Here is a 120,597-nt window from a genome sequence, read left to right as displayed (position 1 = left end):
CAAAAGGCCACAGATTATGCATGGGAAGCATTTCCTTGAAAATGCGTTTTCCCTAGCACAGTAGTTGAATGTGGCATGTGACACACACCATGATTAAATGTATAGTGTTAAACACTGAACAGAAAAACCTAGCAGAAGTGTTTTCTGTATTTTTCTCCCTGTAAGCTATGCTGCTCTTTCAAATGAAATTATTATTTCACAATCCACAGATTAAACATTTATTGCTAGTTCTACTGCTATGAGAACATAGAGGTCAACCCTGTAGGGAAAACCAGGACATGGATATTTAAAATCAAAAAGCATTTCAATAAGATGAACACATGTACAACAAATTCCTCACTACAGAAACCTCATGGAATCCTACTGCAGGATAAACAGTCCAAAATAATACCCTAAACAATGTAAAATACGTATATTTGGGCATTACTAACTACTGACATTTCTAATAGCAATGCTCCCCTGTGCAGTGCTGCACTTGAGACCCTGGTCCTGCAGTGAGACTGATGCAGCCAAAGCCCTCCTGAGACCACAGATGAACATAGCGAAGAACTTGGAAGCAGTATATGTTGGGATTTTGGTTTTGGTTTGGTTTTTTGGTGGGTTGTTTTGTTGGTTTTTTTTTTAAGTAGTTTTCATTTGCACAGGAAATCAACATCTAGAAAAAAAATTACAACCCTGACAGCTGTAATTACCCACCCGAATACAGCACAAAATCCACCGCACGGTGGAGGCTACCGATTTTTGACCTACAGTTCAGAATCACAGGACATAGTTGATCTTTTAAGCCCAATGCCAAACTCTGGAAGCCTTGGGGTGCCTCCTGCCTCCCTCTACACACTTTTCATGCTGAACCTCCGACCTGCGCTCTGCAGGTCAGTTCACAGGGCGCCCTGGGGTACGCCCTGCCCAGCACAATCCTCAGGACCCAGCACGCACCCAGGTTATCACAAACCCAGGTAAATACTGGCCAGCACACAACTGCCTGCACCAACTAGTATCTACTGGTTCAAGCTCTGGTTGCACAGCCAGGTGCCTTAAAAGAAACCAAAAATGAAATGTCATCTTTGAGGATAAAATAGTTTTCATTCATAAAGTCATGAATCTAGCAAGCTCCCAGCAGTTTCAGCAATGCAAAGAAAAGACTTTCGTTGCAATTGTACTGCCTGTGTAGCACACACCCCCTCTAGAGGCTACGTTTTACGTACAAAGAAAGCCCAGTTAAGGGACACATGACAAATTCTCCTGCCTGCCAACTTCTGGACAGTGTCATCACAGCTGTAAGCTATAAGGGCATGGCTTTTTACTGGGTATAATCAAGCTATTAAAAATACATGACTGTTCACTGAACTCGTATTAGCAGCTTTCAGCTTCTTGCTAACAATATCAGTCAGGCATCATCTTCAATTCTTTATCTTCGTTCATGCCTTTGCATCTCTAAAACACAGATCTTGGTGGTTTCTGATTTTCGTTCTTAGATCTGTAGATGACCAAAGGGATGTATCACCCAAACTGCATATTAAGCTTGGCTGCAAACTGCGTATAAAGTATCAGTAGAACTATTATCCCACTGTACCATTCGAACAGATATCATGAGCTAGCATAAACCTATTAAGGAATTAATTTCAAAAGCATATCCAGCTCTCCACCTGCAGACTTTCCATGAGCTGCTCCAAGTATCTGTTAATGGACTGCTGCCTGACCCAAGATACCCGGGGTAAAAGTTGTTCATCTGTCTCTTCTTACATGGGCTTTTCTATTTGTGAACCACTGCAATTGAAATATATTTTAGAAATACTGACTGGACTGAACTTCTGTGGTTCAGCATTTGCCACACAACCAGAAAAATCACTTCTGCAGGTCAGAAGGCTGAGGGAACCAGAGCTTGGGACATGCACCAGAGTGAACACTTACTCTTCTTTAGTCACTGCCCCAAGTTTCATGTTGAATACCCCAAAACTGAGGAATACCTCACAGGCAGACATATCCTTGAGAAGTTTGCTTTAAACCACGATGCTGACTTCACCAAGGAACCCTCCAGCAGAGGCGGTGACACAGCACAGCGCTCCGAAGCAAGACTGAGTTTCCTTTGCCAGCTCTTTCTTCCACGCAGTCCCACAATCAACTCCTCTTCCAGTTCAGGTCAGCTGTAGCCAGCACTGCGTCTTGGATTTAAACCTATAGCTCAAGAAGGCCTGTTAAGCTTCCCATTCGCGTGTACAGCTGAGGAACAATATTCTTTAAAATCAGCTTAGTAAGGCCTGGATTTTCTTCCCAAGACATTCACCTTTGCACCCCTACTGACAAGCTACTGATAGAAGGCAAAAACTGAACCACACCTTTTGCACCAAAACCTTAATAACCAGACACAAAGAACAGCAGTGAAAAGGGAAGGAGCAGAGAGCAACCCCAGCCCTGCTCTAGAGGTGAACAACTAACACAGCACCAAGCGAGAAGGCATATAGATGCCTCTAGCAAATCAAGCAAGTTTGGAGCAAACTGTCTGAGTTTGTGGTTGAGTAGAAATGTCTGGGTAAGAAGCCTGGGCTGCTGCTTGCACCAATAAAAGGAGGACAACTGGCTGAGCTGGAGTCTAGAGAAGCAGCTTGAGGGTGCCTGTTCTCCATACAGGAAGCTGTTGTCAGACAGGCCCTGCAGATCTGACAGCTTTTTACTAATAGCGCACGGAGGAGGTTCGAAGTTACACGGTGAGGCAGCTGCCCTGGATGCAGAGGCAAAGGCTGGGAGCTGTTACAGGTTAATACAAAGCAAACAGTCTGAGATACAGAATGATCTTCAAAGAGAAGAGGAAGGAATACATTTGTTTAGAGGTTGAACATTACCTAATAGCAGTCAGTCAAAACTAACAGCAGAGTAGCTCAGAAGTTGATGGACTAGAGACAAACCTAGCAGTTAACAATTAATAGTGGAAAAACTAAGAGCTGATTTACAATTTAAGCATAACCTCAACTAATAAAGAAAAAAGGGTACAAGATGGTCACTGAAAGCTCTATGAAGCGGAGGCATCAGATGCCCCCACAACACAGAGCATCCAGCATTTTTTGCCTTTGTTAGTCACCTGCTTCAACCCCATTCAGTGCTTCACTTATTCCAAAATATTTTCTGAGTGACAAGGGATTTTGAAAAGTTAAATAAACTCCAGGAAAATAATACAGCCAAGATGACCCCAGAAGAGCCAGTAACTGGACTGGTCAGTTAAAGTCACTTTGTCTGTCCAGGCCTGTATTTGACAGATGACCTGTCACAGTGAAGGCACCTATGCTCAAACCAGACTCCTCAGACTAATGCTGTGGTGCATGTTGTGCAAGTGCTTGGCAGCCACCCCACAGAAACCATACCCTTGCTGCTGTTTCTGCAGCATTCAAGACAGAACAGCAGAATAAGGTGAGAAAATAATTACTGAAATCTCTGGAAGAACAGTAAAGAGACACTGAAATATGACCTTCCTGTAACTAGGTTTCTTCCTTCTGATTCATCTGAAATCAAATCTTTTTGATATGCAGGGTCAGCATAACCTGAATAGGTACGATTTTTGTCGTGGGAGACCTATATCTGCTTGTGCTCCACATTCTTGGAAACCTCTTGTGTAATTTAGAAACCCTGGAAAATACTGGGATTTACTCAGTCCTATTTTGTCTGACAAAATAGAACTAAGTTTGTATATTTAGTTCTTCCCCCGCACAGGTAAATGTCTTACAGATGATACTTAAGACTTGAACTGAGATGCTATTTGCATCTTCCCCATCCCTTTGGTTTTTTTAGCCAAAGAAAACCCACAGTGATAACTTGACACTTAGTAAGAAGGAAGAAACCAGTATCAGCGTCATTAAGTCTGAAAATAAACAGGAGGCAGAGGAAACGCAGGAGAAAAGAGGATATCCATTTCAAAGGCTGAGCTTTATTCATGCCAGTCCAGGTCACAGCACCCACCAGCTTCAGTCTGCACTGGAACTGTGCTCTAGAATGTGAAAAATTCTTAGTTCTGAAGTGGAACAGGAGCTGAACAACACTACCAGGGCTGTTGCATTTGAATACACAGCTACATCTGTCCTGTAAAAACTGCAAGTGACTGTGATCTGAAAACGCCAGTTCCTGCACACAGGCCCAGCAGGATTCACTACGAGCTTACAGTACGCTGTAAACAGCTCCACAGTTTCCGTATTTCCCTACAGGACTGCTAATTTAATGCAAACATTAAGTCATGAAAGAATATTAAGTCACTCTTCTCTCACATATATATATTTGTAAACCACTCTTACTTTAAATATATTAGGGCTTGAATTAAATTCAGAACAGTAACATAATGCTACATTACAGCTTTACTCACTACAGATCATTGCTGCCACTTTTTTTTTCCCTCTCTCTTGTTCTCAAAGCTCCTTTCCCTACGCCGCAGTCTCCTATTTACAAAAGGAAAAGTGCAAGAGATGGAATGGATTCCGGAGCATGAATTTTTTTCTTCCTAGAGACAAATCAACTTCTGCAGCAATAAGCACAGAAAGGAAAACAGTATCTTGCAGTAGGCAAACAAACCTTCCAAGGAAAATCTAACCCAAACTTATTGTGTTAAACCTGGCGAGTTGGCTCCGAGTAGTCATAAATAACTTCAGCCTTAAATTTTAGCAGCAGCTGTCCTGTAAAACCTTAAGAAGAAAGAATGAAAGCTACAGGATGGAAACAGGTCTAAGCCAACAGGGAACAGAAGCTCTAACTCATTACTTGTAACACGCAGCTTTCACTGCAGCTTCTACACACGTTAATTAACCCGACTTGCAGATATAAGACTGAAATCAATAAAGTATTTGATAGAGAAACACTGATTGGCAGGGAAGATTGGTTGTTACGCCATGTCTGCTTGCAATGCGTAGTGCTGAAGTCACTGCAGGAAAAGACCTTCCTTAATTCAAAAATACTTCACAGAGCAGCTGATCATCGAGAGTACTAACGGGAGGTGAGGACATGAGCTTTGTGTTAATGACAGCCATAGTACTACAAAAATGATCAATACCTTTTGAAATCAAAAAGACAACGTACTGTTTTCATTTCCTGCTATCTGTTTTTAAGGTTTGGTTATGTTTCATACCACAAGTTAGACTTGAAACCCCACAAGAACATAACACAATAGATTTCCTATTTAAGACATTTACTAAAATTCAAAGTCTATTAACAGATTTAACGTAATAAGTCTATTAATAGACATAGAAATAACAGTACTAACAAGCCACTGCTGTGGAAATCATATTTACAACCATCCATTACTTTTGGAACACCAATAAGCTAAACTTTTTATATAAGCACGGTCAAAAAACTCTTGGCTTGAGGCCCATCCACATTACCAGCTGCTGTACTTGTTGCTGCTGAGCTGCTGTTCCGACACACTTTGCAAAAGAGCGGGGAAGCACCGGTTGCAAGCCCAAGGCAGCACGCAGAAGTGACACGGTGATCTCTATACAGGTATCAGTGTGCTGAGTCTCTTTACTCTCGTTATGCAGCAGTCTCGTTAAAAGGCACTTGCTGCACAAAGGGACGAGTTAAAGGCTTCACAATCTGATCCAAAAGTGTAACAGAGACAGACCTCAGATACCACCATATCTTTAAAATCAAACACTTCTTTTACTATGGATAGTCCCAAATCCTGTTAGAGAAAGTGTACGCACCTCAGGTGCTAACTAGATTTGAAGTATGAAAACCTCAGAGCATTATTCACTTTTCCCTGTCCAAGCACTTTCTCTAGTTACCAGAAGTTTATCAGCAAGACAATTTGCATCACCTCAAAGGCCAAACTGAGTAGCTGTAACAACCAAAAAACCACAGACATGTTTCACAAATGCCCAGCACAATATCCCATTACTGTAAGCACAAAAGCATTCTGTACTAAACTGTGTCCTGGTGTCGGACTGCTGGCATCATCTGTTGGTGGAACTTCAAAACTGCAAGCAATTATTTTAAGTAAACACACAGACAGCTAGGAAAAGAACTGCAATTATCTGGCGAGATATATCCATAGCTATGGATCTGTAATGCTATTTAAAAGTTAAAACGGGACCATTCTGTATCAAAAACATTCTAATACGCACACTGAATTTGCAGCCTATTGCCATTTACTAACTGTGCTGTTCTTGTACTCCAAGCAATTGCACTAGAGGCACTATCAACATGAACCAGTGTTTCCACCAGTGCCAAAATACCAGCAGTGTAACTGAGAAAGAGATGCAGTACTTAGACACTTCAGGGTGGTTTTCTGGGGTTTGGTTATTACTTATTTTTTAAGGGGTTTTTGTTGTTGTTGTTGGTGGTTTTTTAAGTACTTCACATGCCATTTCATATAAATCCAAAGCATTAAGCAATCCCATTCAAAAGAAAAGATGACAAGCAATTTCAGCAAGACTAGGAAACCTACATGGAAAATAATATCCTCACCCGTTTATTGTTGATTTTACCACTTGGTAACGCAGTTGTTTTGAACTCAGTGTGAATACAATTTCAATTTTGCAGAAAATCACACACCTGTATTTTTCACATGTATCAAACACATTTAAAAGTTTAAAATTTGTGTGCCTTGACTTGCTCCTCTTAACGTCTCTTTAGGGATGTCCATTGTCACTGATCCAATAGAGTCCAGCTCAGTCTCTCAAGTCAGGTGACATACAAATTCAAAAGGTGCAGATTTCTCAAAGACGGTCTTCTCTGTAGTGCATTGTGCTACTGCATTCAACCAGTGTGTCAGCACTCAACTATATAAGCTTGGGTTGGGGGTTTTTTGTTTGATTTTTTTTTTGTTTGATTTTGTTTTTTGTTTGATTTTGGTTTTTTTTAAACTACGCAATACAGAAATATAATTTTACATGTAGCTTTGCATGCCTTATGGCTGCTTGCCCTACTTATAGGACAGTGCAATAAATACAAATATATGCACACTAGAAAAGATTTAACTGCCGTGATCTACATCTCGTTTATGAGTACAAATTTACCTAGTCAACAATATGACAAATTTAGCAGAAAAAGTGGCAATGGCAGTAATATTCCACTACAAAAACAAGGCTAGAAGCAAAGTGTTCTTAAGCTACAGAAAACTCGCTACCTCCTAATATATGATGTAGGGCCCAGTTCTGCCAAGTGCAGAGTCATGATCAGCAGATTGCATCAGAACATGCTTTTCTCCCATTTAACAATGAATACTTCTACAATTTATTTGGTTTTGATAACTGTTTATAAATAGCACACTATAATGACTATTAAACTATACAGCAACATGACATTTATAGCCTAATCCTGAATACAAAGTTCAAAGAACGTGACTACAAAGGCCAGAGAGCAAATGTCATTGACTAAAAGCATTTCCACTTCAGAATTTATTGAATGTTCTCTTACACAAACGCTTCTCAATTATGAAACCAAAAGGAACAGGATTTCCTATTCCCTCTCTGCTCCAGTAGTAATTTAGCCACACACCATCCTTATAAATTAGTGATGGATTTTAACAGGTAGCCCCCTGGGGCTATATATTTTATATACTTTATATATATGCACCTTTACTTTGAATTCTATGTAAAAGTTGAAAAAATGTTTGAAAGAAAAACTCAGAATATATCACAGCTTTTTCTGCGAAAAAAATACAAATTAGTTTTATAACCACTATTCCATTTATCAAACTTTTTTTCCTGAAGTATTTACCTTTAATTATGTACACATTATGGGAAATAAAACTTTTTCCACAAACATTCTCTAAGGTGACAGTTATCAATAGAATGATAGAATAATAGCAGGAAGAATATTAAACAAATGGGGGTGATCAATTTCTGCTTTTAAAAAGTAAAAAGTCAACCATATAATTAAGTACAAAAAACCTGCATTGAATGACAACTGCTGGTGTAGTAACTTGATCAGGTATGGAGACCAAGAGTATAGTAAAGCCCTATGGTAATAATATTTCTGTAGCTTTCCACTTGGTAGTATATACTAAATGTTGGCAAAGTTTCTGTAGCATTAGCTTATACAAACATAGGAGTCCTCAGTTTGCTGCATAAAATGGAACAAGTGTGTTTTAATTCTCCTGAAATGCACCCAAAATCCAGAGTGTCACTTACAAACTGCATAATGAAACTTTTCTTCAGAAAAATATCTGTTTGGCATCTCCAGGGCTCTGTTCCATCGGACAATAGGGGCATTTTAATCTGGGGACAAAGATAACGCGTTAGAATTGTGGCAATGTGCAACAACTGCGCATTAAGCTTTTTCATCCATTACAAAGGTATCAAGTTTGCAGTGATAGTCCTTCCTCTTTTTTCCCCTGCAGCATGAAACAAATGTACTCTTAAGCCATTATTCTTTACTTGGGTCCATTAAGTCACCTTTAGCTGAGAGAGACCTTATCACACTTTTTCTTCTAATTACATTCTTTCTCACATTTCACCCACACACCCTTGAATTATTAAATACCAAGAAATTACTCTTCATAATTAATCTATTATTTCTACTTCTGGATTAGTTTGTTGCATTTTAGTAATTTTAAACAGGCTAGTAGCTTTCACTTTGACTTCCTCAGCAACTAGTGCATTTTACTATCTGGTTCCCAAAATGCTGTGATTTTACAACTCAGATCAGCTCCTGCAGTCTATGACTGAAGAGGTCAGCCTGGCCTCCCTGCTGAGGTCTCCACTAGATATACAATTCCACCTGCTTACAATATTTCTTCTAGCATTGATCCATTTTCCCCCAACTCTAATTTTGGGCCTTTCATCCCCCCGTCCCAATATTTTCAGAGCTGTGCTGCCACTAAAGCTATCAACGAAAGCATCAGGCATGAGTGACTGGGGACAGGAATAGTTTAGCAGCAAGTTTACAGGCTTAAAATGGCTGAAGTCACCCATAAAGGCGTACCTTTAGGCTTTTCTAGCAGGGCAAAGAATGCAAACATCACTCAACATTTTCATTTATAGCATCAATTCACACTGTTTTTTGCAAAACAACTTAAGGCTCTAAATTAAGCTGACAGCCTCCATGGAAGCTGCATATATTCAATCCAAATTACTACTGGTTCTTCCTTGAGGAAATCTGTATAGCTCTCTCCCTCCTTCTTCCTCCTTCCCAAAAGCCTGTAGGCATCCTGCTGACCTCTACAAAGCAGTATTTCTACAGCAATAATTCAACTACCTGCTCAATTACTAAACTGTATTTCCACAGAGGTTTAATTTTATTTTTTTAAGGGATGTTTCATGCATACTAACCTTGCTCCCAATGAAAAAACTGGGTGTGTAAAAGCCTCCATTTTGAATTTAAGACAACACAATGGTACTTACAACTTGGAAAATTACTCTGTTCACTGCATTCCTTCATGTAATCTCACTTTCTACAACATCAGAGGGTTTTCTCAGTGCATCAATTGGGCTTACTTGGTTTCTAAATCATTCTCCAAGATTAACAAGCTTCCACCAATTAAGTAATTATGGACTCAAGTTTCCCAAAACACAGTATTCTATTCTTAAGATTTGTGCTTGTCTATATGTTGCTCGAAATAAAAGAATGATACTTACTTGCTGCCATTAAACATTTTATTCAAAGCATCTCTCGATATAATATGACCACAGACTAATTTCATAGGTGGATTATTATCTGTTGTTTGCTGACGAAGAATGGGACAGGCAAATATTGAATGATACCAGCACTTTTTACCAAGGTCCACTTCAATCTGTAAAAGAAATTACAGAACAATTTATCTTGGGAAAGTACATTTCCAGACAATTATCCCTTTTAGGTCATGGCCCTTACTTAACGGATTTCACAATTCAGCTGTGAAGGCTGCAAAATCCATTGTGTGGATGCCTGACAACTTCCCAGCCAAAAACACTTGATTTTGATCTTAAAATGGTGATTTATGTTGCTTCTTCCCATCCCCAACAAAGCAGCCTATTCTGCCAAAGGACAAGTGAATATTTCAGTGCAGATCTATGCCCTGGCAGGAAAACTCAGGTGATGACCAACAAGACTTTCTGCATTTCCAAGCCAATGATTTCCAAAGTACTTTAGATGATAGATCATATTTAAGGGAGGAAAACGGAGGGGGGGGGGGGGCAGAAAAAGATAAAAATGCTTGAACTGATTATGTTAATGTTCTACAGCTTCTTGAAAGACTCTCCCGAACACCTACGTGCCATTTCAATAGCCGACCTGTCAGCCTCACCTCTGTGCCTGAGAAGATCATAGAGCAGATCATCCTAGAAGCTATGCTAAGCCACACAGAGGACAGGGAGGTGATTCGAGATAGTCAGCATGGCTTCACCAAGGGCAAGTCCTGCCTGATCAACCTAATGGCCTTCCATGGTGGACTGACCACATCAGTGGACGAGGGAAGAGCTACTGATGTCGTCTATTTGACTTCTGTAAGGCTTTTGACACAGTCCTCACAACATCCTTCTCTCTAAATTGGAGAGAGATGGATTTGATGGGTGGACTGCTGGGTGGATGAGGAATTGGAGGGAGGGTCGCATTCAGAGGGTAGTGGTCAATGGATCTAGATCTACATGGAGATCAGTGAACAAGTGGTGTCCCTCAGTGGTCCGTATTGGGACCAGTACTCTTTAATATCTTCATTGATGACAGACAGTGGGATCGAGTGGACTCCCAGCAAGGTTGCAGATGACGCCAAGCTGAGTGGTGCGGTTGACATGCCTGAGGGACAGGATGCCATCCAGAGGGACATGGACAAGCTCAAGGAATTGGTCTGTGTGAACCTCATGAGGTTCAACAAGGCCAAGTGCAGGGTCCTGCACCTGGGTCAGGGCAACCCCTGGTATCAGTACAGGCTGGGGGATGAAGGGACTGAGAGCAGCCCTGCTGAGAAGGACTTGGAGGGACTGGTGGATGAAAAGCTGGACATGAACTGGCAATGTACACTCGCAGCCCAAAGCAGTGTGGCCAGCAGGGCCAGGGAGGGGATTCTGTCCCTCTACTCCACTCTGGTGAGACCCCCCTGCAGTGTTGTGTCCAGCTCTGGAGCCCTCAGTACAGGAGAGACATGGACCTGTTGGAGAGGGTCCAGAGGAGGCCACCAAAATGCTCCGAGGGCTGGAACAGCTCTGCTGTGAGGACAGGCTGAGAGAGTTGGCATTGTTCAGCCCGGAAAAGAGAAGGCTCCAGAGTGACCTTATTGCAGCCTTCCAGTACTGAAAGGGGGTCTGTAAGAAAGATGGGGACAGACTTTTTGGCAGGGCCTGTTGCCATAGGAAAAGGGGTAACAGTTTTAAACTAAAAAGAGGGTAGATTCAGAATAGATAGAAGGAAGAAATTTTTCACAGTGAGGGTGGTGAAACCCTGGCCCAGGTTGCCCAGAGAGATGGTAGATGTCCCATCCCTGGAAACATTCAGGTTGGACGGGGCTCTGAGCAACCTGATCTAGTTGAAGATGTTCCTGCTCACTCCAGGGGGGTTGGACTAGATGGCCTTTGAAGGTCCCTTCCAACCCAAACTATTCTATGCATAATGAAGTGTATCACAATCATTTCTTTTCAATGCCAGCACAGAAGACGCTGGTACAGCACAGCTCTTGCCATCAGGACCAAATGATTTGATTAAGGACATCTCACAGAGAATAATGGGTACATGACTTCAGGAATTTGTTGAGAACTGCAAAAAATCACAGCTTCTGTACCTGAAGCTCCAGGCTCTGACCAGTCCTCAGTTCTGACAGGTTTAACCTTCAACAAAATCTGACAATATAACATTTTCATGCAACTTCATCTCTGCCTTTGCACAATGAAAATAAGGCTTCCCATCCCCATACTGCCTTAGCAGTACACGCTAGAGACCCTTATGTTTAGAATATGCAAGGAGGCATATAAATACTATTAACTGATCTGCATCTGACAGCAATCGTTTCCCAAATGCTCCCTAGCCAATCATTCCTGTCGGTACAGCACAGCATGAATCTCAAATTTGGAGGTTATACTCTCAGCGTTACAGAAAACATAGCTGGGAGAAACTCAACACACACACTTTCAATCTCTCACAGCTGCAATCAAAGTGGCTAATTCAATTCATGCCCAGTTTGCACAAAATAGGTTTTCTTTGCAAATCAGGAGCAGGCCACTGGAGAGCTGCACACACCTGGTAAAAGCTATAAAGGGAAACTGGGGTTTCTTAACAACTGAAGTTCAACTGATACAAATGAGTTGTGGTTGAAGCACAATGCACTGGATCCCAATCCAGTTCTTGTGTCCCCAGATGTAGCACTAATTCTTTCATCTCCTATCTGTCTGACAGTTACTGCAAAGCAACTCATGGACACAGTTCAAGCATAGCTAGGGGAAGTTAATGTTTCTCAGTGGGATGCATTTCCTTTCCAGTTATAAAGAAACATCTCATACATTCAGTGGAAGGCTAAGTGGAAGGTGAGAGTACCTGTTTTGTTAAGGTCGTTCAATCAAAGACCTTTTCAATGTGAAAGGGGATAACAGGTAAAGAGGGGAACAAGAAACAAAACAGAGAAACATAAACCTGACAGAGAAACATAATGGAGACAATAACAAGAAACAACCTTGTCAGTCACACTAATTGACAGGTCATCAAGAAACTGCAAAAAAACATGGACTTTGCAACAGGTAAGTGCAAATCTGAGGGTCTTGGAGGAGAGAGGGTCAGCAGAACTATAGAAACCACATGCCCGGTCCTGCATTTGGGTCACAACCACCCCATGCAATGCTACAGGCTTGGGGAGGAGTGGCTGGAGAGCTGCCCGGCAGAAAAGGACACCCCTTTTGGAAAAGGGTGCTGGTTGACAGCCGGCTGAGTATGAGCCAGCAGTGTGCCCAGGTGGCCAAGGCGGCCAATAGCGTCCTGGCCTGTATCAGAAATAGTGTGGCCAGCAGGAGTAGGGAAGTGATTGTGCCCCTGTACTCAGCACTGGTGAGGCCGCACCTCAAATCCTGTGTTCAGTTTTGGGCCCCTCACTACAAGAAGGACATTGAGGTGCTGGGGCGTGTCCAGAGAAGGGCAACAAAGCTGGTGAGGGGTCTGGAGCACAAGTCTTATGGGGAGCGGCTGAGGGAACTGGGGTTGTTCAGTCTGGAGAAGAGGAGGCTGAGGGGAGACCTCATTGCTCTCTACAACTACCTGAAAGGGGATTGTGGTGAGGTGGGTGTTGGTCTCTTCTCCCAAGTAACTAGCGATAGGACAATAGGAAATGGCCTCAAGTTGCGACAAGGAAGATTTAGACTGGGTATTAGGAAAAATTTCTTCACCGAGGCAGTGGACAAACATTGGAAAAGGCTGCCCAGGGACGTGGTATAGTCATCATAGCTGGAAGTATTCAAAAAACGTGTGGACGTGGCGCTTCAGCACATGGTTTAGAGGGCATGGTGGTGTTGGGTTGATGGTTGGACTTGATGATCTTAAAAGTCTTTTCCAACCTTAATGATTCTGTGATTCTGTGAAACTGCAGGAAGAATGTGCAGGGGAAGGGGATTGGGAAGGAACAGGCAGAAAGTGTTAAGCTGGAGTGCTAGCAAGAGCCCCCAGCCTGTTGCACCAGCAAAAGACCTCAAAGGAACTAAGGGGTGTTCCTCTAAGAAGGTGACACGGCCAACAGCCCAGATGAAGTGCCTCTACACCAAGATATGCAGCATGGACAACAAACAGAAGGAGTTGGAAGCCATCATGTTGCTAGAAAGCTACGACCTGCTTGCCATTACTGAAACTTTTTGGAATGAACCCCACGGCTAGAGTGCAGCTATCAATGGCTACAGGCTGTTCAGAAGGGATAGGCGAGGAAGGAAGGGCAGAGGCATTGCCCTCTGCATCAAGAAATGGATAGAGTGTGAAGAGCTGTCTCTGAAGAACAGCCACGTGCAGGTCAAAAGCTTATGGGTAAGACTCAGGGACCAAGGCAACAAAGGGAACCTTGTGGTTGGTGTCTACTACAGGCTGCCCGATCAAGGGGAGTCTATTGATGAAGTCTTCCTACGCCAGCTACAGGAAGCATCACACTCGCAGGCTCTCGTCCCGCTGGGGGACTTCAACCACCAGGATGTCTGCTGGAAAAGCAGCACGACAAGCTCTAGGCAAGCCAAGATACTCCTGGGGTGCACGGATAACTTCCTATGCCAGGTAATAGACAGCCCTACCAGAGGGGATGCAATACTGGACCTGTTGGTCACCAACACATGTGAGCTAATTGGTTAAGTCAAGATTGGAGGCAGCTGGGGTTGCAGTGATCATGCACTGGTGTAGTTCACAGTCCTGAGGGACATGGGGCAGAGTAAAGTCAGGACCCTGAATTTTAGGAAAGCAAACTTCCAGCTCTTCAGGGAGTTAGTCAATAGGACCCTCTGGGAAAGTGCCCTTAGGGACAAGGGAACAGAACAGAGCTGGCAGATCTTTAAGGACGCTTTCTGTAGAGCACAAGAGCTCTTGATCCCCAGGTATAAGGAATCAGGAAAGGAAGGCAAGAGGCCAGCATGCCTGAGTGGAGACCTGATGGTCAGACTAAAGCACAAGAAGGACATGCACAGGCAGTGGAAGCTGGGACAGGTATCCTGGGAAGAGTACAGGGACGCTGCCCAGTTGTGTAGGGATGGGGTCAGGAAGGCCAAGGTGTGCCTGGAGCTGAACTTGGCAAGGGATGCAAAGAATAATGAGAAGGGCTTCTACAGGTATGTCAGCAAGAAAAGGAAGGTCAAAGAAAGCGTACGCCCCATGATGAGCAAGACTGGCAAACTAGTAACAACAGATGAGGAGATGGCTGAGGTACTCAATGACTTCTTTGCCTCAGTCTTCACTGGCAGTTTCTCTTCCCACACCTCTCAAGGGGATGGACTGCAAGACGAGGATTGGAGGAGCAAAGTCTCTCCCACTGTAAAAGAAGATCAGATCTGAGACCATCTGAGGAACCTGAAGATGCACAAGTCTATGGGACCTGATGAGAGGCATCCCAGAGTCCTGAGGGAATTGGCTGATGTAGTTCCAAGCCACTCTCCATGGTATTTGAAAAGTCCTGGCAGTCAGGTGAAGTTCCTGGAAAAAGGGAAAGGTGGAAAAACGGAAACATGGCATTCATCTTTAAAATTGGTAGCAAGGAGGACCCTGGGAACTACCAACCTCTCAGCCTCACCTCAGTGCCTGAGAAGATCATAGAGCAGATCGTCCTAGAAGCTATGCTAAGCCACACGGAGGACAGGGAGGTGATTCGAGATAGTCAGCATGGCTTCACCAAGGGCAAGTCCTGCCTGATCAACCTAGTGGCCTTCCATGGTGGACTGACCACATCAGTGGACGAGGGAAGAGCTACTGATGTCGTCTATTTGACTTCTGTAAGGCTTTTGACACAGTCCTCACAACATCCTTCTCTCTAAATTGGAGAGAGATGGATTTGATGGGTGGACTGCTGGGTGGATGAGGAATTGGAGGGAGGGTCGCATTCAGAGGGTAGTGGTCAATGGATCTAGATCTACATGGAGATCAATGATGAGTAGTGTCCCTCAGGGGTCTGTACTGGGACCAGTACCCTTTAATATCTTCATCAATGACAAAGACAGAGGGATCAAGGGCACCCTCGGCAAAGTAGCAGATGACACCAAGCTGAGTGGTGCAGTTGACATGCCTGAGGGACAGGATGCCATCCAGAGAGACATGGACAAGCTCGAGGAATGGGCCCGTGTGAACCTCATGAGGTACAACAAGGCCAAGTGCAGGGTCCTGCACCTGGGTCAGGGCAACCCCTGGTATCAGTACAGGCTGGGGGATGAAGGGACTGAGAGCAGCCCTGCTGAGAAGGACTTGTGGGTGCTAGTGGATGAAAAGCTGGACAAGAGCTGGCAATGTGTGCTTGCAGCCCAGAAGGCCAACCGTGTCCTGGGCTGCCCCCAAAGCAGCGTGGCCAGCAGGGCCAGGGAGGGGATTCTGTCCCTCTACTCCGCTCTTGTGAGACCCCCCTGCAGTGCTGCGTCCAGCTTTGGAGCCCTCAGTACAGGAGAGACATGGACTGGTTGAAGTGGGTCCAGAGGAGGGTCACAGAAGTGATCAGAGGGCTGGAACAGCTCTGCTGTGAGGACAGGCTGAGAGAGTTGGGGTGGTTGAGCCTGGAGAAGAGAAGGCTCCGGAGAGACCTTATTGCAGCCTTTCAGCGCTTAAAGGGGGCCTGTAAGAAAGATAGGGACAGACTTTTTGGCAGGGCCTGTTGCCACAGGACAAGGGGAAATGGTTTTAAACTAAGAGAGGGTAGATTCAGAATAGATAGAAGGAAGAAATTTTTCACAATGAGTGTGGTGAACCACTGGCACAGGCTGCCCAGAGAGGTGGCAGATGCCCCATCCCTGGAAACATTCCAGGTCAGGTTGGACGGGGCTCTGCGCAACCTGATCTAGTTGAAGATGTTCCTGCTCATTGGAGGGGGATTGGACTAGATAGCCTTTGCAGGTCTCTTCCCACCCTAAGAGTCTATGATTCTATGAAAAATGAAGTGTATCAGAGGGGCCAGAAGAGCCATGCCAGTATTTGAGGGTCCCTGAACATGCATTTGCTTGTGAATCTACAGTGCTGCGTGTGTGCGTTCACCAGAGAATTTCAACCTTTCCCAGCCAAAGAGGAGGAAGGGATCTTGGCTGTCTATACTTATGTTTTATGCAAGTCCTGTATGTGGGTGTCTGCTGAAGGCAGCGCCTCATCTGTGGCAGCCTGTGTAGCCGGTCACATCAGTGTCCTTTGTGTGTGTGCGTGGGTGGGTGTCTGCAATTCATGCTCAGCTTCACTACTGGTTAAACCTACAAACAGGAAAGCAGCAGGTACATCCATCAGCCTGGGACAGAGACCCCCCAAGTCTCTGTATTGTAGGAAGCCCCAACCCCAGAGTTGCTGGAGGTGGCAGCCATGTGTAACATCCCGTAACACTGAGCGCAGAAGAAACCTGCAAAGAGCATTCACCGTTAGAAATCTGCCCTGGGACAGCTCAGCATCAACTCACCGGTAGTTCATCCTTCTGGTTCCAAACTCCTGTGCACTGCCTTTGTTCAATAACTGCCTTGATATTAATTAGAGCTGGTAATGCTACACAACCTGCTGAAAAACTGCAGAAAAAGGAAATGTTAATATAAGGTGCCTGTTAGGAAACCAGCATTTTCTTCTATTTCTACTGTAAAGGTTAATTGGGACACAAGAGTGTTGTACTATTTCATTCAGTTCTTGTCTGTATTTCTAAGCTCCATGCAATGTAACAAGCAAGTGTTTTGGGACAGGTTATCAGTTACTCTGCATCTTAGGCTAGGGCCCTCATGTAGTACATTCTCGACTGAAAACAACAGCTAATCCCTGCTCTGAGTCTTATAATGAACTGATTTTCTATACCACCTACTTTGAGCTGTACAGGAGTTTTATTTTAGTATATATAGGTAGTTGCTCTCAACTATAGAAGAGTACATGCAGCCTAAGAGTTTCCGCATAACCCACTCATACACACAACCCATAATGCTTTAATTAGATGTAATTACCATGTAAAGATACGTATTTTTCCACCTTCATCTTAAATCAAGAAAACAAATATTGAAAAAACATAGGAAGGCAAGTGAAGGAAGGAAACCACAGCCTGTAAGATGAATGGCAGTATACAACTGACCGAAGTCAGTGTCCCAACAGTTCAGCCTGCCCTGGGAGTTACTGATTACCATAACTTACAACACTATTTTGAAATGTTTCACTGTGTTACAAGAGGAAACATGACACTGAGTTTCCACAAGTTAAGAGATGTATTGATGGATTTAAGTCTAATGACAGTATTGTAAGCCTGGAAATCAGCAGAAACAGAAACAGGATCTGACCTTGGCATCAGCCTTCTCTGTTTCTTTGGCAGATTATTTTACTATTTGTGCAACTTTTACTGTCTACAGAAGTCACGACCTTCCTCTCCACTCTGCCCCTCCAGGTACTTGTTTTTATGTTTCTGCAGCAACATTCTGGATAGTTTATTTGGAGGGATGTGCCTGAAACATATGGATCTCTTGCCTAAGATAATTAAAAAAAAAAAAAAAAATTCCTATCCCTCATCTCTGACTGGCCATTTTAACCCTTTACACTTTGCTTTTTGGTTATTCCAGCCTGGAGAGTAACTTGTTTTAACCCTGTGGAAAGTTTAGGCAAATAGCATTTGTAGAAATAAAAGCATTACTGCTTTAATGGTTCTGTATAAAACACCTCGGGAAGAGCCCTTTAAGAGTATAACCACACAAGTAAATAGTACATTCAAATAATTCAAATGGTGTCCTGTAGTCTTTCAAGACCCTGAACCATGATCTCCATAGCACAGCTAGAGTTTTCTCACTGACTCCAAGCAGTAACGCAGACCATGAGGCCTGTACAGGATTAGATACACACTGGGAAACCAATCAGCCTTAAAAAAAAAAAAAAAAAAAAAGACTGCTATCCATGTTCTAGAAAGCAATATATTTTATAGCAGGGATTTAACTTTAAGCTGGTTTAACTTCTACAGGATTTGCATCGCTCAAAGGTCATGCCAGTTTAGAACAGTTGTTTATGATAAGAGTATTGATACCACCTATAAAGTAAATACATTTCAGTGCAATTGATTTCACACCAGCCGCAAAGCAAGCATCCAACCAATCCAAACATTCACCAAAAAAATCTTTTGGTTATTTGCACTAAAAACTGCATCACAGTGTCAGTGCAGGAGCAATTAAATTGTAAAGGACTGCTGTTAATTTGACTGAAACAGGAAAAAATGAAAACCAAAAACTAGACATAAAAGCTTTAGATATCTATAAAACCCTCAAAGTGAAACTCAATGTTTATTATAGAAAGACAATTAACCTGAGAGTGCTCCCTTTGCTCCTTCTGTTGTATACTAGACTGAGGTGCAACGGGAGAAGCAGAAGGCTTGACAATTTTAAGAGCTCTAAACTAAGCACAGAACTCTAATAATACTAACATGCAAACAGTAAAAAAAAAAAAAAAGAAGAGGTAAGGAAGCTTCTAAGTACCAAATCTAGCCCAGAAATACAATTTATTTTCTATTTCGTGTCTGAAATGAAAATGAGAACATTGGGCAAGGATATTGGGGAAACAGGAATCCAAAGGCTAAATAGCAGCTAATCTGTTTTATCTTTAGAGAAGCTAGAAGGAGATTAGGTTGGTTTTTCTTCCCATTTCCAACAGCCTCCTACAGATTTGCATTTTGTCAGATTAAATACTTAGCTTGAAAGCATCTCTTTCTTCTTTGCAAATGAGGTCCAGCAAATAATTTGGAAATTTTAGCAGCTGAAATCACAGCATAACTCTTAAGCATTCTTCTAAGGAGAACACAGATCAAGTAAAATGCGGATTAAAAACCAAGATCATTAAGTGCCGACAGAATCATGGCCAGAGTTTTATAGTTGTTGGGTTTTTTTTCAGTTAAATAGCAGGGATAGTTTTCACACATTTGCTGAGGGAATAATTGGCTGATTGCCATCCTCATCTTTTGCACTGATGTCTAAATTAGGGAAGCCCAATTCCATCCATGAATGCTTGAGCTGAGAAGGTGCAGGATAAAGCACAGCACATAGGAACCTCCAACATCTAATCTTGGTAAATCTTGTTAGAGCTAACTGTAACCATACTCTTTATTTAATACCAGCTAGATGAGACTACTTCTCAAAAGTTGTTTCTTTTTTCCTCAAGAAGAAATAGAAACCAAAACACTATGTACCTGGTCTTAAAAGCAAGCAAAACTCAGCATACCTAACACTGAGAGGTGATTCAACTGAGAGACCCAGAAGAGCACAGGCATCTCTTGTAAAGATGTCACAGATGTCTGCCCACTGGTTTGCATCTAATAGATGAACGTACGGAGAGTTCTCTATACCTTGCCGCAGATATACCAGGCTGCCCATCAAAACCTGAATATCTGTGAGAGACCAGGAACAGTTAGTTATTTTGTACTACACATAAAAGCCAGTGTTTACAGTTTTAGCTTTTACATGGAAAACAGGCAGATACACCAAAGTGATAGTACACATCTTCACCTCTACAAAATAACATTACAGCCATCACAGAACACATGTCTACAGCTACGAGACCTCCAGTCTACTATGGATAGATTGGGGGGTTGTCTGCCCCTCTACAAGCACAGCATGTTGCCTATTAATTTGCTTTAAACAGGTTTACTTTTTGTAAGCTTTCTGACATACACTGTACCCTAAAAAAAACTAGGCTTGATTGGATTTAAGATTGTTCACTTAATTCACATATTCTCCATTTTTCAGAAATTTTATTTCTCTTTGTATTACCCCACACAGCAGAAATAGCAGGTTGCTATTCCAAGAATGTTTCTGTGCATTTTTAATGGCAGCAGACCTATTCTAGATGTAATCTAAGTATTATTTAAAAGAGTCAAAAACCTTAAACTTAAGCAAATGTGCAGATATATTAAAATATAATTTTCTGCCTCTTTAAAAAAGAAAAAAAGACGTTAATTCAAATTGTACAGACTCAGGCTATACATGTTAGATACAAAAATAAGAAGCCTTTAACAAAATTAAAATAATGGAGTAAAACACGTTTGGAATATGATTTATATTTTATTACAAGGTGCTACATCCAAGTCTTTTAAATCCCCTTAATGTGACCAAAAAAACCTTACCTTTCTGATGATTTAGGGCAAACGGCTGGAAGTTTTTCGCATACTGAAGTGCTTCTCTTTGATTTGCTGTTCCACCCATCAATAAACTAATGAAATATAATCTGTGTAGTTTAAATTCCAACGAACTATTCTGTGCCATAAGCATTTCTCTGTTGGATACCGCCCACCTAGAAGAAACGAGGAGGTACAATGGGACACAACACGAGTAATTAAGTATCAGCCTACACCATATGAAATGATGACAATTATCAAACACCTATTTCAAGGAGAATATGACTCTTCTCTGAGCTTCCATGAGTCTATACAGAGCACAGAAAACACTAAGACCTTTTACAAGTAATGGAGCTATACAGGGTGCACAACACATGAACGACTGCACTTCTGGTGCTGCTGTACAAGTTAACCTCTGCAAAATTCAGCCCCGACTGGCTGGAAGGCAAGACTGAACTAGGCACAATATAAGGTAGAAATAGCTAAAGTCTACCATATTTTGATTAATACCACTCTGTTACTGAATCTTTGAATTGAAGATAGTCTTCAGCTGCATGTTGAAGAAGTTTGATCAAGACTTTCAAGAACGTAATTTCCAACCTCCTCATTCCCCAAACATTTTCTACTAAGCCACTATGTTTATGTGTGTGCGTAGGTTGCCCTGGAGAGGGGAAGTGCATCTACCGGGACCTCAAGACAGACATTATAAAGACCTTACACTGGGCGATAGGGAGAAGGGAAGGGAAATCAGTTTAAATACCATACTTTACCTTGCTTAAAGTCCATCTTCTGTGTCATTTTCAACTTGGGCAATAACAATATTTCTCACTTTCTGAGTCTTATTCACCATGACAACACTAACATCTGGCTCCCAAATAACATGGAAGAATTCCTAAGCATGCACCAAGTAAAATGAACTGGAATTTTTAAAGCATTTCATAAAAAATTATTTTAGTATTTAGATTTTATCCATCCTTTTTTTTTGTGGGCTTGTTTGGATTTTTTTTTTCCTTTTTTCTTAATTCAATTTTGTCAGGCCCAAATCAATCCAATCTTTCTCTTAAGAACTTCAAGTTTCAATGTTCTTCAGTACATCTGTTTCTCATTAGTGTTAATTAGTTATACTATTTTCACTGTGGGGGCCCCATTAAGCAAAGAGCTTTTCACTTTTCAGCAGGGAAGTGAGGTAGCCTCTATTCCTTTAAAAGGGGTATGCAAGGCTTCTGTTCTTTTCAATCAATACTAAAATAAGCAAATTAAGCATTCTTACAGTACCGGTAAAGCTTTCAATGCAAGTTAGCCTTCTGCATTAAGATGAATTGTTAATGAGCAAGTATCTACTTTCAATTTGTTGTGGTGAAGGTGTCAGGAGTCTGACTTTACTAGCAAGGCTTTGTAATGACAGGAGTAAACTTTCAGCAACAAACAGTGAAAAATGTAGCCTTTGAACTAAGAACAATCCCTACCGTCCCTAATTTCAAGCAGTTTCAAATAGGCAGCCTCAGAACACAGTCAACACCATAATCTTAACCAGGCGGGAATGGCATACTCACTAACCATGGGGTGGGAGTTTGAGGGGCTTTTTGGATTTTTTTTTGTTGGCTTTTTGGTTTGGGTTTGGTTTTGTGGTTTTTTTTTTTAATATGATCAGTCTCCACAGTTTACACTGGGTATAGTGGCAATAAAGCTCACTCTCAATTAAGAAAACAAGAACCTGAAGTTAACAACCATAGACCAATAAGCATCTGAAAGACAAAAAGGTATTATCAATAAAAAATAACACTAGTATCAGTCTACAGTCCCATTAATGAGATATTAATCTGTATTGCATCAAAAGGGAGGCATCAAAAGAGCCTCCATCCTCTCCCTGCCATTATTTGCAACCACATAACATGGTACTTCATCTTCCTGAGATTAAGCCTATTTTTCCAAATTAGCTTTTAGGCAGGCTTTCCATTTTTAGGTCTCCGAGTGGCAGCACAGATTTGTATCAGAAGAAAGCAGCCACAGAAGCAAGGCCTGAGGTGTTTGGTCTAGGACATGGTGTTCTTATTTCTAATGGAAAGACAGAAAACCAACAAGTGAGGTTTAGAACATTCAACCTACATACTCTCTACAACCATCCAAAATCATTAGTAATCACAACACCTGTCTTCCTACCTCCTCTCAAAACAATACTTTCAGGGTGTTTTCACTTCTGAGACTCAAATCCACCTGATTTTTTTTAAAGTTTAGGGTATACAATACAACCCACAGGTACACAGAGCGCTCTTCTAGCTTCTACATGGGATTTAGTTAAAATTAATTTCACAAAGACCAGCAAGGATTAAATTAAGTTTAAACCATACCCCAAAGGTCCCAGCAAATACCAGGACCTGTCTGCCTTGATGCTTTACAGATGTAAGAGAAGACATTATCTCTTCCCTGGGAGATTACAGTCAAGAGTTTTGAACCTGCAAGTCATTTCCACCAGACCTTCACATGGAGACCCACCTGAGCTCAGAAGGGCCAGAATGAACCTATGGATTTTCCTCCCCCATCACCAATTTACAATGAGAAAAGTCACTGGAAATTAATAGCATCCTGCAGAGGTACAGAGATTACACAGCTTAGGGTACAGGCCCAGACTGGGCATCTACAAAGTCAAGTTGCACACCCCACAAGAAAGAAAAATTCTATGGCCAGTCGTTCTAAATTTCTGAGGTGTAGTATTTGCAAGTGCTGGAATTTCTATTGGTAAGAAAATATAAAAAAAATACAATTATAATATTTTTCTGTTTTGTTTTTTTTTTAATCTCATATGAATACTAGTTTCTCTCTATCACCACAGTATGGCATTGAAAGTCTTTTCAAAAAGTTGTCAATCTGACAACTCCCTTTTGACAGCAGTGACCAGGAGCCACCCATGTTAGCTTTGTTTCCAACACTGAGTTAAGCCGAGCCACCAACTGCAGAGCACTGGCAGAGCCAGAGAGACTGGTTATTGTTGTCGGCCCAACCTTCCACAATTTTGCATGGGTAAACCCTGCTACACTCCCCTTCCTGGTTCATGACACTGTAATTAATAATCCTTGTGTAACACCCGCTGTCTGCTTCAACACTACAGTAGCCTAGCCCTGGAACAGACCAGTTTGGGACTGCTTTTAAGCACCCCTGAAGCTCTACTTACTGATGCAAATTTTAGCCATTTATTATCTTTTTGCCCAAAGAGCATGATGCCACCCCTCCAAGCTCCTCTCACATACAGGCTGTCCCTCCAGGAGTGGTTTCTAGCCCTCCTCCCGAATACCCACATCCGCTGGGAAATAATATGGGAAATACATTCATTAGCATCAGCAGTTCTGCGGAATAACTGGGCTTCTAAGATATCGGTTACCTCCAACACTGCAGTTTTGTCACATTTTGATCATCCTCACTAACCACCATGTTTTTCACATAAGCATCACTATAAAAAAGGACCCTCTGTGCCCAGCAGCAGGCAAAAAGAAGCAGCTAGCTTTTGCACTGAAGAATTTAAACAGAATAAACATTACAAACATGAAATGAGATGGGGTGGGGGAGGGAGACCAGCATACAAACTGTGCTGACAATACACCCTATTCTCTGTTCATTCAGCTGTCTTCAAAATAAGAGTTCCTTTGAAGAAGGACCATGCCTTCCCCTTTGTTTGAAAAATACTTAACACATTGCAGGAACTACAAGATACAACTAAGTACCAGGAGTAAGGCAGAAGGCCTAGCAAACTGGAGCCGAGATGAATTTAGTGACTTCAAGTGGACGGACATAACAGCAAGTTACTGTTCCTCAGAGAACATCCTTCGCATCAGCTATGTTACTATTTGAACTACAAGAAATACGTGGTGTAGCTGACAGTAAATCCTGTTTCAGCTGTAACACCAGGCCTTTCAGCATTGCTTCCCCTCAATGAGCCAACTCAATAACAATAAACCACCTGAGCTTTCCACCTTTGTAACTATATTCAAAGACCAACTATTTAGGTCAAACTTTGCATGACCCAGAGGCATAATCCTGGATTTAGTTTATGAGCACCACAGTATGAATATCAGAGCATCCCTGAACTTACTTTAGATGCCAGTAAGCTCTGAACTGACATACTCGTGTTGGTTCATGTTAAAGGGAAAAAATGTTTGTTAATACTAAAATGTACTTAAATGAATAATGCAAAAAGGTATCTTAAGTGTATGAATTATGCTCTGGAATGAAACACGGAAGTTTTGAATTTGATTTAGTTTCATTGTTTCTATTTTTAAAAGGTCACTTCAAAGTTGGGGGTTTGTTTTTTTGTTTGGTTGGGGGCGGATATCCTTACTTCTGAGGTCAACCTGAGCTCTCACAACTTTGGAAAAAAAAAAGTTGAGGGTTTGTTTGGGGTTTTCTGATATTTAAACTAAAAGCTATTCTGAAGTGGTACCGCGCAGTTATGTATCCACTACTGTAAATCCTAAAACAGTAGCCTGCGAGACATTTTATCATCCCTTCCCTCCTCACTGTCACTTTTAGCACCAGCTTACATGTCTAATGGTTGTAAAGTCTACTAAGGTCAAGAGAATATCCTGTTCTAAGGATGACTGATAGATCGCAGATACTCCCAGAGTTGGTCTTTGGCTGAACATTCAGATCTATCCACTGACTTGCATTAACTGCACCATTTTGTTTGGAAGAAATCTCACTAACAGATCTCACTGTCAGCCCAGGCTCCCAGCAGCAGCTCAGGTCCCGCAGGGACATTTCCTGCCGAGGAAAGGGACACACTTTTCACCCAGCGTTAACCCAGCACCTATCTAGCAGCAGCAGCCTGCAAAATACACACCTGTCCTTTCACTCCCTCTTCTCACCCTGTGGTCCTTTATCTGGAAAGGGAGAGCGACTTGAAGAAAGGTGACAACTTTGATCCCATGTCAAGTTCTGCTCACCCCAAAGGCTTGGCAAAGCCAAAAAGACTTGGTGATACCCAACACCTTTAGTAAGTCCTGGTATCCTTCACACTTGGACCTTTTAAAATGAGGTTCACTAACACTTCACTAAAAGGCTAAGTACCATCATGGCACACAACTGTTTCTCCAAGTGATGTTTCTTCCTGAAACCTTAAATGAGCATCACAAATGTTTCAAGTTAATTCTTAATCTAAGAAAAAGGCCTTTAGACAAGCACTGCCCATGGGGAGGGACACAGAGGGGATGAAAGAAGGAAGGGGTTCACTTAGTAACTATACCTCTCAAAGGAGAAACAGGGACACATCAAAATATAAAGACAATATTTAAAGTGAAAAACTAAGCATTTGTTAAAAGCATTCAAAAACTGGAAAAAAAAAAAACCTGAGTAGACTCACTCTAATGCAGGTCTCAGAACTCTAACTTTTAATGCTTCCAATATTCGATTCAACTCCACAAATGGTTCTTTTTGACTTTGATCTATTGATAGACCAGATTCCTGAAAAAACAAAGGCAGTTTTTAGTTCAAGCATAAGAAAACAGGGGATTAAGCTGCTGTTTTTCTGACAGTTTTAAGTATTCACCCGGAACATCACCATTCAAATAAGGACACTGACACAAAGCATGATTTTCTGTGGTCATTCAACATTCAATATCCATACTTATCGTTACCTGACAAAGTTCCTCGGCTACATCCAACATCCCCTGCCGGAAGAAGTGCTCCACCATCACCTCATTGAGGATTCGCTGGCTGTCAGCCTGCCAGCACCCATCTATCCCCACGCTGCTGATGTCGGAGTCAAAATTCTGAAATGTACAAATTAACAGTTAATAGGCTGGAACAAATCGCCCCATGTAATTTTTCTTCAATTATGCAGGACACCTATGTCTCCACCCTGATGCTTTCTGCCTATTACTGAGTTGGCCCTCAATTACCTCCTGTTCAAAGAGAAATATATCCGTCAGCTGCTTTGTTATCTCCTGTGTACAGAAGAAGAAATCCTTTGGCTTGCTCGTTTCAAGTCTGATTATTATCCACTATAAGAAACTACACTGAAATTACAAGTCTAGCTAGCAAATTAGAAGTCTAGTTAACTAATAAAGGGATTTCCAGACCTTGATGTGTTTTTGAAGGAAGTACCTGCAGAAAAGTCTTTTCCCATACGTGAAAACTAAAAACGCAATGAGAACAGAAAACAAAGTTGCCTACACTGGAATCAAAATAGCATTATCAATGCATCACTGTCACTACAGTGCACCAAATTAGAAGTAAAAGCTTTAACTCGAGAATTTTTTACATAGCTGGGGGGGTAGACAATGCTGAAAAAGGAAAATGTCACTTCTCCCCACCCCCAAACAACAATGCAATTCAAATCTCTGAAGACCTCAACATCCCAGCAACAGGATGAGCTTTGAAGATCTGAGAGATCTTTTACAAATCTAACCCTGCTGATCCTACTGCTGTGTATTTTTAGTCCAGTGGCCTGTGGACATATTCCAGGAATAAGTAAAAATATTGTCACGGTGACTCTTCAGTAACACTTGGCACTGCTTGGCACTGTGCCTCTTGGCAGCAGGAGAGCAACACTTATTCTAATCCAAGATATAAAACAGGATTTTAACTGCTAACATGTCTTATGATTGGGGCAGGTGGGTTAATTTGAATAAAAATCCTCACCCATTGCCTAAAACAAACCTCTTGCAAAAGAAACAGAGTCTAGAAGTCAGCGCGTTTCTTGCTGCCTGACCTGATGACCTGGTAACTATGGCTCTCTTCCAAAAAGGAACTTCAGAAATCAGAAGTTTACCGAAAATAGCAGTGCTTCAGCTGCGGCTCTGCGACAATTGACAGTCCTGCACAATACGGGAACACCGACCTAGCACAAACGCATGCTTCTGTAAAAGCAGGCTGAGCAAATAACACAAAGTTGGTACGAGTTATCTTCCACTACTCTGCACAGTTCAGCTTCGCACTGCAGCTTCCTTTTATTCACCACTTACTAATTTCCTACATCAGCCACCTCCACATCTCCTTTGATGCTGCTCTGTGCCATCACGAGAAAGGGGCAACCTTCTCATCCCTGCATGCATGGCTTCAAAACCACCACTCCCTTCAGGTCTTTTAGCAAACTTCCACTAAAACATTAACCTTAGGCTACCAAATGGTCTCTTCCATCTTTCAGAGATGTGGCGCAAGACGAGTATTTAAATTATCACCAGTGATTCAAATCTCATATTTAACATTTTCGCTTGTGTCTTAACCTGTAAGCTCTTTGTCATGCTGCTCATCTTTAAGCTATGTCTTGAAAAAAAACTTAAGCATCTTGAAGACTCAATAATACTGTTCTTATTTGTGCTAACCCTTTGAAGCCTTTCAAGGGTTTTCAAAACATCTTTCAAATCATCACTGCTGATTCTGGTATCACTGTCCAAACACCACTAGCAGGTAACGTAAATACATCGACAATGAGTTGAAGAAATATCAGAGGCAGTATTAAGAACACACAAGCTTGCTTTTGTTACTTAGATTCTGGGGCAGGGATCATCAGTAACCTAAAAATAGCTGACTTTAAGTTATTATTCATGCCATTTCAAGTCCTAGCACACAGTTCTTCTCCACAGAAGAAACCGTATTCATCTGGGCACCTACTAACCATTAGAGCTGAACCTATGCCTTAAACATCATCACATCCTTCCCGTTGCTTGGGGGCAGAGATGCTAGAGCCACCTACTTCAGTTCCTTCACAAAATCCACATTTTGTTCTGAAACAACAAACCTATAAGCCTTAAGAACCTTTTCAAAACCCCATCATAAATTAGATTTGTTTAAATCCCATAAAAGATGGCAACAATGAGTCCTGTTAACCTAGATGTGCTGTAGATTCAAGTCACATCATACAACCTCAGGACCTAAGTTTTTTTTCTCCCCCTCATCCGTTCTCCAATTAACTTTTTTTTTAAACAATTTCTGAGGTCTTTATTATATGTAGGATTCTACAGTTCTGCCTCCTCTGGGTGCTGAGTAGCTTCAAGTATTGACTGCACATACTACAACGAGTGACTGTCACATGTCAGAAGAAATTACTGCTTGCCTTTGGCTTACATATTTCATAACTGTCATGCATGCAGGATACGCTGATGACTACACATCTCTCAGTTTTGTTTTCTAAATGCTAACAGTATAGCATGTGGGGTTTAGTAAGATTTCAAAAGTTGAAATAAATGCCGTTAAAAACTCCAGAAAGGTTATTTTGTGCTTTTTCAGGTTTTAACCTTAGAGAAGTGTCAACTAATATTCTCGAAAAACAAACCTTTTTTTAAGAGCCTAAGTAGTAAGCCCAGGGCTAAAGTGTAGAATATTAGGTACTAAATATACCAATGATACAATGTAAAATACGTTACCAATAATTGCTAGAATGCAAGAAGGACTTCAAGCTGCACACACACACAAGATGGACCATTTTAACCAACATACAACCTTCCATGTTACCAGTAACAACATGATATGAAGAAGGATTATTATTAAGGACAAGTTTATTCCTCAGTTTCTCAGGTGAGATTATTTTGTGCATTCTTCCCTTCTTCTGAATACAAACCCCAAAATACAAATAAACTGCATTTGTTTACCTTCTCTGTTCAATTATTTTGTTCATAAAATAAAGCTCAACTTGCAAAGAGTCTGTATTTATCTAGCCCCATTCTTCACAGCAACATAATTAAATGATGTTCAGTAAAGGTTTTTAGTTTGCTTGTTTGTATGCAGGTTTTTACATAAACAAACACTAACTTAGGTAAAAGTTTGCTTTCCCAAAACAAAGATTGGATTGAAATGTTGGCCCTTTAAAAACAGGCTTAAAATTCAGAGAAAAGATGGAAGGAGTTACCATTTACTCCATTTACTTTCCTGAATAAAGGCATTTAACCACTACTCAGACAGATTGCTGCTAGAGGGAAAACATTTACTAGCCCCATCAAACATGCTTTGAGATTAATTTAAATCATTCCAGAAGAGTGATTGATTTACAGGGAGACTGATGAGTGAGATACCTGATAACAACTTGCTGAACAACAGTGACATGATGAGTTCTGGAAGGAGAGCAAATGCTAGTACAATAAAGAAAAAACTGGATGCAAACATTTCCTTTCAAAGAAGAAAATACTCTTTGGAAGACTAGGTAACCCTTCATGGATCGGAAGCCTGTAATCCATGTAGAACTACTATGAAAAAAGGTCTAGCTTATTAGATAAACTTTCCATGAACTGCTACCTAAAAAGCAACACACAAAGGTTTTGCATTTCAGACTTTAACACGGTTCATATTTGATGCCAAATTTGAACTTTGTTTTTCAAATGCTTAGAAGCTTCTGTTCTCAGTGTGAACTCCGCAGGCAGACAAATCTAGGTCCCATCCAAGTTCATAAGCAATGACTACATTAACTTCAAAACCAATCAGACTAAACTTTACATATAGGTGTAACCCTGCTTCAATAGTGGAAAAAACAAATTTAACCTGAAATTTGCCACAAGCAGATAATACAGCAAGCCCTTTCAAAATCCAAGCTTGTTAAGTAGGAAGTTCGTTGATTCTACATGTAACAACAGCCATCATTTGGATGCGTCACATACAACTGGTACCAATTATTAGCATGTTTCCCAATCTCAAATCAGGCAATAAAATGATGAGTTACATGCAGCTAGGAAGACCATAAGCAGTGTTCTAGAGATGTTAATCCATCTACAAAATAAACGTGGATTTACATGTGACAGAAACAAACCTTAAGTCTCATGGATCAAGGCAAGGGCTGTGCTTCTTCAAATTCTAATGAGCATTTTATTTAGGAAGCAGTAGTGTTTTGCCCAAATTTGTTGAGAATCAGTTCACTAAATCAATTACACTTAAGCTTAAACCAATAGAAGTAATTAAGTATATTAAGGTGAAGGAATGGGGGAAGGGCAATTTCAATAGGTTATGGGACTCGGATTCCAACACAGGTTTTGCTGGCAGGTTTCAAGCACATTTTCCAGCAGCACAGGGAAATCGCATTAAGTACATATGGAAGATTTCCTTCAAATGTCACTGTCCAGGGAAGCATTAAATTCCACCTGGATTTAAACATTACATGTATCCATCTGACAAACAGGCCAAGACTTCAGGGTACATTTTTAAAACCACAGTCAGGAAAAACTAATAAAATTCAAACTACTTGCACTAAAAAGAAAAGAAAAAATAATCAAAGTTCATATTTAAGGAGACAATCGTAACTGATGCTCTGAACTCCATAAAAATATGTCCTTCATTATGTGCAGGACTGGGGACTCCTGCAGCTCCCACTGCTTCTAGTCTTTTGATGTAAACACCACAGACACTAAGCAAGATTGAAAATCCACAGGAATGAGCACACTGAATACAGCAAGTTGAGCTCATTTTTAAACACCTCACTGAAACAGGCCTTCTTACACTCAACACACTTGAAATCTAAAAAGTGCTTTTATTAACAGCTATCCTTTTTCAAATAAAAATAGGAAAACTTAAAACAGCAGGACAGAAACAACACTGGAAAAAACTATGCACATGACAACTGAAACAGCAATTTGGAGATTAGATCCATGCCTAAATTTTATTAAGCTTCCAAGTGTTGTCGTCTTTGGCTTCTAAAAAATACTATCACTAATTTCGATGGGCTGCTCTATCTCAGAGTTTTTAAATGAAAGAGGTATAGCAAAACTTCAAAGCTTATTTGTACAAGGTCCACTTGCTACAGCAGAATAGGAAAGTTTCAAACTTAGGACAAGATTACATAGATGTATTCCAGGCTTCAAGCCAATAATAAGGATGGAATTTTACTCTAGTTAATTGGTTTAAATACAGCAGCAAGGATTAGAGACAGATGCATCCTTAAGCTTTGGATAACAGTGACGCTTGGACTAAAGCTATTAGGACAAAGTTTGAGCTCTCCATGATGGTCAGTCATAGATACAAGGAAAAATATAACAGTTGCACAGACGCTCTGCCCAATAATGCCACAACAACATGGCATCACTTAACACCAAAAAGCTGAGTTTTAGGACCATTTCAAAGAATTGTTAATAATATCTACCTACAAAAAAAATACATTCAGATCCCAGTTATTCTTGAACCTGGAATTCATAAAGACTGTCTCAAAGAAGCATCAAGATAAGCTGCACTACCTTGTTATTTGTTATGGCATAGGCACAGATACTATAAAAAGTTTAATCTGGTCTACTTGCATTAAGAACACTGCCTATTATCAAATTAAGCCCTAAGAACTGAAAACACACCTGAAATATGTACAACATGCCTGTCTTTAAAAAAAGTCTCTCAGTTTTTAAGCTGCCCTCTAGAACAGAATGCCACTTCTGAGTCATTTGCTACTGAATGCTAGAAATGCGATATAAAAACCACAGTGTTTCTTATTGAGACTGATATTGAAGCAAACGTTTTGCTAAACTGATATAACACATGCTATTACTAAGCCTAGAGGTATCTACAGGGCATGTTCTCTCGGAAATTAAGAGATCTGAGCTGCTCCAAAAGGAGTACTCCATATACAACGAGTTCTAAAAGCAAGTACTGTACATCCCACTGTCTTGCCTCTGCCCCAACCCTATGCTTCTGGAGTTGACAGGAAGATTTAATTAAGACTAATCGTAGTGTAAATGCAATTTTGTAAAGCAGAGTACACATCACAGAACACATGCAATAATACAATCAGACCACAACATAAATACCTTATCAATGGCTTTGCCAACCCGGGATACACTGCTGTGAATATCTTTATGATCAGATGCCAGTTTTTGAACTGTGTCTTTTATTCTTTTACAACACTGTGTCATAACAAGTGAAATTGTCCCCGACAAGTCTCCATCTTGATCTAGACAAAAGAGAGGAAAATTACTAACTTTGTTACAAACAAATGATAACATTAAATCTCTCAACATGCAGTAACATCAAGACAAGAAATGGTACTAAAAAAGAAAGAAATGCAATCTAGAGAGTATTTGCAAAGCAGTATCAGTTTAAATGAAGGAAGACGTACAGGACATGGCTCACCCATGGAATTAGGAATCCAGTCAGGTGCACAATAACACTGAACAAGTGCAAGAGTTTTAAAAATTAATGTAAAGTTCTCATGTGTCCCAGTCACAGTACTTTAATAAACACATCACATAGAAACACCCCAATCCACAAATCTCAGAGGATATAATCGGATGCTACTGAATCTATTACAGGATCAGTTTTCTTTCAGACAGTTCCCTGAAGCTATGTCAGAACGTCATGTTTAACCTCAAGGTGCAAGCAAAATTTGGATTAATGAGGGACCAATTCATTCTTGCCCCACAAGCTACCTACTTATATCAGACCCTGTTTGCATTTGAGCTGTATGAAACTTCTGCTTCCTGACTTGTGGAAAAAGCTCTAAACAGTTCAGTCAACCAGTCTTCAACTCTCCTCAAAGGATGAGAAACAGCTCATAAAGGACGTGACTGTGAACATCAGATCCATCCTTTCTTGTCGTAAGATTTATTCTCTAGAAACTGTGACATTTTTAAACTGATGTCCAACTGACAGGTGCAATGGTCTACGACCCATTCTGTGAACAAAATAATAAATACAAAAGGTTTACAAGCCCCTGACAGCATCACCACACAGTTTACACCCTTCGTGCTTCAACTCAAACATCACTCAGTGGCTTTAGTCAGAAAAAAAAACAAATTACATTCTTTTGTGCTTTAACCCAGTCCTTTCTTCCAGCTTTTGATTTCAATATACAAGGAGAGAGTCTTACCTCTGAAGGTCTCTCCTTCCTCAAAGCTCGTTCTACATGAGAATTTTTCCTTTAGGAACACAGACTTAGCAGCCTTCAGCTGCCTGGGAAGGCTAATTTAAGTGGGAGAGCAGCCCAGAAACGCTTCCCTAACATTCCGGATCCAAACCCTTCATGTGAAAAAATAAAATCCCCAAAATATTTCTTTAGAAGAAAGATTTAAAAAGCAACCACGTTTTCCATAAAGTTTGTTCCTTTCTCATTTCATATTTTAACATGCCTTTGGTTTCAGCAGCACTTTAGAGTCCAGTTTCTGGTATTTCACGAAGAGCAAAACACAGTCACAAGGAACTGCTGCTGCAGGACCAGCAAGCTGAGAACAACAGAAACAAACTGTAGCTCTTACAGGGTACCCTTAGCAATATGCCTCAGAGAACGCAAAAGAAATCCAGAAAAAAGCTGTAATCATAGGGGTATGTTATAATTTACTGGCCACTTATTCTAGATACCTTCCTTTGTGCATCCTAACTCCCAACGCTGCTGCTGACATCAACAGCGAAAATAACCTTCTGTTGTTACACACTAAAACTAGCTCATCTCTAGAAAAGTAAATAGCTCCTGTTCATCCCTACAAGCCTCAACAGAGGAAGCTTTAATTGCATTTTTGCAATAGCCATAGATTTAAAAAAAAAAAAAAAAGCTCTAACTATTTTTCCTCCCTCCAGTCCCATGAAGCTAATGATCACCTCCCAGGCAAACGGCTAATAGGGCTCTATATTTTTTCCTAGTGAACGAGTGAGGAGTAGTAAGATCAAAACAGTCTCTTCTTCAGTGCATGCCCACTAACTTGATTCTATGCATCCTGAATTAAAATGAAAACTTCACTCAACTGTTACATAAAGTTCGCCTCCTAAAATTATTTCAAGAATAATCACTATTTCTCGGTTGCTATTTAATTTTTATGATAGACATTTAAAATCACATGAAGGATCTTAAATAACAGTCTCATGACTTTTGCCAAGACAAAATTATCAGGCAGAAATTACACAACAAGCAAATGGAAATACTCATTGCCCAATAAACAGAGAGGTTAAAATACACTCTCTTAATAGCCAATTTTTTTGCAAGAAAGGCCATTAAACTAAAACCCAAACAACTTACATGCGTAACTGTGTTTACCCCAAGCAAATAAGTGAATTACTGTTCCTTAACACTTTACTGTAGCAGAAACCAATTACAATGGAACACAATGAAAACATCTACACCAGGAAAAGCCATCAGAACTTAAGAGAAGATTTCCCCCCTGCACGCATCTCTTTCACCTTTAATCAAACTACAAGCTACTTCTAATGAATGAGCAGAAGAAAGCTTGCAGACCAGTAATTCTGTGTTCACAGAACACTACAGACCGACCGCTTCCCTCCGCACAGTGTACCTGTGGTCACAATTTTTAAAAAAATACATTAGCGAGCAGGCATGGAGTAGAGTCCAACGCCAAGTTTACTCAGTCACACACATTTATACCATCCAAGAATAGACAATCCTGCCTTGGCTACTCCAGGAGGTGAGATATATCAAGGGGAAGAGACAAGAAAACCGAACTTTGTCTTCCTATTCACAGGCCTTGGCATAGGCTGTTCTGTGCTTAAGACTTTAATATGAAAGTAGCTCAAGAAATTTTAAAGAGACTGTAGGAGTGGGGAAAAGAAAAGCAGTTTAGAGGTTGAAGCAGCTTCCAACGGCTTCTTTTTCTCCACCCACTTCCTTTTTATATCCACTGCCTATTTAAGGTCTTTTCATATATCTTTGCTCTCAAATCTCATCCTACAGCATTAATTTCTTCTTCAGCAGTGAGGGTTTTCTTTTATTGTCCTTTTTTCCTTTTAAATTACATACACAAGCATCTTTCTGTAGTTCAGACCCCTGAATCACACAGCTCCACATTAAGAAGTATGGCTGCTTCTACTTCCATCAATTTTCAAAAATACTCAGGATACAGTATATAAAAGCTGCAAATACCTGTTCTTATTAGAAAGTTACCTATAATAGGTAAAACCACAACAGTTAAAAATAATAATTTTGCCACAAATGAAGCCAGCTTACCCTCAGATGCCAAAATTGAACACAGTCCCCAGATGTTGGAGGCTGCACTAATGACACATTGGCTTCATTCTAGACTATTTACTAGAAGAAAGCTCAATTTGCGATGTACTCTGCTGAGACAGCATCACCACTTACTTGGCAAGTGCTGAAAACATGTCCAGGGCCTTCACAGGACAGTCCCAAAATTCTTAATCCAAGTCTGGATGGAACTACACACTGGAACCTTTTAATTTTATTATGAAGGTAGTAAAATCTCTGGACCTGCAAGAGGATTCTCACAGAGAATCTTTACAGCCCGACATATCAATACAAGCGTAAGGATCATGCCACACCACTTTCCAGGCAAGGCCAGCATCTCAGCTTGTGAAGACACGCATTTTATCGACTGTCCTTAATGCACAAAAGCCCAAACCGTTTTGAACAGCACAAAATTCATTTATCAAAACACAGTTCAAAACAACACCAAAAGGACTGAATGCTATTTCATCTCAAATAAATGCCTCAGAACTGGAGTTCCATGTTTGCTCTCTATGGAAATTGCTGCGTACACACACAGCAGCTCTGATACACTCGTGTTTATGTTCCTGGAATTACAGGCACTCGTAAGCAAGCTTTGCACCTGTATTTGTACAAGGCTACAGCAAACACATTTTTCTCCGAACCAAACAAAAGCAGATTCCAAAAAAACAGTGAAATAGCACAGTTTGCTCTGAAGTTTGGCTCAGGAGCCTGCAAACTCCCATTTTTAATCCCCGAGCCATCACTCGCTTCCTGCATGGCCTCGGGTAAATCACTTCAGCTGTCTCACCACCCCCTCCCACTCCATCAATACACACCGCACCACCTCCAGCTCAGGGATTTCGCAAGGTTTAAATGTTTCGTGTTTATAGCGCGCTTTGGCCACGGAGCCCGCCTGCGCAAGTGCTCAACACCGGCTGTAAAACACAGGCGAGGCTTAGGAGGCCGGCTTTGCTTCCTGCTAAAAAGAGTGGCTTTACCCTAAACACTTCCAAACCTAGCCACATCGAAAGAAAAGAACTTAGTGACTTGCGGGGGGGAGGGGGGAGAGAAAAAAAAAGGGGGGGGGGCAGAGGGGAGAAAACAGGGCAGCCCAGCTTTTTATTTCTCCTGAGGGTGGGTAACCCACCGGTAACCCGACATGAAGGCGCAGAAGTGACGGACACGCCGTGCCTGCTGACCGGGGACAGAAGGCAGGCGAGGCCTGGGAGGACCGATACCTGTCCCTACCTTTTAACTTTTTCCTGTCAGAAAGGCACAGAAAGCTCTGACTCGGGGAGGGCAGACCCCCAGCTCAGCCCCCAGCAGCGAAATCTCCCCTGCTCGCCGGAGCCGGCCCGTAAAACGGGGCGGGAAGCCTCGGGAGCGCGAGAGAGCTGTTCAACCCCAAGGCTGGAAGGGGGGGGTCTCCCCTGAGGGTCCCCTAGCCCACAGAGGCCCAAAGTTTTGGGCCTTTAAACCCCGGAGGAAGGAGCCGGGCCCCGTCTCGCCAGGGAAGGGGTAAGGGAGCGGGGGGGGTGTCTCCACGTACTCTCGGTCTGGAGGATCTCCCGGCGCAGCCCGCCCGCGTACTGGATCAGCTCTTCCAGGCTGCGCTCGCAGAGCTGCCCGTAGCCCGAGAACTTCTGCAGCACCTTCTCCAGCTCCCGCTCCACCGTCACGCACTGGTCCATAGCGGCCGGCACCGGGCCGCGCTCCTGCTCCTCCGCCTCTTCCTCTGCCGCTGCCGGGCTCCCCTCTCTGCCCGGGCTCCCCTGCCTGCCCGCCCCACCCTCGCCGCTCTCCGCCAGCACCGTCCCGCCGGCGCGGCCCGGCCCGGAGCGCCGCTCGCTCCCAACTTCCCCGTCTCCTCAGGCTGCGGCAGTTGTGCACAGGCAGCGCCACGGACAAGCGGGGACCTCGGCGACACTCGGTACAGGCAGCGCCGTGGGCACCTTAGCTGGGGACCTCCGAGCCGCCCACGAAAGGCGGGGCAGGGATTATTACTCGGGCAGTGATGATTACTCAGGCAGAGCAGCGGGCAGCCCTCTCCTGCTGCCGGGACGGGACCGGGGGGCGGTCGGGTTACTTCTAGCGGTGCTCCGCCGTCCAGTGTGGCCTCGGAGGTCTTGGGCAGGGCTAAGCTATAGGCTTTTCGGTGAGGTGGCCTATGGGGTAGGCGGTAGGGAGATGGGATCCTTGAGGTGTTACGGCTCAGGCAGAAAGTTAGGCAGCTAAGAGCAGGGGCCTGAGAGGGCGCTGTTGCCATGGCGATGTGAAGGCAGCTGGAGGTGCCCGGGGAGGCAGCGGGGTCGGGCCGGATCTGGCAGTTCGCCGGGCTGGGCTGGCCCCGCAGGAGGCCTTGGAGGGCTAGGCCTGGCCATCCTCTCGCTCTCGGGGGCTGTGCGACTCCTTAGGCCGGCGTCGGGCGGCGCGCAGCAGCTGGGAGGCGGCAGGCCGAAGCCTGCGCTAGGGCCGATGGGGTGGGTGTAGTGTCAGCGCTGAGGTAAACCCCGGGACGGCGGGAACGCGCGACGGGGAGCTCAGTGCAGTGTTGTGGCACCTGGAGTAGAAGGGGGTTCACTCCCAGTCAGATTGCGGCCAATGCGTCTTGCAGCTGCCCCAAACATTTCACAAGTACAGCTTTAAACAGAGTCAGGGCTGCATTAAGAAGCCTGGTGTGCCAGAAACAGAACATTTAGCCAGTCATTAGGTTGTTAACTTGGTCACTAAACTTCCTCTTGAGTGTTATGTTGACTTACAAACAGAAGTCATGCATCTGACCGGCAAGAGTCTTAAAGAAATGTGCTCAGAAGAAATGTCTTGATTCGAATACCATTTGCGTAACATACTCCAACTTTGGTATTTGGAAATGGCAGCACAAGCCAGATACGACTCTCTTTTCTGTAGCACAGTACAACCAAAGCTCTTAATAAACTTGGACAAAGTTGACTGCAAAACCAGCATTTGGTTTGAGTCTGGGACAACGTTGCCTCATCTGTGCCCATAATGCTAGAACAGGATGAGAAAATGAAGAAATGTGTATTCTCATAGGAATACATGACTTGTGTATGTGCTTCCAAGTAGCTGCTATTCTGCCAGATTTAGGCCCAAACTGCTGCTTTTGTTTATATTCTTGCTCTTTATGTAATCACAGATGATGTTTGAAAACCTGCACATACCTCCTTGTTTCTTAGGTCATTAGTGTAGTGGTTCAATTTGTTAAGTTCTTCATTGCTATGGACTCCTTGATCATCTCAGCACATTCAAGCAAGGTCTCCTCATTTTATTTTATTTTTTTGGTCATTAAACAGAGCCTATCTTCTCCAGGGACCAATTAATAGTTTTTCACTGTTACAAAAAAAAAAAAAAAACAAAAAAAACAACTGCCTAGGAAAAAAAAAAATTAAGATTTAATTAATGTATTCTGCTCCTGCAAGTTGTTTTGGCCTTGATTGAAGTACGTGTCTGTGCTATTGATCACTGTGTTTGTAGGCGAGGAAAATTGCCACAGGAGAGGAAGGGGTGACTATAAGATAAACCTGTAGACTGCATAAAGCTCTGAGCAACCTGCTGTGGTGTCACAGCTGACTCTGTGTTGAGCACGAGTGTGGACTTCATAAACCTCCTGAGGCCCCGTCTAACCTGAATTACTGTCTGAATCACTACAAATCACATTGGGATTGCCTCACCCAAACAGTCGGCTCTTTAGCTGAGGTGTCAAATACTGGCCATTATATTACAGAATAACACCTATATATTAAATCTACTTCTGTTTGGCCACTTGCAGATAGTAGGAAACATCCGATTTAAAATTCCTCTACATAAAATAGTGGCTGGGCTGCTGTCGTCTTGCTTTGAGACTCTTGTACAGGCTTGTCGGTTTATTTAATAAATATCAGATGATGACAAGTAGTCACAGTTTCATACCCCGCATAAAAATGTGTTGAGATGCACCTACTTTAAAGAGCACACCAGAAGACTTTGTGTTGGTGAACTCCTAACAATTGTATTTACAGAGTTGGCTAGCTCTTAGGGAAAGTGGGTTTCAGGTAGTTTAAACATTAGTTTGCTGAAATTTACCTTGATTTATGGTATTATTAAAACCTTCCAAAAAAAGGGTATGATAATATTTTAACATGGTAAGGGTATGAATGAAGATGTTCAGTCCTTGGTTTTACTGACTTCAAAGTGGTAATACTTTTCTAATGTTCCCCATAGAAGTCTGGAAAGTGGATTATTGTTCATATTCCCAGGCTGTGCAGTCAGCAACTGCTCATAGGAGAGGATTGGGGAAGGAGAGGGAATCCTTGCCATTTATCAATGGGCAGCAGAGACGTCAGGTTTGTCTCTCTGACAAGAAAAGATGGCTGTCCCAGTTCTCAGGATTTGGTCTCATTCTCTCATAAATCATAGTTAAATAATTTTTGCTACCAAAATTGTTTAAAAGCAGGTCTTTGCTTTGGGTTTGTGTGTAAAGGTGGAATTTATATTCTTCATTCTCTGCACATTTGTAATATTTACTCTATGAGCACAGGACTGACTGACTGATGCCTGTTTAATGTTGTTAATTAGGTAGAGTTAACCCTGGGGTCTTTAAAAATGTCAGCATGTGTCATCTTTCTCTTCAGCACAAATGAATTTTAATTCACTGGTAAGATATTTAGATTTTCCAGATAATTAAAACTCCCTGAAAAATTGTTTGCAGGTGACATGTCAAAGACATTCTGAGTTGCAACTGGAAACCAACAAGTGACAGCTATATCTAGAAAATGTAACCATTGCCAGCAGGGTCAGCTTGGTAAGCCAGGGATGTAAAGTTAGGGAGGAAAGAGAGGACCAGAGAGCCTGGGAGAGGAACCGAATTGGTTTAGGTTTTCTCTGCCAGGCCTTGGGTCAACTCATCACCTGCAGTTCTTGGCCATACCTCTCATCGCCCTCCATGGGCAGCTCTGCCCTTGCCCCGTCTCATTGCCTGGCTGCTTCAGTGTTGGTAGCTGCTTTGCTTTTGGTTGTCCTGGGGGGGTTTGAGTAAGTGGTTTGAAACATCCTTTATACTTTCTTGAAACGACTCCAGGGTTTTGAGTTTTGGCAGATGATTAGCTTCGTCTCTGCAGGAGACTCGTCATCAGTTACCACTGGGGAATGTTAAGAATTGATTTAACTCAGCCCATGAGCATTAGGAAATGACATATTGGTGACAGCCTCCCCAGCAGTTGGTGTTGCAAATAGTTTAGCTGTGAGCATAGACTCATAATTGTTGCTAGGTGCTTTCCTGCTGGAGGAAGCAAGGGCATCCCCGAATGAGTTACAGGGGAGAAACACATGGATCGGGTGGAGAGGGGTCTGTGGCGCTCACTGAAAACAAACCAACCAACAAAAAAAACCCAAAACAATGATATGTTTTCTAACTACAGTTAAATATACACAGTTCCTGTTCAAATACCTAACTCCCATCTCTTCCTCCCACCTATCACTTCATAATAAGCTTGAGCTGCTCACTTGAAACAAAAGGCAGAGAAATGAGGCAACTTCTTGTACTTGTGACAAAAGAAATGGGCCTCCACAAAGCTTTTGAAACAGGACTGTATTGCTGGGTTGTGCTTTCAGGGCTCAGGGGAGCCTCTGGCCTAATGACAGGTGACGTTAAGTGTGCCTTTTGCTGGAAGCCTTGACTCTGATGGCTGCAATAACAAAGCCACTCTCATTTTTTGCCAAGGGGGAAGGATTTGTCTTATCGATGCTTTGCCACTTTCTCATTAGGGAGCTGGGCCCTGTCTCTCTTGAAGGGGGAGTTTACCAAACCGCAGTGGCTTTGAAGGAGAGGGCAACACTTCAACCCAGCCTCCCGTGAGCTCCTTCACTGGGCCGTGCCTCGGGGACCTTCTGTCCCAGGTGGGCCTCCTAGCTGAGGCTCGCTGCAAATCCAGCTGCAGTGCTGAAATCCCGTTGTATTTAATCGAGCAGCATCAGCACAGCTGGGTTTTGCAGTCCACCTCTAATCTTTAACACATAAAAATTCTGAAGAATATTTATATGATTCCCAGGGCAAGGCACAACATTTACCAGCCCATAAGGGCTTGTCTGCGAGCAGCTACTTCTGCAATCCCTCCACTCTTCCCCTTTCAAGAAACAAAATGAGCCCGTGGCTGAAGAAAACAGTGTCATGATTTTTCCTCTCGAGGAGGCCATGGTGGCTGTGCACCACCTTGCAAAACAAAATGGGCTGAACCTGGGTGGTTTGGTTTTTTTCTTTTTCTCCTTTTTAAATCCTATCGGCACGCTGAGAACCCTGTAAATGTGTTTTAAAGGCTCTGAGGAGTACAGCCACTTAAATGCTTGCTACAGGTCAATCCTAATGTGGCTTTTTGAAATTCGATAGTATAGAATCACTTCAGCATGTGCACTCTGGGGGGTTGTCAGTGTTTTTAAAATTAAGCTGTGCTATTTTTGTGCTGATCTGTATGAGTTGGCGATTTTCATGCAAATTATGGATTCTTAAAATAACTAAACATACAAAAGAAATGTTGAGTTTCCTTCAGAGGAGAGCCTTCGTCTCAGAGATGAAGCTTGATTTTAGTACATCTTTTGTAGCAGATTAAATGATGTCTTTGCAGCCTAACACCTCTTGTATAGCTCGGGATGATTATTTGTGGATCCACTTAAACGAGGATCCACGCTGCACTCTACATGCTTCTGGTGTGAAGAGCAGCCCCAACTTAAAACTCTGTCCGAAGCTGTGGTGCTCCTCGCCCGTTTAGCACCATGGGCTCCCAGTGCTCAAGTGCCAACGCAGGGCTGCAGGACCCCGGTTTCAGTCTGTGCAGCAGGATTTCACTTCATTATTTGCTTTAGTGGCAGCAAAAGGCTGGGAGCAGCGCTGGCACGAGGCAGTGGGGAGCAGGGCGATTGTACCTACACCGTACCCACGGCCAACAGCTCCCATACCTACACTCTACCCCCAGCCAACAGCTCCCTTACGCAGAGCCAACAGCTCCTGTACCTACACCGTACCTACTCCCCACAGCTCCCGTACCCACACTGTACCCACAGCCAAGAGCTCCTATACCCCCACTGCACCCACACCCCACAGCTCCCAGCAGCTCGAGTCCAACTACACGGTGTCCCTGAACCATCTTTAAACCGTCCGAAAGCACGGACTCTGTCCCGGCTGTATAAATACGTTTCTTCTCTACGAAAAAGGCCGATCCGGGGTTTGGTAAGATAGCCGAGGTATTTATAGATATATATATCATTTTTGTTGCAGCAGGTGCAGCCGTGGGCTCCGGGGTTGGTGCCGGGGGCGGGGCCGCCAGTGACACCCACGCCCGGTGACCCGGGGTCGGGCCGAGGTGCTGAATCACGGCGGGGACCGGGACATACACACACACACGGTGCCTGTCGGCCCGCGCGCCCCGCTCCCGCCGCCGCCCCGCCCCGCTGCACACGTCACTTGTTATGTCTCCGCCGGCGGCCGCGGCTCCGCCAGGGCGGGGACAGCGGTGGGGGCGCAGCGGGGGGGCCACGGCCCCGCGGCGCTGACAGCCCCCCCCGCTCCCTGCCCGCCCCGCGGCAGCCCGGCCTCCGGCGCGGCGCTCGGCGGGCCCCGCGCGGGCGGCCCCGGCGGGAAGATGTGGGTGAAGCTGTGCTGTTTGCTGCTCTACTTCCTGGCGCTCTTCGTCCTGGCCAGGGTGTTCGAGGCCGTGGCGTGGTACGAGAGCGGCTTTCTCGCCACGCAGCTGGTGGACCCGGTGGCGCTGAGCTTCAGGAAGCTGCGGACTATCCTGGAGTGCCGGGGGCTGGGGTACTCGGGGCTGCCCGAGAAGAAGGATGTGCGGGAGCTGGTGGAGAAGTCAGGTACGCGGAAGTACCCGTCCCCCCCCACGACCCACGCGTGGGGCAGGGGGTTGGTCCCCTGCCATCCCTGCCCGGGGAAGATGATCCCCGGTGATCCCCCGCGTGGGCTCCTGCCGCCCTCGGGGTGTGGGGCCCCGGCGCCCGTGGGCCAGCGCGCCGGCGGAGTGGCTCTGGGGAGCGGGCTGGTTTCCCCCGCCGGGGAGCGGGAGGCCGGAGCGGTGAAATGGAGGAAGGCAACGGCGAAGCGCGGGGGCGGTGACGCTGAAACAACCTCCGCGGCGCTGGGAGCCCGAGCAGGCTGCCCGAGGGGGAAGGCCCAGCGCTGCTGTGGCCGGCTGGGGCGGGGGGCCGGCGGTGGGTGCTCTCACGGCTGAGAGCAAATGTCGCCTGCCGTCCAAAACGGAGTGGGAAGAGCCCGAACGGATGCAGCGGATTGCTGTTGGCAGCCGGGCCAGCTTCTCCTCTGTGCTCCTCTCCCTGCTCGTCCGCTGCTTTTTATTACAGGTATTGCTGTCAAGATGGGTACCGAGGGGCGCGGTGGGCTTACAGAGGAGGAGCAGGAGTAGATCTACGTACCAAAAAAACCCCACCAACCCAACTGGCTTGGAAAAAGGCAGGGGGGCGTTTCAGAAGTAGGGAAAACCCGGTTTTTGGGAGATGATGAAGAGCAGTGGAGATGCAGGGAATGGCAGAAGTGTCCTGAAAGTAAGGATGCTGGCCTGGAGAGGCCGGAGGGAGCCGGCCCCGAGGGCTGGGAGATGGGCGGGTGTAATGGCCGTAGTGCCGACCGAGCAGGAAACTCTGGGTAGCTGCTTGTAAGCCGATGGTGGAAGGGCTGCTGGTGCGGGAGAGAGAAGTCCCCGTCATGGGGATACGCAGCGAGGGCTCAAGTGTCCCGACAGAAAAAAGAGAAGGATTTGGATGAATACAGTGACTGCCATAACCTTAAACATGCGAGCTCGTTTAAATAATTGATAGTAATGCTGGGCATTTAAATCTAATTCGCTTTTACTGTTCATTGTTTATTTATGTTGTTTATTTGCCTCTCCAACAGTAAAAAGCATTAGTTTCCAATCGCTTTCCCTCCTTGGCTGTCAGATACTTTCGTGATGTCATGATGTTTGGGTTGCAAATGCTGCAGGGAAGTGTTTAACTCTACAAACTGTATTAACCAACTTCTTCAAATGTCATGGAAACACTTCTCATACCAACAGGCTTTGCAGCATTTTTCCGTACATTTTTTTTTCCTAAATTCTATGAATACTCTTGGAAACCCCTCAAGGGTTTCAGCTGTAACACTTTTTTTAATCTTATATTTTGAAGGAAACGGCCTTTTTGGACAAGACTTAATTTCTTCAAGCTTAATAGATCAGTTATTAGAATGCTAGTTGTCGTTAGCAGCGTTTGTAATGATTGTGAAACAAAACATGAGAAGGAAGTGAGGTTACAAAGGAAACATTGTCAGATGATTTTACTGTGAGCTCTTTATGTCGCTAGGATTGGAGTTCGTGGGGACTTTTTCCAACTGTGCAAACAGAAGCCAACAGCTAAATTATTCTACCTGAGATTTTTTACTTGCAATGGGACAATCAACATGTTTTTTTCGTACAAACATTTTGGAAGTCTGTTTGAATTATCAGTGTTAAGGAGTTGGTTGCTGCAGAATTACTATTCTGTGAAATGAAAGCAAAGATACATGAATTACAATGGCTCTCAGCCACTGAATACTGTTATTTTCAGAGGGTGAGGCTTAGATGATGTTCATTTATTATTTTTGTGCGCTCAGTTGCATGTGTGGTACATCTGTGTAATCAGAAGCACAGAGTTAATGTCTTCCGTGGTCTCACAGCTGAAGTCAACTTGTTCATAGTCATGTCACTATACATAGAATTAAAATAACTTTAAAGTTCAGCTACCTTCGTACTGAAAAGGTTCTTTGAACTACCATGTGGGTAGTTAAACTGTTACTAGAATTTACAGAGTGATCTTGCTCAAGTGTCATTTTAATTGAATTTCTCCAATTGTCTCTTTTTCAGGAGACCTCATGGAAGGAGAGCTTTATTCTGCTCTCAAGGAGGAAGAGGCCTCTGAATCGGTTTCCAGTACAAACTTCAGTGGTGAAATGCACTTCTATGAGCTTGTAGAAGACACAAAAGATGGGATCTGGCTGGTACAGGTATAGAAATTTGATAATTTATTTTTATATATTTACCACATCCAAAGTGTGTTTCAACGGAGGGGTTTATGACAGTAGTTAAGTAGTAGTAAAAGTCGGTAACAGAGAAATGTGGCAAAGATAAACTACATCAAGGAATAAATCTGTTAAAAACAAAAAAAAACCCCAAGAAAGGCTGGAAGTGGCAGAGTTCCTATACAGACAGGAAGAAAAAAAACCTGTTAGTCTGTGGCTTGCTTTTTGAAAACCAGGTACTTTAGAACCAGAAAACAAGCAAAGCAGCACACGCTTAAGTACACAGACTGTGCGAGTACTTGGCCCTGGTATTGTACGAGCTTGTGTAATGTGTGAAGTAGATGCATCAAGTATAGATGCTCCCAGCTGGCACAGGAGGGGTGCCTCTGGCATTGCTCTTCCTTTTGGCTGCATTACATGCTCAGACCCAATTAGTTTCTGTTTATTTAAGGGGCTTAGAGCGCTCTTAAAAATCTCTGTTGCCTCTTCACAAAGGCAAGATCTCGGTGTGCTACTTCCCAGGCTAGCAGGCTGCTGCTACAACATAATCCAGTAGCTTAAAGTTAACCTTCTCCCAAACCTTGTGGGCTCACCGATTTTTAGTTAGTGTGTGCTTCACCAGGGCTGCATGAGAATAAGAGAACATTTAGGAAAAGAAAGACAGACTTTTGCAAATAGGATTCTGAAACAATCTATCATCACTCTTGAGAACCTAAGTAAATTAGACCAAAATGTAAAAATGCTTTTCTGCACCAACTTCTCTATTGAGAAGAGAATTTTTTTTTTTTTTTTTTTAGGCATAAATTCTCTGCTAACAGCCGCATCAGGCAATCAAAATTCTCCACCAGACAATTAATTGTTCAGTTGACAGTCTCCTGCCTGGTTTGGCTGGTCTCCTCACTTAATGTTTTCTATTTAAATAGATTATCACAATTTAATGACCTCCTGTTATTAGACCTGCACTGTCACCACATCACATCTCACCCTAAAATAGACAATGAGAAGACAGATTACCTTCACAGTCAAAACAGCATTTGTGTTTTGAAAAAGATGTATTTGGAGTTTATTGGATCTAAGTTTCAGGTTTAAATCATACTGAAGGGGATTCTTCCAGCAGAGAGCGTTGAAAGGAAGTTTACACATCTCCAAGCCAGTTGACAAATACAAGCATGAATAGGCTATGAAAAACATTCCCTCCTCTCCATGCAGCTCAGAAGAGTAAAATGTGGTAGTTCTCTGTTTTCTGTTGCTTGCAGAATTTTAATCGCAATATATTTTCAGCTAGCTTAATAATAGCAGATCAGATAGGCTGCATTTTGGTATCTTTAGAATGATGAATGTTGTCATCATTCTGGGAATATTTGCACAGCTATTCAGTTGGTCACAATAGCTGTGGAAAAAAAATAGTGGAATTAACTGAATAATTTGCTTGCTGAATGCTATTTGTTTCTCTGTAATAAAAACCACTAGATATGTCAAATTTCTTTTTTTCAGTCTTGCCTTTTGAGTTTGCATCACTTTGAGTTTTGATTTGCTCCCTTCCTCACCATAACTCCTATCTGGGTAACTCCTGCACCGGATTCTCCATGGCCTTTCACAGGTCTTCCTGTGTTCTTTTCTTAGACCTCATCCTTCCAAAGCTGCTTTTTATCATCGCTTCCCTGTTCTAATTCTTGATTACTCTCTCTTGCCCATTCCTCTTTACCGTTAGGCGTCCTGTGGAAACTTTACAGCTAATTAATCAGCTTGATGCCTAGGCAGGGGACAGTACAAGAGTGAGGATGCCTCAGATGGGTTTCGTGACCGCAGACAAGGTCGGAGCATTTCCCTGCTCTGTTGTTGGTACTGGCAGGGAAGCAGAAAGGATCTCCAGATCCTTTTCAGGACCCTGATCCCAAATCTGTGTTTCACAGTGGCTGCTGGAAAGCAGTAGAGGAAGAGGAACAGTTCTGGCCCAGCTAGAAACAGCTCTGGCTGTTGGTTGAGTTGGGTTTGAAGACTTTATGATGATGTATGGGAGGATGGGGACTCTGAAGATACTTTTACTTTCCCATGCATGTAAATAAAATCTCTGGGGTGACACAGGCTGGTAATGTGATAGCCATCACTGCATGCAGAGGTATTAAAGGAAAAAGAGGAAAAAATTAGTATTTCTTGATGTGTTTGACACAAATTCAGATGTGAATTTATCATTTAGAGGCAGCAAGACTAATTCCTTGAAGGAAGTCAAAGTCCATACACAAGGAAACACTGTTTTGTGGCTTATTTCTGGAAATCCACATGCAAAGCATCCAGGTTCAGTGGTAAATTGTTTACCAGTGTAGCTGTTCACAGATGCCCTCTGCTCCTATGTGGAGCTTCTGTAGACCCACAGACAACAGCATGTTCTCTCTACTATTAGCTCATGATCTCATCACCTTTCTTTTTATGCCTTTCCTCTTGCTTGCCAGCTGCTGTTGTGCACTTCTTTGGCTGGCAAGGAAGATGAGTAGTAGTTTCTACAGCTGCTTCTCTTGTTGGTAGAGGAGTAGCAAGTAACGTTCTTGCTTTTCCAGCCTCTGCTATGGTGCATGCTCTATGGTTAGTCTCTGGAAGCTTGTCACATCCAACAATATCATAGTCGTTATGACTTTTTAAAAACATGAAGTGATCTACAGATAAAAATCCTCTCTGAATGAAACTAAAACTAAATTAATGTATGTTTTTATTTTAAAAGTCCCTAATGTAACATAGTGGTAGAGAGAAGTAAGGGAAACTTTCTTCCTGGCATTGAAGCAGGAGGACAAACATTTTGATTGTGTCTGGCAGAGGTGCAAAGGGTATTACGGATATAAAATGTTGCAGTCTATTCTGCATCTCAGCTTCTTGTTCAAGTGATGTAGTCACAGAGCAACAGATGTGCCTACAGGATTTTGGTGGTAGTTCGTTTGTTCTTTCTTTTGCTTGCATGTAGGTTGAGTAATTTTCATGTTTGCCTATTCAATTTTGCCAGGTGATCAGTTGTTCTCGCTACAAGGAAATTAAGTAGAAACACTCAATTCTTTTAAAATACATCGTGCAGTATTTGTATCTTTTCCAGTAGCCCTTCAGCATCATTTACCATAGGATACCTAATTTTAACTGTCAGTATTCTTCTTGAGAGTCTTCATATCCAGCCAAGGGTGCAGAATACCATCTGCTAGAAGGTAATAGTTCTCAGATTGCCTGCACATCCTTGTTAATTCATTACAGTAGCTCATTTATTCTCAACTTCTGACTTAACTGACAGCTTAACTGAGCTGTTCAGATTGGTGCATAGATCACCCCACCTCCCTTGAGAAACTACACGTAATTTTGAGGTGGTTAATGTTTGTGTGCTATGATGGATGTAGTCTTTTGTCTTTGCCTGTTTTGATCTTCTTTCTCACGGTCTCTTTCTCAGAAAAGCAAAAAATCTTCAGACATCTTTAATCCATAAGGATGGATTCAGAACCAGTTGCGAGTTCTTTAGGAAAGACCAATTTTGTGGAAATTCAGTTTCAACTGCGCAATGCTGAATAATAAAAAGAGAGTGAGATGTCTCAGAATTAATAAAAGTACAGACAGTCATGTAGAAACTTATTGACGTTATCTGGAATAAGTGGGCTTTTTTCCATGCTTCTCATAAATAACTCACCAGTCCATTTATAATTGTATTTCTAAATGAGACTTGTCCAGATATTTTTATTTTGGATTTATCTATGGGAGGACAGTTTGCAACACAGCTGTTGATTATAAAGGGTGAAAAACATATAAGAAGCTTAAATAATAGATCAGGGTTTTTGAACCTTTGTATCTTTGTGGATCCCTAAAAATCTTCCAGAGTGCATGGGCTTTTTACAGTAGTATCATCAGGCTTCCTTTGCTCATTTACCCTCTGCTGGCACTGTGGAGGAATTCATGGACCTCGAGGGGTCTGGATATCTCAAACTGGAAACCACCAAACCAGACTGACAAGTCTCACATAGATACATACAACGTTACCAGTTTCATTAAGTTAGAAATCAGTTTTGCTTTTGGCAAAATCATTCAGTTTTTTCTGATTCAAATGTGTTTACGCCTTCGTGCAGAGACTGACTTGCTGAGGCTGGGCAAGGATTGACTGCTCCTGAGAGCGCTGCCTGTACATATGTGTGTGCAGCAGGAAATGGTGTCTCTTATTAAATTGGTTTTGTTCTTCCTGATGGTTTAAAGCCTGTCATAGCGCCCTAGTGCCCAGAGTTGATGAGCACTTGGAGTTGTTGTCTTTGTGTCTAAGCTGTAAAACCAAGTTTTGACTATTCATGTGTATTCAAAATTGTGTGCTCTTGGTATGAGCAGGTGTGTTGACACCTGGTATCCTGGCTAAATTCCAGCTGAGATAATGCCTGAGCTTCCCTCGGCGCCTTCATTTGGGTAGTTTTCTCTTCCTTTCGTGGCATGCACTCCTATCCCATAAGGGCTGAGAGATGCTGCCAATGTGAATATTTTTCCATCACAAAAAATATATATAAAAGAAGACATGTGCATCACTTAGCTCGGGGCTTCTGCTGTATTGTGATGATCTCTCAATTCTTGCTTTCTGCTTTGAGTTCTTTTTTTAGCATTGTTCCCATCTCTCGTGCAATGTAACAAACACAAATGGAATGACTCTTAATCAAACCAGCAAGGCACAAGGGCTGTAAAACATGCAAAGTAGACAATTCATAAGGATGTTTTTCCCTCTAGTGTTACTGAGGTTACTTTAGATTTTTTGAGGCCATTAGAAGCAGTAATAACTAGTTTTAAGGGTTGATTTTAAAATGCCCTCTTTCCAAAAGCTATTTGTCAAAGGCATTCAGGTTCTGTGGGAAGTTACCCTTGCATATACCGTGGTCTCAAAGTACTCGGGTTGCTGCAAGTTGTTGGAGTGGAAGCAACTTGTTAAAGAGTGGTGTTCTCATTCCAGATGGTATACCAGGTCTTGTGCACGGTACATTGTAGGGATTATTCCCCATTAAAAAAATACCAGTTAATCCTATTTTAGTACCTTTGCTGTAATTCTTCTTATGCATCAAATGGTTAGTACCTGTCTTTCCCCTGTATATCTTAACCATAGGAGAAAGCAGAGAAAATAACTGAAAGAGCTAGAATGGGTTAAAATCATGAGAGGTGAAATACCATGAAGTGGTGTTTGTTCTCCATTTGTCGATCTCTGACTTTCATTCTCATGCCTTGTGATATTTGAACATTTTTAGTTGTGGGTGAGCTTCAAAACTTTACTGAGACCAAATCTTGTTACAGTGACCTGTTTTGAAATCTCTAGATAGCTGTCTAAAAGCAATTGAACAATATCTGGTTTAAATGAACAGAAAATAGGAGAATGCTTAAGTAAGGCTACTATCGTGTTGTGCTTATGTACTGCTGGAGTATCAGAGCAGGAATCTGTCTTTGCATATCGCATTGCTACCACAAACTTTAAGAACAGCAGTGTTTCCTTGAGCCACTTCAATTTCTGTCCCATCTTTTACTGCTATTATAAGAATGTATGTTTCATATAATAGTGTTTAAAAAAAATCTTTAATGGTAACTGGGAAATAAAGGAGCAACTGCATCGATGACAGTTAGGAAGTAGATACTGCATTTACCTGAGACACATGTGTTTTGGATTAAGCAAGGGAGGCAAAGTGTCTTGCTGATGTCCTATGTTTCCAAGTGTTTATAGCTTTCTGTCTCCTCGGTATTTGTTCTTAGGGTCTGTTTGCTTCTTTAATGTCATAACTATGACTATTTTAACTTATAGATCAAAATGATTCTATTAACTACGTTCTCGATTGGCCTCTTCTGGGACAGTTCTGTCTAATTCAAAGTCAGGAGAGCTCTTCCAATGCAAAAGCTACCTATGCAAATGCCTATTGAAATCATCAGGGTTTTGATGATTTCAGTATTGTATGTCCCTAGATAAACTGTATTTTAACTTTATTTTCTCTGTAAGGCACCTTTTTAGATATTTATGGAAACTAAACAAGAAAAGTCAATCGGAACATGTAGAAAAGTGAGAGATTTCCAAACCTCTGTCTTTCCATTTTTACTTTGCACATCTTGGTGGCATAACTTACCTGCAGTATTTCATTGTTGTTGGTTGAGAATCTGCTGGCCTTTTGGAATATTATGTGGTCTTCCCAAATTCACAGATGGAATGCGAAGAAACTTGTGTCTGAGGCTTCAGAGGATGTGCAGTGAGGGCCTGTCCTACTCCAGCATCTTCTTCCACTAAAGAAGCTAGTAATTCATATGTAGAGGAGAGATGGTAATTCAGACCCTGCAGTTAGAGCTAGTCTTCCAGCCTGGGTTAGGTCTAGATTAAGGAGCAGATCTATTCTGTGATGTGGGATTGTTAAATGGCTGGGTTACTTTGATCTATTGGATTCCCTTAGCCCGTTAAGATGATAAATGGATTAATTGGGTTATCTTTATTGTCTTTCTGGTCACCCTCGCATATGATATTTTGCAGATTGTGAACATAGCTAATAATAAGAAAAGCTTGAAGGGTTTGTGTTCCTCTAAACGTGGTGTTTGTTTCCCAGCTCTGCTAGCTGATCTCATAAAAAATACCTTCTTCTGTAGAGGTTTGTCTTTATTTCTTCAAAATGAGACGGAGCATATGACTGAAAGGGACCTTCTTGATGAGTGAGTTCAGCTCTCTGCTGGACTCTGGAATATGTATTTATAAAATACTTTGCTGTCTTTCTTAAAGCATAAGTTATCTGAGTGTAATACTCCTACTGACTGTTCCCTTCTTCTGGGAAACCTGGGTCCAACTTCTGGCCTAAGCATATTCATGGCTAATTTGTTCCTATTTTGCTTAAATTGACATCAACCCTTAGTTTCACTGACTCCTGCTGTCTACCCCACTACTCGCAGTATGTGAGGTCAATCAACCAGTTGGTTTTGTCGGGCATAATATATCCTGAGCTTTGCTTATTTCACAGCCAGTTAATATTGATGGCTCATAGTACCTTTTGGATCAACTAATAGATCCAAGCTTTTCCTCCCATTGCTGTTTCTAACTGATGAACTCCCCGAGTGTCCTGTTCATTAGTGAGTTCAAGTTCATTTCACAGAATCATTAAGGTTGGAAAAGATCTCTTAAGATCATCAAGTCCAACCATCAACCCAACACCACCATGCCATTTAAACCATGTTCCACATCTACAAGTTTTTTAACACTTCCAGTGATGGTGATTCCACCACCTCCCTAGGCAGCCTGTTCCAATGTTTGACCACTCTCTCCGTAAAGAAATTTTCCCTGATGTCCAGTCTAAATCTTCCTTGTCGCAACTAGAGGCCATTTCCTCTTGTCCTATCGCTACTTACTTGGGAGAAGAGACCAACATCCATCTCACCACAACCCCCTTTCAGGTAGTTGTAGAGAGCAATGAGGTCTCCTGTCAGCCTCCTCTTCTCCAGACTGAACAACCCCAGTTCCCTCAGCTGCTCCCCATAAGTCTTGTGCTCCAGACCCCTCACCAGCTCCGCTGCTCTTCTCTGGACACGCCCCAGCACCTCAATGTCCTTCTTGTAGTGAGGGGCCCAAAACTGAACACAGGATTCGAGGTGTGGCCTCACCAGTGCCGAGTACAGGAGCACAATCACTTCCCTACTCCTGCTGGCCGCTCTAGTGCTGATACAGGCCAGGACGCTGTTGGCCTTCTTGGCCACCTGGGCACACTGCCGGCTCATACTCAGCCGGCTGTCAACCAGCACCCCCAGGTCGCTTTCCGCCGGGCAGCTGTCCAGCCACTCCTCCCCAAGCCTGTAGCGTTGCATGGGGTTGTTGTGACCCAAGTGCAGGACCCGGCACTTGGCCTTATTAAACCTCATACAGTTGACCTCCGCCCATCGATCCAGCCTGTCCAGATCCCTCTGCAGAGCCCTCCTGCCCTCCAGCAGATCAACACTCCCACCCAACTCGGTGTTGTCTGCAAACTTACTGAGGGAGCAATTTCTGACACTCTGCATGACAAGATTTGTGCAGCTCCTCCTGTATGGCATTATAATCCTCTTTTGTACACAGACGTGCTTCCCAATTTTATGTCATCTTTGAGAGACTTCATGTTTCTTCAGGAAGGGCATTAATAGGAATATATGCTGAATTGAGCTTAAATCTGTTAAGAAGTCTGTTAGCACCTTTCTGGCGTTTTGATGTTCTCTTGCCTAGCCAATTTCTTACTCACTTTAAAACTCTTTTTTTAACTCACTATAAAAACTCACCTCCAGTTCTCCTGAAAACTTTCCATGTGGCACAGTACTAGATACCCTACCAAAGTCCAGAAGGAGTAGTACATTCCTTTCTCTTGAAACACTGTTCTTTTCTTCCAGGAAAAGATGGATTTTTAACTCTCAACTTAATCAGGAGTGAAACTTCATTAGTAATTCCATGCTGGAAAGGGGTGGAAAATTCAACCATCTCTGCACCTTTAAAATTTGTTCTACAGTTTTGCATACTGTTGAGATCAAACTGGTCGGATAATTTTTTTTCATTTGCTCTTAAATATAGTTACTAGCTCCTTATTCTCCTGTCAAAAAGTGAATTACTCTGACAAGGCTTTTATAAGAAATCTTCGCAGGTTCACATGTAACTTGGTGTGCTCATTGTATTACAGTTCTGGGATGGAGATCACCTGCTTACTCTGATTTAAGTGCATTAAGTTATTTGAGTTTGTATCACCTGAACGTGGAAACAAGTCTGTTCCCATAAACTTGCTAACCTGTCCATGGCCAGTCAGCTCCTCTTCAGTGAAAACTGAGTCAGAGCATTAATTTAATTTTAAAAAGGAAATTATTTTACATTTCTATCCCATCTTCATTGTATTGTGATCCTGCTGCTTCCCCCTTTTCTATTCTTATTCATATGCCTAAAAACCTTTTGGTACCACTTGTAATATCCTTTGTGTGGTCTAACTTGAATTGCTCATTTTTCCTTACTTCTTTTTTATTTCCCGCATCTTTTTTTTTTTTTTTGCTAGTTTTTCCTTTTGATCTTTTTTCATTCCTTGTAGATTCTCAAACTATTTCTAATGTCTTTTTGGAAGTGCTTACTAGTAACAAGTGCAGACTTGGCAACTTTTTTTTTCCCTTGCTTGAAATAGAAAATCCTGATAGCTTTAACACTTTGGACTTGAAGAATTTCCAGGCCTATTCCACATTCAGATTCCTGGTCTCCTCAGTCACAGGTTTTTAAGCTAAATTTCATAGCTTATCAAAATTCACACTTAAAAAAAATCTGTTACAAATGTTTGCAAGTTATCTTTAATTTAAACTGAATTAGATTGTGATTGCTTAACCTGCGGTATTTTCTCAGACTCCCTCATCCACAGAGATGATGACTGCTTTCCAAAATACAAACCCTTGCTTCTGCGTGGTGAGTTTCCCATGTTGTAAGTGGGTGCTGTCTGTAAGGAGCAGCTGCAATGGACATGCTTATTTGGGTTTTTTTGTCATAATGACATAAAAAACCCACGAGCCCGCGAAATTTTTCAAAGCTTTAGTGTGCAAAACAATAGTAGGGTTCTATCTTGTTACAAAATACAAACTGCTAGCTCTGTCGTTGTCCTTCAGCATAAATAAATTTCTCCAAGAGGAAGGACTTTTTCATAGGCAAGGAATTAAACTGGTATTAAAGAATCCACCAGTACAACCAGTCAGGTGACAGTAAAACACACTGGTGACCATATTTGCAACAAATCTCCTTCTCTTGACACTTAAAGTGAATATTGTCATATCAGACTGAAGAAAAAGCTGAGCAGGATCGGTTCTCCTGCATATAACTTCAGCATATTCTCAAAAACTGTGCTAGGCTTTCTCGAAACATGCACACAGGATTTTGGAAGCAACTGATCTCTGAGTAGTTGTACCAAAGAGTAATCCAGTTGCCAACATTTTACTGTTAGGCTTACTAATGAAACACAGTGATGCCTTACTATGTTGGATGCATTCATCATGCTGTAGTAGCTCAGACGATATGCTGGTGTTAAGGCGTCTTTAGGAATGTGGTCTCTCTTAATTGAAGTACATGAAAGGAAGAAGTTTAAAATATTCGAAGTAATTGCTTCAGTTACATCGGATGATGTAAAGAAGCCTCAGTGGGATGGCATGTTGCCCCAGCTGGTTGTCTTGGTGCTTGAAGGTTATGTTTAGCTAATGAAAAAGGCTTTTTGATGTGATGTGTGTGTTTTGAGAATAACTTGAAGGATTCTTACCTAGATGATCACCTCTGATTTTATTTAAACATGTTGGGTTCCATGGAATGGGAGCATAAGCTGTGACTTCAGTTTAGCTTTGTTTCCTTATGTGGAATGTTCTGCTTAGTGAATTCTCTGATTTTTTCGTTTCTGAGTGGATGCTACTTGCCACAAAGCAAGTATTTTGTTTTGAGTCTCAAAGGCCAGACGTGCTTTCCAGCTCTGCATCTCAACCTGTACACAGAGAACTGTTAATCCCGGCGACAGCCTAACTTCCAGAGGGAAGCTGGCATTTCAGATTATTAAGTCAGAAAATAATTTAATGGCGGGTAAACAAATACCTAACAAATGGAAGTTTCAAAATTTAATTTAAAAATGTATTTTAAGTGGTTGCCAGTCAGCCTGCAGAAGCATGTGAGGCATTTCTAAAATAGAAACTGTGATGGCTCATGGAATAATGCATGATCAGTCATGTCATTCAAAATTACCTGTCAGCAGCAGGCAGGCAGGTTTTTCTTTTTCTCTTTCATTTTTTTTCCTTCCCTGTACAGTTATAAGTCGGAGGATGAGTGCTTGTTCTTTGTCATTCATGTCTGCAGAAGCTTACGTTCAGGTAACCTGAAGTACTACTTTAATATACTAGGTTAGAACAAATTAGACCTTGGGATATATCACAGTGAATTATCCTCCTGAAATGGCAGATGAGACACTGGAGCTGGTGGAACAGTCACGTGAAGTTAGAGTGAGTCACTGGCAAAGCTGGAAGGAGTCAAGATTTTTAGGCATTATCTGGGAGTTTAATCACTAATTTTCACCGCTTAGGAGCGGTTGTTGGCAGTCTAATCTGGTACCAGGTACATGTGTTCCAACTCATTTTACTTGCTCTGAGACAACCTTTCTTTCATATGTTGTAACTCTTCATGGAGAACTGTAATAAAATAATGGTCTTTTTTACTGCGAAGAAGAGGAACCTGCTGCACCCTCTTCCCTTCTCCCCTACTATGAACTGGTTAATGATAGTTTTGTTATCTTCCCGAGGTTTTTGTTAACTACCACTGATTTTCAGATCTTAACAGATACTTAAAATGGTGATGCACTTTTGTCTTTCTGCAGAAACTGTATTTCTGTCTTAGAGCTTAACTCTCTAAAGACACTTGGTGTGACTACCGGTTGTACATACCTACTGTATGTTCTAAGAGAAGGGGAAGACAATCTCAAGGGTGACTAGATCTCTGTTTCCATGAAGCTTGCTCTTTATTTCAGGAAGCAAACTTACTGTGATGCTAAATTATTATTTCCTTTTGGCAATAGGTCATAGCAAATGACAGAAGTCCACTGGTGGGTAAAGTCCACTGGGAGAAAATGGTGAAGAAAGTATCAAGATTCGGCATACGTACTGGCACTTTTAACTGTTCCAGTGACCCCAGGTACATTCTTAAAGGATTATCTAAATCCCAAGAATATCTTAAGCCTCAACTGTGTTCTGGCAGTGGGGCTTGCTGTGTTGTAAATGTAGCTGTGACAGAAGGTGGCTTTATTCATGGTTTTATCTCTACTAAAGTCTGTTCAGAATTCTCTATTATATTATTTATCAGCATCAGAAACACAGATCTGCAGACTCCTAAAGCATTATGTGGGAAATACATGATCAGACTATGTGGAGGGTAATACAGCAATGGATGGGAAAGAATAGAAGAATCTGGCCTTACAGTCCAGGCATTTGGGGACAAGAACTGTGCTTGCTTAGGACAAAGCTGAATATATATAGGCTACGTAAGAGAACAATATCAGTTGTAGAGTTGTTATATTGCCATCTGGAAAGGAGAAACACAGGTTAGCATGAACCTTGCAAACTGTGCCTGCTTCTCAGGATTACTGACAAATCCTGTTCCCTGACAAATGTATATATGTTTATATATAAACTTGGACATGCCCTTTGACAACATACAGTCTGCTATGCAAGAGTCACTGTTGTCTGCATATGATTTTGAACAAGGAAGAAGAGCAGAGCCAAAGAAACTATTAATAATTCTGCGCTGCTGTAAAAAGAATTTTTTTAACATTTTGTGGGAAGCGTTTGCTTCATATGATGGGAAACTTTGTCTAGAATTCCAGTGGTTTGTATGGCTATGCGCACATCTCGCACAGCTTAAGTCCTAAATGTTTACAGAAATCTCAAAGTTAATCATAAGAGAAAATTCTTAGACTTTGCAGTGCTTAGCAAAATAATGTTGTATAATCCAAACACTGGTATTTGAACATCTTAAAAATTTGGCAGTGTTTTCTCTTTGCATAGCTGCTAACTAGTCTTAATGTTATGATCAAATACTATGTTTTAAATGAATTAATTTTTAATACAGGAAACGTTTTGTTGAGTAAATCCTTGTGAATAGTTTTCATCAGGCTGCAGCTGAAATGCAGAAGAACACTGCATGCTACAGCAGGCAGATTACCTTTATTAGTGGGGTAATATCTTATAGCTCCTTCTAAAAATGTTACATTCCAATTCCTGAGATGGGGAGTTGTAATTGTTTACATATAAATTGATAGACCAAAACTAGGGAGGACGGCTAGTGAATGAGGCTGATGGCCCCTGTTATTTCAGTGTGCAGGATTCTCAGAGACAGTTTGCATGCCTGCTGGCTCTGTAATGTTTTGATTGTTGAAACTTGCCAGACATTTGCTAAAAGGACTAGATATATCGGGTGGCATAATGATGCTGATACAAAATATGCATGAGAGAAGGGATCTTCTGAGTCACCAGACTTGTCTCACAGTTACTGGGGTCTGGACCACGACTTGGGTTTCAGCCTTGAAGAGCCTCTTTTTTACGTGTGGACCTGGAGTTCATCCCATCTCAGCACTGCCTGCCAGAGAGCGGGGGTATTCTTTTAGCCCAAACCATCCGGCAGCATGTGTTTGCTTCCTCCTCTACCAGTTTTGTGGTGAGCTCTCTCACCACACCTCTTAGCCGGTCTGTGTCCTTCCAACATGGCACCGGTAGGAAGGGGACACTTGTCAGCTTTGTTAAAGCAACTGCGAAGAGACCAGTGTCTTGTTAACTTCACCCCACAGCTGCTTGGCAAAACTGGAACGGAAGGAAGGACTAGGAAAGTTATCTGCAGGCTCGGGAAAGCTGCGAGACGTGGAGTTACACTGTAGTGGTTATCTTCTGGGCTGGAAGGTGAAGGAAAAATAGCTTCTAACACTAAAGCTTTATAGTGAAGAGTGAAAAGTCAGCTTGTGTATTTTTGAAATCCAGTTACAAAGCATGACTGACTGTATGGCCTTGTTTACTATAACAACCTATGAAAATTAACACTATTCCTCTCCCCGTTTTATGAATATGTATCTCTCTACAACATTTCTGTAAGACAGATAACAATACACTTTGCCGGAGAACACTGGGTGCCCCTATTTCCTACTTTTTATTATATGTAAAGATTCCTGGGTCCTCAGCATGTGTCATGTTTGGGCTCGTAACAGAAGTTAAGGACTGCAGCTCCAAGGGTATGAAACTCTATGATCTAACTTGCCATTTTCTTTGTAGGTACTGCAGGAGGAGGGGTTGGCTGAAATCCACACTCATTATGTCGGTTCCACAAACCAGTACCTCCAAGGGAAAAGTAATGCTTAAGGAATACAGTGGGCGCAAAATCGAAGTGGAGCACATTTTCAAATGGATCACTGCCCATGCTGCTTCTCGGATCAAAACCATCTACAACTCCGAGCATTTAAAAGAAGAATGGAACAAAAGTGATCAGTACCATGTGAAAATATACCTGTTTGCCAACCTTGACCAGCCTCCAGCGTTCTTCTCTGCGCTAAGTGTGAAGTTTACTGGAAGAGTAGAGTTTATTTTTGTGAATGTGGAGAACTGGGACAATAAAAGTTACATGGCAGAAATTGGTATCTACAAGACACCATCATACATACTTAGGACTCCCGAGGGGATTTACAGGTATGGAAATAACACCGGTGAATTTATATCACTACGTGCCATGGATACCTTTTTGCGCTCGTTGCAACCAGAAGTTAATGATTTATTTGTTTTAAGCTTGGTTTTGGTTAACCTGATGGCTTGGATGGACCTGTTTATTACACAAGGCGCTACTATAAAGCGTTTTGTCGTTCTTATAAGCACTTTAGGGACGTATAATTCATTATTAATTATTTCCTGGCTACCCGTGTTAGGTTTTTTGCAACTACCCTACTTAGACAGCTTTTATGAGTATAGTTTAAAACTCTTCAGGTACTCTAACACAACTACTTTGGCTTCTTGGGTAAGAGCCGATTGGATGTTCTACTCTTCGCATCCAGCCCTCTTCCTCAGCACATACCTTGGTCATGGTTTATTAATTGATTACTTTGAGAAGAAAAGAAGACGCAATAACAACACCGATGAAGTAAATGCTAATAATCTGGAGTGGCTGTCAAGCCTGTGGGACTGGTACACCAGCTACTTGTTTCACCCTATTGCTTCTTTTCAACACTTTCCTTTTGACTCGGATTGGGATGAAGACCCGGATTTGTTCTTGGAGCGGTTGGCTTTCCCCGATCTCTGGCTTCACCCTCTGATACCAACCGATTACATAAAAAACTTACCGATGTGGAGGTTTAAATGCCTTGGCATCCATTCTGATGAGGAAATGCTGGAAACCTTTCAAGACAGCGAAAGTGACTCTGACAGTGAGAACAAAGAGGTCTTCAGTAGTGAAAAGGAAGTCTCGGAGGACGATGAGCTAACCACCTTTCATAGGCGCAGCAGAGAGCCTCGGTGCAGTGCTGAGACCTGTTCGTGTGCCAATAAATATTGTCATCACGAGCCATATGAACGGAAAGCGAGATCCTACGGCTCGTACAGCACCGCAAGTGACATGGAGCCAGATTGGTCAGCTTGGCCCTCCGAGATGTTGCACTGTACAGAATGTGTTGTGTGTCTAGAAAATTTTGCAAACGGTTGTCTGCTCATGGGCTTGCCGTGCGGCCACGTGTTCCACCAGAATTGCATCGTGATGTGGCTGGCTGGCGGGCGACACTGTTGCCCCGTCTGCAGGTGGGCTTCGTACAAAAAAAAGCAGCCATACACACATCCGCAGCCTTTATCAAATGATGCTCCGTCTTAGCTGTGTGCTGATGTCCTTTGTAAGCTTTCAGGATATTACTGCTTGCCTTTTAAATGTTAGTCACTTAAAAGATTATGTGGTTTGAAGTTTTAGTTTAAATGTTAGTGCAGTGAACTAAAATATACATGATGCTAACGTTAACGACAGAATCATTTGGTTGCCTTGTATGTTGAACTGAATGCATACTTACCGTACAGTAACTTTTTCTTTTCAACATCTGGAAACTTGATGCTGTTTTTGTAAGCACAAAAATCAAGCCTACAACAGAAGCGTATTCCAGCAAAAGTTTACAAGTTAGGATGTGGGTGAAATTGAAATTCTAATTGGAGGCAGTTGCTTAAGTGTTTCTTATTTTAGAGTCTGTTCAGCACATCTTTGTTGAATAATGTATGTTGTAAGACAGTACCATTTCAAAAGAACTCAGTGAAATAAATTATTTTAAAAGGAGATTTGTAACGTTAATTGTTTTGATAAATATTTTATGTGTATGGTTATGGATGTCTTGCTGGCCTGATTTATCTGTGAAGACAATAAAAATATAACACAACTTTTGTGACTAATAAATCATCTAACGATGCAGGGATTCATTGCTCCAGTGTTAGCCACTGGCCAAGTGGAAGGTGATGGCGTTTCACTGTGAGCTGCTTCCTTTGTAAGTCCTCTGTATTGAGGTGCTGCTCTACGTGACCGGTGGTTTTCCAGTTGATTACCAACTGCTTTATCAGATGGAGACCCTCTTCTATCAGCTGCCTCTCCAGCACCCTTGTCTGCAGACATCCAGGAAGGCTTTATGATAGCCCCTTTACAGCCTCAAAGTAAATCGTCGTGAAGTAGCAGAATAGTGTCATGTAGTGATAAAAGTGGCTTGCAAAGGTAAAAATTGCCAGATTCCAACTGCTGGTATTTTGAAGCAATTCCTGATTTCTTGGAGAAAAGTGATAGTTGTTGGATGCCATGAAAAATTGAGTCTGTAACTTCAGAAATCAGAAATCATCTGGCTGAAAATCCAGAGAGGAAATGTTTGTTGGAAAGAAAAAAAAAAAAAGCACAAGATGATATAAGTGGAAAAAAAGGTTAAACTAGAAAGGTGTTTTCAGTTGTTCTATATGCCACAATAGAAGCAACAGTCTCATTGTTTTCTTTCTTTCCGAGTTCTTGCCCAGGCGGTATGAGAGGAAGATAATTATATGAAGATGGTAATAGGAAATGTAAACACGGGTCCCTCTTGCAATTATGATCCATCTCTCTCTCCGTGCCTTTACAGAGCATTGGGAGGCTGGCACTCACAAAACTGTCTGGCATTGTTTTACGTGTGCAGCGTACCTGGGCACTATCTGTATTAATAACAACCATTTTGTGCCTCCAGTCACCCGGTGTTCTCCCAAGAGGATATTCTCCCAATTATTGGAAGAGCTGTTTTTAAGTGTATGTTTTTTCCTCTCTTGTTTCCTTTTTCTTACTGTAGTACTGAAGCAGGGAGGTAGAAGGGGCATAATAGCATCAACTCTCCTGTGGTCCCGAAAGTAATTTTTGTTCCAGTTGAGGCCTGTGAGTACGTGCCCTTTATCTGCCATTACAGCCGTGGCAGAGCAGGGGAGAGGTGTAATGAGGGCAAAGAGCATTTCTGCTTCCAGTTTGTGCAGCAGAGTGACACTTAGCCTGTGTGCTTATCATAAGCAGCTGGCGCTGAAATCCACATTGTTTCAGGACTGTCTTGAAACCTGCCCTGAACTGAGGCCTTGCCATCTCCAAAGGGGAAGCGGAGGAGAACTTCTGTGAATGTGAATAAGGCTGTAGCTGATGTGCTGAAGTACATCAGTATCGGAGCCCACCGTAGCCTTTCGCTGGTACCTTGGTGTTTTGCCAACTGCTGTGAGCAGCGAGTTCGAGCAGCGCCGCGTCCTGGGGACACTGTGCGCTTCTGGAGCACAGCTCTGCTGCTGAAAGCGGACCTCAGACAAAGCCTGGGCCCAAGCAGCTCCGGTGCACAGGTTCAGCCTTATTTGCAAACCATTGTGCACACCTGTCTCGGATGAAGACTTGTCTTAATGACCTCAGTTGCTCTCTGATTCTTTTGATAAATGGCACAAACTGCTGTTTAATTAGCAGGAGAGCCACAGAGGGCACATCCATATGAGCAGATAATTATGACCACTGGCTAGCTGTGACTGAAGGACTGGCCCCCTCGTGTCTGTTAGCCTTGGGTTATATAAACCGTTGTGATCCAGTTCCTAGCAAATGCATCTGTTTCAAAATCTACAGCAGCTGGTGTAGCGTATTGGTAGTCCCAGCAGGAAAGAAAAAGCAGTTGGATGTATTTATTTTATGATATGCTCGTGTCAGTAACAGCAGCAGAAGCATCCAAGATTCTGCGGAGCGCAGAATCGCAGACAGCCCTTACCCAACGCGTTGGCAGTTTCAAATCCAGAGAACAGAGCGAAGACTGTGCCTGTAACAAGGTCGGCAGTTTCGCTGCTTGCCTGTTTTGCCTCGCTGGGCTGGGTTGTGCTAGTATTTGTAAAGTGTCTTGAGTTAACGGAGATGCTAAGCATTCTTGAAGTAGCGTTTTATTCTCTGACCTTTTGTGCCTGAAAGCTGGTCATCAGCTGTAAACAGAAATTGTCAAACGATTGATGTGAGCTTACTTAGTTCAGGAAGTTTGATGAGGGAGATGAGTGTTTTGTGCTGCTATTAAGAGAGAGTGGATTTAGGTAGTCTCTGAAGGGTTTTGCCAGTCTCAGCAATTACTATTTTGTTGTGCTGGCTTTCCCACTGCTGGTACCCAGTCCAAAATGTGAGTTCTCCTTTCCAAAGCATATTTAGATCTGTCTTTATGCTGCACTAGGTCTTGGAAAGAAAAAAGACAAAGGTGAACTGTACATTTTTTTTAATCTATTATTAATGTCTTTCTCTGGGAAATAAAAAGTGAGGGTAAGTATAACTGTAAGGTATTAGAGTTAGGTTAAGTTACTAGCACCTTTTTATTCCTAAGCTTTTGCACTCTTTCTGTGCGTCGGTGATTATTTCTAGTCCTCCTTGTCTCAGCTTGTGCATTGGGGTGCAAGGAGATGGAGTGACTTGCCGGAGCTCGCCCTGCAGCACCCAGCAGAGTAGCTCCAAGCTGTCGGTTAATTTTGGCCAGGTTACCCTGCGCCCTTTGCCGCAGAGAGGATGGCAGAGGACGGAGGTAAGCCAGGCCTTGCTGGTGGGGGATCTCCAGAAGAGCCCTAGCAGCTGAAGACAAGGGAGGCGCCATCTTCTGTGCTCGCAGCTGCTTCTCCTCTTTCTGTCCCCTGCGGGTCTCCCCTGGGCTGCAAGGGAAAGATACCAAGTGTAGTTTGAGTCACCCCTTGCGCGACGAGGTTTTAGAAATTCTGCTGTGCTTTCCTGCAGTCTGTGTGATGGAGTGAGAGCCGGTGGTGACGTAACCTGGTTTGTTATCTGCTTTTATGGCTCTTAACAGCAACGGCCTACCATAACCTCCCGCCTGTCCACTTTGCCTGCCAGCACATTACAGTCGGAGAAGGTGCTCAGGCAGTATAAGCACCGCAGCCAAATTCTGCAACCACCTTCGCCCCCCACCCTCGCGTGCCCGTTCCACAGGCGGCCGCGTGACGCGCCGCGGGGCCGCGCGAAGCGCAGCAGCGCCCGATGACCGTTGGGACTCCCCCGGGGGGGGCGAGGGGCGGGACGCTCAGGCACCACCCGCCCCGCCCTCACGGGCGGCGCATGGGCAGTGGCAGCGAGAGATGAGCGGAGCTGTGCGCATGCGTAGTAAAGGGGCGGAGTCGGGCAGGACCGGCACCGCATGCGCAGTGGGGATCGCTAGCCCCTGACAGCGGGCGGGGCCGAGAACCCGGAAGGACCGGGCGGTGCGAGGCGGCTGCTACCATGGGCCTCTTCGGGAAGACCCCCGAGAAGCCGCCCAAGGAGCTGGTGAGGCCCCGGCGGCATCTCCGCCTCAGGCGGAGGCCGGGAGGCGGCTGCCTAGGTGGATGGTGTTGCCATGGCGCCGGGCGGGGACAAGGCCTCGTCTGGCTGTACCCTGAGGGGGGGGGCGGCGAGCCCCGCGGCCGTGAGGAGGAAGGTTTGGAGAGGGCGGGGTGCCCCGCTGAGCTCTGTCCCGGGGTGTCGCTGCGGCGGCCGCGCCTCGGCAGCAGGTGGGGAGCCCTTGTGCTCCGTCCCCAAAGGGGCTGGAGGCACCCGCGCTCCGTTACTGCGTTTCTCCTGAAATGCAGCAGCTTCGTAACGCGCTCGGTCCGCTGTCAACGCGCTCCCGCACACCGGGGGCGTGCAGAGACCTGCGGAGGGCTTCTGAGGGCCACAGAAGTAGTAGCCAAGGGAGTTATGCGTGTGAGCAGCTCCTGGATTCAGAGCTTGCTTCTAGCTGTCTTCCACGGCTTCTAGCTCTCCGGCTTTTTTAGGGGCTTCTAGCTCCTGTTGCAAAGACAGTCTTAAAAATATGAATAGCTGAAACATTGGGACTTGAGTTTTGTTTTTTGAGTCTGTAAGCCTTGCTTCTACGTGCAGATTTCTAATGTCACAGTGAAATGAAATAATCAAGGTACAGATATATTTCACTGTTGGCTTTCATAAATCACTACTAATGTGCTAATTTAAAAAATCTGCTATTTAGTGGGGGGAAAGGTCACATACCTCACTAGAGGTACTCAAAAAGCAATAGAGAGAAGGTGACAGACACCAAAGTTGAAGGCTTGGAAAAGCTGAAGTGTCACAGATATTCTCTGCTGCTCTGTAGCAGCCGAGTGCTAGGGGAGCAGGTTATAGTCGTTGTTTGTCAGGTGATAGCATTAGATGAGGAATATACCTTTCATAGTGTACTTTCCCTTCCTTTTCTACCTGTGTTGGAGCACCACACAGGTTGGTTATAGTTTCCTCCGTTCACAAGTGGTGTTGGAAGATACCACAGAAAGAACTGGGATTTGGAGACTGCTGCTGTCAGTGGTGGGCTAAAGCAGCAGACAACTGTTTAACCCACACGACGTGGTTATACTGCACTGATAACTTATTGTTGTTTCACGTCCAATGACTGCTCTTTCCCCTTCCATAACCAACAAGCTTGTCGTGTTTTCCAGTAACACAGCATATCTGTGGGTCATCTCGGAGCTTTTTGCAGGAAAGCTTGCAAAAGTGCTAGAAAACAGGCGTGTCTGACCCGTAGGCAGAAGTGACTTAGGTCATCGTGCCGCCATAAGCACGCTCTTGTGTTGCAGGCTGGCATGATGACTTCACAGGCTGTAACCAAGATATTGAGAAACCCATTAATAGTAAGAAATTTCTTTCCTCCTTTATCTAACTGTGCAGCTTTAGGTGGAAGAAGATATTTCTGCTTACTAGATGATGGGGAAACAGGACAACTTAACCTCATGTTTGGCAGCTGCTGTACACAAGATACTGTCCCTGAGCAAGGGTAAAGAAAGCAATCTGAGCACCACAGGAGGGGGCTGATGGTGGGAAGAGGTTGAGATTTTCATGATGGCGGTGATTTGCCCTGGGTTCATTTGTATGCTCGCTCTCTGTTGATGGGAGCAAATTTATTTGTGAATGATACAAGGCAAACATCTCCACTTTGGTTTGAAGCTGGGGGTTTACTATACTTTTAATGTCATGTCTGGATTGTTTGAGCAAAAAAAGTGTGTTTCCTCCAGTGTAGTCCAAGTGGTTTGTTTCAGCTTAGTGTTTTGCTGCCTGATGCTCTGGTATGATGCATTTTTGTTTGTCAGAACAGGAAGTGGAACAGCTTCACCAGCTTGGGTTAATTCGCCTTCCTTAGCTGTCCAAAGTGCTTCTGTTCCCAACATTGCTACCTCTGTGCTGCCTTGTGCCGTGGTTTGTAGCTGTATCCCTGGTTTCCTGTGTGCAATCGGCACTACAGCTTCTTTACTGCTCAACAAATTGCCATGACTCACGTAACTGGAAGTATGCAGTTGTCTAGATGCGAGTCAACAGGATTTCTTCCTCCTCTGATATGCAAAACTGGTGATGAGCATTGGGAAGACCAGGGAATGCTGAAGCACCCAGCTGTGCCTTTATGAGGACAGTCGTGTGAGGCAGCTTATTCCTGGGCAGTACTAGGGATGAGCTATCAAAGAGTTTTCTGCTGTCTGAGTTGGCAGGGATTGATGACAACATATGGCCAGTTGTGGTTTAATGGTGTCTTTGTGCTGGGTTGTGCATCACAGAGACAGAATCTGTGAAACCTGTTGCAGTTCATTTGGCAGTTGCTGATTGTGCTTGTATGTGAAGGCTTAATGCGTGTTGGTTTGTTCTAGGGTACAAGTTGTGGAGTAAATCTCTGGAAGTTACTACATTTGAGACATGACAGTTGGCTAGAGTTCAGTCATGGCTTATCTTAGTGGCTTCCCCCTGCTTTTCTCTCTCCAATATAGGCATACTCAAAAGAGGGACCTTCTTAGTCTCATATCAGGGTGAGGAATGAATCTACATGGAATTTTCTGCTCTGTTCTGAAGAATAAGAGGGGAGGCTGCAGTTGGTCCTGCAAGGGTTTGGTGGTTGGGTTTTTTCCCCCGGTAATAAACCAGGATTCAGCTAAGGTAATAGAGCTTTTTGAAACCCCTTCAAAACTGCTGCGCACCCATAATGTGTATGCACAGAGCTCTACAGGGCTTTTGGGGGTTTTTTTGCAGCAGATTTTGTGCTTGGGCAGCTCAGATGGTGGTTGTTGTCTGCAGTCAAAACATGGTCTTGTTCATCCTTGAGACCAGTAAAAGTGTAAGAATCTGTCTTGCTCTGCTGGGTTCGTGCACTGAAGAGTGCTTTTTTTTACAGTTCTGTTATAAAGCTTATTCAGGTAGACAAAGCATTTTATTTTAATAAAATCATATAAAAGTCAAGGTGGTTTTCATATGAAACTATTAATACAGCTAACTAGACTTCCTGAGTGGCCTGTGCACTGGCATGTACAGTGTGTGAGTGGATCCATGAACTAGAGGTCATCTTAATAATTAGGGGCTTGGGTTATTTTAGAGACAGTGCAAAAGCTGTGCTGCTAATAATAAAAGTAGCATCAGAGCTCCACAAGCATTTGGCACTCTGCATGCTAGTATTATCTTCCGATTCTTGATTCTGGTGTTGTACAGCCCCTCTCTGCTTCCCTGTTTGCGACAAATGCTTCCAGTTCTCGGCTGGATGTCTGGCAGCTGCTGCCCATCTGATGTCTGTGCTTCCCCAGAGAGGTGGTCGGGACAAGTGGTGCTCCTCACCTCCTTCAGCACCCTGTGCTGGGGGAGCCAGGAGTGCTGGAACAGAGACATCTTGGCAAGTCCCAGCAGCGAACCTGTGGAGGAGGTGGCTATGTTTGAACCCCACCAAATATAGGCAAAATGAAGCTGGACGGCAGAGCTGCCGTGTAGAGGGGCCTGAGCAAGTGGAAGCAACCGGCCAGCAGGAGCCTCATGATGTTGAGCAATGCACCGTTGTGCACGTGGGGATGTGCAGCCTGGGGCTGGCTGGGCAGCAGCTCTGCAAGAAAGGACCTGGGCTTCCTGTGGATAATAAACACGAGTTAGCAATGCACCTTCGTGGCGATGAGGGCAAACTGGTCTGCATTAGCAAGCTGTAATCATCATGTTGAGGCAAATGGTTGCTCAATTACTCTGCTACATTTGGCATTAATGAGGCCACATCTGCAAAACAGTGTCCCATTCTGGGCAGAGGATATCAACAAACAGGTGAGAGTGGGGCAGAGGGCCACCAAAATGGTGGAGGACTGGAGCCCATGACACAGGAGGAGAAGCTGAGGGAACTTGGCTCGTTTTAGCTTGGAGAGGGGAAGATGAAGGGGCAAGGGTCTAAAGCATTTCGCTGCCTCTAGTGGGGCTGTAGAGAAGACAGAGCCAGGTACTTTTCAGGTGTGTGCAGTGACATGAAAGGGGCAAACAGCCACAGGTGGCCAGAGAAGAATTTTGAATTGGACATGAGGAAAGTTCTTCACCGCAGGAGTGATTAAGTGCTGGAACAGATGCTCAGAGCGTCTGTGAAGTCTCTGCCCTCGGACGCTGTCAAAGCTCAATGGACGAGACCCCAAGCAACTCTGAACTTGGTCCTGCTTTGAGTAGGAGGTTGGCTTGGGAGACCTCCTGGGATTCTTTCCAATTGAAATGGGTATTAGCACGCTTGGTGCTGTCATCCTGTGCCAAAGTTTCTACCTTATGCTGAAATCCCCTGTGGCAAGTTCCCTCTGCACAGCAATGTCTCAAGTTAGCCAGGCAGTGAGCATCTCTGACTCACAAATTGCATCTTCCTTAAGTCCTTGTCTGAATGTTAAGAGGAGCGCAATAACTGGTGGTATCTCTGTAATGTGGGGTTTTTTATTTGAATAATGAACTATTTAAACATCACTTATAACTTAAAGCTGGTGCATTTTAAAGTGCTTTTTTGGACATTGAATGATTAAGTTACATGAAAGTATGAAAGCGTAGTTTTGAAGTTGGAATTTCAAGTAACTCATTTTCTCTTTTTAAGGTCAATGAATGGTCCTTGAAGATAAGGAAAGAAATGAGAGTGGTTGATAGACAGATCAGAGGTTTGTACTTATGTCACATTTTTTGTTTTTCCTTTCCCTGTCTGCCTTCAAGTTTTGTTTTTTTCTTTAACTGGGGGAAGGCTGTGAAATCTAATAACCCGGGGTACTCTATCGCATCTGGAATAAAAGAAGATGAATGTGATCCTGGGGTCAGACGTGTTATATGGTACAAAATGATATCGCTGTGAAGTTCTCCAAGTAAAATTTTCAAAGGAACCTGAATATTGTCTGCTTCCAGTAAGACATAATGCTCTTAAATCCCATATAATAAGATGAATTAGATTTATTATCCAGAGCTTCACCCACATTGATTTAATGAGTAGTGTCAGCGTGGCGTGTAATTTCACATGTAGAAAGTTCTGCGGGTAGGTACCAGTGTGAAGTGCACATGCTAAACAAAAGCAGCTTGCTATCAGCTTGGGAAAATTATAAACAGGAGGGAGGGTGGGAAGGCTTTTCTCAGTGGGTGTCTTGCTATTAAATTATGGGCATTACACTTTTGAAGAGATCTTGAAAAGCAGAAGAATTTTATTATTACACTGCTGCTAGTTCAGCTTCTTGTTCTTTCTTCTGCCTGCTTTCCCAGAATCTGAAAACAGGTTTGGGGCACATTCTGGTTTCCCCTTTTTGTCTTCTACCCTGCCCTCAGGATTGGTCCATGGGATATGCTGGTAAAGGATATTTTGTGTCAGCAACTGGTTATTAGGCACATGCCTGTTTTGAGTGGCTCAAGGAGTACATCCTCCCTTTCCTCCCTAGCCCCACACTTCTGGAGTAAGCTGGCAGGGTTCATATATTCTACTTGTAGATTTGTACGAGTTGGTTGGAGAGAGATGCTCGTACAGTACAAAGTCTGTCTTTGTCCTCTTCCGGGAAGACTGATGTACAGTGATGTTCATTATGCTTGTGAATTGTTTTGCATTCTCCAAGGCACTTTGTGTAGCTGTGTTGGGCACAGAGCAACTGAAACATGGCTGATCTTGTTAGCAAAGTATGTTTTAGAAGTTGCGTCTTCCATGGAAGCAAACCACCTGTGTGTTCACTATTGATGGTTTCGTGAAATTTTGGTTTTTATCTCAACCTTATGCATGCCATAATACTCCTAGTGGCCTACATAGGTATTGGCTTATGTGGTGGTCTGATATTTTGATGTGGATGTAAATCTAATTATTGTAACAGCTCTAAATGTGTTTGTGTATGTATTTCAGAGTGTTACATTCAAAGAAATGCAGTTCGGTATGCAAGAGCTTAGACTAACCATGAACCATCTGCTATTCTGATAATTCCCATTAAAATAAAGTACAGAATATCTTTGTAATGTCCATATTGTGCTAAGATTTCACATCTTGCCAAGTGTCAGCTGTGGAAGTATGTGGTTCTGCTGGACACTTACCAGGCTTGCAGGCTGCTGCTGAAAGATGACAACCACATGCCACTAAAGGTTTTGGGTTTTTTTTTTCAAAAATTGCCAAATGTAGTCGAATTCTGCAATGCTTTTATCATTTCAGTTGAGAATTGCACAGGAAATCGCTGCAATCTTTCAGTAAGGATGCTGAGCGGGGACCTGTCTTAGTTTCCCTGGGGAAGACTCTGCTTGATGTGTTTTGATATGGCAACACTCAGATCCACTAGGGATGAACTGAGTGGGCTTGGATCACGCAAACGCTTGGCTCGCCCAGTCAGCGCAGTTATTAATATAGCAACATGCTGTTTCAAACCATCTGTTGTTGGACTCTTGCTGTTGTTGTGATTTCTGTTTGGTATAGGTTGCTTTTGAGGGCTGGGAAGGTTCAAAGAAATGAAAAGTATCCTTGTGACTTCAGAATAGAATTTTTCGAGTTAATATAGTTGGAGTAATAACAGTAACTTTGTGCTTTACTGAGGTTGCAAGTCCCTCTTGCAGGTGCTGCGGACTGCTTTGTGCATCTGTTGTGCTTGGTAGTGCTGCAGGGGAACTGGTGTAGTGACTTGGCTCACTAGAGGTGCATAGCTGCCATTGACCTTCAAAGATGGAGTTGACTGTTCTTGCATATTTGTGCCACTAATGTCATATTCAGCAGTTTGTCATGCAAGTGAAAGCATTCATTTGAGTACGGTGCCACACTACACTAGTTTAGACATGGTAACACAATACTTGAGGTTGTTTTTAGCCTGACAGTGTGAATGTTGTAATTTCTCAGTACTGCTGGAGTACTCCTGGTGCTGCTTTCTGTTTTCTGCTGTACCACTTCAGCTGTTTCTTACCTGTTCTGATATGCTGGGACTTGGCTTACTCCCAGGCTCTCGTCCTGCTGTAGAGCTTCTACTTTTCCAGCAGATGTCGGGATGGTTGCACAGCGAGCTGTAGGCAAGCCAGGATACTCCTGGAGTGCATGGAGGATAACTTCCTATGCCAGGTAATAGAGAGCCCTACCAGAGGGGATGCAATACTGGACCTGTTGGTCACCAACACATGGGAGCTAATTGGTTAAGTCAAGATTGGAGGCAGCTGGGGCTGCGGTGATCATGCACTGGTGTAGTTCACAGTCCTGAGGGACATGGGGCAGGTGAAGAGTAAAGTCAGGACCCTGAATTTTAGGAAAGCAAACTTCCAGCTCTTCAGGGAGTTAGTCAATAGGACCCTCTGGGAAAGTGCCCTTAGGGACAAGGGAACAGAACAGAGCTGGCAGATCTTTAAGGACGCTTTCTGTAGAGCACAAGCGCTCTCGATCCCCAGGTATAAGGAATCAGGAAAGGAAGGCAAGAGGCCGGCATGCCTGAGTGGAGACCTGATGGTCAGACTAAAGCACAAGAAGGACATGCACAGGCAGTGGAAGCTGGGACAGGTATCCTGGGAAGAGTACAGGGACGCTGCCCAGTTGTGTAGGGATGGGGTCAGGAAGGCCAAGGTGTGCCTGAAACTGAGCTTGGCAAGGGATGCAAAGAATAATGAGAAGGGCTTCTACAGGTATGTCAGCAAGAAAAGGAAGGTCAAAGAAAGCATACGCCCCATGATGAGCAAGACTGGCAAACTAGTAACAACAGATGAGGAGATGGCTGAGGTACTCAATGACTTCTTTGCCTCAGTCTTCACTGGCAGTTTCTCTTCCCACACCTCTCAAGGGGATGGACTGCAAGATGAGGATTGGAGGAGCAAAGTCCCTCCCACTGTAAGAGAAGATTAGGTTTGAGAGCACCTGAGGAACCTGAATCATAGACACAAGTCTATGGGACCTGATGAGATGCATCCCAGAGTCCTGAGGGAATTGGCTGATGTAGTTCCAAGCCACTCTCCATGATATTTGAAAAGTCCTGGCAGTCACTTGAAGTCCCTGGAGGCTGAAAAAAGGGAAACATGGCACCCATTTCGAAAAAGGGTAGCAAGGAGGACCCTGGGAACTACCGACCTGTCAGCCTCACCTCTGTGCCTGAGAAGATCATAGAGCAGATCGTCCTAGAAGCCATGCTAAGGCACATGGAGGACAGGGAGGTGATTTGAGACAGCCAGCATGGCTTCACCACATCAGTGGACAGGGGAAGAGCTACCGGTGTCGTTGATCTGGACTTCTGTAAGGCCTTTGACACAGTCCACCACGACATCCTTCTCTCTAAATTGGAGAGAGATGGATTTGATGGGTGGACTGCTGGGTGGATGAGGAATTAGTTGGATGGTCACATCCAGAGGGTAGTGGTCAATGGCTCAATGTCCAGATGGAGATCGGTGATGAGTGGTATCCCTCAGGGGTCCGTATTGGGACCAGTACTCTTTAGTATCTTCATCAATGACATAGACAGTGGGATCAAGGGGACCCTCAGGAATTCTGCAGACAACACCAAGCTGAGTGGTGCGGTTGACATGCCTGAGGGATGGGATGCCATCCAGAGGGACCTGGACAAGCTCAAGGAATTGGTCTGTGTGAACCTCATGAGGTTCAACAAGGCCAAGTGCAGGGTCCTGCACCTGGGTCAGGGCAACCCCTGGTATCAGCACAGGCTGGGGGATGAAGGGACTGAGAGCAGCCCTGCTGGGAAGGACTTGGAGGGACTGGGGGATGAAAAGCTGGACAGCAGCCGTCCATGTGCGCTCACAGTCCAGAAGGCCAACTGTGTCCTGGGCTGCACCCAAACCCGCGTGGCCAGCAGGGCGAGGGAGGGGATTCTGCCCCTCTGCACTGCTCTGAGGAGACCCCCGTGCAGTGCTGCGTCCAGCTCTGGAGCCCTCGGCACAGGAGAGACATGGACCTGTTGGAGAGGGTCCAGAGGAGGCCACCAAAATGCTCCGAGGGCTGGAACAGCTCTGCTGGGAGGACAGGCGGGGAGAGCTGGGGTTGTTCAGCCTGGAGAAGAGAAGGCTCTGGGGAGCATCACAGATTTTTGCCAGTCCTTTAGGATAAAGATGCCACTGAATGATGTTGAGAGAATGACTCATCTTGAGTACAGGGTTCATTAACTCCCACGTGAGAAGCTGAATCGAAGTCTCCAAGTTGGCCTGTGCCAAAAAGTGTGTGTTGATGCCTTTGTTTTTATAAAAGGGCAACTTCTGATTCTTGCCTATGTCGAACTTCTCTCTGGTATAAATCTGGAATAAACCAAATTTGAACAAAGCCTTTGCTAGAAACAGTTGTTCTTGTGGTCATTTCCTTCAACTCTTTACAGGAAGGTGAGCTTAACCTTTACTCTATAAATTCTTTATTTACTTTAGGATAATTTTTTTCAGACTCTTGGATCCACATTTCATCACAAACTAATTTATTGCTGAGTCTGCAAAAGAAAGGGGGTTGCTACAGCCCCTCCTTGTTTCTGTGTTTCTTACTGTGAGCTTTTTAAGGTACCTGGCTTCTGCTGTACAAAGCCAGCATTACCTGACAAGGCAGATGTGTGAACACTCATCCCAGATTTGCCAGAGAAACCTGTGTTATTTAAGGAAGCCTATTTAACATATAGTATTTAAAATCTAGCTATTTGGTGCTCATTCTGTACAGGCCTAGTTCAGTACTCTGGTTCCAGCATGCTCCTATAAAAAGCTGTTGAATGAAGCTGAATACCAGGAGAGTTTGAACAGGCTGTTTTAAGTTGTATCGAATTATTTACTAGCGTACTAGTTTTCACTGATGAAATTATCCATAGTGTTGCACCAGTCAGCTTCTAATTTGAATGTGCCGATTTATACAAACACCTAATGCATGTGTTTTAAAGTATGAGCAATATAAACTCAGGACCGTAACTCCTTAAGTACAAGCATAGACTTGGCTGGGTATCCAGTTGAGGCTCAGTGAGTTGTGCCTGATGGGGGGAATAATGAAGTCTATCTGCAAAGATGAAGGTTTTCTTTGGCAGTAATTAACAAATCTGTGGTTCTAAGTAACTCTTGAATTTGTGGATGCACCTGTACAAATTCACTATGTGTTATGTTGTTGTTTTTCTTTAAAGGCAGTGTATATCTAAAACTTTCTAGCCTCTGTGAGATCAGCCTTCTACAATCTTTCTGAATGTATTTTTTTTCAGAAAAGCATATTTCAGGGATTTAGAAACAATGAGGACAGTCTTGCCTACAATGGCCCTCAAATTCACTTGGAGGTGGGGATATGGGTTAAGCTTTGAATGTAGTCTGACAGGTAAGTATTTTTGCTAGTAAAAAGCCTGTCTGTCTTCTGAGACTACTAGTTTTAAACTCCTTGTGACAACTTTGGTCCTTCCTGGTGAAGTGGGTCTATTTGGTGATGAACACAGAAGAGGTAATCTTCTAAGCAACAAATCAGTACAGTAGTCTTAACCTGTGTGTGTATATATTATATATGTGTGTATTTATATATCAGGCCAGTCTAATAGTCAGGAAGTTATTCTGAAGTTGTAAGTCAAGTAGTCATCTCAGAGTGCTTTGTTCCTAGTTTTTTTGCTTGTTAATAATTCATCTTAGTCAGCTCAGCTTCATGCAGTGATATTCCTGGACAGTGCTTTACAGTACTCTTAACTACAAAGGAAATTACAGCGCTGGATGTTTAGTAATGAGAATTTTCCTGTTAATATTTAGTTGAGTTAATCAGCTAACATGTAAATCAGCCTAGCACAAGGTCTTTGGGTAACAAAGGATATCTGAGACCAAGCAGAAACGGTTCTTTGCATTGAAAATACACCCCAACAAATGACTGGTTTCCCTTCCAAATCCTTAGCAGCGTGTCACTGTTTGCTGTGTTTTTTCTGTGTTCCAGATATCCAGAGAGAAGAGGAGAAGGTGAAGAGATCAATAAAGGATGCTGCCAAAAAGGGTCAGAAAGATGTGTGTGTGATCTTGGCGAAGGAACTGATCCGTTCTCGGAAGGCCGTAAGCAAACTCTATGCATCCAAAGCCCACATGAACTCTGTTCTCATGGGGATGAAGAACCAGCTTGGTAAGAACAACTTCTGAGCGCTTCTAGCTTCAGAGATGAAGTCTGGGTTTCCATTTCCAGAACCAAGGTCAAATGCTGGCAGAGCTTGAATTTGGAAGCAGTCCTACTCTTGTGAAAGGCAGGTGATTCCACTGGGCTTCAGGATCCAGGGAAATTCCTCCCGTAGTGAGCTCAGCAGTGTGAGGCTGCTGCAGTTCCACCTGCCCACATCCAGCCAGGATGAGCACCGGTTCCCACGCGGCACACGCACCCAGACATACTCACAGCAGTGCCTTTACCAGCACCCAGGTAAACACATGCTGCTTTCACACAAAGATGAACAGCACTGTCAGCTCAGTCCTGGTCGTCTTCTTCAGCTGATTAGGACTGAGTTCCTCTAATAGAATACAGATATATATACACACATGCACAATGTATGGGTTGTTCCAGTGGCTGCTCTCAGACACTCAGTGTAAGGTGGCCAGCTGTCCAGTAACTGGTCCCAGATCTCCTCCTCTGCCTGAGGTACTGCTACCTGGGCTTCTAGGCCCCTGAGGTTTGTGGTCTTCCCTGGTCCACTTTGATCCCTCCCTTTCTCTACCTTCAGTCCTTCCCCTAAACATCCAGTAAAATGTTTCTCAAGTTCAATCACATTCCTGCAATTCCCTTAAAAGATTCCATACTAAGTTTTTTGTTCAAAAAATGCTCTTTATCCCCTTTATCCCATACTAAGTCCTATATCCCCGTCGGCAGGAAACCCCCTCAGTCTGCAGGATGTTCTGGACACCATTTTCTCCGCTGCCCTGTCTGGATGGGTTTCCCTGCCTGGGCTCTGGAGTAGCCAGGGAGCTCCCAGTTAGCTTCTGGGGGGTTCCTACCCCTCATTGTTCCCTAGATCCTTGCTGGCTCTCTGTGTTTTCTCTGATGAGCTGCTCAACAGATAATCTAACGCCTCTCCTCAGAGCCTGAGGGTTGCAGTGACATGAGAATCGTGTGCTCTGAAACAGAACTCTCCTCCAGTAATTTGGGGCACGTTTTTAGTGTGCATTCCTAAATCTGAATGTGTGCCTAATATCCCTCTATCCTTGTGAAGCCAGTTGTTGTTACTGGTTTTGACAGGATCTGTAATGTCAGGTGTATTTCCTTCAGTAGAATTCCCTTCATTTTCTAAATTATTGTTTCACTAGCAAGAGCTTTAGGATGTTTAAGTAAGTCCTAAATGGAGATGGGGTGGCAGTGTTTGATTTCCTTGACGTGGGTGAATCACTTCGCCCTGTAGCTTAATACCCAGCTCTCTGTAAACCCTGCTCGGTCCTTTGTGCTCCCCCAGTACCAGCATATTTCCCTCATTCCTTATCCACATCCAAAATCTGTTGCAATAGACTTCTGCAGTATTTTCCTTACCTCAGAGCGTTTTACCTTGTAACAAGAGCAGAGGTGAAAGCATTAAAGAGAGTTGGAAGTTAATATGCTACTGAAATGTCCAAGTATTGCCCCCACCCCAGCATTATCCAAGCTAGGTGTGAGTAGATTTTAACACTAGATGAGTGATAAATCAGGAGTCGCAATGTGAACCTTAAGTGTAATCTTACAGTAGGTTGAATGTGGCTCCCCATGTACCTCGTTCAGGAATGGGAAGCAGGGGCCATCCTTGCAGCTTGAGGTGTCCCTTAAAAGGAAAAACTCAAAGCAGCCTCCTCCTCCTTTCTGCTACCAGCATCTTCATCTTGCTGGGAATGTTCTGATACACTTACCTGAGCAATAGGAAGGAATCTGGGGTTTGTATTAACTTGTTTCATCTTGGGAAATGACCGCCAAAGGCAAGATTTCTGTCAGGTTGTTAACGTGACAAGTCTAAGGCTTCTTAAAGAGATTAAATATTAAAGTGAAAAATAATATATGTTGCACCTTCATTTTGCTTCATTAAGGAGTGACCGTTTTATATACAAGCAGGTAAGTTCTCCATGGTGAGGAAGCTGCAAAGTTAGATGGCAGAATGCAAGAACCTCAAAGTACCCTTAGCTATTGCATTTTGATCTTGGAATATCAAAATACATGAGAACAGCTTGTAAGCTATATTATGAGAATAGCCTTTGGGAAGAGTATTGTTAAATTCAGTTTAAACTATACTTATTTCCAGCTTATCTGCTTCAGTATTAATTCTTTAGCTTACTTTTTGCTGTGAAACTATTGCACTAGAACTTCTGCCAGAGTTAGTTTCCACTACCCAGTGTTGGGCAGAAGGTGACTGGCTTGGTCAGCGACCAGACGTGGGACTGTAGCTCTGCTGGTGAATCCCTCAGCAAGGCGTCTGGCTGCTGAGGGACACAGGCAGGAGTTCCTCAGGGATCTCTCTTTGAACTGGGTGCAAGTGGATTGAAGTCTCTCTGCAGGCAATCTGGATTGCTCCAGCTAACCCTACAGGACTGGCATCTTTGCTATAAATGTAATTTTTTCCGATGTGGGTAGAATTTGAGCTTTTCCAGGAAGGCAGACAAGAATGAAGAAGCAGGATGTCCGTTTCTTTTTTTTTTTTTTTTTTTTTTTAATTAAATTGCCTAGATTTAAACAAATTTCTATGCATGTAGGGAGGATGTAATTTCTCTGCTTCTGGTGGTGCATGGATCGTTCAAGCTTTTCTATGCCTCTCCTTCACAGCTGTCCTGAGAGTAGCAGGTTCATTGCAGAAGAGCACAGAAGTCATGAAAGCTATGCAAAATCTAGTAAAAATCCCTGAAATCCAAGCAACAATGAGGGAGTTGTCCAAAGAGATGATGAAGGTAAGATCTACAACATAAATAAGTCTTGGGTGAACAAGAGGTAGTTGTTAGTGTGCCGTGCGACTGCTTAGGTGGCCCCTGTGTCAGAGGGCTTGTGTGAGCTCTAACAGACAGAAATTAAAGTAGCACATTAATAGTGGGGGACTTTCTAGCAAATTACTGTCTGTGGGGAAAGCCCTGACTCGGTGATACCTGCAACAGGTTTGGTGTAAAGTGTGAGGCCAAAAAAAGCTGCTCGCATTGACGATGGAGGGAGGAAGACCAGTCCCCGTCAGAGCGGTTGCGGCTTGCTCTCCTGAGTGCAAGGGGCTGGGGGAGAGCGAGGCTCGAAGCAGCGTTCTCACCTGCGCCCGGTGACTGCCCAGACCCCCGAGCTTCTATCTGTTCTGGGGAGTCTGAATTTCCTGCTTCCAGGGATGAAAAAGTTCCTTATGAAAGACCCACTACAGCCTGGTGTGGAGTGGGAAGCTGAAAATCTCATCTTGGGCAAGGTGGCTATTCTGATACTGGGTTTAAAACATCTAGCATAGCGTCCCTGATGGAAGTGCTCTGATTTTAAAGTATATTACTTCTCTGCTGTGGCTGTTTTGTTTTCAACTACCAAAATTATTCTGCTTTTCCCCCTCCGCTACTTAGTCCAAATCAACTTATTTCTTAACAATTTTACCATTATGTACAGAACAATTTGGCCATATCTAGGCTGCAGGCCCTGCAGGGGCATGTTTTCTAAGACAGATAGAAAAAGGGAAGCTGTGTCACACACTAATTTTACAGCATATTATACAATTTATGCTTCATGACTGAAGTTTGCAGTTGTATTTCGCATGCTTGGACTACGCTGCGTTGTTGGTGTTTAGACAACAAGAAGGAATAATAGCTTGAGGGTTTCCAAGTGAGAACACGTGTGTTTGATTAATCCTCAGTTTTCTCGTTGCTTTTCCTGTGCACCAGTTGTACAGATATGTGCTTGAACTGCAGGCAGGGGTGTTGGCCAACTCTCATGCAACAGGACAGCCTTGATCCGGAAAGCTTGAGCCTCAAGCAAGCAGTAATGCTTAGATAGGTGTAACCTGATCTCAACAGCAGCAAGTGTGTCCTCTTACTCTGCTATTTCCGAGGGTATCACATGCGGCCTTTTTCTTTCTGCTAGGCTGGTATTATAGAGGAAATGCTGGAGGACACCTTTGAAGGCCTGGAGGATCAGGAGGAAATGGAAGAGGAAGCGGAGATGGAAATTGATAAAATCCTTTTTGAAATTACAGCCGGTGAGTTTGTGTGTGTTTGCTGAGAGCGGAGCCTCGCCCCCGCTCTGTTCAGTAAGATGCAGCGATTTAAACCTTCGTCTGTCCTGATGTGACAAGGAGTGCTCTGACACGCTGGTTTCTCAGGGAATACTGGCTGAGAAGGCTGGTGCGGTTCAGTAAAGCGTAAGTAATGTGCATCAGCTGATGTCGCTGCAGAGCTCTAATGGAGGCTTTAACAGATCAGTGCTTGTCTGTGCAGGGGATCCTCTTAACTGGGTGAAATGTATGCGATGGACTAGATACACTATTATTAATGAAGCCAGGAAATAAACTCGGCTTCATTGCCGTGAGTCTTAGGCAATGCTGTGATTGCTGGCTGTAAGTCTCTTGAGTTGTTGGGGGAGAAAACCCACCCATTATGAAATGCTGTCCCAGTGCACGCTAATGAGCCCGTCTTGTTTGCAGGGGCCTTGGGTAAAGCACCGAGTAAAGTCACAGATGCGCTTCCAGAGCCAGAACCCATGGGAGCGGCCGCTGCCGTGGACGAGGAGGAAGACATTGAAGCGATGCAGTCGCGATTAGCTACCCTCCGCAGCTAAGGAGGAGACGAATGTGTACAGTTTGCCTTTTCTTTTTTTTTTTTTTGCTATGGGATATTCTGTCCTACATTCAAAATGCAAAACTTAATACGTTAGAATACCTTATGTAATATATATATTATTATTTTTCTTCCTGGGGGAGTGTATTCTCCAAGAAACTACTGTAATATACTTCTTGTTGGGGAGTGCAGTCTGTTAGGATTATCTTACTGTTCTCTATTCAGCCCATCTCCCCTCTGAGAGGCTGTGGTGAAATGGCAATGGTGGTGTAATGTTAATGTATTTTCAGATATAAAGTCCTGAAATACATTCTTAGCTTCAAGTACCATCTTTCCCTAAAAGGCACTTTGGCTTAATCTGCTGCCAAAAACCTTTCAGTTGTGTAAGAAAGATCTTTGTTTTCCTGAATCACTACAAATTTTATTAAAGCTGCTTTTAACAGTTGCTCCTGTGCATCAGTTTAGGTTGCATCACTTCCACCTCTTTTCACAAACAAAATCCACCTTTAACAGCTCCCTCTTGCTTTTATAACACTTTTTTTTTTTTCCTTTAACATGTTTATGGCCTTCACAGCACAGTTAAAGAAATGCTTTCAGTCAGAGCAGCTGTTAAAGAGCTGCTCTCCTCCAGCTCTGTCCAGGCAGGAGTTGCTCTTCAGGTGTGGTAATGCAGCACCCAGCCTTGTGCTGCCAGGAGAGGGAGCTCCCTCCTCAGCTCTGAGAAGAGGAAGCACCCAGAGAGGATTTCCAGAGCGGCACAAGCCCTACCCTCTTACCTTAGCCACCTCCAGAAGCTTTTTATTTTTTTCTGCTCTTGCCAAGACGCATGTGAGTCAGTCAGTGAGTCAGTCATACTCCCTAAAATGGCAGCCCTGCCGGCTCAGTGTGTCATGGGAGCTGAACAAGAGCAGCCTTGGCAGCCTGGCTGGTTTATTGCTTCCCTCTTTGTGAGCCCCATCTCTTTTTCCAGCAGCAGCTGCAGGGAGAGGGGCACTGCCGTGGGGGGAGGTAGGCAGAAGGAAGGGAAGGCCACACCTTTGGCAGTGCTGCTTTTCTGTCCCTTCCAGCTGACAGGAGGCAAGGGCAATGCCTTCTCTACGCTGCTGAGGGAGCTCAGATGGGAAGAGAGACTGCTCAGAGAGCCAAGCTCAATAGGAGCAGGTGAAAGTGAGGAGGCAGGCCCTGCAGCAATGGTGGGAGCACAGTTGCAGCAGCCCCTGAGGCAGTGGCCAGGCCTCTCTGCCCTGGGCTGGGCCAAGGGAGGTGACATGCAGCACTCTTGCAGCTCGTCAGGTCTGGGACCAGAACTGACCCTAAAACTCATCCCATGTGATCACCTTTTCCCATTTTTCAAGATTTATAAATCTTAAAGCTGGTACCTACCAGACTTCTGAGAACAGCTGTGGCCCATCACAGCTGCTGAGCAGTGGCACTGCTCATCTGCAAACCTGCTTTTACAGGCAAGCCATCACAAGCCAGAGCCCTTCATCTGATGTTTTGTTATTGCACTGACAGGGATGCTCACTTCAGATCTCCTAATGTTTTCTTACTCAGTCCAGGTACTATCACTTCACTCTCCCACAACCACAAGTTGCAAAAAGCCAGCTGCTGCTTAAATGGCACATTTTTAGGGTCAAGGGAGTCCAAAATGCAAGAAAAAACTTCAGGCAAAACTCATGTTGTGACTCTCAAAAGGCAGTTTGCAAAGCAAGTGGCCCCTCTCTCTCACCTGTGAACACATCAATGCCACAGGAGCCTCAGAGGCAAAGGGAAGAGTTTATAATTTTAAGGAAGACTTGCCAAAAGAAAACTAAGCCTATAAATAATTGTGTTCCCACAGCAAGGGTAGAGGAAGAGACAAGGCACACAGACACCTGGGTGTCATCCAGCAGCTTCCAGTTTCAGTCATAAGCCACCAGGCACAGCCACAGCAGGCACAGCTGCCCCTGTGCTTCAGGGCTGTGTACTCATTTAGAGAACTTGAATTCAAGTGCTCCATCTCTACCTCAAACTTAAGAATGGACACATAGGACTATTTGTTTGTTGTGGTCTTAAAAATCCAGAGAGGACAGATCAGAAAGAAAAAAAAGAAAAGTAGCTGAAGAGTTAATAAGATGGGGTAGGCAATAAAAAACCAATTGAACAGCAGCATATTGGTAAAAGAGTTCAAAATCCAACTTCAACAATGGGTCTTTTCATACATATACAGGTGCATAAGTGTGTACAAGATCAGCACAACTCACTCAGGTGAGGTACCTGTATGCCAGCTCCCTACAACTACCCCAGCTGGCTCCAAGAAAAGCAATTAGACTGCTTTATTTCATTTGCTTCAGACTTGATACTGCAAGAAGACCCAGCTGAAGTGGATACTTAACTAGCCCAAGCACAGAATGCCAAATCAAGGTTTTATGGCTCTTCCTTAGACAAGCCAGCTGAAGCAATTAGGAACAAGCTAGTGTTTTTACTGTCAGAGGCCTCAGCAAGGAAAGGTGGAGGGACATTCTCCCTGAACACAGCACTGACCCACAGCTGTTCAGCAGAGTTTAAAGCCAGCAGCATAAGCCAAGTGAACAGGAACATTTCCCTGCACAGGGAGAACAGCACAGCACTCACACCGCCTCACAGCGGCCTCGATTCCTCACTCTGTGAGCTGTAAATGGTCACAGAGACCTGCAGGTCTGACACACAAAGGGACCTGCCCTGCAGCAGGCTGCCGTGCGATAACTGCACAGCAACTCTATTTGTGTTTTGCTGCAAAACTGATTTGATGCAGATCATAGTACTGGCAGCGGCTGAGAAGCAGTGGTCAAGCGAAGTCATGCTTCAGTTAACCAAAACAAAAAGCTATGAACAGATCTGTCACTAAATTCAGTACCCTAAGCCTTTAGATATTTTAAAAAACCCAGTATGAACAGCAGTATACAACACACAACTTGCTTTTGCATTCCAAAGCACTGCATCAAATGCATTACATTGTAAAGAGTCAACTGAAGAAGGCAGGCAAGGAACAGTATCTGAAATAGAAGAATTTTATGTAGACCATTCAGTGTTAAAAACCAGAGAATCAAACATCAGTTCAAATTAAAGAGCAGTTTCAAACAGAAGACATTTGATTAAAAGTTTCTTTTAACATTTAGAAATTTAAATACATTTACCTAAAGATGGTTAACCCCCATCTCTATGTTACTATACAATAGCTTAAAGCTACTTTTAAATGCTAGTTCTATGTTAACATGAAATTCCAGAACTGCATTCTTATTTTTATGTAAATTGGTTATTAAATTGGGTGACTCCATACTTCCTCCCACCCCAAAATAAATTTTAAAAATTGGAGCTTTACAATGTCTTGAATAATATTTTTCAAATGAGTAATTTGGAATAGTTCCCGACAGTTCTATAGGAGGTATTTTGTACAGTTTGGAGAGCAACTCCATATAAAGTTCTATTGCAACTGAGCATTCACAGTATGCCACAGTCCATACATATTACTACATATACATATCAGGTTTGTAAACATTGGAAGAATACACAGAACATAGTACCACAATCCTCTGGTACTGCTGAAAGGAAGATGAGGTAACATTCATATAATCTCAAAGTCCACAGAGGTCCTGACTGAGTAGTTAAAACAGCTGCCAACGCTTCTGTTTCATAGTGTGTGTTAAGGCTTTCTACTTTACGGTCTGCTAAGGCTGGATTCGTTAGCTCTCAGTATCCCAACTGCATCTTTAACAGCGTGGTATATGACATTCTTCACCTAGGAGGAATGAAAAGGCCTTTAGTCTTACAAGTAGACAGCATGTCTAGGGTCAGGCTGGAAGCCTCTGATGCACAGAAAAACACTCACATGACCCTCCCACTTCCCCACGCCCCGTGCAGCTCTCAGTTTAAACACACACATCTGCACGAGCTTCATGTCAGCACTAACTCGTGAAAATAAGGTTCAAATTCTAACTGAAACCCTGTAGCCTGAGGAGAGCATTGCAAGCTCAGCTAGAGGGAAAACAAAAGAAATGGAAGAAGGAAACATTTTAAAAGAATCTCCGGAGAAGCTTCAGGCAGCTTCCTCAAAACTACTAAAAATGAGTAACGATTCCAAGGCCCATGGGAATTCCTCTTCACAATCCAATGCATTAAAGATGATCTGAACATGAAAGCAACTTGTTTTGCGTGGACAGCTGAATCTTTACCTTAGGGGTTTGGTGAAGGTTGTTTTGTGGGTTTTGGTGTAGGGTTTTTCTTCTTTTTTTTTTTTTTTTTTTTTAAAGTGTTAAGAGGGGCAGGGTTCATCTTGAGCATTGGTAGGTTACCTGCAATTTATCTTCATGGTTCGTATGCGTATGCGACAGATATCTAAATTCCTGAGTGAGCCAGAAGCAATGTTTGACGTGCTCTGGGGATACAAAGTCTTCTGCAACTTTAATACAACTGTACAAATTATGAACCTAGGGAGAACAAACAAGCATTAGCCATGTGCTCAAACGTCTGCCCAAGTGGCCAGGCTGTAATAGTGTCCCTGGGCCTTGCCTGGTGTGGAGCTCCTGCTGGAATGAAAACTACGTCTCCTAGAAACTGTACAATAGCCCAGCCTTGAACTCCATACTCCTGATGAAGGCGTTTCCTTAGCGATCGGTCCAAGTACCAACTCTGATCATGAATGGGATCGTGATCTACAGGGTTTTCTTGACCTTGTTCTTCCGCAACCTGAAAAGTCACAAGACAACAGGTATAACGTACCAGTCTCATTGGACCACCGAGACCTATCTGTGGTATTCCATATGCGCGCATGCCAGATAGAACGACTTGTGCCATGTGCTCAGATGTAAGAGTTACGCAGTAAAAGGTTTGGATTCTTATTCAGTCCTTGGTTTGCTTGCAGTCCCTCTTGCTTCACAGATGCATTGCAAATATGGATATAGGAAATGCAAGTGAATCAAATTTACAGTAAGAAGCAGCAGAAGGGTTGACTCACGTGTGTTCACAGTGGGAATCACTGCCATAGACTGAATCAACACTACTACAGCCTGTAACTGGAGAAAACATACTGAGTGTGGAATTCAGTGGGTGTATGCCCTGAAGCCAGCACTAGTCCCTGTGCTCGCTGACCAAAACAGAGGACACTAAATAGACTTTCAGGAGAAGTGAGGCTGGGAGGCACAACAAGTGCTTTCGAAGAGAAATTTTTGAGGGGTGTGGGAAGAGAATTTGTGAAAAAAATTACAGTATAAATCCAATTTGCTGTGGCATTCATTTACACCCAGACTGTAGCCCAAAACTCATTCAGGAGGAGATAAACCACCTGGCTCTAGTCCAAGACAAGCTGCTGAAAGCCTCACGCCTGCAGGCAAGTATGCTACAAGAGACCAAGAAGAGGCGAGAGAGATGTCAAAACTCAAAATGTCAATGCTTATCAAATTCAGTATCATGTGTTATCAGGTCTAAGATTCGTTCTTTGTTAATACTAACCAAATCTGCTGTAGCCTCTCAAGTTTCTGCTCAAGAGAGTAATCAGGCTGACAAGGCCAACAGTTGTTCAGATCATCCCATTCATCCTTCTAAACACCAACTCTTTCCACTTTTAGAGCACCAAAGAAGTTCCAGAATTAAGACCACCAAAAACTCTGGACCATTTGTGGTGAATTTAAGTACCAAAACAAGCCCTTTTGGATGTAGTATCACATCTCTACTAAACCTTTAACTCCCAAGAAAACATCACCCTCATGCTTTTCTCTTAATCCAAACCTCATAAAGGTATGGAAAGAAAAGGGTAGGAAAAGGGAGAGAACAAGGAAGGACTTTATGCACCACATATTGCTCTGATGTTTCCCAAGAAGATCTCACATGCATGCTTTTACGAAGGATCTAGTTTAAGATTAAACTGTATTTTTGTTTAAATCTAAACCAGATGGTTTTTTGTTCGTTACATAACATCATTACTTGTGCCATAACAAGCGTGGGCAAAAGCAGTGTATCTACGTGCAGGATAACTTCAAGCTTCGACTCGCTGCCCTCCTCAGACCCTACATGATTCCCGGCAGCTGAGAATTTGTCTGGCATACAACTCAAGTACATTTGTTTCCAGAACATCTGGGATAGAAAGGAGAAGAAAAGTCCAGGGATACATATTTGTGAGCCTATACAGACAGAGGATGATTTTTTTTTTTAAGATACAACAAACTTACCTTTTTAAGGAATTCCCGGATCTTCTCTGTATCTTTAGCAGCATAAATGTGCCACAGAGCTCCAGGTTTTTCTCGACTTTCAGTAAAACGCTTAATTGTCAATTCATCAGAATCACCGTCTTGTATGGTTTTAAGCACTTCTGTTGAGAGTAAACATGAGCTTTAGGAGGACTAAAGGACCTTCCCTCCAACCACAGAAATAACCTCCCCAAAACGCAAGAAAGACTTTACCTTCTTCTTGATCAGCCTGGCCTTTGGGGATACCCACATAAACCATAACATTAGCTGCATCAGACACATCTAAATGGAGGTTTGTTGTGCCGTATTTTCTATCCTCTGGTGTTATTAAGCCTGAAAAAAAAGTAGCAGGTACACTAGTAAGACAAAAAGAAACCTTATGCCCTTCTCAGAAGCACTATTTGAAAAGGCCAGAGGGCTTTTACATTTATCAGCAAATTATTCCAGTACAGCTATATGCTTTTTATCCAGGACCTTCCCCATCTTGTTTGTGTCTTCCCAGGCAATTAGTTTTAGAATCCCAGAATAGTTTGGGTTGGAAGAACCTTCAAAGGCCATCTAGTCCAACCCCCCTGCAGTAAGCAGGGACATCTTCAACTAGAGCAGGTTGCTCAGAGCCCCGTCCAGCCTGACCTGGAATGTTTCCAGGAATGAGGCATTGACCACCTCTCTGGGCAACCTGTGCCAGGGTTTCACCACCCTCACTGGGAAAAATTTCTTCCTTATGTCCAGTCTAAATCTACCCACTTTTAGTTTAAAACCATCAGCCCTTGTGCCATTGCAACAGGCCCTGCTAAGAAGTCTGTCCCCATCTTTCTTACAAGCCCCCTTTAAGCCCTGGCAGCTGCAATAAGGTCTCCCCAGAGCCTTCTCTGCTCCAGGCTGAACAACCCCAGCTCTCCCAGCCTGTCCTCCCAGCAGAGCTGTTCCAGCCCTCGGAGCATTTTGGTGGCCTCCTCTGGACCCTCTCCAACAGGTCCATGTCTCTCCTGTGCCGAGGGCTCCAGAGCTGGACGCAGCACTGCAGGGAGGTCTCCTCAGAGCAGAGCAGAGGGGCAGAATCCCCTCCCTCGCCCTGCTGGCCACGTGGCTTTGGATGCAGCCCAGGACACGGTTGGCCTTCTGGGCTACAAGCACATGTTGCTGGCTCACGTCCAGCTTTTCACCCACCAGTACCCCAAAGTCCTTCTCAGCAGGGCTGCTCTCAGTCCCTTCATCCCCCAGCCTGTACTGATACAGGGCTTTGCCCCAACACAGGTGCAAGACCCTGCACTTGGCCTTGTTGAACCTCATGAGGTTCACACAGGCCCATTCCTCAAGCTTGTCCAGGTCCCTCTGGACAAGGCTGCCACATCAATCTGTATCCATACCTAGCCTGTATGACATATAAAAGTCATATTTAAGTCCTGCTAGAAGAAGGTCTCTATAGCAGTTTCGAATAAAGCAATCTCAGGAACAGTGACTCTAAAAGGCAGCTGCTACAGTATTTACTAGCCACAATCTCTTTACTGGCCATGATCTCGCTTGAAGTTTTAAACACCTTTTAAATGACAACAGATGAACTCACTGTAGAAAGAACTGCTCAAGAAGAGATTAAAAACTAAATGATACTGTCCAAAAAGGAGCTGTAAAGGAGAAGTAACAAAAGTGATACAGCCGGAAGTAGCAAAACAACAAATACACATGGGCAGCTATAGGAAAGAGAGGTTATGTATACACATGTGCAACAAGTTGATTGGAAGACTGGGAATAGATATTATTGGCTTGAAACATCTGGACAAAAAACATGTAATAGAATCATATAATGCTCTGGACATCACTAATACCTTTAAGTGAGCCAAAATTAGGTTTTCAGGTCAATGGGATTAATCAAGCTGTCTACAACAGCAAGGATTCTTCTGATTTACAGTAAATGTTAATTTGAATGGGTAGTCAATGTGACCTTTAGAGTGAAAAATTCCTTACCGTATGCATTGTACATCTTAGGGCCCAAATCTGGTCGTACAAAATAGTTGGGAAGTCGAGAGGCAAGGTTGAGCTTGCCACCTCTCCTAGTGTATTCTGGCAATGGAATATTTTTCATCAAATCATCAAACCTGAAGTAATATAGCACATGTTAGTGTTACGAACTGAATAATAAAAAAAAGTAGACTAAAATAGACTGCAACAAAAGCTTTCTCCAGTCAAGCAACTGCACTCCTGCCCCCCAGGGGGTTTACTGGACACCACAAAAAGGAACGAAACAAGACACAGGAATACAGCAGATAAATTTTTAACTGCTTTGGAGCAATGCTATTGCCGTGTGTAATACTCTATTTGATATTAATTGAGATGAAGTCAGAATACTTAAATAGGTTTGACAAAAAAATAAGCTTCAGCTGAACTTAAGATTTCAAAATGACTCAAGGCTTTTAGGAAGCTTCCAATGTTTAACCAATCATTAGCTGGTTTAGGTACTCACTTTACTTGGCAATAAACACAATGAACTACATAAACATTTATCATAAAACTTGTCAAGCATTTCCAGCCATGTCAGGCATCTCTGAGAAACAAAATGGTTCACATGTGACCAGCTGCTTCTTGAAGCTGAAGCAGGTATCAAAACGTAACAGTTTTTCTACATTCGTCACCCTGGGAGTATACCACACAGATGATGAACAGTTTCTTTGTAAATTCATACCGAGAAGGCATCATATCTCTGAAGTCTTCTCCTGGAGGCCAGTCTTTAAGCTTCAACACCATTGGCTCTCCTTCTTCTGTTCTCAGGCGATCTATTGTCAGATATTAAGAAGTCTCCATTTTTAGAAGTTGTACAACTCAAAATCCAAAGAATCAAGACAAAAGAAATCCTTATCTTAGTTTAAAATCATGTTCATTCCACAACTATTCATGTAGAACCAAAGACACGTAGTTGACCTGACATCACAGTTTGGTACTACTGTTATGACAGTAAGGAGTTTTCAGACTAGACAAGTAGCCTTTACCAGCTCCCCTCCCCAAGCACATTCTGCAGTTTAGCTCAGGCATCTGTTTGTGTTTGAGGCTAGAGTAGCTGGTAATAAAGCCAAATCTTTTCAAAGATCAAGTAGCAAAAAAGAAAGGTGTAAGTGAGCCTTCCAGCTCCCACTCTTCTTGCTCCAAGTACCAAATTCCAGAAGTTTACATCACACAAATTAAGTAGAACCCATGATGCCATAGCAAGTACTAATTCTCCTGGAAAGTTTGTAGCTAGAAGTGAAAACAATACCAAACCTCATGCTTGCCACCCCTAGACCCATTTTTATACAGAGTAACTTTGGTTCCTTAGGAACAAAAGGCACCTGCAAGTTAAAACAGCAAAATCCAATTACCTTGCGAGCACCAATCCCACACATGCTCTTTTATGTTTCACTCAACTGGGCAAAAAAGCTGACAGGTGAACCTACTTGCTAGGAAGATCCCAAACTTTCTCAGAATGCTTCCCCAGAAGACTAAAGGCAGCCAACCATACTCCTGAAGGAGAGTCCTCCGTGGGGCTGACAATTTCTATCCAGTCCACCATCCCACAAGGATACACTGTGAGAATACATTGCAGACACACTGTCCAGGATGAAGAGAAAGCCTGGAGTGTCTTTACGCTGCTTGAGGCTGCTTAAGGATAACAAAATTTGGGCTAGGGCAAGATTATCATTACTGAATATTCTTCCTACTGGAACAAAAATTCACACTACTTACTTGAAATATCTTCAAATCCATCCCAGAAATCCCCTACAGTAGCTCCAGTGATGATTTCATTGGTCCTGCAGTTAACCAGATCTGCTTCCTGTTGGCCAAATTCCTTCCTAAAGGACTCTGGTCTCCAGAGGTCTGCATTTAATTTGTGATGCACTCCTGACACCATTACAGGCTATGAAGAAGAATATATTCTGAAGAATTATTAAACACCAAAAATTCTCATTCCAACCAGAATAGGGTAATGGACAAAATGTACTGAACATTTGAACACATGCACTTCGTGAACATTGTGTTTTCCAAAAGAAATGCTCAGCCTGCCTTACCAGAATTATGCTATGCATTTGATCATTCTTTATTTCAAGCTATGAGGCAGCTTTTTATACAGAGCTGTAAGTTCAGCAGTGTGCTTAGAAACTGATTTCAAATAGCAACATCCTTCATCCAAGGATTTAGCAGCATTCATGTAGTACACTTTATGAAGGTTTAGCATTGCAGTGTCTGTGCCTGCACTTCAGCTAAAGGGCAAAGCATATGAACTGAAAATGGAGAAAGCAGAAAAACAGAGATACCTGTCCCTGCTTCCAGCACTCCCGGAAGACATTCCAATTACTTTCATTGTTGGGATCTTGAAGACATAGCAAGCGGTTATCACATAACCAGTAGTGAGGTGTATCAAAGCCCATTATCGTAGGCTTTATAGTCAATCCTTGAGGTTTCTTAGGCAAGTCTGTAATGGTTCTATTTTGCACCAGGGAAGCGAAAATGTCATCAAGGATTTTGGGTGTACTCTTCAGTCCATTGTCTGTCTGATTTAAAAAAAAAAAAAACAGAAGAAAGAAAGAACAGAAAAGAAGTTGGTGTACTTTTCTGTTGCTTTGTCCTTTGCACTGCAGACTTTAAAGATGACAACATACATTTAATATTGCTGAAGATATTGCCACTCAAAATTTTTCACTTGAGCTCACAATGATGCAGAGAAACAAAAATGTGCAGAACTTATCTAGAAACTCACCATGATTAAATGCCAACGCCATTTCTGACACTCTGTCTACAGCATTCTGCTGTAAGAAGTTCTACTCTGATTTACATTTCAGCAATGCTGCAGAAAACCATGAAATACAGCATGGAACAGGACTTTCTTTGTACCAAAGAACAGAAACGCAATTTCATCATGGGAGTCTCAAAGCCAATATTTTACCCCACCATTTTGAAGTCATATGCATAAGAGCAAACAAAGTCCAGGAACATCTCAAGTGAACCAGTCTGTACATGAGGTATGAGAAAGATAGTCACCCACCACAGAATGTTTTTCCTTCCATCTGTAAGTTCCTTGAGGCTTCTTTTTTGAGTCTAAGGGACATGCCAATCCATGCACCTGCCAGACACTATCTTAAGTAACTTCATCTGCTTTATCACTTGGTTCCCAATCCCTCACTAAGCAAGACTTGCTGATAGCACCACTAAGATACTACTCTAGAAAGCACTAACTGGAGCACTGCAATATAGACACTGAATTAAGTCCTTTTTCCCAAATGAAGCCACAATTTTCTTACTGTGACTTATGTCTGCAGTAGCTGTTCACAGGTTTAGAACAGTAGTCTAAGCCTGCTATCAACCCAAACCTGTAAACCAAAATTTTTCATATACCTTTCCTCCAGAAGAGTTCAACAGATTCCGCAAAAAACCTGTGTTATTGTTGCTCACAGGTGTTAATATTGCACTGTTGAATGTCTGCAGGGCTGCAGCAGGCTTAGCTAAAGTTGGGAGTGTCTGAAGAGGTTTATTTTCACTCTTTGAAATAGGTATGAGGAGTTTCTCTGAAACAAAGAAAAGAACACATCTGAGAATGAAGAAAGAATTAATCCTCTGAACCATGAGAAGTATATGCTTTGGATTTTTATTTTAAGACAAGATACCACTATATGCATACAGGTATGTATGTACATATATCTCTCCTCAATATGTGCAGATGAAATATTCCTTTCACTTAACTTTCTTCAATACTCCAGAGTTTTTAAAATCACAGAGTCTAAAATAAATACATTCTCAAACTGGATTTTCAAGAATATTTGCATCAATGGGATGTTAATCCAGTTTTCAAAAATGAATACGCTAACCCTGCCAGGTTTTCCTCCAAGTCATTGCCATGGACCAGTCTTGCTGTACAGGCACTGAACACCCGTCCCAGCAGGCTGATTATATCATCTGAGCGCAAGATATTGCTGCATCTGATCTATAGTCTTCTGACAAACATCCACAAAGGGTTTACTCTTCACTGGTTCTACACATACCTTTGTTTTCTTTATTCACGTTTCCACTTGTTAGGTTTGACAGCCAACTTAATGAAGGAGAAGTATTTACTGAAGCAGTTTGTTTACTTCCAATTGCTGATTTTAGAGGAGGGTCATGTGTAGTGACTTGTGGGCTCAGGACAAAACTGTTATGTTGAAGGCTGGTCCTCTCTCCAGGTACTAAGTTCTGAAAAAACAAAATGAGAACTGGATTAGACACAAACGTTCTACTCAAGAAGGGGAGGGAAGCCCTTCCAAGTCCAATTTCATTCTGTTACCCAAAAATGGTTTAGCCCTTCAAAAAATATCTGATCTCCAGAAGAGGTCAGCATTGCATCTCAGTATTGGTCAGATGAGGATCCATCAGGATTTGGGATGTCCTGACTTCAAGAGCAGGCAACAGAGTCCATCACCCCTCAAGAGAAGCACAGAAAGCTGATTTTCCCAGATGCATTTTCCAGGACTGCTTTGGGAACCAAATACCATTTTAATAGCTGCTCTCCCACAATTCTAGTGATGCTGCAGATCAGGGCTAAGCTGGAGGTCTAGTTCAGTAGATTAAGACAAATATATAGGGCTCCTAAATCTTTGTCTTAAGAAGGTGGCAAAAGTCGACTCGCCTGCCAGGTCTAAAATACACCTGCATATGAGTGCAGCATTGGCCTGGCCAGCACAACCCAAGCACAGGACCTATTGTGCAGCTGATCTATCTACTTGTTTGGAGATTCTTGGTAACAGGCTAACCAGAACTACTGCTTTAGCCTAGGATTCCTGCGTGACTGGCTAAATTTTTCCTCTAGGCTCAAAGACTTTCCAGTAAAGAAATTATTCTGCACCTGCATCTACCTCTTGCTAGAATCTTTATTTTGCCTCTCAATGATGGCTGACACTTGTTAAGGATTCCAAACATAATATAAAATGCCTCAAACTTTAGTAAGCTTATCCTCACACAACCAGTGCAGTGACATAAAATGAAGTGATATTTACCTAATTTTACAGAAAAAAGTACAGAGAAATTTCGATGCAGCTGTTTGTCCAGGGTCACAGAGTAAATCTCAAGAAACAAGACTGAAGCTAGTCAGTAGTAGGCTAACTTTTGACCCACATAACTATCTCCCTTGTTTTTAACACTTTACACTTTTGCCTCTTCTATCGATGACCATCACCAACATAAAGTTCACCCTGCTAATTACACTCAAGATATTTTATTCGCAAAATAAGTTTATGAATAAGCATATAGCAAAATTAAAACTACATCATTCAAAGGACACTGGTTTCTTGCAAGACTCTGCAAATCTAAGTGATTAATTTATGCTATATTTCAGAAAGCAAAAAATTACTACATTCATTTACAAATAAACATATCCACAAAACTAAACCCTTCTTCGTATTTTCATACCGATTAGGACTAGTTACCCAGATAATCTGAACTTGATGGTGGATGGATGTTTGTTTTTTAATATAACGAGCAGCAAACTTGCTACCAGCATTCCTAGAGTAATTAATACTTCTCCACATTGCTCTAGTCCTCACAATTTTATTAATGTTTAGTCCTTTTATGAGTTGCAGTGCTCTTCCACCCTACTTATTGTTTTAGATGTCACATGTATTACATATCCAGGACCCAAGGGATAGCCTACACTTGCCAGCCATTCCCACTTGTCTGTTCTTAAGACTTTTTACAAAAGAGTTCTCTCAATCTAATCCTATTTTTGCTATTAAAAAAATCCTCAGTGAGCATTTTTCAAGGACAGGTCACTCACTGAGATATTGGTGAGACATTGGGTCAAAGGGGCCCAATGAGATTTCCCCCAAAACTTAAAAGAAGAGATGAACCAGAAAGATGAATATTGAATACAAATACTGAACAAAAACCTACATGCTGGGGTTATCAGCACTGGTCAGGACTGGCATACCTACAAAGTCAATTACCACTGGCTTCAAATCTGGGTAGACTGAGGCAAACCTATGGATATTCCAGCTACACAGACATGGTGTGAGACAGTAGTAATACCTGTTTTGAATCCTCCTTTAGAGTTGGCTTTGATAGTGCCTTGAACTGCTTATTTGCACAAGGACAATTTGCCTTTATTCCCCATTTTGTTCTTACAGAGTGTACAATATCACCAACATCATAGAGAGCTGAAGGAAAAGAATCATTAGTGAGCTCACATGTAATTAGAACATCCAGCATTCAATACCAGTTTTTAAGAAATTGTGTATGCTATGCAGTTAAACAATAGTACTGAACACAGTTCATCTTTAAACAGATTTTTTCTACTTCTTTGTAAAGGTCAAAGATAATAAAGTAGTACTAAGTAGATAGGCTATTTCAGTCTTTGGACTGAAATCTTTAGACAATACTAAGCTTTGACTAACTCTATTACTCAAAGAAAAGTTTCTAAAAAAGCCACTCAGTACAATAACAACAACTTACAAAAGACAGCAAAAGCCTACAACACAATTTTTTCATCCCAACCAAATATTTAAGATACCTTTTCCAGGAATTATTTGTGTAGGCATTAGATTCTCTGGTTCATGTACCTGCCCCTTCACACATTTAAACCAGGAGAAAGTATCTGAGTCATCATCTGTAAAACAAAACCATTAAATTGTTTTATTAGTATGTCTTTCATCTTCCTCTGGAAAGCTACATATTTTAATGTTATTGTTATGACAAAACACAGGCTTACAACATGCTCTTTTCATTGGGAAAGCTTATTGTCTGTTGTTCAACGTTGTTACTGACTTTTAAGTTCAAAATACAGGTTCTTTCCCCTCTCCTCTTTATTTAAAGCAGCAATATGTATTCTCACCTTCATGTAAGCTTTTTTTCTTCATCCTGTAACAATCCACACACACACCAAAGCCGCACTTCGAGCAGACCCAATGAAGGTTGAAGATTGTGGTGTCACAGACATCACACATCTCTCGAACTCCACGAACTGCACGCTTCCAGGCTACCTGTCCTGTGGTAATTGACAGATTAGTCAAAGCATTAGTTTAAACACAACAAAAGAGTTGCATGTTAAATATAGCTACATTAAAATACTTCAGTGATATAAGACTCAGACTTGGTTTTGTATTGGAACTCTAGAACAAAGCCTTTGCTTTGATCCAGAAAAGCAGTTCCAGAATGGAGTCTAAGCAGATAAGACCATTTCACCTTCTCCTGTGCAGCACCAACTACATCTGTTACTCCTGGTATGTATTTGCCAAAGTTAACATGCACACTGCTGGCATTCTCCTAAGTGGAAATTCCACAGCCACCCTAGAAAAAATTAAGGTACTACTAACAAGCCAAGCTTACTGTCTAGCTTGACACAACCAGCTCATGCTTGTTCTCTATCGAACAGCATAGTGGGCAAGTAGCTTGCTCTCTTTTAGTAGGTGATTCTACACATTCGTATGTGTGTATCAGACCTTCTCAAAATGATCATCTGCTCAGTTGTTCTTCTCTGAAGAACTAACCACAGCTGTTCAGGCTTCTTACATATGCATTGTGTTCCACCTTTCTTCACCCCAAGTTACTTTAGTTCACTCAAAACATCACAAATGTTGACAGTATCTTCCAAAAAATTACAAGCCCTTCCAGAGGTCCATTATGTACATATTATTTTAGACTGATCTTAATTTAATTGTCATAGAACCATTTGGGTTGGAAGGGACCTTTAAAGGTCATCTAGTCCAACCCCCGCTGCAGTGAGCAGGGACATCTTCAGCTAGAGCAGGTTGCTCGGAGGCCCATCCAGCCCGACCTGGAATGTTGCCAGGGATGGGGTATCTACCACTTCGCTAGGCAACCTGGGCCAGGGTTTCACCACCCTCACTGGGAAAAATTTCTTATGTCCAGTCTAAATCTACCTCTTCCAGCTTAAAATCATTACCCCTTGCGCCATTGCAACAGGCCCTGCTAAGAAGTCTGTCCACAGTTTTCTTACAAGCCCCCTTTAAGCACTGGCCGGCTGCAATAAGGTCTCCCCAGAGCCTTCTCTGCTCCAGGCTGAACAACTCCAACTCTCCCAGCCTGTCCTCCCAGCAGAGCTGTTCCAGCCCTCGGAGCATTTCTGTGACCCTCCTCTGGCCCCGCTCCAACAAGTCCTTGTCTCTCCTGTGCTGAGGGCTCCAGAGCTGGACGCAGCACTGCAGGGGGGTCTCCTCAGAGCGGAGCAGAATCCCTTCCCTTTCCCTGCTGGCCACACTGCTTTGGATGCAGCCCAGGACATGGCTGGCCTTCTGGACTGTGAGCACACATTGCTGGCTCATGTCCAGCTTTTCACCCACCAGTACCCCCAAGTCCTTCTCAGCAGGGCTGCTCTCAGTCCCTTCATCCCCCAGCTTGTACTGACACGGAGGTTTGTGCAGGACCTTGCACTTGGCCTTGTTGAACCTCATAAGGTTCACACAGGACCATGCCTTGAGCTTGTCCATGTCCCTCTGGATGGCATCCCATCCCTCAGTGTGTCAACCGCACCATTCAGCTTGATGTTGTCTGCAGAATTCCTGAGGGTGCCCTTGATCTCACTGTCTATGTCATTGATGAAGGGATTAACCAGTGCTGGTCCCAGTACTAGACTAGAAAAAAGTACACATCTGCCTCTTCCTGCCTCCTTCCACACTTGTAACTTCTCTGAAACTTTTCTGTCCAACAATGTTTCTTTATTTTAAAAGCAAGTTATAAGAGACCATGTGACCATGTCCTAACATATGCTAAAAAACCCACACCAGGATCCAAGACATCTGTTGCTTTTTCTTCTGTACAAGGCCCATGAAGTATGTATGGAACTAAACTTGAATAGCTTGGCACAATTTGTTCTTAAGTGGGAGGTAAAAAAAAATTTGTTTGACTACTTGCTTCAAAATTCTTCCAGGAGACAGAGGTCTATATAGCAGCAGTTCCATTCTTCTCTGCCTTTTAAAAACATGCACTATAGTTACCATTTTCTAGGTCAATCCTCTCATTTCCCCAAAACAGATGGAAGGTGTTTTTTTTCATCTGTTGCATGTCATTTCGTATTTTAGTTTTCTGATTTTGTCCTTTCCTACTCCTCCTATTGTTTCCTCTTTGTAGTCTGACCCTGCCTCCTCTTTCTGTAGGTCTCCTTTTGGCACTTGGTGGCCAAGGAGCAATCCTAATCCTGTAAGGAACTCTCTTTAAGGAAGCTCTCCCAAATAATTTTCTCCCTCACACTTGTTTGTCTTATGACTCTACCTACCAGTCTAGTAACTCACTGGTAAGAGAGATAAGGGCTGACCTTGAGACGTACTGTGCAGTGCAAAAATATTCAGACATAAATGATCCCCTAAAAAGTAGTATCTGAACAAAATATTTTGGCATTTTGGAAGAGGTCAGCTTGTCAGACACAAGTTTTGTTATGAAAGGTATCATTTCGGCCAAATTTTGCCAAGAAAATTTTATCATAACCTCATAGCGTGATGGCATAAGAATATAACTTTTTCCTATGCCAACTGAATGAGCACTCTTTCACTGAGCTGTTCAAAGAAGAACTATTATCTAGACTGTAAATTACTTCTTTCCTACCCAGGGGATTAAAAATACCCTCCATTTTAATGAAATTGAATTCCCTTACTCTCACCAGCCAGGGTAATAAACAATCACAGAGGAATTCATGACATTTTGCTCCTTTCAAACCAATTCCAGAACTCACATGTGTCTTTTTCTAAGCAGATGATGTTTCTGGTAGGTATACTAACAGACACATCTCCTCTGCTATTAAGAAACACCACATCTCCCCTTTGTTTCATGAATTTCACCCAAAATTTCAACCTTCTGAAAACATTTTAGTATTCCAATCTGTACTTCTCTCTCTGGCTTATTGATACTTTGGCTCCACAGGCCTGAATATGTTCCAGTGAAGAGCAGAGCTTGCAGAGTTCAAGTACTCCAGGGTAAGATCCCACAGCAAGCATTTCCAAAATATCAAGTCTTCCCTCCCCTTTTGAAGGCCATTCAAGCCTGTTCAGTTTTCACTTCTGTTCAAAACCTTGGAGTAAGTCATAGATTTATATGATCTTTATACAATATCAATACTACCCAAATGTAGAAGACATTAGGTAGACAGTCTTCTAAAGTGTACTGTGTCTCAGTCGTGTAATTATAATCCCAAAGACAATCGTGGTTTTTAAGAGTCATTCTATTCTGAGAAGTGATTATGCAAGATCACAGCCTTCTCTATCTGTCTGCTCGTTTGCTACAAAAAGATTCTGATGTGGCCAAAAACCTGTGTTTGAGGATACAAGGTTTGTACTGTCTGCACAGATGAAGCTCCCCAGTCACTGACCCCCTCCATAGCACCTCTCCGGTCTATTCCCAGAGGGCTGTACACAAAATCACTTGAAACAGTCCTACTGGAACATTTCAGGTGCAGGAAAAAAAGATTTCTTCACTGACTTGACAGGCAGAATTAGGTCCATTATGCGAGAACAACAAAATAGGACCAAAGCAATCTAACAGAATCTGTGCAGACAAAATGAAAGCTTTGTTTCTTTTATACACTAAGAATAGATTGTTGTCAGCTGCCAGCTGTGGTTGTTTTTTTTACACTTTGTTTCATAACAAAATTACACTCTAACAGGAAAAGTAATTTGATAATATAGAAAAGACTTCTGGCAAAGAAGGGTAGAATTACTTCTCTTTCCCCTGTGAGCAGAGCTGTTGACACTAGTTTACACTGGATCTTAACCATCACCTCTCAGAAAAAAACACTTAAGTCTTATATGACATTTCCACATGCATGCAATATATTTTCACACAAGTCAGAAGCTTAAGGTTTCATATAAAGCTATTAAAATACAGATAATTTTAACACAAATTGATCTTACTGTGTGGTTCAATTGTAGACATAACTTCCTTTTCAGATATCACTAGCTGACAAAAGTGGTCACCAATGTTGGCTAGGATATACTTCGCTGTGTCGAGATCTAGACCCACAACGTTTTTTGATAAAGGTAGCCACAAGCTAATAGCCTCAGGGTCGTACTTATTTGGAGTTAAGAAACCTTCCTCGCGCAGTATTCCATGCTTATTAAACTGCAACCTGTGGAAAGAGGGGGGAAAAGGAGAAAAACCCATCATCTCAAATGTTTTATTAGTTTACATTCATTCCAATGAGTCAATGCCTGAACTGTAAACATGTATACGGTATGTCAATGAGTTTAACTCTTAATGGTTACAACAGACAGGGGTAAACATATTGATCATTAGCGTTAAGCATGCTTAACGTGCTGCTGCTTTGAAAAAAAGACTCAAAACATTAGTTTTTTTGTAGTAAGGTGTATTTCCTAAAGATTTTTTTTTTTTAAGTCATACAAAACTACATCAGGTGAACATAGTTTTTAAAATGCACTGGCACTAAGGATCACATCTAGAGAAAGTAACAGCAAGAATTTAATCTAGAACTATGTACAATTCTCAAGAGAAGTTAGACCACCTTAAATATAGAGTACGTTTCAGTAACAATTAATTTGGAAGTAGCTGCCAAAAAAACAGATCAAGCAAGATTTGAGCAAGATATATTCTTGAGTGATTCTGGGTAGGTAGAAAGAATGAGATCTATATTGTTAGGAGTTTATTAAATAAAAAAACATCAAGAGCTCTGATCATGTTTTCAGGGACCTTTTTATTAAATGCTATAAAGGGAAGTTGACTTCTGATGACAACATGTGCTCACTATAGTGTTAATTAAGTATGGCAAGAAAACACATGCTGCCAACTGGTATCACCAAACACCATCTTCAGACTTTGCAGATTTCACATTTAGTAAAAAGGGACTGTTCCATCAGTGTCAAGTTCTAAACTGAAGGATTCAACTGATTTTAACCACACTGCAAGTCTGGATTTTTACCCTGAGAAGATGAATTAGCCTAGTGTGTTGGTAATCTGGTCTCACATGTTTTTGAACATTTCAACTAGTGTCAGATTATCCCAGACTTACTATAGTAAAATCTCTAATCTGAGGTCAAACAACATAGTAGTAGCACATCTTAATTTTTTTAAAACCTTTAGCTACAAAACCTGCAAGGGGAGGCTGGGGTGTTGCAGTGGAAGAAGAATAAACCTCAAGAAACAAATGAAAGAGTGGAAGAGTACTTTGTTTCATGACCTTTGTAATCTTTCTGCTTTCAGTTTTCTCTCTTCAAAAGGTCTTCAGGCCTTTAACTTTTTTATTCTACCTAGAGACTCAAAAGAAAGTCATTCCTCTGAAAACCAAAAGGAAAACTGAAAATAAATAAGCTTCCCATCTCCCTTGTGATATTAGGGAGGAAAAGCAAAAATACGAGTTATCACAAGTGTTAACCTTCTTCCCATAAAACACAGTCCATGCCACAAAGCTTAAATAGGTGTGGGGGGAAATAATAAGCTGCATACAACAACATCTGGATGTGAGATCAAGTAGTTCATGGAAAAATGTGCACAACTTGAAAACAAAGGAAAGGCTATGTTAAAAAAAACAGCCAGACACTACAGTTTGACAACATCCACCCTGGGCTCATAGATAGATTTCAAGTAACAGTTTAACACCCTTTTTGAAAGAGTTCCTCATGGTGTCTTAAGAACTAAAAGAGATTAAAACCTCAAAAGACCTTGACTATTCAACTCAAGATTCAGGCTCTGGTGGGGGTGTAGGTAGGGCGTAGAGGATGTGAAGCTGCAGATTAGGTTTGGAAAAGCAACCACCACTTGGCAGTCACTGAGTTTTCCTTAAAGTTGCCTTGCTGACCCTCCTCATCTGCCCTCCCGACAGTGAGTGTACTTACTAAACATTTCTATGGCAAGCTTAAAGAAGTGGCACAAACTCTTAAGCATAAAGTGGAACAAAGAATGGAGCAACACAATGTAAATTATTATTTTGCCCATCACTATTCCATGATTCCAGCTGAAAGCCCCAGCCACTTCCTGCCACCCCTGGCAACCCTCCCACAGCTATTGGGTATATGTCTAACATTTCACATGTCCAGCCACTAAACTTTGGGAGACATGCACAGAATCCATCCTCCCACTTCTATCTCAAACACTACTGAGCTGTAGCACTCAAACTAAACTCATGTTATCCCACTGGCACTCATCCCAGAATAGCAAAATAAAGAGCTCAAAGTCCTGCCAAAATATTTTCTACTCAAATGAAGCAGTTATAAAATTTTAAGGGCTAAAAAGAAAAGCACAGGCAACCTCTCATCAGTTAGGTGTATTAGCCTTATAGCTTAACAGCTACACATTGACATCTAGCAGTTTTGAACCAGAGACCTAAATGAGACCACTTTGACCAAATAACTGTTTTTTCATCTGTCCTGGAAGATGAAGATCTATGTTACAGCTAACAGTGAGCACTCAACAGCCCCCCTCCTTTCAGAAAAGAAAAAAAGGGTTTATGTCCAACTCAGACACGGAACATGTTATTCACATTTAAGGAATATCAAGGTTTATACAGTCAAAATTGTTTGTACCTTCTAAAGTGAAAGAATCGACAAAAGACAGTGGAGTCTTTTTGCTCTTTGTTCTTCCGATAACTGTCCAAACGGCATTCCCTGCATTTATGCAAGTGAGGTGCGATATTATTGCAGGAATCATCCTGTACAAATGCTTCTCCACTTTGCTGCAGCTTCTTCACTTTAGAAGCATCTGCTAAAATTGACTTGCGAACAATTACTGCAGGGAAGAGAGGTGTAGATTAGACAAGCTTTAGCTCCTCATGGGAAGGTGCATGCAAGTGTATTTTAGTGAAAGATCAATGTCAATTTCTCCTGCAAGTTTCACATTACATTGAAATAAAGTTATGCTAAAATATTTGCAGTTGGCAGAAACCTCTTTTCAGGTCAGAAGCAGCTTTCTCAAGCTATAGTTCCACAGAAGTCATACTCTGGGGCCCCAAGCTTAACAGTTCCTTTCACTCCTCCACAGAGAAGTATTTTGAAATAGTATCTGCTTTTAATGAAAGTTCTTCAGCCATCAGGGCTGGAGGACCTGAGCACTGAGTAGACCAGGGCGTGAAGCAATCATGTTTCACAAATAACGTAGACAGAAGTACAACCTGGCCCTTTCTCAGTCCTGTTTTCACCCTTCATGATGTAATGGCTTTCAGCATCTTACCGTAACAAATGCCAGACACCTCTCTTCCTCCCACATGGCGGGTGAGGCCTAGCATGGCACAACAGTGACTGCTTGGCTGCCTGTGTACCCGTGTTAATTATGGAATGGTAACCCAAGACCAAGCAACATGAGGTTGGAAAGGAAGAAGAGGTGGGTGTGTAGGGAGATTCCCAGAACCCAGGATGACCAGCTATACCACCTAATGCATAGCACAATGTATAACATCAGAAGTCCAGCTCCTTAGACGACTACAGCCTTTCCCATTCTGCCACATGGAAAACTTCAAGAGCTCCCCGAGTGGAACTCAGCCAAACAAGGTGGGTTGTTCTGGGGTTTGATTTTTTTTTGGTTGGTTTTTTTTGTTTGTTTTTCAGAACAATTATCAAATGAAAGCCCCTCTTGAACAAAGCTTTTGTTAAGAACAACTTCCATCTCTCACCGTGCTTAGAAAATTTAGGACCACTGCTTAAAAAAAAAAAAGTTGTCTCATATGCCGTCAGCATTTGCATTCCAAACAGAATTTTGTTTTTGTAACCCCATTACATACATTTTGCATACATCTGTCCTTGCATATATTTTGCAACAACTTATTTGTAGAAATTAATGATTAGTCCTTTTCCTTTTTCAGGAAAGGATGTTTTTCTCAAGTTTATTGTATTCCCCTTGTAAAAGAACCCACAAATTACTCAAATTCCAGATCACTCACTCACACAATTTAAATTACTGATCTTGCATATGTTACAAAGGACCTGCTTGTAGTTTCTGTGTAACTACACACAGGGACTTTCAAATGACAGGAAGTTTTAAAAATACTTACTATTATCCTGGATCTTGGCACTTCCAGTCCAAAAGCTTTCATTCTCATTTCTGTCATAAAGAATCTCATTTGAATTTCTTCTAATAAAACATTCCATGTCTATAAGTTCATCAATCTTGTTCCCTTTGTGGCTGTTCTGGCTGTTGCAACTGCTTTGTGATTTAACTCCAGACTCGGTAAAAGAGAGAAGATGAGCATCTGAGGTTGAGGGTCTACAGTCTAAAGTCCGCTGCAGTTCGACAGTGCTACTGACTCTGGGTATTGCTATGGAAGAGTTAAGGTGTTGCAACTGTTTTACAGAAATGCACTCTTTTGGAAAGTTTGTTGTGGGCTTTGTAAGAGGTTCATTTGTATTTTTCATGTTGGTTCCATTTTCATTAGCTGAATCAGATGAAGAACTTGAGGTCGTCAAAGAGGTATATTTACCATTTTCATCATTCAGATTTTGCGTTTGTTCTTTAGATATAAACCCCACTTTAGGAAAGCCCGTCAGATCTTCCTTCAATGGTTTAATTCCAGTATTAAGACAAGAAGGATGAGTTTCCGGTAGGCTTCGTTTACATGTGCTGAAACACACAACATGCAATAATTACACAAACAAAAAGGTTCAAACAAATCAGGGCATCAGTTGCTCAATCTACTCACAAAGCTTGAGAGAAGGGATTTAATCTTTGAATTTTTGATTGAATGAAGAATGATTGAACTTTGAATTCTGATATTCCAAGATTTTGAGTTTTGTGTGAGGTTAAATAGGACTGTGTTTCTGAGGTGGTTTTTTGTTTGTTTAGGTTTTTTGGGTGTTTTGTTGTTTGTTTGCCTCTTCTCCCTCGCCCTGAGCTGGAAAGAATGGTAAAGCTGTATGGACATGTAGGCACACACACATTTAGGTACTGCAGCTACTCCACTTCCTTCTCACAATTAAACAGTTACTCTCTCATTTTCTCCATGCAACAGCTGTATAACGAAATGCATTTCACTTGCATGTCTATGTGAGAAGATTGCAGTACTCAAGGAACTTCTGGCTGGCACTACAAATCTATACTAGAGACAGTAAAACCGTTCCCACACAAAAAGCTCAAATGAAAAAGAGTAATCTTTTCCACATTTATCTTCTGAGATATATGCACAAAACTGAGTGGGGAAAAAACCCTATACCGCTTCTTTTAAGCTAATACACAAAATCTGAGTTTTCCTGTCATGCTATTTCTACCATGTACATACATTTTTGTGACAGAACTGGGAGCACAAGCAAAATATGCTAACCTTCAAATTATGCAAGTTAAGAAGGAGCTGTGATTTACACTCAGGAAAACAGTTACATGGTACAATACAGTTCCCACACTTGCTATGGTCAGAGAATTGACTAGAACATACCTTTCACCCCAGGACCCAACTGCATTTCCTCCTGTCACAGCTGTTGTAGAAGTTTGTATTTTGGAGACTGTATTTCTGATTGAAAAATGCGTTGACAACATTGACTTCTAGAGCTAGTTTTATAATGGAAATGCAGTTCCAGCTCAAATTTGTTCAAGGAAAGTTTGGAGGGGAAAACTTGTTACTGGAGGGTTTTTACACCCAGTTGGGACATTTTCTAGCCTCCTACAGGTAACAAAGAAGCTTAAAGCCACTAGTGTTCAGCAGAAATATAATTGAGGACCTGTACTTGATCTGCAAGAAGCTAGTATACCGGACACCTGCCTGATAGTGTTCTATTTTTCTTCGGGGAAGGGGAAGAATGCATTTGACAAAAAGTAGGCACCACACCTCTGTATAACCCATCAGTTTACAAATGGATACAATGAAGGGGTAACAGTGGCTTGTGACATTGAAGGGCAACTACCTCAAAGACAAAAGAAAAATAGAGCACTGGCAAGCAAATTATGTATGCAGGGTAATTAGGTCTAACACTTTTCTATGCCAATATTACAGAAGACTACAGTTTGCTTTGCTAAGAAATTGAGTTCTTTTTGGAGGAAAAAAGTCTGCGTAAAGATAAACTTATTCCTTACCCCTGAGGAGTTTCTGCACCAAGATTGGGTGGCGAGTTAGCTGGCAGGGGCAGGCCTTGATGCCTTTGGTCTTTATTAGCAGGAGTACATCCTAGCAATGCTTCACCCAACACTGTTGGTACTGACTGCACATGTCCCTGACTGGGAGAAACCTGTAAGGGAAATTTTAACAGTTAGGAAAATTCAGAATAACAGAAATAGTGGTTTGCATGGTTCAGCTTAAAAAGAAAAATACATTGGTGCCCTTCCCACTTTGTTTTAACAAAGCTTGTTGAAGATCATTCCCCACTCAGTCCATAAGATGGAAAGACCTTAAAGTGTCCTTTTAAACCTTATAGGTTCCATGAAACACTGCTCACGTCAATTCATTTTCCCCCAATCAACAAATTTTTTGTGGGGAAGGTGTATTTAGAATGTGGACAGGAGGACAGAAAACTCTGTCTTCATAACTGCCGGTGCAATGATCTTGCTAAAATAATAGCAGTAATCAGAATGCAGAAATAGTTTTCAGAGCTCATCTGAAAATCCTAGATAAAATTAAAACTGTGAAGTTAGTCTGACAACATTACTAAAAATCTAGATGTGAACTTCCTTGTAGTGTGAAAATCTTTGTACCAGGATTCTAGAAAGTGTTAAGTAAAGAAATCCTGTGTTGATTAAATCACCAGCCCCATAAACCTACAATTCTTTTAAGAATACAGGCCTACCAAGTTAGCAAACGTATTTAAAAACAGTAGTTTTCTGTGGGGCTCCTTCCTCAGCTCCAAGATCCATATTCCACTCCCACATGCTCAACTTACTGCTGGAAGTTACACTACAGACTCGTTACTATCAACTCCAAAATATTTCCTTTCTGCTTTGATATAACACAGCTGTCAGGCAAGCTCTCAAAATACCACTGGAATTAACTCCATATTAGAAATCAGAGTACTATCACATACTAAGTAAAGCAAAAAATACGGCTTCAGCTTATCACTCTGATATATTCACATCTGCCAACATCAAAGAAACAGAACTTCTGTTTTGCTTATTAGAAAGTACATTCACTTGTAACCATTTTGAGAAAACAGTTGCAAGACATTTCCCAAAGAGTACAAATGTGATACAGGATCCAGTCCCTGGAAGGAAGGCAGACTAGAAAATTAAAAGTAACTTCACTACTTCAAAGAAAAAGTGTGGTGAAACAAGCTATGAATTCAGATCATAACTCTTCTGCAGGACATTTGGAATATGAAATAAAGACAGCTTTGCATGTATCAAGCAGGCCGCTCAACAGCCAAATATGGAGAAAGCTAAAGACTGGCAAACTGAGCACCTGAAAGACACTAAAGGTACTCAAGCATGAGCTATAGAAACAACATAGGCAGAGTATGGATGCAGTGTACAAACTACTTCAAGACGATTTGCAGCACACTCCTCCTCAGCAGTAAATGAGATGGATCACTCTTTCCATTGAAGAATCCTATCCTATACTTGCTACCTCACACTGTATCTTAGAAATCTTTGATGGCTTCACAAACAACAATATCCAGTCATTAGCCAGACCTACGTAATTGACTCAGCACAGGACTGACTGCACAGAAGCCAAGAATCAAGCTGGGCCACCAAAACAAAAAATAACCCTCCCACCCCATCACTAGAGATTCCAGAGGGCTGGAAATGCAAATTTTGGTCTGAAACACTGGGGCAAAATTATAGGGTAAGTCTGAAGTACCGTTCTTTAGCCAAGCTATTATTTTTCATTTACATTTCCACACTTAAGTTACACAGGTTGTCTTCTGACCAGTACAGTTTTCTTGGATCTCAGTGATACTTGGCAGGTCACTCAAAAGAAATAAGTGTAGACATGGAAGTACTAGAAAAATAGTCATATTCCCTTTTTGTACTGAAACAGCATTCTTCCAGACTGCTGCTTGCATAGCTTGAATCCTCAAAGCATGCAAGCGTAGCTGAAGGTTTTGGGTTTAAGTACAAAACAGTTAAAGTAAGAAGGTGAAAAGCAAAGGTTATAAACTTGAGAACTGCTTTGAGTTTTCTCCCACTACAGCATACATGACCAGGCAGGCTAACTCCTAAGCAGGAAAGGGCAAAAAGCATAGTTAAAAAAAAACAACCTTCAAGGCTCAGTAACTTTTCCTCCGATTATCACAAGGCAAGATGTTTTACCCATGCCTAGACAAGTTTCAAAGAACTCAACACACCCTCCCAGGGATTATATTTATTATTCCACTTTTCTATCTAATCTTTATATAAGACTGCTCTGAAGTATGACATAACCATTATGTAACAGTCATCTATAACATAGTAAGACATTACCTCAGGAGAAGTTTTTGTGTGTTTAGCATCAACACTTCCACTATTCTCAGATGACTTCCTCTTCGTGCCCCCAATTCTTTTAGATTTATCTGGAAGGGAAAGTGATCAATATTAGTCCATTTATCACAAATACGCTTAGTGTTTGAAGTACAAACAATAACAGGTCTTACCACATTTTCCATTGTTATCATATATGATTTCAACATGAATTAACTCTGGATCAAGAGTTTTTAAAGCTGGAATCTTGGAAAGGAACAAAAACATAGAAGCAGCCATTTAGAGAGGTGAAAGTTGATGTTTGACTGTATCTTAGATGCTGTGGAACAGGTTAAGCTTAGACACTTAATTAACTTCTAAGTTCTTTGAATACCAACCTGAATTTAACAATATATTGTCGTAACAGTGTCTCCGCTTGAAAACACACATACAAACTGGTGTTTCAGAGCATTGTCTACACAGTATAGAAAGCAAAGAAACCAGGATTATAGGTTTGCCTTGCTCTTCAAGTAAAAATTCCAGGTCTCATTCATTTTGTCTAGAAGACCATTTGTTATTTGATAATTCTACCAGCAGCATGAGGTAATACAGAAACATTTTGGGGTAACAGATTATTCTGCACTACATTGATCCCCAGTTTTCATTGATCCCCAGTTTTTAAGCTTATTACAGTAAGGACAGAATTAAAAATGGTGTTGGATAAATACAAGATCCCACCCATTCCCCATCCCTGCAAACCCGCAGCAACTGGTTCTTACCTCCTGACAGTTGACTTCTAGAGTTCTTGTAGCTGGATTACCATTGACAACAACTGCTGTGAACCACTGAGTAGATGGATCCAGGCTATAAATTCTAATTTTTGAACCAATGATATTTTTTCCACCTTAAAAATCGGGGAGAAAAATACAAGAAAGGGGAACTTTAGAAAAAGGGAGCATGAAGATCACAACAGTTACCAACGCAAATTTGCCTGCATACAAGATGTAAGAAAGCAAAACAAACTGAGAACCTCGAGACAACTTTCTCATAGCTAAGTTTGGGGCGGGGGGAAAGGCATGATAAAACTATGTTCCAGCTACTTCCTTCCTGGGATAGTTCAATGAAGTTTTCTTGAGGTTAAGAGATGCAGCAGAGGCCAGACTAACCTCCAGATTTCAGACAGTGAGGCAGATCAGTGGACATGGAAATTAAGATTCAATGATTAGGGGTGAATTTTTCCTCTCTTTACAGTACTGGAAGTGACAACTCTGAGTTGCGATATTTACCTTCCCATAACAGACAGACATTTCTTGCATATGCAAGCATATGACTACAAATGCTTGTATGAACCCAGTAATTAAGAATTTGAAGCAGGCAAATGTTAAAGTAACAATTTTAACTTGACTAAAAAAGTAGTCTCTACATAAAACTTTGGAAGTTTTTTTTATCAGCAAGCAGCACACTAAGAAAAAAAAAATCAAGCTATTTGAAACAATAAGCAACTCCCAAGAATTTCAGTGATAACTGATACAAATCTGATAGCTCTTTCACAAATGCCAGGCTATCTATATGTGCCTAAATTATGTACTCACTCTTACAAAGGAAATACTTGAACCTTAAAACTCTATAATGATTCACATTTTGCATTCACTGCTGCAAAAGTGGAATCAGTATTTTAAAAAACCTTTTATCGCTAAAACAGACTACTGTAATTTGCACCATCACTGCAAAGATTTCCCTTTTGACTTGAGTATTTGTTGTCCGAGTTTTCCACCACAGGGTATGCTTGTACCTTGTACCAAACGAGTTTCATCTAGATGTTTCTTAACCAAAGCCTGAATTTCCTCATTAACATTTTGATCATCCTTCAGAGGAAGCCTAGAACTGTCCACGTCCTATGTGGGAAAAAAAATAAAGACTGTAGTATTAAGTATAATACTTTTGATAAACAAAGACATAATATTTAGAAACAAGACAGCAGCAATTCATACAAGTCCAACAAGTTTCTCACTACTCTCTGTTCCTTCAGCTCCTAGGAAATTGCATTTATTGAGGCAGACATCGTTTCCTTACCACTAATCTGGAATAGTCTGGCTTGCTGATCGTCAAAGTGAGCTTTCCAGGTCCACTTAAATATTGTTCTGAAAAAAATCTGGCTTTGTTTTACTACATTGCTAAAGAGCGCTAAGTTTAACTGAACCATCCACTTTTTAATTTAGAAGTTTAAGTTCTCAGAAGCAGCAATTTATAAGTAGACCCGAGCAAGATGTAAACACACTACATTCATTTCTATGTTTCCATTTATGATAACACCACCAGGATCCAGTACATCTCCAGACACCATTATAAAATGTTCATGTGAATGAAAACAGTCAGCTACATCTAAATCATTCATAATTATTCAGCCTCATGTATTTATATTTTAATTTTTTTTCGCTCTATTGTTATCTAAAATAAGCTGTTTGACAACATTTAGAATTGATTCTGAAGTGGAAAGTTTAAAGCAAGTTTTTAACAATGGCTCAGAGTGCCATTAAAAAAAGTTGGTTTTTTTTAAAATTTTTTGTTTTGTCCAAAGCACTGCTCTGGTATTTGTAATAAGCAGAAGGCTCAAGAAACTGTTAACTCAATATGCCAGCAAAGCAATCTTCTCCATTGCAGTATTGAGATAAGGCTTCTACATAAAGAAGTCTTTATTGTGTTGTTGAGCCAACACAGGCAAGACAAGAATCTACAACTCAAATTTATCTTCAAGTAATTTTTTTATTAGTTTCTCAGAAGTTGTCTATTTTCTGACTGTTAAGAAGTCAAAGTAGAACATTAATGGTGGCACTACTAGCAGTCTCATCATGGGGCAGCTATTACTAGTTTTATTCAAACTGTTTATAGGTCTTGAGAGTAGTTTTCTGAAAAGGTTAAGTCCTTTCTCAGTAGGAGATACTATTCCTCAAAATGCCTGACCACTCAGTCACACAGGGCAACTGTTTCAACCCATCTCTACGTAATTTTCACTAAGGAACTTTCCTCTTGCTACTCAATAAAGGGACTATAATTCAACCATCTCATTTATATCCTGCCCAATTCCACATTTGTTTAGGATTAGAAGTGATGTGTTTCTATTAAACAGGAAAATTTATTCCAGACATTCCTGCAACTCCTTTCATACTAATGACAGTCATGTTCACAAGAACAAAGGGAAACTATTCCAGCTTATCCCCACCATCAGCATGATGCAATTGCTGTCACCTGAGCTGAATAACTGTCCTAATACACTCCCTCATCCAGCTCTCAAGTGAGATGTCCTGGATCAGCTTCAGAAGATTTTTAATCAAATACACATTACATTCACACCTGATATTTGTGAGTTACAGCAATACACACCTACTTCAACTTTCTACCTATCTAAAGTTTGCATTTAGAATATGTATTACTTGACATATCTTAAATACCAAGATAAATCTTTTATCTTCCATCTTTATAATGCCACACAAGGTTACCTGAATGGGTGTCAAAAGGTCTTTAGAAAGAAAAACACATCTCTCTTCACCGAGATAGCGTACTGAAACCATTGATCCCAAACCAGCTTTGTCCACTAAGGATTTGTAAGTCTAGAAAAGTGATAAACATTTTCTTAGAACAGAGTAAGAAGATCCCATCACTCTTCATTTGCATTTAAAAAAGATATTTTATAGTTTTGTATCTATTTCTCTGTTAAGACATCACATCTACATACAACTTGAAACAAAGCAAGTTTCTAATAAACCTTCTAATACACACCTGATATAGGAATTACTGGACTATACTTGAAAATAATATAATTTATTACAATGAGTTAGGAATTCAGTTCAGGTGGCTGTCATTAACAATCATTAATCATTCCTCTCACACAGAGAATTTACTAATATTAAGAGTTCTAATTGTGGATATGTTAATGAAAAACCCTCCTTATAGTAGACTGGGGAATATCTAGCAAATCAATGAAGGCCTACTGCATGGCTTACGTTAAAGTTCTCAAAGCTCATGCAACCCTGATAATATTCTGAAGCCTTAGTTTAGGTGTGTATGATGCCTTCGATAGCGTCATCATTATTATACCACTGCAATACAATAATGAAGTTGTGTTCAGGTATACCAAGGGTTTTAAGAACAGACAACTAACAAAAAGATTCCTTTAAAAGCTTCTGAACTCTCCCTTATATGTTCAAGGTTAAGTGTTGTCTAGTCCTGCAGTAAGAGCTCTGAGCAGGTGGGCATCAGGTGCCTGGAATATCAGAAGTGGCAAGAATAACTCCTACCTGTGTGAAAGGTACATTTCTGCCCCACTTAAAAGAAAAAAAGAAAACCACTCCGATAGCATATGTGTTTGGGTTTCCAAAGGACTGATCAAGCAAACAAAGACTTTCTTCCCCTTTGTTGTTTTCCCTTCAGTTAGGACAGCATTGGCAAAGGGGCAGTATCGCCATAAGGGGAACAAGAGTCTCTCCAGGAATGACTGGGCATCACAAGGGTTCTGCAAAGCTATTCTATTTGTCAGAAACATATTCTCCTCAATGAGTTGTGGATTCATTTTTTTTAAATCTTTATCACACATCACTTTTTTGACCCTTCTTTCCTACCTTGTGTGGTGGGAAGGGAAGGAAAAGAGTCGTCTTTGCCAAGGCAAGCTCCAGTATTGTGCTCTACTTTATCCTACATTGTTCTTCTGCTAAATGAGCTTTGAAACATGTATCCTGCATGAACTGATACTTCGAACACATTGCAAAGGAAGCTTTATGCGTAACAAAGGCAAGTATCCAGTAAGAACTGTTCAGATACTTGGAAAGGGACAACAGCTAAGTTAAAATAAGCAGGTTTTCAGAACATTGTATCAGCAAAATCTACTAGTAGAAATGCTGACATTAATCCACAGGTCAGGAAATAAAATTAAGGATTCATCTTTTCACTTCCTCTCACATCCTATTTGGCCCTACTTCCAATAAATATCTGCTTACATCGGCTTTGCTCAAGAAAAAGCTCAGCTGAAATGCAGCAATATGAATTACACTGCATACTTTATACTTAGAGAAGTTAAGGGTATAAAACATGGACTATAATTGCAGCATAATTAATGCTCAGCAAGTTCACATCTTCAGTTATTTCATGACTACTTTTATGAGTAGCAATATCCAAAGTAGTCAGGTAAAACTATACTGGTTGAAATGTTCCCTGTTCACCTCTACTTGTTAATTTGCCTAGCCAGCCATGCATGGAAGTTACAGAAAGCTTAGTTCTCTGGCTTGTACAGTGTAGCTCAGGTTTTTATATGCACAAAATCCACATCTCTCAAATTATCTGTGGCAGGCAGCCATCACATCAGAATCATTCGAATTATTTTTGTCTTAGATCAAGAATCACTGAGCAATTAACAACACTTGAGGCAGAGTAAAACAAGAATTTAAGATAAAAATACAGGCTATCCTTAGAAACCTATTATCTACTCTTTTTCTCTCTATTCTTAACTGCAATTTCATGAAAGAAGGGAGAAACATGAGACTAGAGGGAGAAGGAACTAGTATTGTATAGAACAGTGGTTTGGAAGAGAGGCAAAGTCATAAAAATACATTCCTGTATCTCCAGGCACAACATACCAACTTCAAATGCTTACAAGCCCTGCCTAGGCTCTAGCTGTACAAAGAGTTTTAGTCTCCCTTCAGATTACATGTAAGAGTAAACAAGTGAAGCTGGACTTGAGAAATTCACACTTGTAATACCACTGTCCTTAGAAGGTGGAACTGCAGAACCAAAGTGAGTTAAGGCCAAGCATATACTTGCCATTGCAGGCCACTGGACAGGAGACATTGAATTGGCTTGAGATTTTCTTCTAGCCAGTACCAGCTTTTGCTCCACCAGGAACGCTTTCATTTTATGGCTATAGATTTCTATCCATCTTCTTTTTTCCCATGACTCATCATCAAATTCTACACAAATCTACAGAAAGGAAACAATGTAAAGGAGTGACTAACCATAAAATTCAGACACGTGGAAAAGGATAAACAAACATCAGTTTCCTCATTTAAAAAAATCATTAAAACATGATTATTGCCTTTCTGACATACAATCAAGCATCCCACGCTGACCGAGTATTTTGTAAGTCAATGTTAACTAGTTTGACATCATTACTGCTGCACAAAACATTAATATTCTTATTTAGCTCTACAACTCGAGAAGTCCTCTGCTGCTCAAGGGCAGTTAAATGTGTTAACTCTGCCACTAGGGTTTACAATCAGGGAAAAACACAGCAAATACCCCAAAAACTTTAAAGGGCTGTATAGTAGTGGCACAAGTGTTTTCCACAAACACTAGAGTACTTGAATAAACAATCTGTTTTTCCAGAAATATTGTAAAAATAAGAGTCCCAGAGAATAACTCTAGTCCTTTCAATAAATTAACAAGTAACAGTACACCAGTAAAGGTGATCAAATTATATAATGTGAAGAAGGTCATTTGCTGCCTCCTTTTAACTGGTATTTATCTTCACATCTATACAAACTTTTTAAGAGGAAAGCAGTTGTCACTTCATGGCAAAAACATGGTGGCTTGACCAATTTCTTTGGGATGGCATTACCCTTCTTTCATAGTCAACACAGGGAGATCAACAAAAGATTGTGAAAGACCACAAATACAACTTTGCCTGAATACTGGAGTTGAAATGTCTTGGTAGAGAACACTATACTCAGAAAAAAAAAAATCAGTCCCTCCTCCCATAAAACATAACAATCAAGTCTAAGTACTTTTAACTAATTTACGCTGGCAGCAGAGAAACCTCAGTTGAGTGAACCTTAGAAACATTCCCTTGTGTTTAGCTTCTCTCTAAGGGGAAAGGCAAGTAAAAGCATGCACACAAAAAAGCATTACCACAGAGAGGAGTTGTAAAACTAATGGGTGCAGAAATAAATTTAGTCATTTTGAAGCTCACGGAAACAATGAAAGAGATAAGCAAATAACGTAAGTTCCAGAACCAGAATGGCTTGTTTGGTCTAGAGTATCAACACTGCCCAAACAGGAAAATACAGTTTAGAAAATACTTTCAAAAGTAGTTGACAGTCCTTCTATTCTGTATCTTGTTCCTGAAACTATACAAAAAGCAAAATTTGAAAGATTAAATATTTCTACTCCTTCAGAGACTTCCCCTCCCCCCCCCAATACACTACTATTTTGGGTCTAACGACACATGACTCTTCCACAGAACTGCGAGAGAGGAAAGGAGATGGCAGGCGTTTTAGTACAAAAGCTCCCTAAGCTTTGATTGTCTACTTTGCAACTTCTTTAAAGCATTCTCCAGTGAAATTGTTAAGTCAATCGCTTCTGGCAGAACCATAACCAGTTACAAAGCTCACAGTAAAGTCCCCAACAGCACCCCCTCCTTCTCCTTTTAAGTCCCAGAGAAGGTCCTTCAGAAGAGCTTTCTGCAGCAGCAGCAGCATCCTCCTCACTCTAAGCATGGGCACAGCCCTGCCGGCCAAAGATGGAGAAAGCTCCACCCCCGCCGCAGATCCACAACAAGAAGCTCGGCCTCTAACAACTCGGGACTCTTCATAACAAATCCCAAAGTTTGCACTTTCAAGAAAAGGGTTAGAAACACATACTATTTCTTCTTGTCAAACAAGGAACGGATGCTCCCTCAGTTAATCAGAGGTCGCAAAGTTCTTCCCGTTAAAAAAAAGGCAAGGAAGCAGTTTTAATTGAAAGACGGCACTGTTCTTGCTGTCATAGAACAGCCTGCCACCAAAGTCCCTTGTAGAAACAAATAAGAGGACCATGTAACAGGATGCCCTTACTATAATGGAGTTTTGTCCTTAGCGAGTACTGTGTATACTATAGTAATTGCTCGGGCATGGTTGAATAGTTTTACTGACTATAGTTGCCAAATAGCCCCCTAAGAGCTTTTGCAGTCAAAGTCACTTGACTTCCACCCAGAATACATAGTTAACGAATTACACTAAGTTTGCAATAATTGATTGCATGTTTAAAAACCCCATTGGTAATCACTAAGAAGTGACCACCATACAAGAAGAGTCTGAGAAACCTCCAACACCATATATGATTTTGGTACATCTTTCAAGACAGTAAAAGTACTTGTTTGTAACCAGCTACTTCAAAGAGTAAGAACGAAAAGCCACGAATCCCATCACCATAGGAGGGCTTTGGTTTCAACTCTAGGGGGGAAAAAAAAAAAATCGTTCACAACTGACATGGTCTTAAACTACATTTAGGAAATATGCAGAAATAAAACCTAGGCACAGAGGGTGAAATAAAAACCTGAAGTTTCCAAAATGATGGTAGAAGAAAGCACATTTATAATTAGTTTCAGGTATTTTCCAGCATTAGTACAAGCTCACTGGGGGCTTTAGCCAGACATGCACAAGTTTTCGAGCATGTTAAGCAGGCAAGTTGACTAAGAAGATCTCTCCCTCCCAACAACAGTGTGCATATATATATACACACATACACGCACACTAAGTTTCCAGGTCACAGGGTAAGCACTCTCGTTTTAGAAGGTCTCTTTAAAAGTTTCCCGTTACCTTCAGGTCTTGTTTGGATATATCCGTGTGTGAAACTGCTCGGATCTTGCCCGACTTCCAGGGCCATTCCGAGATGCGACTGGTGTCCCATGACCTGTCGTCTTCCTCCGACAGGCTAAGGAACCTCTTCCCCACCAGCAGCGACCAGCTCCCCTCGAGCCTCAGCACCATTTTAACTCATCGGGAGGCCTCCAGGGAGGAAACCGGCGGAAGGCGGAGAGAAAAAAAATAATTAAAAAAAATAAAAACAATAAAACCAAGGCGGCGGTCAGCTGGCAGGCCACGCTCCGAGCCCTGCCGTCGGGCTCGCCCCACGCCCGCCTTTGCTCACAGGGAGCCGCGAGGGCCAAGGCGGGCGGCAGGAGCGCCGCTTCCTTCTTCCTCTCCCCGGCCGCCTCCTCCCTCCCTCCCTCCCTCCCTCCCCTACTTCTTTTCAAGCGGCTCAAGCCGAGCCCTCAGACACCCCCAGGACGCTTTTCTTTGCCCACGGTCTTGTTAATCATTGCCTCAGTGGGGGCGGGTGGAAGGAAATACCAGAAGCTGCTGCAGTGCAGCTCCGAGCGATTTCCACACCGGCCGGCCCCCACCCTGCCGCCTCAGCCTGCCCCCCGCCCCGCCACCTCTTTGTTCCCGCCCTCCGAAGAGACGAAGCGGCGGGCGGCAGCTGAAGGGGAGACAGAGAGGGAGGCGACCGGGCCAAGCTCCTTCCGGACGCCTTTCCGCCTCACGAACACCCCCTCCTGCCCACCCAGGCAGCCCCCAAGCCCTGCCCCTGCCCTCACCTGCTTCCCCCCCGGCCCCTGCCGCCGGTCCCCACCCGGCGCACCCCACGGTCACACGCCGCCCGGACAGCGGACTCCACGAACGCAGCACTTCCCCTCCGCCCCGGCAACAGCCGCTGCGGCGAGCACTACTACTCGGCCGCGCGCTCGCGCACACACCCCCTCAATCACTCGCCCGCCCCCCGCCCCGGCCCGCGGACGGCCCCCGCCGCTCCATGTCTCGCTCCCATTGGCTCTCCCGAGTCCGCGGGGCGGGGCTTGCGGCAAGCCTCCCGCTGCGATTGGCCTGGAGGGGCGGTGCCCGCGCTCCTGGGCCACGCCTCGAAACCGTTTCTCAGCAGATGGCGGCTAAAAAATTCATATCCTTCCGCAAAGCTTCAAGTGAAGGAGTCCGCCAGCCCGCCCACGTCCACGAAGAGCCCAAAGATGGACCAAATGGAAAAACAAAGGTGTTTTAGGGCATAGCGTGCCTTAAGGCTTGTGTTTCTGCCTCAGATGAGATAAACCTTAAGCTATAAGGGTCGCATTTGGAGTCGGCGGAGGGATCTCAGGGACACAACAGACGTGAAACGTCCTCTTATACGTGCGGTTCGCGGCGTACTCAGATATAGCACAGGGGGAGGGGGCACTTATGGGGTGCTTCTGCGCAAGCGCACATCGGCAAGGTGCACCTGCGGGGGCGCTGCGACAGCCTTCTACGCATGCGCAGATAGGGAAGGGCCTGACACCTGCTCGGGTGCCGCGTCTGCGCCTGCGCACGAGGAGTTCGGCGGCGCGAGGGACGGGGGAGGCGAGGCGGAAGTGTCTCCCAGGCCACCATCTTGTTTGGCTGCCTTGGAGTCGGAGGGGGACTGGGAACAGCTAGCTTCTGCGTGACAGCAGACGTTGTAGGGGAAAAAAGAACATGCGCTAGAGGTTCCTTGGGAGGATGGCAGGCTTTAGAGAGACTCTACTTGTAGTTGAGCTGGATTGCATAGTTTTATCTACAAGCAAACGTCTTCTACTACCTCAGATCCCTTACTCCTTTCATGTAAGTCCTTCATGCTCTTATGAAAGACTGTAGCAAGGTCATAAGATAACCAAGTAGTTAAACTGAGAATATGGTAATGAGCTAGCTGATCATATTCTGCGGTGACCTAGCAAGGCACGCATACTCATCTTTTACTACAAGACTTTCCCATCAGAGGATGTGGGAAGAAGGCAGCCAAAAATAAAGTCAGTCCCCAAAGCCAAGAAGCTGTTAAGTTCATCCAGTTCACTGGAAACTGGTGGTGTTCAGTCTATGTTTTCTTGGGCGTTCCTCCCAACACAAGAGATGTCTGAGCTCCAAAAATCCCCATCAAACAGCAGTGAGGGCTCCACTGCAGGCAGGATATTCCTGCGACATTCTCTGGTCTCATCCTCCATTTTCTCAAAGAAGCCAGTCCCACACTTGTGTTAAATGTATTTTTAAAACTTTTCCCGCCAACTTGCTTCAGGACTCTCCACTGACCACTTGTATACTGCTACATTCAAGCACATTCATGTATGAAGGCAAAAGGCACAAAAAATTCCTCATGCTCAATGATAAGCGGGTTACTGTCAACACCACGGAAATTGGGCAGCCCAAATTCTTTGGTAACTTTGAGGCCTCTTCAGTGATTCCTAGCAATAAGATGAACCTAGCATGAATGTAGCATTTTCAGCAAACAAACAAACAAAACAGAAGTGAATAATAGAAAATTAGTCTAATATATCAGCAACTGCATGTAGCCTGAAGAAATACCTGTTAGCAGGCACTGAAAGGAAAAACGGGTATGTTTGCTTCTCAGATTAAATATTTACTATATAGACCAGACCTACAAATGGAATTTGTAATAAGATACTGTATAAAGTAAGCTATATTTGAAACTATGAAATTACTAATACGTACTCCATTGTAGGTATTAGGATTTTGTAACAGCATCTGTACAATGTATACATCATACAATATGGGTGTTGTATACCTCCCTTATTTAAAGCCTTTAGTTTTTATGCATACACAACACTGCCTCAAAGAGTGGCTGATAAATGCATGCAGGAAAAGCAATGTTGGGCAATCACGAAGCAATATTAGCCAATACAATAGGTCAAACTGTTGATAGCACTCCAGTTGCCTAATGGTAAATTTTTTTTCCATTAGCATCATAATAAAGGAAAGATTTAAGGAGAGATTTGAAAGACAACAATGTGGATTTTGTGAATGAGCAGCTCTCACATGTGAAGAGTAGCATGAAGATTGATCAAAGGTGTTTTAAAATTTAATGGTTTGGTTCAGTACTGGCCTAGAGGGACAAGAGTAAGAGAGCAAGCAGAGGGTCATAGTCCATGAATGACCTTGAAAATAAATTTACACTTATATAGGAAATGATGCTGAAAGAAGAGTCATATGATCAAAATCACAAGTCTTAGGAGGAGCGGCTGAGGGAACTGGGCTTGTTCAGTCTGGAGAAGAGGAGGCTGAGGGGAGACCGTATCGCTCTCTACAACTACCTGAAAGGGGGTTGTGGTGACGTGTGTGTTGGTCTCTTCTCACAACTAACTAGTGATAGGACGAGAGGAAATGGCCTCAAGTTGCACCAGGGGAGGTTTAGTTTGGATATTAGGAAAAATTTCTTCACTGAGAGGGCGGTCAAACATTGGAACAGGCTGCCCAGGGAGGTGGTGGAATCACCATAACTGGAAGTATTCAAAAAACATGTGGATGTGGCACTTCAGGACATGGTTTAGGGTACATGGTGGTGTTGGGTTAATGGTTGGACTTGATGATCTTGAGGGTTCTTTCCAACCTTAGTGATTCTGTGAAAATGCAACTTTCTGAATGTATATAAAGTAAAACAAAGTAAAACAAATTAGCAGAGACAAGAAGAGAAGATGGTGAAGCAGACAGAGAGCCTAGAAAAAAATCAAGCATTCAGCATGCAACCAAGCTTTCAGGCATGAAAGAGTGGAGGTATTTAAAACCCAGAGGCCAGAAGTTGAAGCCAGACAACTGAAGACTTTTTTTATTTTTAAGCAGGGAAGATAATTAGCTACTTGCCTCACTTCCCTGGAATTCTTCATTCCTTGAAAAAGTTAGATCAGGATGAAATATCTTTTTAAAATTATCTGGCATCTTTGAAAGTTACAAATTTGGGGTAAACCAGTGGAGTCCTGGGTCAAAAAGTCAAAGATACAAAATATTAAATTGTGACTATAAACATCTCTGAATATGTTGCATAGTTTTAGAATATATTTCCCAGGATTTTAACCATACAATACAGAAAAATAAATACTTGTGTTTTTCTTACCTGATTATTTTATCACCACTCATAACAGACTCCACAAAAACGAATGTCTACTAGAAAGATTTTTTATATATATACCCACCCTCACTCACAGAGTGTGTCAACAGAAACATCTTCAGAAGT

The 120,597-nt window shown here is 42.5% G+C and overlaps 4 protein-coding genes across 5 annotated transcripts; 2 read left to right on the top strand and 2 right to left on the bottom strand.

The window, feature by feature from the left end:
• Positions 1–8,106: 8,106 nt before the first annotated feature.
• Positions 8,107–37,159, bottom strand: RMND5A (required for meiotic nuclear division 5 homolog A; the record flags this gene model as incomplete). Its single annotated transcript, XM_081999386.1, has 9 exons — positions 8,107–8,192; positions 9,552–9,706; positions 16,970–17,072; positions 19,735–19,900; positions 20,636–20,802; positions 25,977–26,077; positions 26,251–26,385; positions 32,329–32,471; positions 37,018–37,159. 9 exons carry the CDS (start codon positions 37,157–37,159, stop codon positions 8,129–8,131), a joined length of 1,176 nt encoding a protein of 391 aa, XP_081855512.1. The 3' UTR covers positions 8,107–8,128.
• A 5,826-nt stretch (positions 37,160–42,985) lies between these two features.
• On the top strand, positions 42,986–60,917 carry RNF103 (ring finger protein 103). The gene is made up of 4 exons (XM_081999087.1): positions 42,986–43,322; positions 45,359–45,498; positions 57,045–57,160; positions 59,284–60,917. Exons 1-4 carry the CDS (start codon positions 43,097–43,099, stop codon positions 60,857–60,859), a joined length of 2,058 nt encoding a protein of 685 aa, XP_081855213.1. The 5' UTR covers positions 42,986–43,096; the 3' UTR covers positions 60,860–60,917.
• Positions 60,918–64,750: 3,833 nt separating this feature from the next.
• On the top strand, positions 64,751–81,655 carry CHMP3 (charged multivesicular body protein 3; the record flags this gene model as incomplete). Of its 2 annotated transcripts, none has more annotated exons than XM_081999089.1 (6): positions 64,751–64,795; positions 69,366–69,426; positions 75,615–75,727; positions 78,485–78,553; positions 79,704–79,818; positions 80,263–81,655. In XM_081999089.1, 6 exons carry the CDS (start codon positions 64,751–64,753, stop codon positions 80,394–80,396), a joined length of 537 nt encoding a protein of 178 aa, XP_081855215.1. In that variant the 3' UTR covers positions 80,397–81,655. The 2 variants fall into 2 exon arrangements, with proteins under 2 accessions (XP_081855215.1, XP_081855214.1); XM_081999088.1 differs by having other exon boundaries at positions 75,615–75,794; positions 78,432–78,553.
• Positions 81,656–84,071: 2,416 nt separating this feature from the next.
• KDM3A (lysine demethylase 3A) lies at positions 84,072–117,068 on the bottom strand (the record flags this gene model as incomplete). Its single annotated transcript, XM_081999180.1, has 25 exons — positions 116,388–117,068; positions 113,638–113,793; positions 111,324–111,434; positions 109,619–109,721; positions 108,606–108,730; positions 108,021–108,093; positions 107,851–107,939; positions 105,535–105,686; positions 103,526–104,091; positions 102,066–102,267; positions 99,444–99,658; positions 95,417–95,569; positions 95,096–95,191; positions 94,615–94,742; positions 92,601–92,787; positions 91,957–92,126; positions 90,879–91,115; positions 90,310–90,481; positions 89,276–89,366; positions 88,561–88,691; positions 86,809–86,928; positions 86,578–86,717; positions 84,923–85,099; positions 84,706–84,840; positions 84,072–84,152 (listed from the first exon to the last, which is right to left on the bottom strand). Exons 1-25 carry the CDS (start codon positions 116,556–116,558, stop codon positions 84,072–84,074), a joined length of 3,981 nt encoding a protein of 1,326 aa, XP_081855306.1. The 5' UTR covers positions 116,559–117,068.
• Positions 117,069–120,597: the final 3,529 nt, after the last annotated feature.

Source organism: Phaethon aethereus (assembly GCF_964289735.1).
Source record: "Phaethon aethereus genome assembly, chromosome: 4".
NCBI classification, from domain to species: domain Eukaryota; kingdom Metazoa; phylum Chordata; class Aves; order Phaethontiformes; family Phaethontidae; genus Phaethon; species Phaethon aethereus.
The sequence above is the reverse complement of the archived record's forward strand: the minus strand, read 5'-3'. Positions and strand labels throughout refer to the sequence as shown.

Excerpts from the sequence above, each read along its gene's own strand:
- RNF103 (XM_081999087.1), top strand. The coding sequence starts at position 43,097 with ATGTGGGTGAAGCTGTGCTGTTTGCTGCTCTACTTCCTGGCGCTCTTC. Across the intron at positions 43,323-45,358 it reads GGAGCTGGTGGAGAAGTCAG|GAGACCTCATGGAAGGAGAG; the intron begins GTACGCGGAAGT and ends TCTCTTTTTCAG. Across the intron at positions 45,499-57,044 it reads ATGGGATCTGGCTGGTACAG|GTCATAGCAAATGACAGAAG; the intron begins GTATAGAAATTT and ends TTTTGGCAATAG.